Here is a 106371-nt window from a genome sequence, read left to right as displayed (position 1 = left end):
CCCCGCCACCCCCCCTCGCTACGCCTCTGAGTACTAGTCTAGTAGTGTCTACCTTTACAACACGTATTAACAGCTGCATCAGTTTGCCATTCTAAAAATAACCATTACGATGAATTGCAATGTTTAAAAAACCTCTACAGGTAGTACCACTTGGCAAGAGGGGTGTTAAGTTTAAGGCAACTGTATAATGTATTTGCTTACGAATAATTGAATTAGAAAATGTTATACATAAAACTTCACACATAATTACTTTATATATACAGTTGAATCGTGAGATTTATTTAAAAAAAAAATTACAATACAGAAACAAATACAACTGATGTGGCACATCTATTTAAATTTACTTATGAGCAAACTGCGTAGTGGTGGGGAAATTTTGACAAGGTCAACAACATCATCACGATGAAGTAGTAGTATTCTTACAATTTGGGCGATAGTGATTACTATTGCAAATTATATGAAACAGTTACAACCCCCACCCCTATAAACCCCTCTGTAATAAAAATATTGTCATAATATTTTAATACCACTGCTACTTATTTAAATCTATTTCTGTAATATATATTCGTGTAATATATATTTGTATAATATATATGTATGTTTAGAACAGTCATCTAAAAACTGACGCTATGTTAACTCTGAGTTGGTTATCTTCCCCCTCCCCCCACACACACCTCACCACCACAATTGTGTAGAGCGACATTAATGTCACACCTAGGTATTCACTGGGTTGGATAATTGACCTAAAGTGACCGGACTGTGGTGAATGAAGTTGAACCCCCCCCCCCCCAACCCACCCCGAACTGATCTGTTAAGTACATGTAGAAAAACGCGTAATGATGTACCAAAGTACCATGCCGCCAGAAAAAATAGCTTTTTAAACGTAAAAATCTGTGAATATTGTTTTTACAATTACCAGTAAAAAGGTGTGTGATCAATACAGTGATCTAACCCATTCCTATCACTATGTTAAAAAATGATCTTTAAAGAACACAAAGAAGCAGTAGTTAATTAAAAATATATGATCTGAACTAAAACACCGATTTATAGTTAAATGTAGGCTGTTATTCCGAATGTTTTTTTTTTATTATGGCGAAAAGCGTGGTTTTATACCAACTCTGATTTTAAAAACTTTCATTATGCTGTAACACTTTAGCACTTTTGATGACGATATATTAAATTTTATTATAGACAAAAACATTTTGTAAACACGAATAGTGTTAAACAATTTCATCATATTCTAAAGTAATTATTTATTCGTTTTGAAATTAATAATTAAATGTGTAGATATATACATATTTATATTAAGAGAGTGATTATTTCCCCTATTTCACTTGTCTTAAATAATTTCCGAGGAATTATTATGTAAGAATTTTTTTTTACAAGAATTACAAAACAGATTGTGTTACGTTCATTGTTTTTGGTTGTAGTGTATATATATATATATATATATATATATATATATATATATATATATATATATATATATATATATATATATATATATATATATATATATATTGTTTGTTTAGATTGATAAAATTTTTGTTATGTCGGCCTATATTGTGTGTTTTTTCTTATTTCTTCAGAGTGCTACTTTCAATTTATTTTTACATCATAGCGAAGTAATGACATACAGCTAGTAATTATATATATATATATATATATATATATATATATATATATATATATATATATATATATATATATATAAAGTGTTAGAAATTTGGCGCCTTTTTTTGCTCTTTTCGCTCCCCCTACAACGAAAACCTGGATACGCCTCTGGCCTACACATTTTTTTGTATTGAAATTTAAGATACCAGACGAGTTATATAAATGCAAAATTGCTTAATATCGCCATCAGACTAATTTATACTGCAGTCCTTGCAAATTTTTCTTTTCTATCTTTCTCACTGCATTCCTTTAACCAAGTCTCTCTCTATAACCAAGCTACGTCTCTCTATCTCTCACCACCCCTCGGAGCAATCCCATCCCCAATCTTCCCAGGAGAAAAAACTAAATAATTTTAATAGATAATATACTTTAACTCATCATTCCCAGAGGCGTAGCGATGGGGGGGGGGGGGGGACATATGTCCCCAGGGCCCACCTTAGGGGGCGCCAAAATTGGTTCTAAAAACAAATTAAAATGTCGCATTTTTGCAGTTTGAGGGGGGTGGGTGCAAATCGAAAGTTTGAGGGGGGGGGGTGCAAATCGAAAGTTGAGTAGGGGTGCAAATCGCCTCTGATCATTCCCCACCCTCATGTTTCAAAAGCCCACCCATCCCGGAGCTAAATGTCTGACATGAACCCTTTATATACCTCCTTTGCCTCTCTCTTTGCCTTCTTTTGTCCCTACTTTCTTTGAAGGCCTCAAGGTCACTCGTATCCCGCCTAGTCCACCGAAACCACGTCTGCTAGCTCAATCCAACCAGTTCCGTTCTGTGTGCGGCCATATTGTTTTGCTGGCGAGCAGAGGACTCAGATTTAAAACTACCCCTCCCCTCCACACACACACACACCAACCCTAAGCTTTTCTAAACACACCCCAACTCATCTGTAAAATAAGTCATTCTCTAATGTTTTCCTACTGGTGTAAATACTCTAACGTCACCATACTAGTGTAATTACTCTACTAACGTCACGCTACCAGTGCAATGACTACTGCAAGAAACGTCACCCCACTGGTGTAATGACTCTAACATCACCATACTGGTGTAATGAAGAAACGTCACCCTACCAGTGCAATGAATGACAATCAACTAGTTCATGCTAACACTCGAGTTATTGCCTGTTAGACTTTTATATGTGACCCAGCCTTGACCCCGCTAATGAAAACAATGTCATTGATTGATGACTGGGACATTAATCTGTGTATTTATTTTTTATTCAAACATCACGTTTCGATAAATTAGACTGGGACTGGACATGTCAAAAAATTAATAAAATAACTTTTAATAACAAGCTTTTATAAACGTAGTGGGGATATTGAAACCCTCACCCCTATAATATATCCTGCATACGCCACTTGCTACACCCAGTATCTAGCTACAATTCTCTAACAATTGATTGAAGTTTATTACCAAAATGTTTATGCACTTCACAACTAATACGGATTGTCTTTGATTCGCTTTATTTTACTGCCATACGTCATGAATCGGTATTCCCCCCCCCCCCCCCCACCACGCTAAAAAACATAACACCACGCTTCCTCCAGCACGCAACAAAAATCTTCCTGGCTTTTGTAATTTATGACGCAATCAATATAGCAATTGAGATAGTCAATATTTTAGATGTGGCTGGGGTCGTTAACCTCAGGACCGGAGAATACTGAAAGAACTTTCTCACGGAAACCTGGCTTTGTTCAAGCAGGTAATCGTCGCGCTTTTAAGGCCTTGCAGTGTGTAGGTGGGCTGGGTACTGCATTGGTGCAACTGCAAGGGCATGACCATTTGGTCACGATACGATGGGGGGGGGGGGGGGAGATGGGCGAGGAGTGAAAGAGGGTGGTAATGTGCAAGGGCATGATCATTTTGTCACGATCGGGTAGAAGGGGTATCGGATGGGGGTGGGGAGGGGTTTTGTGCTGGTTGCTGCATTGGTGCCGAAGCAGGATCAGTTGGTCACAGTTGGGGGTAAGGGGGGGGGGGTCGTGGGGGTGGTATCCTTTTTGAAGCTGCAGTGGTGCCAGGGACGGCCTTCTGGTCTGGGGTGTAGTAGTGGTGTGTGTGTGTGGGGGGGGGGGGGGGTCGTGGTGTTGAGGCCGTGTTGGAAGCTGCAGTTATACCAGGGACGGCCTTCTGGTCATGATCCGGAGGTTCAGCTGGCGAGCGGTCTCGGGCGATCGATATTTTTCTCTGCCGTCTTTTCCGGCAGTCGGGAGTGTTTTGAGGGGGGGGGGGGGGGTCAGGGGAAGAAGTGGTGTCGTTTTTTCGAGTTATAGGACCTGGTTGTACTAGTTGTAGGGCGGGGTTGTCTGGCATTATAACCTGTGGCTGGGGGTAACGACGATGACCCGGCGGTTATGCACGTGCCGATGTGAGCATGAATTGGCTACTGGTGAGCTCGCTGTTAGCCCTAGGCTTGTGGTGAAGAGATCCTCACATTTTTAACCTGGGAACAGAAGGCGCAAAGTTTGTTAGTACATTTATTATTCCTTCTCCCAGCACCTCCCCCCAGAGTTCAGTGTGAGTTTCTTGGATGTCTTCCAACTGAGATGAAAGTGATGGACTGGGTTTCTGTATACTAGACCCGATGCCGTAGTTTTACCATACCATAATATATAAAAAAAAATGTTTTATTGAGTTATTATTTATTTCGTTTTGCTTACATTTTGTTTAAATTTGTATTTGTTGGAAATATTTTGCTCATTCTAAGGCTATTGATTAATGTATCCCCCTTTTTAAAAGTAAAAAATTACCGTTAGGCATTGCATAAATATGATTTGTCCTATATTGTTGTGTCCCATATTACATATATCAAACATCAGTAAGAATTAGACAAAATAATCACAACTTTCATTGAAATGTGTCCTAGTATACACCACTTGCATTCCAAAGTATAGCCTTGAAAATAAAAAAAATATTTAAAAAAAGCACCAACATTTCCAATTAAAATTTCCGAAGTATTTTTCGAAACGTATAGAAGACTATCATTACCAGAGTTTGGCATATATAGTATCGAGGAATTTACAAATTTTAAAAAGTTCAAATTGTATAACGGAACAAAACGTAAGAAAAATATTTTTCAAAACAGGTGAGGCCCCAGGTAGTTCGGAGCTGAAAGGTGAGGCAGAGACTGACACCCAGCAAAGTACCTGGTTGGGTTCTCTCACCTGTGGCAATATAGCGAATACCTGTCAATGTCTTCCACCTTCACATAACTGCTACCTTCACATAGCCGCTACCCCCACATAGCTGTTACCCTCACATAGCATCGTGACCTTATGTTTATTCTACCATTCCCACCCCAGCCCCACACAACTTGACCATATGTAGCTCTTTACTACATTGACAACTAGGCCATTGCCCATTTGACCAAGAAAAGATTTTAATGAGTGAAAAGTTTTAATTATCTTTTAAATATTTAGCTATGTGTCAGTACCTTACACAACTATTGAGTTATACTTTGACCCTGCCAATAACTTACTTAACCTCAGCAGCCACTTCAAATTTAATCCATCCAACAAATGAACCTAGGTAGTAATTTTAAAAATTAAATAGCAAAGACAAGTTCTATTCAAATGAACAAATACATTCTTTTTTTTTTTAATGTTTTTGTTTATTATTTAAAATTTTTTTTTTAAAAAATAAATGAGTGAAAACACGAGACAATTCAATATCTGTTCTCAATCCCTGTGTAAGGTTATAGGTCCATTGTTCCCCTGATCCGATCGATTGGACAAATGTTCTTTTGTTGTGATAGTGTAGAGCAGATTGAATACAACGGTTTTTTTTTTTAATCGAGCTAACCGGCAGAACGTTTCTTAACGATTGACAATGTAATGTAGAAATAGTGACCTCTGTCTAGATCTCACTCTTTCAAATAGCCTCCATGTGAATCGTAGAGGACGGTAGGTAAAGAAAGATTGCCTGCATCTCGCATATCTAAATAAAGCTGCACACATTAAAATACCCCACCCCACTTCTCACCTAATTACAGGAACCGTCATACCAAATAAACGATACTTTTTTTTTTCTTCAGAGAGTTAATAAATGTCTGTTGATTGAATCTAATGGAGCCATCTGCCAATCTTTCCATGCTTGTGCATCTATTTTGGTACTTGCAAAAAAAAAAAAAAAAAAAAAAAAAACATATTTTAAACTGCTAGCTTAGCAAAACTTTCCGTCTACTCAACGTTGGGCTAGTTGTGTTTCACATAGTCTGTGGGTCACCAAGTTTATGCTGAAACTTGTCAAAAAGTTTTACAAGTTTATATTAGTTTAGCCCTTTCGTTTCGCCAGTCTTAACACAATTTCCACACGGCTTCACGCTATGAATGTTTCTGTGTCCACAAGTGCCAGTGTGAAATACAAATTATTTAGTCTGCTCCGTCTGCTCCAAGGGTTTCTTCTAGACATTTTTTTTCTCCGTGGGGGGGGGGGGGGGGGGGGGGGGGGAATTTCCGAAGCCACTTGAAACTTACGTGGGGGGTATAATTTTCTATTTGAAGTATATATTTTTCTATTTCCGGCGTGGGATAGAGGGGTGGACGAAAGAAACACGAAAGAAACCCTGTCTGCTTCTACCTACCTAATTCCATGCCATATACGTTGCGGCTAAACTTAATTAAAAATATCATTAAAATGGCAATACTAATTAGTACGAATGGACTATTAATTAACCGGCCAGTCTTATCTAGCGTGCTTTATGTACGTGCACACCTGATAGTACACATGAGGATACACACAGGTAAGCTTATATCAAAGACAATTTCCTGTGCTTTAGGTAACCTTACAGGTAAGGCAAACAGCTGGTGTAATTAACGCTGTCTACAAAACTGTAAAAACTTGAACCAATAGAGTTGGTTTAGCTGCAGAAAAATCAAAGTTTATTGGATTTTCAAACTATTTTTAGCATAGACATAGGGAAAATCCTATTAATTTTGGAAACTCTCCTACTCCTTTAACACTGTCGACTCCACAGTTTTTCGGAAAAGTGAATGCTAGTATAATTATGTCGAGAATGAAACAACAATGAAGACACAAATCAGCTGTTACGAAAGATTGACAAATGATTAGATTAACAGATCTAGGTCAAACGGTTATGATCCGAGCAGTCAAAAATCTTTACTGGTGGAAACTAGGTCAGTCCGTTCTAAATTTTCACCTGCCGTTCATCGAAGTTGAACATTACTGTAAAGCGCTTTACACTCACCTTACCGGTAGTACTTCCCACAACCCTGCCTACAATACCCCCTCCCCGCCCCCCCCCCACCCCACTTTATCGCTATTACCATCGGCCCGTTTATTGTTTTATTTCTTGTTTTATTTGCCCGTTTCCCTAGGCCCCACACCGATAACTCAGCGATATTGATTCAAGCAATAGGAGAAGAAAATTTCCCCCCCCCCCCCCCCCAACTTTTGGTGGATCCAGTGTAAATTGAGATGTGTTTGTGTGATGGATAAATTGATTAACCGTTCTAGTGGTATGGATTTTATGTGGCACAACACTAAACATTAGCGGGGTTAACGCAGGCTCAAGGCCAGTCAAAAATGAGAATTGGCTGCTTGTTTCTAAAAACAACGCGAATTTCATTACGGCGTGTGCATTTTTTTTTAAAGATAAAAATTATAAACACGTTTTACTAGATTGTCACCGATAATCATTAATTTAAAAAAAAAGAGAGAAAATAATGTCCAGGGATGAACAAAACTGCTTTTTTGGTTAAGTTTGGTTATGTTCGCACACGTAATATCTACTTACTTACATCGGTTATAGGCTACCCAGGGCGTAGCTAGGGGGGGGGGGGGTGCGGGCCGCACCGGGTGACACCATTTAGGGGGGGTGACACCAAGGCAAAAAATAGCAAAATATATAGAGAAAAACTTGAGGGGGGGGGTGCAAATCGAAAATTTGAAAGTTTGTCCCGGGACACTCTGGGGGGGGGGGGGGTGACACCATTAAGTGCCGCACCGGGTGACATTCGACCTCGCTACGCCACTGAGGCTACCGATCTAAAAGTTTGTATATTACTTATACACAATATTTGCACTCATATTGTTGATGGTTCATTTGTTAGATATTTCACTAAGCTTTTAATTTGTTCACAGACCTTCAGTCTCTTGGCTAAACTGAAGTACTTTAATAGTTTTTGTTTATTTATACACCTTTACTTTTCATTTCTATCCAAACATATTTAACAAAAAAAAAAAAAAAGAATTACTTTGCCGAAAAACTCGTCATTTTAATATTTCAAAAAAATAAAAAATAAAAAAAATTCACTTATAATTTAAAACTTCTCATCATAGCCTACAGGCATGACAATTATTGACAAAGTTCATTAACATAATTACAGGCCCATCGAACAGCTGTGATCATATACAAAATATTTAACCCCTCCCCTCTCCTTCAGTAGTGTGACGAGAATCGATTGTTGATAGTAATGTGGTAGTCGCCTAAAGCCATGACATTAGGCCCGTTAGACGTGAGTAAATACGATGGGGATGTCGCCTGAAGCCATGACATTAGGCCCGTTAGACGTGAGTAAATACGATGGGGATGTCACGCTTGACAGCTTGTTTAACTTTTTTCTCTTTGTTGATTTGTTATTGTTGTCATCCAACTCTCTGACATTCTCTAAGATTTTAGAGAGCTGTTTTTTGTTTTCTAAAAGTTCAAGCGTGAATAATCCAACTTTTTATGACGCCATTGTCCGATTACACTTAGTGGCGCAACGGACCAGTGAAATACCGTACATTACTTTGTGTAACTAACCTAATCCACGTGCCAATGGCTCGCTACTGATTAACTTCTCCCGGTTGTGTTATCGTTATTGTATGAACGACACCAGGCATGACTGTATTGATCTATGTGTGGTCTAATCCCGTTTTTTTTTAATATCACTTGCTACTGTATATTATGTTCCGATTAGGCGCCTGAATAAATATTTTCAAAAATCATTATTGCTAAAAAGTTGAAAAAAATAAGTTTTTTTTTTTTTGGTTAACAAAAAGCTTTGAGTTAGAAACATAATGGGTTTAGAAATTTGGAAATCAACCTGCAATGTCCGTAAGATTTTTAAAATTTCAAAATTCAATTTAAAAACATTCAAATAGAAAAAAACGTGTATTCTAAAAAAAAGAGGCCTCGATAGATCGAATTAGTCACTTAGTGTAATGACAAAATAGATGTTTCTTAAATTTTGTTGTCTATCTAATGCTAGAATTAATAGAAAAAAATATTTAGTGCCTGGTTTGGGCACTTAATATACTTTACTTTTAAAAAATTGTTCTAAAGCAAGTTGTCTCTTAAAAAAAAACAAAAAAAAACAAACTTGATGTTCGTCATCGTGATAGAAAAATCTGTAATAAGAATTTCATAGGACTTCTATAGTTTCAGTGGGGAAAAAAGAACGCACATTTGATGGTTCTGGGTTTAACATTCAAAATGTCTTCGAGAAACTTAATATTCTTTATAGCAGTAAATAGCCTGGATCCAATAACCAAAATAAAATAACGGGCAAATCGCGTTATAATTTATAACACTGGGGTGTATTCTAATCCCGACAAAGTAGCCTACATACTGCTCAGCGTTTAATTTTAGCCTTCTAGTCGGCAACTACTTGTGTATCAAGTAGTTGAAATATTAATAAACCGGGAGTGATCTCCCCTAAACTTTCTCGAATATTCTTATATAAAATAACAGGGGATGGGAACTCGGGCTATAGACATGATTTTTAATCCATTTTAAATACTTAAAGTTTTAAAAATAGAATAAAATCTCGTAGACAAATTAATTGCACACCAAGTGAACGCCAAATAAAAAAGCGCATAATAGTGCGCAATATTATTATTACTTTTAAAATTTACATTAGTTTTTTGAGAAATCGGAAGTAGCGTAAAGTACTACTTCCAGTCAACGGAAATGACTCAAAATTCAATAGAAGGTAGAGAATTAGATCTTTTACTTACGTATGAAATTTCATTTATCTATCTGAAATAGTACTCAAGTTATAGGCTTTTGAAAAATTCAAAGTAGGAAAAGTACCACTTCCGGTTATCGGAAATCGCTCAAAAGTTGATACGGATCTACGATTTTGATTAAATACTTATATATGAAATTTCATCAACCTAGCTGTAACGGTAATCAAGTTATCGTGTTTACACACGGACACACAGACACACACACACACACACACACACAGACATACGGACAAGATTGCAAAATTATGTTTTTCCGTATCAGTGAGGTGTAAAACGTCGAGATTTGTAAAAATCTCGATTTTTTTTTTTGCACGATTACAATACTTTCTCTATACTACGTATATACGAGAAAGTAAAAATGTACATAAAAATATCTTAAAAGAAATCTAGTTTAAACTGAATAACTTCTGCACAATCAACATGCACATACATTAAAGGTGAATTATCGCTGGCCATCTGCCCCAGACCTCGCCCATTCCACGCGTTTACTCACTGTCCATCTGTCTTACAGGCTGACCTTCTGGACATAGCCTGCCCCGTGAGTCACACGGCTGTCACAGCTTCACCATACGTCCAGTTGGTTGTTTTTATTAAATCAAGCGGGGGATCACTGACCTTCGTGTCAGTGCCGTCGTCAGCTCTTATTGAATCAAACGCCATCTCTAAACTGTCGTTATTGAAACATTACAACATCTTTATAATGTATTAGCCCATTAGTATACAATTACTTCAATACGACATACTTCAGTCTCAGTTACAATTTTTATGTCGTTTTAATGAACTCGGCATCATCGAATTAACCCTAATTAATTAATACTACCATGTAGTATAAATTTTCTGCCAACTCAAACAGACACCGTAGACCTTATCAGAGAGATAAAGTATCGTAAAGATAGATAACCCGCCTAGAAAAACCTATCAGTAGGGGCAGTAATCAATACAGCGACAGCTGTGTGTACGCCTTGCTTGAGTTTGTGGATGCTACACGTCAACCTGTGTTCGAGTGTGCATTGTTCGACGTCACTTGTTTACGAACGTGTCAGTGACTGCCAGTGGCAGTGTGTTGTCGTACATTAGTCACAGATGTGGATGGCGCCTGTGATGGCAGATGGCGGCAGTTTGACATCCCGGACCGGCGAGGACGAGTGACTGGTCCTCGTGTGTTGGGTCAGACAGGAGCATGGACGGGGCGAAAGGTCAGGTCAAGCTGCGTGTGTATGCAGTGGGCGAGTGAGTGGCTAGCTGGTGTGTTGTGTGCAGTGGTGTGAGTAATTAGTGTCATGTTCGTTTAGCTAGTCAGTCGTGACGTTCTGTCGCATGAGGATGACAATGTCACTGACATCTAGTAAGTATGACTCATGTAATAATATCTTCTAGGCTGACATGGTTGTAAGCATTGTGTAATTAGAAAAGAGGGTGGGCTTTATTGTATTAAATTCATGTATTCAATTTAAATATTTATATAAATAACATTCAACAATACCGTACATGTAATATGTTAGACAAGCGTGTAAAATTATTGTTCCGTACTAAATAATGCTAGGAATACTTTAGACACCAGCTTGTTCTTCGAATATTAAAAGATTATTTTAAACATATTTTAAACATAATAATTAAACTAAATAGTAGTTTGCTTTCCTCTTAAATCGGCGGTTCCCTTCAAATAGCACCAAACCCAGCTCTAACATAAACTGTAAAGTGCTCTTATAGCCACAACCATTAAAACCATTACAACCATTACATAGCATTAAAACGTCTTATCTTTGACATTGATCCAGCAAAACAAAACAAAATAACAAAACAGAAAACACAAAACCCAAGCGTAACATAATATACTACACGACCCAACACAATACAACAATACAAGGCAAAAGAAAAAAACATATTCCAATAGGCGTTCATAATTCTTTTAGGAATGTACACAAACTTGAGCACGGTGGGAAACTTAGTTGACACGAAAAGCTTCTAAACGTTTTCCATTTTGAAACTCAAAATAATTTTAAATTTTGTTCAAGGAACTAAAAATTGGTTGATGATCCGCACTGGGATGGTGCTAATGATGTGTTCCATACACGAATAATATAGCCTGAGTTCTTATACATTTTAAAAAATATTTCACTAAGCTATATAGAATACTGAACTAAGAAATAGCTTCAGTTATTAAACCTATCATTAATCAATTCATCTGTATGATGATATGAAATATAGGCCTATATTACAGAAACCACCGACGTAAGCATTTAATATGCCTTTTTCTGTTATTACTAGTCGGTTTATTAAAGATTATTTTTACCTCCACCCCCCCCCCCCCCTCCCGCCTCACCAAAACAACTTGACTTTTCTAACAAATCTTTTCTCAATTAGGTCCTATGTTTGTTTTCCCACCAGGTCACTCGCCCCACTTCCTGTTCACAATGACCGAGTAAACAAACGAGTATCTCTACCATGTTCGTGTTTTGTGTTGTCTTAATGAGGTCTTGTGTTCACCTATATGACACGTAGCTCATTTTCTGAGGTTTACAGCCGGTGTCTTCTCTTAAGTCATGTCGTGTCCATTTTTTAACAGCTAGTGGCTTTCTTAAGTCATGCTGTGTCCAGGGGGGGGGGGGGCTGACTTAGTCAACCGCCATGTTTAATTACTTGTGTCAGTTACTGACAGTTACGTCACGTTTTGTCTATGGCGCCGTTATTTGTTCCCCTTGATAAACACAAACGGTGCAAACGCTTGTCGACTTAGATGTGAAGCATCGCAGAAAGTAACAAGGTAGGGGATATATAGGCCATGTATAATATATATATATATATATATATATATATATATATATATATATATATATATATATATATATATATATATGTGTGTGTGTGCGTGTGTGTGTAGTTAGAGAAACCATTAGGTTTATAATAACAGACAGGATTAGGATGTGGTGAAGGTCTTGCTCTTGAAATGTATATGTATCCTATCCAGTGTTTCTTCCAGACTTTTTTCTCCGGGGGAGCACTTGAAATTTTCGGGGGGGGGGGGGGGCGGTAGACTTTCTTCGGGGGGGGGGGGGCGGACACTGTTATTAGTATATATTTTCTATATAAATTATATAAATTTCATTTCGTTCGGGGGGGGGGGGCGGTAAATTTTTTTGGGGGGCTCCGTCCCCCCCCGAAGAGATGCCTGGAAGAAACTCTGATCCTATCGCTGATTAAACATCCTTACTTTGAGAATGTCATACAAATCCCGTATGCTCCTACAAAAGGCATCTACACGCGTGTCACAACCCGATGCAATCACGTGCTGGAACACAGCCCTAATTACGTATCTCGAGGAAAGGTCTGGCTGGCATTTTTTACATCCCCGCCCTCAGCTCGTCTTCACCAGCCCAGATGTTTCCTCCAACGTTTTGTTTTTCCGCCTCTTCATCCTGACTGAGCTGATGCCGAGTTCCGCACGACGAGGGCAACTATCAGACGACGACGTGTACGCTTCCGTTTTGTTATCGACTTTATCATTATCCTTGTCTTAGAGTAGACACGTTCCGTTGTACGTTTGTTATTCGGGCACAATGGAGAAGGGAAGACGGCAAGTAACGTGAGATGCCCCGCTTTGATAGATTGTTTTCTCTCTCAATTTCGATAATTTTAAATCAGAAATAAATGTCAATGCTAGATATGGAATGGTAACACTCCGTTGGTTAAACTTCAAGACCTAACGCTTATCCCAAAGATACTTCAGAAACAAAGGTTTACGAATTCGCCATCACAATACCTACTATCGCTTATGATCTCGTCGCTTGAAATCAAAATTTGAATCTAATTTTTTTTAAAATATAGCCAGCTTACGCAGTAAAAATATTCATTGTTGATATATATTTATATATATATATATATATATATATATATATATATATATATATATATATATATATATATATATATATATATATATATATATATATATATATATATATATATATAGGCCTATATATATATATATATATATATATACATAATTGGCGATTCATAACCACACACTATCGTAACCAGCATTAGGGTGGAAAGTTACCACAAAAGCCATAACTGTTGATATTTTCCCACTTCAGATTTGGGTAAAAGTTTTGAGCAGGAACTCCACAATTTGGACACAGCCATCATCAATGTACGCAAGTGGCTTAGGGAAAGACATAAAGTCCTCAAACGGCTGGAAGACCCTCACAACCAAGGGAACAAACTCACATTGATCAAGGTAAAAAAAAAAATGTTATTTTTGTGGTTTTGAGTCTCACGGACATAACATTATATTGCCACATATTTCTGTAATATTTAACCCTTTTAAGTTGGCAACAACATTTTAACAAATAGTAAGACTCATGACACGTTCAATCTTTCTTTTTCATTAAATCTGAGGTCTTACTTTCTCATTTTAATCAACAAACCAAGGCGTCAACATTTGTTAAATTGAAGTAAAGTAAATATGCCCACAGTTTATAGAATTTGACTTGTTTAGAGCGGTTAACAATAGCTTTACATAAAATAGAAGTAGACTGCATCAAAGACTATGTGGGCCTAAACACGCCTGCCTCTACGTATGTTTTTTAAGTAAATTCTTTTAATTGTTAAACACAGTTGCGTTTCTTTGCTGTAGCACTTTCTACCAGAACTGAAGCTGATCATAAAGCTATCACCTTTAGGCTAACTAGCCCTTTTACAATTTAATTTCCCGATTAGGTCTATTTAGTAGTTGTGTCTGGAATATAAATAGAAACTACACGTGGTGAAATTACCCTGTTGTGTTTACGTTTCTATTTCGATCGAAACCAAATCACCATTGGTGTAAAAATCAACGTCTCAGCCAATGGCAACAGACTATTATATTTTCCTCTCTTCTATGCACTCCCTGTTTTCGACTTTTTGCCGAGCTGTTCCGAAGCTTTGTTCATAATCGGAACTGGGACAAGAGCGTAAAAATACTCTATCGTTGTTTGTATTGTTTATGCTTGTTGTAATGTGAGTATTGTATAGATTTCTTCAGTTTATATAAGTTAAATATTTAAATTTGTATCTAGATGTATTTTTAAGTGGCTAGATGTAATGATTTTAAAATTATATTTTTAATTTCTTTCGGCATTCCTCTCCCATTCCTGCTACTCTGATACCGGCATTCCACCACCTTGCACCCTCTTTTGCACATTAGGAATAGGGAACATGTAAAGTGAACGCCTGTGTGATTCCAGAGGAGGTGGCACCAACCGATGAAAAATGTGTGACTCACTGGGTGCAAACCTTGGTCTTTAATATTACAGCTTTAAAGTTAGCGCCACAATTTGAGCTTTTAGACGGCTTTTAGAATTAATATCATATATCTGCATAATGTGCAGTGCGTTGTTCCATTGTCTGCTGTAGTGTAGTCTACCAACCAGGTCAACAGTACACACACATTTTAACATTTAACTTGATGAGGTTGAATCCTGAAGACTGTCAGTCCTTAACTAAATGCTAGAATCTAGAGATTTAGACTTAGTTTTAACTACTAGAATCTAGATCTAGAAATCTAGATGGTAATTTTTGTTAGTCTAACAGACTAACAGCTAGCCTTACCAGCAGCCTTGCTTTATTACTAAGTTATTACTATTAGGCCTAGATTCTAGATCTAGATCCTATATTCAATTCAGTATTCTACAGTAAATCAGTAAGTATTAGTTTATTAGATCTAGATTCTAGAGTTAATTAGAGTAAGTCTAGAATTTAGATTTAGAATAGGTTAAGTTAATTTTTGACATTTAGTAATTTAGTTGGTGCTGTCATAACAGTTTATCTAGATTTCTTTAGACTCTAGATCTAGAAGGTATTAACTAAATTCTTTAGAGTCAAAATGGCAAAAATAATGTAATATATGTAATCAGGCTATTTAAATTTTAGTAAAATTATGTTACGTCTAGTTCTAGTTAGGCCTGTTCAGTGATTGGTCTACTACAGATGATAATTTTGATACTATTACTTGTAGGTAAGTACTAGTAAGTAGTTCGTTACACTAGGACTAAAAAGTTAAAATATTAAAGTTAGACACTGCATTTACACTAGCGACATGTAAGAAAATAAAAACTCGCAAATACGTTAATGTTGTCTAAATGACTAAATGAAAACATTTTTCCTACAGAACATATTTACTTACTGAAAGTTTGTATAAAGACATGAAATACATGTCGCAAGTTTAAATGCGGTGTAAGTAATAACCCAAAGTTAACAAATGGGAGTAGCCATAACTAATGTATTTTTAGAAAAACATAATATGGGCTAGCTATTTGTCTAATTTAAATAAAGCTTTAGGCCTAGATTAGATCTATCATTAGGTTGTTGCAACATTATTAGTGTTTGAGCATGTATAAGAATTTATTTAGGCCTATAGCTTAAACTTAAAGGCCATTATAACAAGAAGTAGAGTACCTTCTTTTAAGCCTTAATTTGAAACATTTGTTTTGCAAACCATAGTCTTGAGCTGTAGACCAAAATTTTAAAATAATTAGCCAGCATAGCCCAACCAAATGATGCCGCGTTGACAGGACATGCACACATGTAACCATAATGCCATCTCTTTCTGACTCTCAGTTCAAGTTGTGATTTGAATGCCATTCATATTGATTTAATGATAAATGCCATTGCTTATCTTGCTTAAAATACGGCAGAGCTGTCTTATGTTTTTTTCTAAGAGAATCTAGCTAATTATTACAAATTTTTGGCTGTGCAGAGGATTATTTTTTAATTTTATTTATAGATTATAGTTAAAATTTCATTTCCAATTTAAGATAATTTTCAATTATGTTCAGTGTAATTAAGCTGAAGGTAATTAATTAATGAGAGATGTTCATGATAATAACACATCTTAACTTCTTACTAATATGTTCCTCAATTTATCTTCCATAATATTAAAACATTTTGATAGAATAGGATAAAAGATGTCTAAATACATGATTTAAAAGTTTTTATATTTTGAAATATTTCAGACTCTTGTAGAAGAATCCAAAAAAGAACAAGAGAAGGTCGACCAACTTTTAGCCAGAGATTACGCATATCTTTCTGGTCACAACAGTGAGATTCTAAAATTGGAATTAGCTGACCTGTCTGATTTGTGGAGGTTATATGAGAAAAGTCTGTGCAACATTTCATCCAGCAGCTGTCTGTGTTCAGTTAAAGGAACCGCTGTAAATTCCAAACATAATTCATTAATTTCCCAAGTGTGGCCATTGGATGATAATACTCTGAATTTCAAGGAAAAAAATTCCTTTGAAGAAAAGGATAAAGATTCAGCCTCAAGTGGAAGCAACAACTCTGTTGATTCAGTGGGAGATCTTATCCTTGATTCTCTGACTGATGAGGATTTAAAGAAATATACAGTGCTTTCGGATTGGGGAGAGATTTCAGCATCATCCAATTTCACCAGTTTCGAACAGAGGTCTGATTTTGTGGCCAACACTGAACATGGGATCTCTGCTGAAGACGTTTCCAACTGCCGCCATGAGGAACAACAGAATTTTAAGTGGACTGTAGATCCAAAGGCTTCGGCATCTATTTGTTGTGTAAGGTCGGGCAAAATGAGTTCAGAAGGTTTAGAGAAGTTGCTAGTGGAAGGTGGGTGTGAGGAATCAAGTAATTCTCAAAAGGATTTATGTGATTTCCCCCCACCAGCCCATTTTATCAGGAAGATGTCAGGTTCAGGTGATGCCTACTCAAAGTCTGATGTTAGTGGAATCTATCCAGGTGAAGCTTCCAATATGAAAATGGATATGGCAGGCACAGATTCGCCTTGTGATACTCTGAAGCGCAGACGCATGTTTCTGGACACCTCTTCCAACACTAGCAACATTAGCAGCAGATCTGAGTCGCCCACCAGCTTCAACAGCAGCAGATCTGAAACTCCCACTAGCACGTTGACCAGAGCAGAACGCCAGAATGAATTGTGGAAAGCCATTGGATCCATCGACACATTTCTCATGGATAAGGATATCATAGAGGCTTGTCAGGTTGGTTTAGTTTGTTTTATAAGTTTTCAATGTTACATTTATTTTTAAAAATATATGAGTACTTGTAAATTAATGCCATCACATAATGAAGCTATGAGTTTGCTAGTAAAGTTTCCCTTTCAAACCTGACGGTCTATGGGGCAAGTGAAGTAGAGTTCACTTGTTTCTGAGACCTCAGCATACGAAGAGATAGTGTGGACAGCACTATACCCAGCCGCCTTTACTTTCCCTAACGTGAGTTAGGTACCCATCAGAGTTGAGTGGACTCAGGGACGGTCTACTGACTAGAACCCGGATTCGAACTCGAGACTTACGGGTTAGCAGTCCAGCTTGCTAGTGTCACTGCTCTAATTCTGACACCAGCCCTGGTCTCTGACTTAAATAGCAATCAGCTGGAAGTATTTTAATATAATTTTTTTATAAGTTTAAGTTAATTTGTAAGCTGTTCCCATCAAACAGAATAGTGAGCTTTTTATTTTTAAAACCTAAGGTATGCTAAGCAATTATCACTGTGTGTAACATTTGATGACAGCTGAAATCTATGTCCTCAGTCTACAGCCAGTGATCTCATTTGTGATGATGAAGACTTTGTTGGCGCACCCAATGTTTCGTTTACTGAGTTCCTGCAACAGTACAGGGAACTGACTGAATGGTTGAATCAAGTTCACAAAGTCACACAAAGAGAGGTCACTAGTTTGTCTGAGAAGTATTTAAATCAGGTGAGTCCATATAACCTATTATGTTATTTCTAAGTTACACAAAGTAACCAAACCATGGTGATGCTATTGATATTGGCATTAATTACCATCTTACGTGATTTAAGAAGTAGTCAAAGATAAGCCATATATATAAGTTATAATATATCCAAATAGCTGGTTTATCATTAATACCCTTAGCTGGTTTATCATTAATACCCTAACACTTGGGTTAAGTTAGGGGTTCATTTGTTAATACTAGCTATAAGAATGCCAAGCAAGTGCCAAGGTATGTATGGGATAGTGAGTGGTAAAATATTGAATTGCCCTGTAAGAGGTCCCAGTATGGCACTACTTATTGTCCATCTCTAAAATTTTGGTTACATAGTTGCATTTCTTGTACAATATTGACTGGATGTTAACTTGACATGTAGGTCTACATAAAAATATAAGCATATCATACAACAAGACTTATTTTACTTTTACAATGTTGTCTAATGTTAAGTTTATATGATAATGATAGGCCTACACAAAAATCTATGCATATCATACAACAAGACTTATTTTACTTTTACAATTCTGGCTAATGTTAAGTTTATTTGTTTATGTACACAAAAATCTACGCATATCATACAAGACTAATTTTACTTTTCCTATGTTGGCTGGATGTTACTTCGATCGGTTGGTCTACATTTATCAAATCCACCACATATCAATCACACTGACATGTACCCAATCACTCAGACCCCTTACTGTTTGACAGATTATTTTTCATTAACATTTAAGCTCTCTCACAGCTTAGATTTTCCTTAACATTAGATTTATATCTGGACTATTAACCTGAGATAAATGTGCTTGTAATTTAAGAAAAAAAATTACTTCTTTGTAAATGAGAATTTTTTTTTAGAAAAGAACTCATGCTGCAGGTAGCTTGTGTTTGTGTAATCGTAGTACTGTTAATGTATAGTTTTTCCAATCACTAGTAGCAAGTTAACAAACATCTGTAACCTATTAATACAGTAGAGAGTTTGTGTGTTTTTACATAAACAAGCATTGAGTTTAAAATATCACCCCTTAGATAAGTGAATTAGACCCTAGAATTCATAAATGTCAGCCTATTTGACGTCACTAGGTTTATTAGTTAACTTTACAACTAAGGTAATTGGTGCTATTTGGTTATACAGCCGTTGAATAAAATATACTCTCTTACACGGGCAGTAAAGTTATCCCACAATTTGTAGGTTAGTGGCGTAATACTGATGGCAGCAGCATGCAACTCACAACTAGGTCACGCGTTTAACCCTGTTCTCATGCGTAGTTGTGGAGTGAGGGTATACCTAGCACACTGCACACTGAGTAAAAAACTGTCTGCGTTTTTAAACAATTTCTGTGAATTTAATACAGTAATAACAGTCTAGTAAATTTATGATACCGATTTCTCAAGTGCAATACTGATATGGTGGCTATTCAACATAAAAGGCAAAAAATAAGTCGACAGCTTTGAAGAGGAACTGTTAAAATTAAAATTTATAGGCTACAGTTAGCTAAAACTGGTGGTGGTAAACTTGAACGCTGTATTCTTTATTTCGTCTGGATCTCTTCCCTTACTGACCCCAATCTATCGACTTATTTATGGGACTAATAAATGAATTGGCTGCCTAAGTCGATAAATGTGCCAGACGTGTACTATTTATAGCCCCATATTGTACGTTCTGCTGCACCATCCCCTGACGTACAGTCTACATTAGCCCAGACACGTGTAGGCTGTTTGTGTGGTTGGTCCACACCAGTTGCTGTAGCAGTCATCAGTCACAGTTGACTACACGGATCGCTTACATTAGTGATTAGTTTCATTTCCCCACTGCACAGTGTAGACGGTAGACCTGCAGAGGTTAGCGCAATTTTGCGCCCCCCCCCCCTCTTATATATAGTTTTTCAAGTCAAAAAAGCGCCTCCTCCCCCATGTGGAAAGTTTTGGGACGCTTTTTAACCGTCACTGACCCATAACAGTTTGTATTTTGATGACACATATGATGTAGAAACAGTTAAACTAGTCCGTAAACCAAGTAGCAGTCCATATTCTTAATTTCTGCTGTGTATACTACAAAATGCAGTTCACATTGAGCTTTTAATTAATTTTTCTATCCCGTTTGTCGTCTCCCCCCCCCTACCCCCAGTGTCGGCGCCCGGGGAGGCCGCCGCACACGCCCTTTTTAGCTATGCCCCTGTAAACCTGATCAAACGCCCAGTTTTAATTTAATAGACTACCGATATGGGCCGGATTTGACCGTTACCCTGATCATTTAATATTTACATCATCACCGTTTGATGGTGATTTTCTGATGTATCTTTTATATCTTTTATTGTTATTTATCTTTTTTTACGGATCTTTATACATCCTTATCTGTGTCTTGGTTTGTGGGTGCTGTCAGTTGTAGACGGTCTTTACTATCTAACGAACATCGGCTGGTGCTAAAACCAACCCTAGAACTGGCAAACTTGCGTCATTTGTAAGATGTAGGTCTGGCGCCTGTAGTGTTACGTCAGATATGTGGAGCAGGAAATCATTGCCTGACGGGGACAGCCGCTGGGCGTTTGATGTTTGTTTAGATACACCTTGCTACAGGTGACATGGTCTTTGTGAGCTGCACTAAGCTGTAATTCAGCTGTGTGCTTGGAGGGATATGATTTGTAACAGTAGACAAATACTGTGGTCGGTGCAGTTGTTAGATCTAGGCCCTATGAATCTATGCTTTTGTTAACGTCACACTAGAGCTGACATTTGGATTGGTAGTTTAACAAAGCTCAATCAACCTATAACAAACGCACCACTTACAACCTTATTATACCAGGCTGACAAATTCTCTTTAAATTAGAAAAAAAAATTACTTGCAATAACTTAAAGATATCTTTACTGTCAGTGGGTTTTTTTTGTACGAGTATAAATTAAATCATATTCCTGGGAGCTATAATTAATTCATTGATATGCTTGAATATATGCTTTATTCATAACATAATCGTTTGTCCGTTGTTGCTTCTCTACGTTTGTCACCATACCTTGTAGACTTGTGACTGTAACAAACTTAACCAACTTTTGGCGGTATTGACCACGAGTTTGTTGACATTCCTGTCCGTGTCGCCATGCTAAATCCGGCCCACGGCCTCGTGCTAATGTCTCTAACGGGGAGATTGGAGTGGTCAAACCGTTAGAATCTGGACGTTATTCTGTACAGTGTGGCATAGCTGGGGCAGCTACAGTTTGGCAAAGCTGGGGCAGCTACCCGGCCAAACCACGAGTTTGACAAAAGCTCAACTTTGTTCGACATAAGCTCTTCTAATCTTATAGAGTTTGTATATGCTTGAACATTGTTCCAATCCACCAAAGTTAAACTAAAGAACAGTTGGGTTCCTAACGCGTTGTATTTTCTGCGAGCTTAAATAGCACGGTGGGTGTCGGGTATTGATTGTTCGAGGGTTTTGTATCTTCACGATAGTTGTGTTGATTTCGATTGTGTACACGTTCAGGCCTACACGAGTGCGCTAACGACAAATCACCAAGGCTCCATCGCTGAGCTCATGCGAAATTGCTTTTAACCCATGTCGTCGTCATGAATACGCCTGGGTCCAGCATTGAGTGACTAGTGGCGTGGTAGTGTTGGTAGTGTTTGAACTAGTGTCCCACCCATTGATCTGCTGGTTCACACGGTTCTCTAGCCGGGCGTCACGTGGGTCTAAGCGCGTGAGTAGACGTGTCAGGGGAAGTGCAGGCACACAACGTAAAGACAATACCGGCTTCATCAACTGGCGCCATTCACCTGGTTGATCCTAGTGGATGGGGGAGGAGGGGAGGCTTGGTCTCGATAGACCTCAAATAAAAAGATCGCAATAACCATTCTCAATCGTAAATATCGCTGCTTACTCGCAGTTTACACATTCATGTTTTGTATTCGTTCTAAATCAGGTCAAGTTGTGTGTAGGGTCCTTGAATGGGGGGGGGGGGGGGGGCTAATCAGTTTAGTACATAGGCACTGTAACGGTTGACAAAGTTGCTTGACTTTACCTAGGTAAGGTATTGACAGACCTAAAAATATCAGTGTGTACAGAATATCAGTGTGTACAGAATATCAGTGTGTACAGAATATCAGTGTGTACAGAATATCAGTGTGTACAGAATATCAGGCTGTACAGAATATCAGTGTGTACAGAATATCAGGCTGTACATGAAATAACCTTGCCGGCCCAGCGGTTAAAGCACACAGCACAGCAGGGGCCCAGCCACCAATGGAACTCCCCAGTAGAAGCACTCAATTATTTAAACCTTTCTTCCCTCCCGTTATTTGTGAGAAAATAATTATGTACCGCCAGTCGTTAAATTTTACGCTAGGACAATAGAGCTGTCTTTGTTGTGAAAACACTCCCACTATTGGCACTATGCTTGTTTTTCTCTTATGTAGATATAGTGGTGGCGGGTCGAGCGCTGGATGAGCTTTGCAAGTGACAACGTAATTGTTTACTTAAATCAGTTTAATTTTTTTTTTACTTCATCGATACATGGACCCACGCCAGCCGACTGCGTGCAACATGCAGACAGCCGCATGAATAAATCAAGGCATTCAGGGTCCTTCTCCCGCCATCTGATAACCACCCAAATGACGCACCAGGCGCCGTGCAGGGTGTGTGATGGACAGTTATCTTGGTGTACCCACCCTAACACACGTGCTGACCTAGTTGGCAGGGCGCCCACTGTCTTCTTCATACCCTCCCTCTTTACGATACCTAATCACTGCTTGTTTCCTGGGCTCATTAATCTTAACCTAATTCTTACCCCATGTTAAATATTCTTCTCATCTACTGTTGTCAGTGTGAAAGGTTTTTAAATTGTTTTTTTAAAAAGACATCTTGGTTGTAGTATGTGCTAATGTGGTTGTCTTTTCTTTGAATCATATTTTTTTGGCCAGAATGGTACATCTATAGTAATGTTATATATATAATACATCTACTAGGAAGATTATTCATTTAGAAAGTAATTTTAGTTATTGATTGTTTTAATTTAACATGATTGTTTTTCCACACATAAAAATTCATCCTTATCAGCTTAACTCCTGTTTTCTTTTCTTCTTGCTAGTCTAATCATAACTTTCCTGCATTTGTACTTTGTACTGTGGGTCATTTTTTTAAATGATGGATTTAATCATCAATGTTACTTTTTTAAAGATAAAATTTAAGAACAACTACACTTATTCAGACTAAAATATGTATAGTAAAAGCATTAGATGAAGTATTTTAAAACTAAAATTGTTCAGATGTATCAAGCTCTTAACTAAAGATTAAGATATCACTTACTTTGAGTTTACTTACACAAAAATAAATTGCTATATCTTATTGTTTTCAGAGCTACCATGAGGAAATGTTAGAGCGCTCACCTCGCAGAGAATTCCTCAACAACTATTCTCGTCAGCTCCTAGTTCGCTACCCCAACATGGCTGATGAGATTAGTGCTAGGATGGCTAGACTGAACACACAGTGGACAGCAGTTGAGCAGGCCATAGCACCCAAGTATGGCAAGCAAGATGCAGACACCATGTTTCAGGGTGAGTTTGGTTGTTGCTCACTCAATCTAAGAACTGAGCTACAAGTATTTAGCTTCTTTTTAGATATGAGTTCATCCATCCAATATTTGAACACTAATTCTTCCCCTTGCTTCAAATATTTACTATTGAAGCAATTCTTGTGAATTCTGAGTAAATTATAACTGTTTTCAATATATATGGAGAGTAAAGGCAGTGTACTGAAAAATTAAGAATACATCCCCTGTTATAAGAACCTGACTTTAACTAAGGGAAGTAACTGTAATAATATGAATATCACAAATTAAAGATCAGTTAATTAAGTGTCCATGAATATCAAAACTAAAAATAATAAGTTTCTAAATGTAGTCTAGGGCCCTTTTTATGACAACAAAATTTTACTAAATCATTTTCCCCTCAGATCTTGAATGTGATTTAAACACTCTCAGACGTTGGCTGAATGCCATTGAAGCTAAGCTTCTCCCTTTAACATTGAAAGCTGATTGGTCTGACACTGAAGTTGAAGAAAAATTGTTGCAACATCAGGTTAGTAATATATTCAAAACTTTTTCATAATGAGAGAACCAGTCTTAATTGGAACTGTGACTGGCCATGCTGAACATTTCTGACCACTACTGTCAGTACTACTAGTGTCAGTCATTGGCAAGTTAATAATTTGGGTCTGTCATATTAATTCCTCCTTAGACTTGCACACACTTTTTTTTCTTATCATCATTACAGAAATAGTGTTTTACTTCTTATAATTTACATGCAGGACGAAATCCATCATCGAAAGCATAAAGTTAAACATACAAACATATTTTTAAATTAAACTCTTGACTGTACAGAATGACATTGACATAAATAAAGGGAAGTAACTTTGACATAAGTAAACGATAGTAAAAACGGGGTTCATTCCCTTTATTTTTCTCATTTCCAGATATTGTTAATATTGTTATACAATATTTTCACAATTTTTTTTCTGTGAGGTCAGATATTTTACTAGATACAGTTAGCTATAACTAGAACTTAACCAAATCAATAATTACTGTGACAATGCAGCTGTACAAGGTTTTCATTGCATAGCATTTCTTAAAACCATGTTTTCTTTTTATTTTCCTCAATTTGCTATGTTACATACTTACATATTGTTTTTATAAATCTGGTGAAAAGTAATAAAGAAGTTAATTTGTATTCTAATGAGTGTGGACTTTGGACTCAGCTGTTCAAGTAATTGTGACACTATTTTAGGATTAACATTGAGGGACGGGTGTTTTCTAAAAAATACATACTAAGTGCTTTACAGTTGTTATTCTTATTTTCTAGATTCAATTTAAATTTTCTTTTAAATTTTTTGTATGATTGTACAATTTAGTCACTCTGATCTTTATAATCAACCTACTTCAGTGCATACAAAGTTAGTAAAAGTAGCCAAAACTTTAATGTAAGGAACGTATTTGGTTTGAAAATGAAATCTTGTATTAGGCCTATTGATATTAGCCCACCTGTCTAGTATATGGCTCTTCATGTAGATGTTGTATCAAATTTATGCTTAAACCGCTATTGCTGGGAACCTTACATCAGCTTTGTTTGTCTTGTAATCCACCAACCACAGGGATTAGCAATAATACTGTACAACACTTAGATAATGTTATAATTTTAGTGATGAAAATCTTATTGACAAAACATTTAACAACAAAAATCTTAGTGAAACATATCTTTGTGACAAAAATCCCAGTAGCAAAAAATTAACCACTGAGGCATAAAATTGAGTCATTATTTCCCTTCCAGTTATGAGGTTTGAGATAGGTGAGGTAACACTTAAGATCTGTATCACATTGATGGATGACTCCTTAAGCTCATAGCTCCAGGCTACAAGCCAGGATTTGTTCTGTTTTATAAAAACACATTTATTGACTAAATTAGCTTTATTTTGCTTTATTGCTTTTTCAAATTAGGTGAAAGTCCATTGGCTATCAATATTTTTAGTATAGAAATGTTTCTTAACTCTGCTGTAATTCAGAATTTTAGTTCTGAATGAACTGTAAAACATGAGTAGTTTGTTTATGATTCAGCAAAGCTATGTGTAACACATTTGTATTATGCCAGTATTTCTAACAGCTGTTCTGTTTCAATGTGTTGCTTGTAGTCTAGGTGGTGTATATTTTAATGTTGCTAGAGATCTTACAGAGGTTAGCTAACTTGTTAATCATTAAGGGCTAGTCAGTTCACATCATTGTGAGGGCTCGTCAGTTCACATCATTGTGAGGGCTAGTCAGTTCACATCATTGTCAGGGCTAGTCAGTTCACATCACTGTGAGGGCTAGTCAGTTCACATCATTGTGAGGGCTAGTCAGTTCACATCATTGTGAGGGCTAGTCAGTTCACATCATTGTGAGGGCTAGTCAGTTCACATCATTGTGAGGGCTAGTCAGTTCACATCATTGTGAGGACTAGTCAGTTCACATCATTGTCAGGGCTAGTCAGTTCACATCATTGTGAGGACTAGTCAGTTCACATCATTGTGAGGGCTAGTCAGTTCACATCATTGTCAGGGCTAGTCAGTTCACATCATTGTGAGGGCTAGTCAGTTCACATCATTGTGAGGGCTAGTCAGTTCACATCATTGTGAGGGCTAGTCAGTTCACATCATTGTGAGGGCTAGTCAGTTCACATCATTGTGAGGGCTAGTCAGTTCACATCATTGTGAGGGCTAGTCAGTTCACATCATTGTGAGGGCTAGTCAGTTCACATCATTGTGAGGGCTAGTCAGTTCACATCATTGTCAGGGCAAACATTGTTGGCATGTTTGACTACCTCACATTAGTACACACCCCCATGTCAATAAGATAGTATGAATACCATAGGTACCAAATGAATATCTGCCGGTGGCTTGACCTTTCGTGAATATGGGAGGTCTACATAGATATCTAAAAGCTTGCCTTGACGACCAATGCATCCGTTATATTGGTTTAAATTACGTTTTCTTTATACTGTGTACACGACAGGTTTCTAAACTTACGCGAACAGTAATATTAATACACCTCCATTTCAAACGTTTATTTTCTGATCATTGCAATGATCATAGGTCATGATCACAGTTATAATTTCTGATAGTTCTAACCAGAGTTGTAGTTTTTTATGGTATTATCTCAGTGTGCCTGTTTGATGAGGCTCAGTTAGCTCTAGCCATTCCAGACACGAATGCCACAAGGAGAGCGATGTTGAGTTGTCATCATAACATACACTGCAACACACTTCTCCCCACTGTATTGTGTTGTGTAGCTCTAGATCAGGGTGGACAAGGTGCAGTCTTCTCATGTTTTACCATGGTGCGGGGGGGGGGGGGGGGGGAAGATGTACACTTGTATAGTATTCAAACCCGCCGCGTGCGATGGAGTCGACGTTACCATTTGTCACCCTAAGGCTAACATGGCCCGGGGCTTCTAGAACCCCCGCCATTGAGTCGGCAATGTTTGCTGTCACGTGATTGGATGCTGCTGGAGCTGGGCACCGCTAATTCTTCTTTGTGCTGTTGGTATCCATGCTTGGTGTGTGGCTCCACATGTAGATATGTGGCCGGTGTTACAAGCATCTCTCACGGGGGAGGGGACTGGTCCGCTGAAGGCATATATTTCAACTAGTGTACCGTTCCATCCCTGAAAGTTTCAAGCGCCCCCCTCCCCTGCTGGAGCAAAATGTTTAAAAAGAACCCTGTGTCCAATATGTAGACACAGCTATCGGTCAACTGTGTATGTTGACAGCCTAAGTTATGGACTGGAGCATCAACCCCAAATGGAGCAAGTCACAGGGCCGCTAAAGCAATATTTCCCAGGAGTCCCGTCCCTTCTGTGGCCACGTGAAGCATGATTCACCTCAATCGATACCCTGCTCAAAACTTCCGAAATCAAATGATTTGTGTTCGAGTCAAACAAATGGCGTTTTGATTGTACCACGTAAGCTCCACTGCACCCCGTCCCTCATGTATTAGGCCGGCTTTTCTTTCATGTTGATGTGAAGTGTAAAGCAAATGTGTTCAGTCACACGGCGTTCTGCTTTGTTAGAGCCAATCTGCTTCCTGTCTCACCGTCTGGGACAATGTCAAGGTTAAAAACATACTTCGACTCTATTGAATGGGTTTTTTTCCTAACCACAAATCAACGCCTCATCTATTTCCGGGTTAAAACTGGGTGCGTGTGTGACTATAGCATTACTTATTGCTGCACGACAAACAGGGTCTAATGCCAATGTGGCTGATGGACGGCCCATAGTTTGCTCCATGTCCAACATGTCTGATGGACGGCCCATAACTTGCTCCATGTCCAACATGTCTGATGGACGGCCTATAACTTGCTCCATGTCCAACATGTCTGATGGACGGCCCATAACTTGCTCCATGTCCAACATGTCTGATGGACGGCCCATAACTTGCTCCATGTCCAACATGTCTGATGGACGGCCCATAACTGGCTCCATGTCCAACATGTCTGATGGACGGCCCATAACTTGCTCCATGTCCAACATGTCTGATGGACGGCCCAATGGTTGCTTCATGTCCCTGATGGACGGCCCAATGGTTGCTTCATGTATCTGATGGACGGCCCAATGGTTGCTTCATGTCCCTGATGGACGGCCGATCCATAGCGCATTACTGGCTCTATGTCCAACGTGTTATCACGTGATGTAGTGAGATACCCACACACATGCAGGGGTTTTCACGTGATCTGCCAGCTGGCTATCTACTTGCTAGTCTAGGTGTCACGTGGTGTTCACATGCTTTATCATATCAAACCCAATACATACACTTAATGCCTCACGGACTATCGATTAGTACGGTTTAGTAATATGCAACTGATGTAATTAAACATCAATGCTAGCAATATCGCCACAAGCGTAACACTATCAATCTTGTTCGACAGATGACAAGTTGTTACATGTGCGTGTATTGCAATTAGCTCTTATAAAAAAGGTATTCCATCCATTTACACATACTAAGCTAATGGCTCCTATTTTGTTTATCCAAAAAGTGGTCTTTGTTGTGTCTTATAATGAGAATAGTCACTGAATATCTAACGTCTCGGTACCCACTGTAACTCTAGTCCTAACACGTTTTGTTTTAAAATCAGTAGTAAAAATGCACACCCCTTCCCCCACCAACGCCAATCGTGCCGCAAGTCATGTAGCCTATAATGTATTTTCTAAAAAAAAAATGCTAATGTAAGAGCCTGATTAGTAGCACGTCTCACGCGGCCATTATCTGCATTATCAGAGGGAGATAACTGGGTGTGAATCGTTACAGTTATCGTTCTTGCCACTTGATACGCCTCAGTAACCATGTACTGTTGCCACCCTGCCAATGCAACGATACTCTTGATATTTTTTTTATAGCTGTTTTATCTTGATTATCGGAGAGTTTGTCGGTTGACAGTTGCTTACAGTTTCATATGACATGATGCTCTGATTGTACTGGTAAAAATCAAATTTGTCCAATTTTCTGCTTGAAGTTCAGGTTAGTTTCCTACTGAAGCTCTGTGTACAAGTCGTGTTTCTTCTTTTATTTATGTTCGAATACAGATTGAGTGTGCCGCATCGACTATCTGAATCATATCAGTGTAAGTGTATCCTCTACTGGATCGTTGTTTGTGCACCACTTACTTCTGTAGTCAATAGACATAGGAGAGTCAGCTATTTCTTTACTTCAACACAAGCTGGTGTTTCTGTGTTGTCTTACCGAGGATGTAGCCACTTGTAGCCGTCTGATCTTTCTGATCTCGACCAAGGTGGCTGAAGAGAGCCCACTAAGCTTGTGTATCATCACTCAGAGAATGTTATTAATGCACCGCTCTTGTACTGCAGGTATGGTTTCAACACTGGGTTTTTTGTTCTCTCGCTATCGGGAAAAATTGGATTTTTTCTATTCAAAGCCCTGGTTGATTTGTTTAAAATAACTCCCTTTTATTCCCCCTCCCTGTTTCTATCCACACATCCATTTACTCCATTCCAAATATTTTTCGCCCACTGTCAACATGACCTCTTATTACCAAGGTGTTTGACAATGCCTGGGCGTGTTGACACGAACCAGCGTTTTATGGTGGGTCTGTTTGGATGCTGGGGTCTTATACTGTCTCAGCTAGCTCATGGCTGGGTTTTTATACGGTCAGCTAGCTAATGGCTGGGTTTTTATACTGTCTCAGCTAGCTTACAGCTGGGGTTTTTATACGGTCTCAGCTAGCTCATGGCTGGGGTCTTGTACTGCCAGCTAGCTCATGGCTGGGGTCTTATACGGCCAGCTAGCTCATGGCTGGAGTCTTATACGGCCAGCTAGCTCATGGCTGGAGTCTTATACGGCCAGCTAGCTCATGGCTGGAGTCTTATACGGCCAGCTAGCTCATGGCTGGGGTCTTATACGGCCAGCTAGCTCATGGCTGGAGTCTTATACGGCCAGCTAGCTCATGGCTGGGGTCTTATACGGCCAGCTAGCTCATGGCTGGGGTCTTATACGGCCAGCTAGCTCATGGTTGGGGTCTTATACGGCCAGCTAGCTCATGGCTGGGGTCTTATACGGCCAGCTAGCTCATGGCTGGGGTTTTATAGATCCCCCCCCCCTTTACAATATACTCTTTCGGTTTAGTACCGTCATTTCCCCAGAGCTAGAAATTCTTTGTTTACATCAAGATGTTGATGAAAGTTTAAGTAATCGTTTAAATATAATTATCTTAATGAAAAAAAAAAGTTTGTTAAACTTGTTTGGGGTAAATCCCCAAGCCATCCGTCAGCGCGTAGATACCTCGGTACATGGAGAGTAGTACCTTTGTGTGTCAGTGTTGGGTGTGCCCGTACAATCAATAGTCTGTTGTGTAAAGAGTCTCATCTTTATCCGCGTCTTTGTTTACCTTGCTCACCTCCACAGACGGATGCGCATGGGGGGCGTGGTTAGATATTGAACGGTGGGTACCACGTGACTGGCTAATGAAGCTACTCACACTTGACATGTTGTTACGGGCTGTTTGATGGTAGGGTCAGTGTTGGTCCTTAGAGGACACCATGGGTTGTGTTGGTCTTTAGAGTACATTGTGGTTTATGTTGGTCCTTAGAGGACATCATGGGTTGTGTTGGTCCTTAGAGGACATCATGGGTTGTGTTGGTCCTTAGAGGACATATGGGTTGTGTTGGTCCGTAGAGGACACCGTGGGTTGTGGTGGTCCTTATAGGACAAATGGTTTGTGTTTTCTCCTTAACACCTACTGAAGTAAAACACCACACAGGCTTGTAAGACGTGAAAAAAACTGCCGTAGTTTACGTGTTTAAATTTAAACTGTGGGTATATAGATGGGTGTTGGTCAGGGAGGTGGTGACACGCCCTTATTTGTCCCCTGTCAACGAATAGTACAGTTCAAATCCTGTCCACTATTCAAGTGGTATTCGCCCTTCTATCGGTAGCAGATATTTGCTCTATTTTTTCTTCTCATGTAAGTACTGAACCTCCAAGCGCCCCCATCTCCCCACCATCACATTCATGGTGAAGTCAAGCGTGACCAAATCAATATCTTCGCCTGCGTTCCCCTGGCGATTTTTCTCTCCCCCATACTAACCGATGGTCGTGTCAGAGTCACGTGACCTGCTCTGGTGTACTGTAGATCGGATCCCGAATAACATGTCTAGAAAGATGGCAGCAGAGGCGTAGCGGGGGGGGGGGGGGGGGGGCGGGGGGGGGGGACATATGTCCCCGGGCGCCGACCTTAGGGGGGGCGCCAAATTGAAAGTTTTAGGGGGGGTGCAAATGAAAAGTTCGACGGGGGGGTGCAAATCGAAAGTTTGAGGGGGGGGGGTGCAAATCGAAAGTTTGAGGGGGGGTGCAAATGAAAAGTTCGAGGGGGGGGGGGGTGCAAATCGAAAATTTGCTCCCGAGGGGGGCGCCAAATTGAAAGTATGTCCCCGGGCGCCGGGAAGGGTCGCTACGCCTCTGGATGGCAGCAAAACGTACGATGGTTGGCTGTGTGGTGCTTGTTTGGGGGACGGAGGGGGAAGGGTATATATTATAAGATCCAACAGATCCAACTAAATAGTGCGTGTCAAGGTCAGCCTGACATAGAACGTAAACACGGGTAATTGTGTGGTCCCCACAGCTCCTGGTCCTACGACTTTTTCTCTTCACACCACGCTTCCGTCCTGCTATTCAATCTTCAACTTTCTGTTGACGGAGTCCCAACCTGGCGTCAGGTGACGCAACGCTGACCCAGTAGCCTGGAGAGGTAGAGTTGAGTCATACTCCGTCAAGCGGGTCGTTTCATGCCAGTATGGAAGGGGGGGGGGGGCGAGTCTTTATTTGGTAGCGTTGAGTGGGTTTCATTTTCCAAATGTTAGGTAATCTGATTACATGGACGGACCAGCCAAAATAAAGTCATAGACCATGGAGTATAGTGGGAGTGGAGAGAAGGGGGGGGGGGGGGGTAGAAGAAATCGATGGAGGATGAAAGCTGACATTAAAAGATGAGACTCGCGTCAGTAATTTTCCCTAATTAGATGGGTGCTTTACAGCATAGCGGCTTCTGATCAATCATGTTAGCTGTACGCGCATGCGTAATGCATGGCTTGCTTCGCGTACTTGCCTAATCCTTTCTAATTTGGCCCTCAGAATATATTCCTTATCAGATAGTGTGTACCATTGTCCTTGTAATCAGCTCTTTAAAAAAAAAAAATCTCTAGATAACAATGCAACTACGGCGTGTGTTGCTTTGTAGATACTTTGATCCTTTGTGTTGCTGTAATGATGAATTAACCAGGTTGCGTTATTAGACGTTTATTTTCTCTCGCCACCAGGCTCGCGCGGCTGTGTGTTGTCAACCAGGACGACCCGTTACCTGGGATCGATAGCCTCGAACCGACGCGGGCTCGCGATCTCTCTCGGGTTTGTTTTCTTCCTTAACTGGCCTGCGCGTTCCTGCTTCACCTGATCCAGGTATACCACCGTCCTGCCGTGTTTGGTGGGACTAGGCCAGTGATATGGGGCTTGTGTATGTCGTGTCGTGTTGATGCAACCATAATACGCTGATGGCGGCGTGTTGACGGCGGAATTCTGCTGCCGTGTACATCGAAACAACACGGGAAAAAAAAGTTGTTTACATTTTAGTAATTGGTTGTGGTGCATTCGGCTAATTTTTCTGTGACACTTGCTAATTCAGCTTTGGATTTTATTCAACGGTCTGCTGTTATTTTCTTTGTGGGAGCCACGTAAGTTGACTTTATTCTACAAGTGGTTATTGTTGAGGTGAATGCTAGCACCGTAATCTGACGGGTTCATTGAACGGCTTTGATACAGATCTGGTATCGGTGACGAGTGTCGTGTGAACGCTACGCTTCATTGACTCCCACGCTTTAAATACTATAACGGAGACAGACCCCCCGTTGTCTGTTGACAGTTGTATTGGACTCTAAAGGTCTCTAGTGCGTGACTACTGTAGTGCGTGGCTACTGTTTGGAAACAGGTTAGGTTGGACTAGACTTGTGGTCAGCTGATGGTCCTGTAATTATCTCTCTGTTTATCTTGTGTCTACCTGGAGCATTGAGTGTCCGCTGTCTGTAACTTTGGACTGATACAGCGTCGGTGTGTTCAGCCACTGATAACACTTATCTCTGGCTTAACGCGGGCCCGCAGTTTTGTGTCACCTCATGGAGTGTAGGAAGTTTTGGTCTCTGTCACGTAGTGTAGGAGTCACATCATGTAGTGTAGGAGTCACAGCAAGTAGTGTAGGAGTCACATCATGGAGTGTAGGAGTCACAGCAAGTAGTGTAGGAGTCACATCATGGAGTGTAGGAGTCACATCATGGAGTGTAGGAAATTTTGGTCTCTGTCACGTAGTGTAGGAGTCACATCATGTAGTGTAGGAGTCACATCACGTAGTGAAGAAGTCACATCACGTAGAGTCACATCACGTAGAGTCACATCACGTAGAGTCACATCACGTAGAGTCACATCACGTAGTGTAGGAGTCACATCACGTAGTATAGGAGTCACACTAACCATAGTGCAAGAGTCAGCACAACCAATGTAGCCACAACTGAGCTGGTCACGTACATGCACACCAAACATCGCTAATGTTTGTTTTCCCTAAAGTCACGTAACGTCACCTGATTAGTACAGGCCAGACCTGTACGTAGGTTCAGTATAATGCAATGTTTTATGTACATAATTGTACTGAATTCGCTAGGGCTTGTAGAAACACACGTAAAAAATTTCCGTGTGGCGACATATCCACCATGTATGGTTATACTTGAGCTATAATTGTATACCTTGTAGCTGTATGGGTTATACTTGAATAGTTTACCTCATAGACGCAACTTAATATTTATATTGAACCTTCCATATAATTAGCTGGCTTACTGTTACAGGCCGTGCCTACCTATTACTTGTTGGTTTAAATAGATGCAATGTTCCCATTGGGTAGTAATTAGCCTTTGTGAGATCTGGGGATGATCGACTCTTTCAGACATATTGATCGGTTTATGGAACTTGGACGTGTTTAAAGACATTTGTGTTTTACTTTATGTAACTCCATTACCGATACGTGTTATGCTACAGTTAGGCAAGCTAGTCCTAACATGTCCTTTAGCCGGACACAGTTATGACAGCCAGACACAGCTATGTCAGCCAGACACAGTTATGTCAGCTAGACTTACCATTAAATTCCACATTCAATCATCCCGCCATGGGTTGGTCGCGTTTGATGGATAACAAGGTTACGTAAGTCTCCTGACATGTAGGTCACTCCAGGCCACCGTTAGACGGCAACAGTTGGCGGACTGACGTTACCTACAGTATAGTTGGATGGTCTTGTTTTTACAGAGACAGTATGTACCTCACAAACTCATTCAACATAATAGTATTAATAGCAATCATTTTGTCTTAAACGTGGAGGATAAACTTCGATTCCAGAGAGTAATGTTTTTGGTTATCTTTTAGGCCTAGTTATTATCTAAGTTAGTCAAAACATCAGAAAACTCGTAAACAAGGTATATATAATAGGTCCAAGTTATAATATATGCAATACGTCCAGTTGGTGATGCCAGAGCAAGTGTTTGTCGTTAGCCAGTATCAGCCGTCCGTCACGGTCCACCTCACAACTGTCAATGCAGTTGATGCACCTGACACTAAAGGGAAGATTTGAAGTTCTATTTTCATCTCCGGTAGCGTCAGTTTCAAAACTTGTAGGCGGTCTATACAGAGCGACATAAAGCGCATCCGGCCATGAATAGTGCAGTCTTTAAATGTATTGGTTCTATCTGCTGTTTCTGTGCTCTTTCTATAGTAGGCTGTAAAATAAGCCTCGAAAATAATGCCAAATGTTTTATCGTATGATATGGGGGGAAATTGTCTCGCTTCTCATTAAGTCTAGTGTTAGCTCAACTAGACCCCTTTCAGCTGAGTAGTTCATAAATGATGGCACACCCCTCTAGGGAGGGGGGGGGGGTCGGAATTTTGAGCCCATATTCGCGTTTATGAAACACTAAATTGTAATTAAAAATTGATCAATGTACAAAATATTGCCCGATCTCTTTACATTTTAAGAAAGATTGCAGTTGGGGGGGGGGGGGGGGGGGGGGTAGATAGAGACGTGACTTTATTTTAGGGAATAGTTGTCTCTTTGTGACCATGGGGCCGGTAAAAGGCGTGGCGTTGTTTATGCATGACCTCAGAGGTGTCGTTTGGTACATGATCCAACTAACAGCACATTTCTTGCCGTGGACTTTTGAAGGGTGCATGGACCCTCGCTCATATTTACAGCACGGTGGCCGTGAACTAGTCGTGTGTGATTGATAATGTCATAACTGGACGCCACCAAATAGGTCACACGCGGAAGGATAGATAAGTTCAAATTGTGTTGACAGCTTTAAACGATGAGTCATCGGCTGTTTGAAAAAAAAATGAAATCACTTGCGGCCTGTCTCAGTAGCGCTACAACCAATTATCACTGCAGCAAGACAGATAAGACCCTTGATATTCATGTGGTGCAGTCTGTGTGGCTTACAGGCACCCTACACATGTCTCACACAGGTGTTTGATTTGAACACTTTGTTCCTGTGTGTTAGAACATTCTTACTTTGAATTAATTTTTAATAAGGTTGTTGTAAAAAAAAATTCTTTGATGTTTTTGTTTTGAAATATTTTTTTTATAAATATTACTTTAAGTTAAGTATTCTGGTAGCGTGATACCTCTCCTAATGTGTAGTAAAATGTTATAGTTATCTGTATTATTCCGTATAGCTATTGTATTGTAGTGTAAACATATTTCAAATATATGTTTATACTACAATACAACTTTTTCGTTTTTATCACTGATGCTTTTGAAGATATTGATGAGGCGCGTCATTTGTAAGTCACGAGAAGAACACTACTCTACTCACACTTGACTTTTCATCCGCGTCTGGGATTTAACAAAAGTCGACTCACACTTTTATCTCTCTTCTCTCCCCCCTCCCCCCTCTGTTGGGGTTAAACCCATAGCTTGCTGTAAACACATGTACAGCCTGTATACTAGACTACAGGGAGACCAATATCTAGCCTGTGTGTAGGATAAACACATGTTCAGCCTGTATGCTAGACTATATGGTAGACTACAGGGAGACCAATATCTAGCCTGTGTGTAGGATAAACCTACTGTAAACACATGTCCAGCCTGTATGCTAGACTATATGGTAGACTACATGGAGACCAATATCTAGCCTGTGTGTAGGATAAACCTACTGTAAACACATGTTCAACCTGTATGCTAGACTATATGGTAGACTACATGGAGACCAATATCTAGCCTGTGTGTAGGATAAACCTACTGTAAACACATGTCCAGCCTGTATGCTAGACTATATGGTAGACTACATGGAGACCAATATCTAGCCTGTGTGTAGGATAAACCTACTGTAAACACATGTTCAACCTGTATGCTAGACTATATGGTAGACTATATGGAGACCAATATCTAGCCTGTGTGTAGGATAAACCTACTGTAAACACATGTTCAGCCTGTATGCTAGACTATATGGTAGACTACATGGAGACCAATATCTAGCCTGTGTGTAGGATAAACCTACTGTAAACACATGTTCAGCCTGTATGCTAGACTATATGGTAGACTACAGGGAGACCAATATCTAGCCTGTGTGTAGGATAAACCTACTGTAAACACATGTTCAGCCTGTATGCTAGACTATATGGTAGACTACATGGAGACCAATATCTAGCCTGTGTGTAGGATAAACCTACTGTAAACACATGTCCAGCCTGTATGCTAGACTATATGGTAGACTATATGGAGACCAATATCTAGCCTCCAGTAGAACTGACCTTTGAGTGCTGACCCTACACGTGAGCTGAGTTACACTCACGCTAAGAATGTCACCTGCCCTTCTATCAGGTGGGTTTCTCATGGGTCCGTGCATTCAGTAGTTTCTCATGGGTCCGTGCATTCAGTAGTTTCTCATGGGTCCGTGCATTCAGCAGCAGTTTCTCATCGTGCTATATTGACTCCGTACGTTTGTTTTCATCAGTGGATTATATAGTTTTAGGCTTCTGATGGCTATATTATCAGCATTACACACGTAATTTTTCTGGTCAGTACTCATCACTTTGTACACATTTTATCTGTGGGCTGGTTGTTAAAATTAAATTGTGTGTCGCCCTGACATACCGAAGAGAAAGAAAACACGGTATAGAGAAATACTGTTTGCATGTGTTTCTGTAACAACGCCAGTGCATGTGCTATTGATTATAAAACAAAACATCTTACCTAAAAGCTGTCAAACAAATCGATTGGGCTGTTTGTCGGGCAGGAAATCCGGTTCGTTGGGTTGTAACTTGTAGAAGAAATGAAAAAAATCACACAAAACTGTTGGACAAAGGAACGAACAAAACCCAAACTAGTGAACAGATTTCTCGTGTGCTTGCAGTCAGTTGATCAACTTTGGTCTAGGTACCTATTGATACTCAATGGTTGGTGAATCCTCCCCCAAACCCATAACTCTAGTACTGAGACTGATGCTACTGTACCTAAACCATAAGTTCAGACATATTAGCGGGGGAAACCTACCCCCCCCCCCCCCAAACCCATAACTGTTGTACTGAGACTGATGCTACTGTACCTAAACCATAAGTTCAGACATATTAGCGGGGAAAACCTACCCCCCCCCCCCCCCAAACCCATAACTGTTGTACTGAGACTGATGCTACTGTACCTAAACCATAAGTTCAGACATATTAGCGGGGAAAACCTACCCCCCCCCCCCCCCCCCCCCCAAACCCATAACTGTTGTACTGAGACTGATGCTACTGTACCTAAACCATAAGTTCAGACATATTAGCGGGGAAAACCTACCCCCCCCCCCCCCCCCAAACCCATAACTGTTGTACTGAGACTGATGCTACTGTACCTAAACCATAAGTTCAGACATATTAGCGTGGAAAACCTACCCCCCCCCCCCCAAACCCATAACTGTTGTACTGAGACTGATGCTACTGTACCTAAACCATAAGTTCAGACATATTAGCGGGGAAAACCTACCCCCCCCCCCCCAAACCCATAACTGTTGTACTGAGACTGATGCTACTGTACCTAAACCATAAGTTCAGACATATTAGCGGGGAAAACCTACCCCCCCCCCCCCCCAAACCCATAACTGTTGTACTGAGACTGATGCTACTGTACCTAAACCATAAGTTCAGACATATTAGCGGGGAAAACCTACCCCCCCCCAAACCCATAACTGTTGTACTGAGACTGATGCTACTGTACCTAAACCATCATGTTAGACAGTATTCGTGTAAACTGTGGCAAATAGTCTGTCTAGTCCTGTTTTTTCCTATCGATTTATGTTTTATGTTTAAAACTTAAAAAAAAAAAATCACGCCATTCGTTTGTCTAAAATTGAAGCTATTCGTATCGATTAGCAATACAATCACCTGTGTAGTTTCTTTCAACTGTGATTGTACCGAGCAGCCCCAATTGTATGAATTGTGTGTGACATCAGACATCCCCGGAGACCGGGACTTGTGAGCAGTTTTTTAATACCAATAAGAGTAGATCAAAAGCAAGCGGCAGTAGCCAAACGGTGGCCCATTTAAATATTTGATAGCAATCATCCTTAGTTAGCTTCTCTTCTAGTTGGGCTCGCTTCGTCTCATTCGTGTCTTTGTCATTGCTACAAAACAGTTGGTGTGGATGAGCTCTCAGGTAAAACATTTTGATACGTTTGTTTCAATAGTGCAAGAATTGATGGTGAATGTTTTTATAGATTCCGCTGTGTTCATTGGTGACATTTCGGTGTCAGTGACACGCAGTACAGAAGAAGCAGTGTTGGGTGACGATGTAACTATTTTGTATTCATGACTTCACTGTGGTTGCTCACGTGTAATCAATGTGCAATCAATTCTAACACGCGATAACGAAATGGTTGTTTTTGGCCTTGACATTGTATTTTGGTGAGGGACACGCTGTGAATGCTACAACTTGTTAAAAGTCTTACCATTTCCCTAGCTATTGATTACTGTCAAGTTGCTAGTAGAGCTAGATTCACCAACTTGTCAAAAGTATTACCATTTCCCTAGCCATTGTCAAGTTGTCAGTAGAGCTAGATTCACCAACAACTTGTAAAAAGTATTACCATGGGGTGTAGCCTACAAGATTAGAACCAGTTGAGTGTAGATTATCAACTCTGATCCATGCATGCCTGGTGACACGTAGCCTCGTTAGGGCAACCCTTGAGGATTAAAAACCCAAGCTGGCTGATATGATTAGAGACTATCATAATGGAATGCCTTACAGACGCTAATGTATGCAAGCCCACCTGAGTGGCAGCTTTGTTGCTGTGTTTGTTCAGTTCGTCATAACTCACACACCGTCTCAGGTCGCCCTGACTCGTCATAATCTCTTTGTTCCCTGACTCAAATCAATAGACCGATTACATCATTTAGCCTTCTGATCTGGCGCTTACATCCATGCTTTAGTTACACATCATTTCACCCTCCTGATCTGGTGCTTACACCCATGCTTTAGTTACACATCATTTCACCCTCCTGATCTGGCGCTTACATCCATGCTTTAGTTACACATCATTTCACCCTCCTGATCTGGCGCTTACATCCATGCTTTAGTTACACATCATTTCACCCTCCTGATCTGGCGCTTACATCCATGCTTTAGTTACACATCATTTCACCCTCCTGATCTGGCGCTTACATCCATGCTTTAGTTACACATCGTTTCACCCTCCTGATCTGGTGCTTACACCCATGCTTTAGTTACACATCATTTCACCCTCCTGATCTGGTGCTTACACCCATGCTTTAGTTACACATCATTTCACCCTCCTGATCTGGTGCTTACACCCATGCTTTAGTTACACATCATTTCACCCTCCTGATCTGGCGCTTACATCCATGCTTTAGTTACACATCATTTCACCCTCCTGATCTGGCGCTTACACCCATGCTTTAGTTACACATTTCACCCTCTTGATCTGGCGCTTACATCCATGCTTTAGTTACACATCATTTCACCCTCCTGATCTGGTGCTTACACCCATGTTTTAGTTAGATTAGGACGCGCTGTTATTGACACATGCCGCAACCCAATCAATGAGTGTCCCGTTACACAGCTGATTTAGCTCTAGGGGCGTTTCCCTAGTGTTTGGTACACTTACTGTCAAACTCCGGCTTTATCAGGAAGTTGGTGTCCTGGAAAAAGATTTACTTTATTTTGAAGGCATCCATTTGATTGTGTACTGTAGATTTATTGAACGTTGAAGTACTATGGTGAAGGAGTGTGGTAATATTGAGTTGACGTCACGAGTTCAAACAAGCTGACACTACTTCCTGCCTACTGTACCTTCAGCTCAACTTATTAGACAGCTCTACCTGAACCAGGTGTAATAACCATAGGCCAGTTCAAAACAATGCAAACCTTTTTTTTTGTATGAAGGTCTGGTTTGTGTGCGGACTTTTTTTTTTTAAAGAATCGCGTGATGTTGAAGTTCGCATGAACTTGTCAGTCGTTAAAAGGGGGTGAGGTATACCTGTTGACGCATGTATTATAAGGAATGTTTAGGTCATTAGCTTGATGTTTCCACCATCTTTTACTGCACCATGTACACCTTTATTTAACAATGACACATCGCCTAATTCAACCTAATAGGTCTAATTGGCATGGTGATATCGCTGTCTTCTCTTTTCTTGTAACACCTACGTCCTCGTACATTCTTGTTTTGTTTGGCATCGTGTTGGCTGACATGAACAGATCAAACAAAATACACATTCCCTGACATCAGATTATATGATACACTTTTTCAAAACTCCCTAGTTTGTGGGAAGAAAGTTGAATTGTCCAGAAAACGTCCCCAAACACTATTGTGTGTTAAGTTCAAATCGTTGGCCTGGAGTTACCTGAGTCACCCCCCCCCCCCCCCTCCCACCAACAAACCTGCTCAACATATTGACCAACGCTCTTCCGGGCTTCGTGATCCGGCACAGCAGCGATTTCCGTGCCGAGATTCTTGGCCTAGGACCACATGGTGTTGACATCTGTATCCTGACTTATTCACTCACACAGCCTGTGTTGTTTTATCGCTGACTTACTTCATTGACACGCCGATTTACTGCGGACTTCTGGCACTTTAGACATCAGCATTTTCCTCATTTACATTGATATTTTAAAAGTTAATAAACTTTAGATCTACATCGGTATTTACCTTCTTGATTATAATATGCACTATTTAAATTCTGCATCATGCCCCCCCCCCTTCCATTTCTGGCATTAAAACAATAATGAGGTTCTTACTTTCACTCTGACCATTATCTAAGCGCTGGTGTTACCAGTGAAGCTATGTTTTTGTCTAAGGTTTCTAAGAACGATTTCTTTTGTGTACCCGCTTTTGTACCATAAATTGCCTGTCTCGCATCTAGATTACTATTGGCTTCATGGGTTGGTTTAACCCAAATGGGCGCCTGTGTTCACTTGGTCTGTACATATCTTGTAGCATAATTTCTAATTGTAATAGTGGTGACTTAACGAAACCTTTGTTTTCTCTCAACCAGGCACTACAGAGAGAGATAGAATCCCACAACAAGATCGTCAACGCTGTCCTCAAGTTGAGCGAGCGTCTGGAGCTCGACTCTAAGGCCTGCGGTACCAGGGGCCACGACTCCCTGCAGACGGTGGCACTGAACCTCGAGAGGAGATGGCACGGGATCTGGCTGCAGTCCCTCGAGTGGCAGTGTCGTTTGGAAGGCGCCATCACCAAGAGGAAGGTAAGTCTAGTACTGAGTGTCTCGTCAGTCTTTTTATTGTCAGTTGGGTATGTTATTGTTGAGATCCACAAACATGATCGGTCCCTTCCTACTCTTCAGGTACCAAGTGTTATGTTTTGTTTAAATGTATGGTGTGCTAGTACGTGAGACCAAGTCTGTGTATAGTCAGGGCCGTGTCAACTGTTTCTATTTTATCGACCACCCCTTTGTCCATAACAGTGTGAACTCGCTGTATTTTTTCTGTAGCCTGAAAGTCTCCTGTGGTGTAACAGCTTACACGAGCCATGTGGCCACGTTCATGTATGTTACTCACCTTTGCCAGCTGTCACTGGTACACTCACTGCCCGCACACGCCCCGCTCGTACATTTAAACTGCCTGTACACGTATACTAACCACTCATACACTCCCGTGTAGTACTAGAACTGGACTCTTAAATTTTTTTCTTACTCAAAAGATGCACCCATGCCCTTGCTGTTCTCCCAATACACCCCATATTGCCTCATCTGTTCCTGTCTCCTACACTCCGACCTGAAAAAGACAGTTTCACGTCTCATGTGGGTCTCCTGCGGGTATTGAGTTATCTAAAATACTGTGGTGGTCGTAATTTAAAACCTGTCCTTATTGATATCGACGTCAACTGCGGCTTTGATACATCATTGGCTAGAGTTAAACGGCGTTAATATTTAAATCATTCATTAACTCGAGGCGTTTTTATGTCCAGTTACGTTAGTCTTTTGGAAGCCCCGATATTTTCTGTGCACACGACTCCATCGTGAGTTGGCTGAGATCATATACAATTCCTTTCATGTTCAGCTTTAAACCCCCGTGACCGCTGCGTTGTGCAGTAATCGCGAGTGAGTCAAGCGAGAAGGGGAATCGAATATTTCACACAGCCGTGCAGTCTGACATGTAGGCTTAGGGTAGCCGGGTAATCGAAGTGGTGATCCACGCTGAAGGTCTGCTGTCGAGTAATCGATACCAGTAACTTTGATGCATTATTGAAAGTTGCTGTTTGTAGATTGCGTGGTTCGTTGCCCGCGCTCAACCTCTGTAGCTGAACAATCCCAGTTGGTGCCTGTTTTCATTAGGTGAGCGCTGAAAACACGTGTAGTTGACTAGTCCAGTGGGTCAGCTTTGTGTCACGTGACATGATTTAGGTCAGAACTGGACCCAGGGGAAAACTGTAATAAAGCTGCTTACGTTTTGGTTTCTTGAGGATCGCGCTTGTTGTCATAGGTTTATTCCACATCTGTAGCAAGATCCCAAACTTGTTCATGACTATTCCGTACCGAGATCCCTAGAGTGTACATGACTATTCTGTACCTAGATATCATATGTGTACGTGAGTGTATTCTGTACCGAGATCCCAAAAGTTGTACCCAGCCAACACATAGCCTGGCCTGTATCAACCCATGACTAGAGCAGTAGGCTAGTACAATGGCTACATGTTGCGCTCCATTGATTGGACGACTGCTGCACGTGATTGAGTCGCCTCCTTCAGCGACGTACTAAACTCCGGGTCATCAAAGAGCGGGGAAGGAAAAAAAAACGTAAAGGCCGGTCATTAGAGGATATGACAGCTCTAAAGGAGCGCTTTTATTTCTTCTGCCGGCAGCGTCCGGTTGCTATAGTAACCAATAAATTAGATTATTTGTCTTTTAGATGTGCTTTTTTTTAAGGGTTGGTGTGTGACAGGTAAATTGAATTGTGTGTAAATCGTCGATAGGGCTTTGTTAGCTTCTAATTATAGACGTCCTTGGTCTTCTGCATTACTGGGTCATTTAGAAAGAGAAAATTACATTTACCCGTGTGGCTTCTAATAATAGATGTCGTTGATCTTCTGCACTACATGGACATTTAGAAAAATTACATTTACCATTGTCTGTATACAATATTTTAGAATAGACGTTTATTTTTAATTACATTATTTTTCAATGAATGTCTTGTAATATGTGAGAGGAAAGGGCTTCACTTTTTGTTTGCCATTGTGTTAAAGGTGGCAAGGTGTTACATTGTAAAGTGTTAAATGCCATGGTATTATATGTTAGTTTCTTATATAACCAAGGTGTTTTGTGCTTATCTGTTAAATGCCTATGGTGTTCCTCATGACTAGCTTGACTTTCTGTAGTGTTTCTTACCACCGTTTTGAGCTATCAGCTTTTATCTAAATCACACCATGGACATGGAATAATTTTTTGGTAACATTCTCTAAAATCTTGGTGTAAAGAAGGGCCTATCAATGAACTATCTGGGTAAACATAATTTTTTGTAGACTCTGTCAACTAGGTCCACAGTCTGAATGATATTGACTTTGTTTATCTGTGTCATTATGTTGACTGTGTCAGTGACTGCTGTGTTCATACAATGTTATCTCTACGTGTACCTGCTGTTTGTTGACATCAGTTCTTCTATCCCCAGGAGCCTCTGCACTGTGGGTTTGACTTCAGTAACTTCCCCCTGTCTGAGATAGACGAATCCTTGTTCAGCCACTCAGGCCACAGCTTCAGTGAGCACCTAATCCAGCTAGACGATGACAGTTTGCTCTTTATTGGACACAGGGACGACTTTGCTGAGAACACATCCAACTCTGGGGACTGCTACAGGAGTTTAGACCTGCACGGCAGCAGGTCCTCTCTAGCCTACAGCGACCAGGACGAGAGCCTGGAGGATGTCTTCCCTCAGGTGGTCATCCAGGACAGCCTAGTGCACTGCGGCTCTGGTGCACACACCCCTACAGCCCCCAACAGTCCCTCAAGACCAGCTGCTTTCTTCAAGCCTGACAGCCCACTCGGCAAGAGGCCCTTCCCCGGCCCTGGGAGTGGAGAGGCCAGCCCGGCCAAGAGGGGCTCCCAGTCCCCCTCCTCCTCCAGTGGAGGCCTGAGCCCAGTCAGCCAGGAGAGTCCGCTGGATTCTTTTATCATTTCAAGAGGGCTGCACATCAGCAGTAGAGATGGTCTCCTCATCAACTCTATGCACCACGGAGACACCTATGCCCACCTAAAGCAGCGCAAGGCTGGATTTGGCTGCAGCAGTGGGGACTCTGCTAACATTAGTGAGACTGAGTCCAAGATGGGGGATTCCCCCCCTTCTAATAACCTTCTTAGAGCCAACGGTCACTATGCGGTCACTAGCAGTGATGGTGAAGGAGATCCACCAGCAGTGAGAAGGTTCAATAGCACGGATGTGAAGGACATTGGATACAGCAGTGAGAGCCAGTCCAACGACGAGGTGGAGGTCATGGGTCACCAGATTGACCTGGAGTACAGGTACCAGGGCAAGTGTGAGGTGGCCAGCGATGGCCCCCTGGGGGAGAAGATCTCCCTGCCCTCTACAGCTGTCAAGCCCATTTACTACATGATGACGCATGTGGATGCTGACTCCACAGACCGGACAGATACCGGGGACACCACGGATTCTGGTGCGGAAAAAATTAAGAAAGGGCAGTTGGTGAAAAAGTTAAGTGATAAAGTGTTGCATAATGATTCATTTCACTCAGACAAATCAACAAAGGAACTTGAACAAGGCTCACTCAATGATTCTTATAATTCTGGTTCAGATAGATTTGAGGCTTCTGTTAAAGAGGTCTTCTCAGAGTTAGATGCGCATAAAGAATCAGATTCGCTGGATGAAGCATGGGACTTGTCATCTCTAATCCCAAATGGTGGCTACCACCAGACAAGCCATGCGTATGGGGGCGAGTGTGTGACTGGGGACAAGGATGCCCATCTGCTCCCCATGTACACATTTGTGGAGTTCTCAGAGTCAGACAGCGCCCCAGAATCCAGGGAGAAGAAATCCATCAAGTACCTGATAGAGCATGCTGAGGACCTGGTCAAACCCTCCAGCCCCAAGCACACCATCCAGCCAGCAGCATCACCCAAGAAACAGGCTCCAGTCCAACATTCCCCATCCAAACAGACCCAGACAGACAGCTGCAGCACTGTGGAGAGCTCCTGCGATGCTAGTGGGGAGGACAACTCTGACCATGAAGGAGCCTTGAAGTGTAGCAGCGCAGTAGAGGACTTCTCCACGGCAACAGATGACGCTGAGGAGACCCTCTTCAACAGCACCATAAACCTGGAGTCTGCAGACCCTGCCAAGAATGCAAGCGCAGATGACATCTCACGACCTACACCCCACGGCTCCCCGGTGTTTGACTCTGCTCGCCTCCGTAAACAAACCGGTGGGGCTTCCCGTAGAAGAGGCAAGAAAGACAGGCCGTGGAGTGTTGTGGGGCTGCAGGAGTTTAACACCAACAAGAGAAGTGACAGTCTCCAGCAAACAATCGCAGCATCAGAAAGTGCAATAGACCATCTGTTCTCCCACACCGACATGGACACATCAACACCCACACACATTGGCTTCCACTCATCCACCTTCCCCAGGGACAGCCACAGGGACTACTTCAGGAAATCATTCTCCTCCTCTGAACATTCATCCTCTTCTAAGTGTGCCAGACGCAAGATCAAATACTCAGGTGGCCCATCCCTGGACGCCACCACTCCCACCAACAGCGAGACGACACTTACTGGGGTCAACTGTGACGAGTCTGTCACAGCAGATGGTACATGTGACAAGAGTGCCATCCCTGGCGCCAGAGGCTCGTCACAGCCATCAGAGAACTCATCTGGGGCTGAGAGATCACCAGCCAAGAACCACAAGCCCAGACGTTTGAGGCGCAGGTCTAGTCTAGAGAAGAAAGACACCTACGCTGCCACCTTAACCAGGTCCAGCACCACTGACAGCTATGACAGTGCAGAGGCTGAATCGGAATCAGAAACTACAGGTCAGTTTTTGTTTTCAAATCATTTGTTTTACTTGTATAATCTACAAATCTTTTAGCCTAATGATCTGTGCAGCTTTTAAAGTTTTCATGTATTGTTATTGTTGTTTAAAAAAGTAAAACCCAATATTAGTTAAAGAAATGCTTCCCAACTCTGAGGCCATTTTGTTCAGCTTTAATGATTACTTTGTTGTTTGTTTTGATTGTACTTAACAATCTACAAGAGGATTTTCAAACAGAACTTGAGAACTTTTAAAGGGTCTTAACTCGAGGCATTTTCTATCTAGAGTTAGCTAATAGCATATTTAGGTTATAAGAATTACTAACTCAGTAGAAATGTTCATACATATTCATACACTGTTGAACAAATGTAATGATCATGTGAACAGACCATAACCACTGCTATATTTGTTATTAAATAGCAGATTTTAAATTCCACAGTAATGCAACTTAAGTAGATTATTTGATTAGGTGTGGTATTGTTGTGTTGGATGTTAACTATTCAACTAGACCACAATTCTTACTTCTAGGCGTGTTGTGTTGTGTGTATGAACAGGTGTATGACATGTATGTATGGTGGGTGGGTGGGTGTGTGTGTGTGTGCATGCTTTATCACTATTCTAACTTAGACCTGTTGTCTTGTTTAATATAATAATGCTTAGATTACTCTTCTAAAGTAAACTCCCTGTCCTCTGTTAATGTAACAGTGTTAGATAACTATTCTAACATGGGTCCCTTGCCTTGTTTACAGATGAATACCTAACATGTTAATGTAACAGTGTTTAGATAACTATTCTAACATGGGTTCCTTGCCTTGTTTACAGATGAATACCTAACATGTTAATGTAACAGTGTTTAGATAACTATTCTAACATGGGTTCCTTGCCTTGTTTACAGATGAATACCTAACATGTTAATGTAACAGTGTTTAGATAACTATTCTAACATGGGTTCCTTGCCTTGTTTACAGATGAATACCTAACATGTTAATGTAACAGTGTTTAGATAACTATTCTAACATGGGTTCCTTGCCTTGTTTACAGATGAATACCTAACATGTTAATGTAACAGTGTTTAGATAACTATTCTAACATAGGTCCTTGCCTTGTTTACAGATGAATACCTAACATGTTAATGTAACAGTGTTTAGATAACTATTCTAACATGGGTTCCTTGCCTTGTTTACAGATGAATACCTAACATGTTAATGTAACAGTGTTTAGATAACTATTCTAACATGGGTTCCTTGCCTTGTTTACAGATGAATACCTAACATGTTAATGTAACAGTGTTTAGATAACTATTCTAACATGGGTTCCTTGCCTTGTTTACAGATGAATACCTAACATGTTAATGTAACAGTGTTTAGATAACTATTCTAACATGGGTTACTTACCTTGTTTACAGATGAATACCTAACAGCCCCAATGGAGGCCGCCACATCTGATGGTGATGATGTACACAATGTGTCTGGTTCTTTCTCTGAAAACTGCATGTGGGACAATTTCCAGGTTGGTTTTGTCATCAGTAACTCTACAGTTTATATACACTTCTTGATTCATTGCTCTGTTTAGTTTGGTGCTGCACAGTTAAGTCAAAGCTTGTGACTTTCATGTTGTCTTATTGTTGGTTGATCAGTAGTTAGCATTCTTGACCATAGAGTGAGTTGTTACAAGTTCTCCTTAGTTAATCATAGAGTGTGTTGTTACAGGTCCTGTACCCCACTGCCAGTGAGGACCCAGGTGAGGAACTTCTAGAGTGGGACCCTCAAGATGAGCTGGAGTTTGATGATGACTTCCAGCTGAACAAAAAACACAGGAAATCTCTTGTGTCTGCTGTCATGGGCAATGGTTTGAAGAGATCCAAACTCAAATTTGTGAGTCTTACTTCTTTAGTCGATCATTGATATTTTTTTATTGTGGGGATAATTAATCATACACAAAATGTTCTATTCTTATTAAATATTAGTGATTTTAAATTTATTGTCCCATATGTTGGTAATTTAAAATTTAAAAACCTTTTGTTTAAAAAACAATTAAATGATTGATTTGAGTAGCATTGTTATGTGCCTTATGATTGTATAAAATTTTGGACCAAAAATAATTTCTCCAGACAAAACAAGGGATGCCTGGAGATGACAGTGATTCTGACCTGGATGATTTCCACCACATTCTGGACCAGTCCGAGCTGCAGCTTAAACTTGCTGACCAGTCCCTCAGGAAGAAGAGGAAAGATCCCATGGGGACAGGCCTGCACCCTGACCCAGCTAAATATGTAAATATTTTGTACTGTCTCACCATATAAATGTATCATCTAATATACTTTGTCAGCATAATGTATCACCCTACAGTGTTCAGTTGAACTGTAAATTTGCCCTATTTGTCCCATATTATAGTAACACTGGCAAGTAGGATGTTGGAAACCACATTGGAAATTATTTAGACTCTACAGTATAGAATTTTAAAATAATTTTGTGTCCATTGTAACATAGAAAGGTATTGATTTATCTGCTGTATTAACCAGGAGGAGATCATCGTTACATATGAAACCAACATCAACTGTTTGAAGACAATCTGTCAGCACCTCAAAAGTGATGACATCACACCAGAAGATATCAAGAGAGTCAATGGTTTGTACATTTTTCTTCACGGTTTAAACTATTTCTTTTATCTGAACTAAATTTGGTCATGGTTTCAACAATTTCTATTTTTTTTAACTAAGTTTGTTCAGATAATCACTGTTGCATTATTTTTTATGTGATTTCCAGACATAATGTACCAATGGGAAAAGTTGTATGCATTGGCATCTGAACGCCATACACAAGCCACAGCCCTAGGCAAGATCAGAGATCATTTGGTCAACATGGAGACATGCATCAAGCAAGCAGAAGAGTGCCTCCCCTTTGATAGGTTTAGCTCATCTGAGGAGTTGAAAAAAACTATTTCTTTATTGAAAGTAAGTAGTCACCTAGCTTAGAAGTTAGTTATTCTAGAATAAGTTACTTTCTAAGTGTCTATTGAAAGTGAGTAGTCACCTAGCTTAGAAGTTAGTTATTCTAGAATAAGTTACTTTCTAAGTGTCTATTGAAAGTGAGTAGTCACCTAGCTTAAAAGTTAGTTATTCTAGAATACGTTACTTTCTGTCTATTGAAAGTGAGTAGTCACCTAGCTTAGAAGTTAGTTATTCTAGAATACGTTACCTTCTGTCTATTGAAAGTGAGTAGTCACCTAGCTTAGAAGTTAGTTATTCTAGAATACGTTACTTTCTAAATGTCTATTGAAAATGAGTAGTCACCTAGCTTAGAAGTTAGTTATCCTAGAATACGTTACTTTCTAAGTGTCTATTGAAAGTGATTAGTCACCTAGCTTAGAAGTTAGTTATTCTAGAATACGTTACTTTCTAAGTGTCTATTGAAAATGAGTAGTCACCTAGCTTAGAAGTTAGTTATTCTAGAATACGTTACTTTCTAAGTGTCTATTGAAAGTGATTAGTCACCTAGCTTAGAAGTTAGTTATTCTAGAATAAGTTACTTTCTAAGTGTCTATTGAAAGTGATTAGTCACCTAGCTTAGAAGTTGGTTATTCTAGAATAAGTTACTTTCTAAGTGTCTATTGAAAGTAAGTAGTCACCTAGCTTAGAAGTTAGTTATTCTAAAATAAGCTACTTTCTAAGTGTCAGACACAAGAGGATTTATAATTGCATGTAATTATTGCACTCACTCTAGGAGAAGAAAGAGGCTTTGCAGATACAAGGTCAGCAACTGGAGGAAATCCATATTAAAATGACAGAGTTCTCTGCTCTTCACCCTACAATCAATGTAGCCAGATACCTTCAAGAAATGTCAGATTTACAAAAATCTACTAACTTCATGTACAACAAGTAAGCTAAATATATTATTGATCCAACCAGCCTTTTTTGGCAGTTTTTCATGAGAACATCCACCATACCATTTTGTTTTCAATTTTTGAAGATGAAGAAATTTGTGTTGATAGACCAAATGGGTATGCATCTAAAGTTAATGTAGTATTATCATTTATTTATTGTTTTAGTGAAATAAAAAAAAAATGATTGTATTTGTAGGGTGACAGAACACCTGGGTATACTAGAAAACAACTGGTCAGTGTGGCTGGAGTACCTGGACAGCCAGCAAGAGCTGGACAGCCTGCTGTCAGCAGACAGGGAGAGGCTGCACGCACTGTTGTGTCAGCGAGAGTATGGTATCAAGGTTACCAGAACAGATGTTGTCAGAGAACTAGAGGTAAAGTTATTGCTACTCAAAGGTCAGACTGATAATAGGAAAACAAGAGCTACACTGTAATTTTTCTTAGAATTCTTGACATTTAATCCATAAGACTGTAATTTTTCTGGCAGGTTATAGAAACAACTTTTTGAAAAATAACACTTTAGGTACTATCAGAAGTCGTATAATATTAATAATGGAAAAACAGTTTTAGTCGAGTTTTTTTTTTTATGAAATCTAACTTGAAACATTTAATTTTGTATGAACTTGAAGCCTTGAGAGTGTAATAAATCAATGTATCCAAAATATTTTTTAGCTTGAATGTAACTTAAAACTGAATGTTGTTTCCAGAAGCTACAGAGCAATCTGTGTGTGTACGAGTCCAAGTTATCCCTGCTTCAGGCCATGAGAAACAAGTTGACCAAGACTTCAGATGAAAATGCTCAGAGGATTCTGCTAGCAGCATTTGCTGACCTGCGCAACCAGCTGTTTGTGGTGAGTGAGAGGTGCCAGCAGATGTACCAGCAGGTGGAGGAGGATGAGGATGTGGCTCTGGAACAGCAGTCAGATCTGGGCAAGCTGGCAGTCTCAGCTGCATCCCTTCATGAAGCCTTGAAAACACGCCAGAGCATGAGGTTGGTTTTTCCCATTATTTTACCTTGAATAAACAAAATGCTGCATGTACACATTTTTGTATATATAGCTAAAAACTAATTAATGTTTACAGCCTCGTTGGCTAGAAAATGTGTACTTTGTACAGTCTGATCAACTTACTTTTCTTTACCAGAACACCTGAAGTCCATCTAGAAGCCAGCAGCGCTGACGCCCAGACCAAGTCCAGCTTAAACCGCAGCTGTGCAGCCTGGCTCCGCTCACTTCCTGTCCAAGTGGTGGCCTTGATGTTAGTTGCAGGACTTGTCTGTGCCCTTGACCCTGACATCCTTGACCGTTTGACCAACTTCAAGTTGACCATAACACCAGAGCTCCATTACGTCAATGGCCCCCCAAGTATATAAGAATATCCCAGATCTTGTACAGGCCCCCAGTGGATGTGAATGTGTTCGCCAGTATTCTGTACTATGTGTACGCTAGTATGTGTACTCCGAGTGATTTTGTAATTCTGTACTCAGTATACACCAGTATCCTGTTCTGTGGTGTCTACAGTGGTGTCGTATGTACACTAAAACCCTGTACTGCAGTGTGTACACTAGTATGTACCATGGTGTGTACGTAATACCCTATGCTGTGGTGTGCACGATGGTTTTGCTGATTCTGTGTGCACTTATACCCTGTACCTTGGGTTGTTGTTCTGATTCTGTGTACGCTATCACTGTTTACAGTGGCATCTGTGCCCAAACTGTATCCAGTAACCGTATGTATCTGTGAGATCATACAGAGAGATGTTGCAAGCACTTGTTGAGCAAGTTGTATGGTGCCTGTTAGCACCTGATTACGCACACGTAATCTGTTCTAGAGGTCTCTTTATTTGACCTGTTCACCTTATTCGGGTTGAGGCTAGCCATTATTTGAGCTGTGTCTCCCATCCCCCCCTCTGACCATCAGGGTGGGGCTACCCTTTATTTGACCTGTTCACCCCACTAGATGGGGTCTCCCCTAAATATGTTGTTAGCCTGTTTTTTTTTTTTTAATTTATTGACAGACAACACAAATAGCATTAATTTTGTAAAACTGTTGAGAGATTTTGTGGGTTTTAAAAAAAGCAATATTTGCTGAATGTGGATGGATGATTTAAATCATGCATTTGTTTACTATTAAATTATTTAATCAAGTGGTGCTCCATGAAATGTGTACTTGATCCTATGCTGTAGCTTTGTTAGTGATGAAACTAGTTTGATGTGGCTTGTTAGAGACAGAGGATAAGATCCCTAGCCAGACAATTGTTGTTGTAAAAATGTGGCGAGGGTGTAACCTCCCCTAGCCTACATGTTTTATATCATCCTCCCACTGTCTGGCGATTCTAATTTAGATGTCAGTTTTCTCTTCCCCTCCTCCCACTACTGATGGTGATTTGAATGTTGCAAACACCATGTTCTACTAATTCTCATTAGAGATCTGTCTATGAGAAAGTGAACAAGCATCAATTTAGATGTGCATTAGCCAGTTGGTTTGATGGTCATTGACCTCTAGATAATGTACACATGTGTCAACACACCAAGTTGTGATGGCAATATTCATGCTGTACAAATCAACTAGCAGTTGTTGGTTGACAAAGGGATTTAATCCTTTTCTTAGAGAGATGGTTTATTCTCCCTTTGAATATGTTTGGATTTTCTGTCAAAATATAGCCCATTTAAATGTTGGGCTTGTTTTTATGATGGTGTACTTAACATCAAATTTTACACCACTTACTCATCACATTTTAAGGTTTTTCTATTTGAGTTACCATGAATGGTCTTGGCCAAATTTTTTTTTAAAAAGAGAAGCATAATAAATATATAAAAAGCCATTGAAAGGTAACAAAAGGCAGCCATGATGAGTTTGTAAACTATGTGAATACTTGGTGTTATCCATTATTCCTTATTCAGATTGTATTGTTTACTTTTATCTCAAGTCTTACACTCAAGAATGGTATGTTGTCTGTTTTTTGTTTTTATTTTACCCCAACTAGCGATCATACAAGTTTCATTCTCTCTAATTACCAAGCTTTTTAATTTATTTTAAAATCAGATTGCTAATGTATGTTGTGACCAAATATTTTTTAATCTCACTGCTGCATTATTTATTACAACGCTACTCATGCTTCATGGCATGTCATCAGTTTGGTCTTGGCTTTGGTAGTTTGTTGTGTAGGAGACAAGCATTTCTCTGTTCAAGGACTTCAATGTATGGACTATATAGCTTGACCTACCAAACTTGTAAACAGAGGACTGCTTGTCCTGTGTGAGAGGACCACTGTACCAGACTCAGGACGACAGTGTTTTAAACTTCCTTTCTTCTACCTCACAAGCTTTTCACCTTGAGGAAATAGCAGTTTATCAACCATATTAGCAACAACAGCTATCTTATATGGCAGCAATTTTTTATCAAAAGATCACACAACCATTGGTTAAATACTAAATCTTTAAGTGGACAAAAATTATAACTAAATAAATGAAATATTTTTTTACAGTTGGTAATGTTAACTTTTCCTGGACATTTTTTACTTGTAAAAGTAGGCAATCATGTGTTTGAAAAATGATTAAAATTAATTAAAACCTTTTTTTACAAACTTTAACAGTGATTTAGCCTACAGAAAATTTCTCTTATTTAAAAAAAAAGTAAATAATTCATTATTTGAATCACAGTAGCAGTCACAATATTGTTGATGTTATCAAAATAAATGTGTCAATAAGGAATTACAAACTTTAACAGTGAGTTAACCTACAGAAAATTTCTCTTATTTAAAAAAAAAAGTAAATAATTCATTTTTTACATCACAGTAGCAGTCACAATATTGTTGATGTTATCCAGAGTAAAATAACTCATCAGTAATCAAAATCACTGTGTCAATAAGGAATTACAGTGTCAAATAATCATCCAAAATATTCAGCTCATTACAACTCATCTTCAACTTTTCTGACAACTGGTTGTGTTTTATATATAGCTTGTGCCTTGAACTGAGTCTGCCTGTCTTGAAACTGCAACTACTAGAACTGATGTTTTGTTAAACTATTGGAAATACAATTCTTGTAACTACTAGACATTTTCATTTGAACAACTAGAAAAGTTTCTTGAAGAAAAAGAAAAAAAAAATTTAGTGCAGATTTTTGTAATGGCTATTAAAATTAAAAACTCAGTATTTGCAGTTGAATGAATGTTAAGAGACTGTCTCTTTTATATTGCATGATAACATCTAATATTGTGTTCCCCATATATGCAATGTATTTTTTTAGTTTACTATTTTATTAAACGTTTAATATTTAGTAACACAAATAAGGGATTTTATGATTACTAATGCTACAAATTATTACCTTCATAGCTTTTAATCTAGAATTTAATGTTTTTAAGTTACTTATTTTTCCAACAGTAATTCTTTTTTAAAGTTAAAGTATAGTAAAATATACATATACTTTTTAAGTAATAAAAAATTTCAGTGGTTAAATCTGTAAATAACTATATAATATTTATTTTGGTGTTCATATTTAATTTTGGTGACCTGTTGTTCCAGAGTTGTTAGACATTAGCAGCTCTGCTTTGTATTGATAAGTTCAAACCTTGTAAATCTCAGGCGTAAACACTCTGATGGCGATGGACATAAAGATAAACTGGTTAAAAATATCAAAGAATTTTCAGACATTTGGCATAAATTCTGCTTTGTAGTCAAATTTCTCCACCTTAATTTTATGAAAAGCTTTTTTAGCATTTTTTAGAAACCTAGAAAATATATCACCTGATATTGTTTTAAATCCGCCATTGTTTTACTGTAGATAATCTTCCATTGGTTTCAGAAAGTTTTTTTTAAGTTATTTTATACAAAACTTTTTTTAAACTTCAAAATAATGTTGTTTTAAGACTTGGAAGGTTATGGAGCATTTTATGTAGCCTTAAATAAAAATCACAATTAAAAAAAAAGAAAAAAAAAGTATATTTTAAAAATATCTGTGTTGAATTTTGTTTTAATTATTGTACGAAAGAAGGTGATTGGTTTTTTGGAACTGTTGAAAACCAAAATGCTCTACAAAATAGTACCAGGACATTTAATCATAACAAGCATCTAATATTTAAAAATATATCATGTAGAAGTCTTAGAATATCTTAAAGACAAACTTTAGAAAAGCAAATTTCCCAACTGCAGCAGGGGTTGTGTAATGAAATATAGGATAGAGTGAATCAGTATTATATAGAGCTTGGTCAGGGTGCTGAAATAAATTGTCATTCCTGTCACAATGTTGCTTGCATTATTCCATTGATCCAAGAGGAAGTGATTGTGATCCTCGTAATATATGAGTGCTGGCATAGTCAAGAGCTTAGTTGATGCCGCTATAATGATGATTTACACAATACAGTGACGAGGTCAATTTCATTTTTAAATTCCGAACCTACACACACCACTTTTCCCCCACCCGTTTACAACACACAAGCATAAACTTATCAAGATCAATCGGGGGGTGGGGGTGGCAGACAACATTTTCCGGGGGCGGACACTGGTAAAAGTATGTTTTTGATGTAAATTTCATTCATTTCGTTGGGGAGGGGGGGGGGGGGGGTGGAAGAGATGCCTGGAAGACACTCTAATTGGATATTAAGATCGATGCTTCTCTAGTCTTCCAAGAATAAGGAGTAGGCTACAAGAATGTGACGTAGAGTTATAGCTTACATTCTGTAATCTTAGGAACGAATATGACGAAAAAAGCGTCAACTTACTTTAGAACTACGAGTGGCACTTTTTTTTTTTGTATTTGGGGGCATGTAGATATTGTTAGTGATTCGATCTTAATTCGTGATGACGAAAGAGTGGAGGTAGCCAAAACGATGTGACGTCATTTAAGACGACCCCCCCCCCCCTTTATTAAACTGAATTGTTAATAAATAGGGGCAGAGAACGTGTGGAAGGGCTGTAGCCTATCCAAGCATCCCGGGGAAAATTTTTTATTGTGGCGTAATAAAAGCACCAGATGGCCAAAAGCGCCATTTCTTTCGACCACAAGAATTTTCCCGGCAACCCTGTCCATCAAGATCGGCCCAGGACCAGGGGCGAGCGAGGGGGGGGGGGGACGGGGGGTGCGGAACGCACCGGGTGACATCATTTAGGGGGGGGGGGGTGACACCAAGGCAAAAAATAGCAAAATATATAGAGAAAAACTTGAGGGGGGGGGTGCAAATCGAAAGTTTGAGGGGGGGGGGTGTGCAAATCGAAAACTTGAGGGGGGGTGCAAATCGAAAATTTGAAAGTTTGTCCCCGGGAAGGGTCGCTACGCCTCTGGAGGGGGTGACACCATTAAGTGCCGCACCGGGTGACACCTGACCTCGCTACGCCACTGCCCAGGACTATTTATTTTTGTCACTATTGAAGCCCTGTCTATATTGGAATCTTTGGCATTTAATCATAACAAGCATCTAATATTTAAAAATATATCATGTAGAGATCTTAGAATATCTTAAAGACAAACTTTAGAAAAGCAAATTTCCCAAAAGTGCAGCAGGGGTTGTGTAATGTAAACTCATATGACCATACGTTTTATATTTATATAATCTAGGCTGGTTGGTGAGATAATTTAACAATGATCATTATTTAATTCATTTTCTCCACTTTAATTATGTTTTTTCTGTCTCTACTATTTCGCACTGACTCACCTAGTCTAGATTCTTATTTGGCCTAGCCACGGCCTAATTTATTTGGCCCATTTATTCATTTATAGATTAAGCATTTAGTAGGCCTACATGTTTTCATTAAAAAAAAAAATGGAACTCTTCAGCGTGCATTTCTAGACGCCATTTACATAGCTACGGCCGTTGCTACTGAAAACGGGCAGGTGCCCTGCGAACAAATTCTTCCAAAAAAAAAAAAGGTACGCTGTGAAGATAATATTTTACAATGTTAAAGTTTACTTTTGAATTCAATTTAACTAAAATAATCAGTTAAACTTCGCATTACGATTCAAGATGTTAATATAATAAGGAGCGGCTTAGGTTCTAGAGCTGTGCTGCGTTTGAACTCGTCAACGTGTTGTAAATTGTAAATATTTAAATATTTATAAAAAATATTAAACAAATAAAAGAAAAATGTAACTTCTCTTCAATCTCTTGTGTTATAGATTCTAGATCTAGATCTAGTTCTATCTGTTGGATGATTTTATTTAGTTACCGATGTCAGATAATAGACTATTCCATAAAAATAAAATAGGTTTGTTGGGTTGTTAATGTTAGTTGTCATGTTAGTACTACTAAGTACTAGATCTAGTTCTAGTAGTATAGTATTTAAAGAATTTGTATTGTAATCTCGACTAATTTTAAAAATGGTTAGAAATTATTAAATTAGGGTTAGGCGTAGGGTAGGACCAGGGTTAGGGTTAGGGACGGGGTTAGCATTGACATTAGTGTCATTAGCCAGCCATGTATAATCCAGTGTATATTTAGTTAACTACCAGTAACACCCTTTTTTTAAAGAAGATTCCATTATCGGACACCGGTGTAAAACTTCTCCCCATTACCAATATAGAAGTTCTAGGCTAGAGCTCTAGAAGTCAACTCTCTCTAATTTAAAGCTGCCACTAGTGAACCAAGATGACTGCAGGATCTATTGCTGTGCCTACAGTGATTCCTCTTAGGCCACCTTTACCAGGTCGCCCTAAAACTTCTATTGACTCTAATACCAAAATCGAACTCAAAACAGGCAAGATTTATTTACCTTTTTCAATTTTTTTTTTTAATAAAAAACTATAAAGGGTTGTGATACTTTTCCATTTATCCCCCTCAGTTTATTATTGTCAACCACATTTGCGAAAATTAAGTTATTTCAGAAGAGGTTCTGATGGATTTTGGGAGGTGTATTAAAAAGGGCCATAATATTTCAATGTTTTGATTGCTTAAAAAAATTTTTTTTTTTTTAAATGGTTTCTTATTGTTGTCTGGTTATCTCCACACATTTATAAAATGTTATTGTATTTAATGCACAGAAAGTGCAGGGGCTGACATCTATTATACAATAAATGGATGGAAGCCAGAACCATTCAAGCGGACAGGAGAAAAATGCACTATGAAGTATGTTGGGCCATTCACATTGCCAGCTGGCAAGCAAACAGTCAAAGCTATTGCAGTGTCTAGGTAAAATGTTTTTAGAAATAGATAAGGCAGACCCGTACAATTTTTACATTTAGTTCCAATTTAGATTCCTTGGTCTGCATTTCACAATACGGCTACCCCCTAGTTATTAATAATAAACTAAGAATGTTTTTAATCAGGGTAACATGTATGTTTCTTCCAGGCTTACTTCTCCGTGGGGGGGGGGGGGGGGCACTTAACATTTTTGAGGGGGGGGGGGGGGGCGACTAAAATTTCTGGGGGGCAAACATTGGAAAAAGTATATATTTTCTATATAACAATTTCTATTTTGTTCGGGGGGAGGGACATTAGACAATTTTGGGAGGGGGGGGGGGGGGGACTGGACTTTAATCCAAAAAAACGTTTTAGTTAATGAAAATTTGTGTCTTTTTTTTTTTTGTAGTGACGGGCTGAGAGAAAGCAATGTTGTCACAAAAATTTTTGAAGTCGACTATGTTCCTGCACCAACTATGCCCATTGAGGATGATGATCTTGGTTTCCAAGATGAGCTTGATAGAACTAGAGCCAAGGTTGGTTACAGTTGTTGTAGTGTAGTGAAATGTATATAAATAAATAAGGAATTGCAGCATTTCTTGTGAAAATTAAGTTGTGCTCCTTTGCATGTTCAATAAGAGTAATTTTTAACATAAACAAAAAATGGCCTTTAAAAAGTGCTTCCACTGTGTCCCATTTGTTAAATGTGCACGTAGAATTGAAATATATAAGACCACATAAGCCTACATTATAGCAAGAGCAGATATATGGCCCGTTTAGGGATAGATACAATTGGCGCTAGGTTGATAGTGTTGTCTTTTTCTCTAAATCGAAACCAAAATCACCACTTGAACTTCAAATTTAACAGGAAACTAAAAATGTCATTGAAAACGGATTTTTATCCAGAACAGAATCAGCATTTTAATTGAATTTAAGCTTGATCTACACGTAGTTACTGCACATTAATACTAAATATAGTATCCACCCCCGAATATTTCAAGTACCCCCCCCACTCCTCCGGGGAGGAAAAAGTCTGAAAGAAACACTGGTCGAATATGTAGATCATACAGACTAAAGGTAGAGCCTACTTCTATAATATAGGCCCGTTTCCTACTTTTGGCCGATAAATCTCATTCACACAGTGTTTCTTTCAGACTTTTTTTTTTTGGTTGTGAGGCACTTGAATTTTTCCAGGGGCAAATAAAATTATCCTGGGTGGGGGAGGCAGACACTGGTAAAAGTATATATTTTCTATATAAATTATATTTAGTATTTTTTGGGGGGGGGGGGGGGGCTTCGTCTCTACCCGAAGAGATGCATGAAAGAAGCTCTGCCCACAAGACATGAATTGGGCAGTAATGTCAGTGTTTTTTATTATAGGGTATATGTAGATCATCATTTCTTTTGAGGGGGAGGGGCGGCTTAGACGTTCTCCCTGGGATAGTGGTGGGGGGATCTCTCCTACCCGAAGAGTTGCATGAAAGAAACTCTACACGCAAACCACTTTTAAGATTAGATAAAATTAGCTTTTTAATTCATTGTTTACTCGAGAATCAATGACGTCATATTCCCAGCTTTAGACTCTTTCCTACTATATGTTCCATGTGACGTCACGTTTCGTTTTCCATATTACTGTGAAAGTTTTTAGTTTCCCTGTGTTTTCTCTATAGTAAAAGTGGTCCCAACAGATAGATAGATACACAGACAGCAAAACTACATTTATAATTGTAATCATGGCAAAGGACAATTTTCTGTTACTGATGCTAGACTGAATACATACATAGTTCATTGAAGGTTTTTATTATTATAAAATCTTGTATTTCACAGAAAGAGGTGATGAGAGCTAAAACTAAATTAATGAGTAGCTCAGGATCAGCATGGACAGATATGGAGGAAATCAGGGCTACACAACAGCGCATTGCTGGTAAATATATTGAATTGTTACTTTCCCTAGCTTAGATCTCATTTAGGTTTTATTATGACATTGTATTTTTAAATGTACTTGGTCCTTCGGACACAGGATAGCTATGGAGCTATTCTGCTTCCTAGGTCCAAGATTTCTTGTACCTATGTGCTGGACAATCCCATCTCATGGTAGATGGAACTGTGGCAGAGCACAATGGATGTTGTTTTTGATCAACCTATTTGGGTTGATTTTGGATATATACTTAAACCAAGTTGTTACTTTCCTATGGTGTTTTCGTTTGTTTAATTGTCTTATAAAATATGTATTTTAGATATATATTGTAAATTATTATTTCTTTTAGGTAGAAGGTTATTGATTACTGTTTGTAATAGATTATTAGGTTTCCAAAGGTTGTATTAGGAAATAAAATTATGTTATTATTGATTAATTATAAATTTTGATAAAGGGACGTAATCACATTGAAATTTTAAAAGGGACACAACTAATATGAACTAGAACATTTTTTTTTATTAAATAAGTTCTGCTCTAAAAACATTGCCTTCTGTCTATGATTAGATGGATATGAGCACAAACTTAAGCTTTTATCCTTTTTTAGAGAAATTTGTAGGTCAATCAATGTTATCACAAAAATTGACATTTTTAGAATGATATCTTCATCTCCTTTGTAAAATATCTAAACTAAAAGTCTTCATAATTTTTTTTTTTTAGAAGCTAGAAAATCTGTTGCTTAAAATATTTTAATAGATATGGAAGTTAAAGGAAGTTCACGACACAAGGCTTATCCAGGGACAAGGTTTTTAGAATCCAGACGAAATGAACAACAGGATCCTGTCCAACACTCCTACTCAGCTACCACACCACAACCTTATGTATGTTCAGCTTTTACTCTAGTTCATTCTCAATGAAGTATATCCATATATTGTAATTATTTAAACTTTAAAATCATTTTTAACAAACATCTGATTGGTAATACCTCACTTTTTTATTATACAAAATTTAATAGATTAGTCTTTATTTATATTTTTTGTTTTTAAAGATGCTCATATTTTTAGATTATTGTAATTTTATAACTAGGTGGCATTTGCTAACTGAAAGTCATTACCCTTTTGATACCACTTTATATGTAGGCTACAAGAATAGCAGAATGAAGTGTGATATTTTAAGCCAAACATTACAAAATTATTGTGTGGCTTGCGCATGTTCAGCTGGCAATTTATGTTAGGTGTCAAGGGCATCTTGAGGGCGTCGAAATAAGAAATATTTCTTTTTTCTATGTTTTAAAAATGAACACATTAAAGCTAGTTTGATTAAAAAAATTATTTTTACTCTTTTAGATTTTCAATGGCATCGGGTCGCAAGATTTACGCTGGGCAACAGAGCGACAAATGGTCCCAAGATTTGAACCCCAGCCTCAAATACATTTTGATCAAAGTAAATATCCCAAGGCCAGTGATTTTCTTAAGTAAGTTTCATTTATTTTTGCATACAATTATTTTGTAAAAAACCATCTGTGGTGTAATATGAATACATATTTAAACCAATTTACTTGTTAAATAGTTTAGAAAGGAATAAATATATTGCACTTTAACTATTGTTTCTAAAATATCTAACGTAATACATTTTTAGTTTCACCACAACTGCAGCTGGACAATACCCTGGTGGGGTGAGTAGCTATTTCTTTACTAAACTCATTCTTCTATAAATATACTCTGATGTATGGGTAAGCTATCTATGTTGCGCTCCACAGTGATGTGAGTCGCATGCACCTATGGGTAATAATGAGTTTACTTTTAATGCCTATTTCAATAATGAAAGCGGTTAAGAAATGACATCAATTTCTCCCTGAATTATTAGTTTTACACTTATCTTTGATTCTGGAATTTTTTAACTAGGCATATTAATTGGCAAATTTCAGAAGATAATTTAAATACTTGTCAGTTTGTTTTTTGTTTGCACACATGATAAAATAATTTGAAAAAGCTAATCCCAAAACCAGTACTCATTTTATTATACAAATTATAATATCCATGCTAGTGGCTATAAAGTCAATCGTAGCCTTCATAATAATCATTGTACATAGATTTGAGAAAGATCCAGATGTAAATTATTCATTTTAAAACAGGTCTTCAAAGTAAAATTCCTCAGTTTTTGTTTTGATAAAGTAAACCCTCTAATGATAATTTGTTTAATCTGTACTTGTGTCACCAGAACCAGTGGCTACCTGTGAGTGTAACACCTGCAGGATTTATTGTCCCAGCGCCCCAAGGGGTGGCTGCTAATGGAGACGCCTCATTCAAATCCAGAAAGACTACCAACACTGTCAGCACCCAAACTGTGGGCCTGTTCTACCCATCACAAAGACAAATTGATAAAACTAAGGAGATTGAGGAGGAAAAATTAGCTTTTGAAAAACAGATGAGGGACCGAAGGCCTTTGTTGACAGCTGTTAGCCCAGGAAGAGGTTAATTTGATTTGTATTGGGAATGGGATTAGACAGTGTTTTTGTTTAAACTATAGTCTTACGGCTCCATGTGGAACACTACTTTATTACAGGGTAAAAATTACAAACTGTTAACCGGCTGTACATAAATTAAATTTGTTGACTATTGATTTCTTCAAGGATACTGGAGGAAACAGATAGAACACATCTGCCAACACCTGAAAGCCCACACACAGAATGATGCAGAGTTTAGGGCCCTGATTGGAGAACCAAAAATGGGAAAGGTATGAACTAATGTTGGCCACTTAGCTTTGTTGAACCCATTCAAGAGATTTAAAGGCTATTGTAAAAGGGGTGTTTGCAGGAATTGTAATTGGAAAAAGTAATGCTAAACACCATATTTTTGACAAAAAAATCTTTGTTGTAAATATACATCATACAGTTGATAGCGTCATACTGATTTGAAATTAGATAGACTTACATCCTATTAATAGGCAAATATTTTTTAACATTCTTGATTCATACTTTTAAAATATTAATAAGCATAAAGTGGTACATTGAAGTTCTGTTAGACCAAAAAATCTTTGATCAATCATAAACACATGAATCATAAATTGGTTGATATAATTGAAAAATTGCATAAAACAACATCATTTTATTGAAATAGCAAATGTAAATTGCATTTTTCTTTTGGTAACGCACATTTGCATATCTATCAGACACTTTCAAAAGCTCTGAAACATTATTGCATTTGTTTCTAATATTTTATTTGCATTCTTAGTATATTTTTTTATTTTCAATGCCCTCTTTGTAGCTCCTGACTTCTGCTGTTCAAGAAGATGGTTATGAATTGAGCTTAACATTGACCTTTGCACTCCGAGGCAACAAAGATCCATTTGTTGGTAAACAGTTGGGTGTGTCAAGGTCAGAGGGTTACTTGAGTGCACACACACAACTAGATGAGCGAATGTATTCTGAAGATGAAGGTAATTTCCTATGTCATATAGTGCTGGGACTAGGTCTACTGTTTTAATTCAGTATTTAATCTCACCTTCACAGCAGTGTGAGGGGAGGGAGGGGTTTTGTATATTGGTATACATTCAACCCTGGGGATCGCCTCTTTTGCAGCCTTGCACAGTTTAGTGGAATCAAAGACGCAAGTCCAATTCAAGATATACAACAGTGCTTTATTTACACATCAGTCTTCGACTCCTACTAGGCTATAACTACTTCATAACATATGACTGTGTACTAACACTATCTAACTGTAACTAACACTTGACTTCTCCCTACACGGTCCCTTGACCAACTCTTCTGTATCTACATTTCAACTGTCTACATCTGCCACTGGTCAACTGCGAGCGACCTAACACGTCTGATAGCAACACGGTCTAAAATTGTTTCCCACTGCTGTCCACAAGTTAGTGGTCAGCTGACCGGTCATCTCCTGCAATTCTATTGGTCTACCTGATTACGCTATGCTCTGTTTCTCCTTCTGATAGACCTCTAAACTATTTATAACGTATAACTTACATCATCCAAATGAGTCATTTTTTCTCAACAGTTCTAAATCATTTTTTTTTAAAAACAGAATCAGAAGAAGAGGACGAGGAAGTTGCCACCTCAAGATCGAACACTGCTAAAAAAGTCAGAAAACCTAAGCCAAAGAAGAAACAAACCCCTAAACTATCAGTATGTTGAACCATGTGTTGTGTTTTAAAACAAGTTTAATAAACTCTAATGTCTGTAGCAAAACAACTACAACATTTACTTTCAACTTTTTACCCAGCCTGTAAACAGCAAGTTGTTCAAACAGTTGGGACCTAATGGCGAGGCATCAGTCAGTGAAATTCAGCAGTTGCTGGATGAGGTAGGCACTGTTTCATCTACGCATTATTTTTGGTCTAAGCGAAGAAAAACTTTATTGAATATCTTGTAATTTCTACTGGAGCTCACAACAAAAAATAAATGTCTTCAGTCTTCTTGAATGATGAAGACAGGATATAAAATATGATAGTAAATATTTTATGTGAAAGCAATTTTATTTTAAACTGTGAATATTTTTTAAATGAGTAGATTTCTGGGTGGTAGTGTTTTAAAAAATAATAAGTAACGAAACAAAATTTTGCCCAACTTGTTGCAGGGAGCTGATCCAAACTGCCTGAACAAAACAGAGTTGTCACCTTTACATGTTGCAGTCAGGAACAAACACATAGAAGCTATCAGTGTCTTAGTCAGTGGTGGAGCACTGGTTAATGCTAAAGGACCAAGTGCTATGTAAGTTGTTGGTTTCATTACTTTTATAAACTTTATATAACTTTTATCGTTTTTCTTCTATTATGGTTGCACTTTAACTTTAAGTGATCATTTTCCTTCACCCTGTGCACACAAATTTGAAACTATGACTTAGTTCATCAGTATATTGTATTTGGAAGTGGTTTGGATATTTTTATTAAAAATTGTATGACTTCTTTAAAAAAAGAGGTGTAGTAAACTAATTACTACCTAAAGCAAAAATGAACCCTAATATTTAACTCTAATAAAGACAACGCACCTATGCACTGATAGATTTCATTGTCAGGAACTCATGTGAAAAGAACCTTTTGTTTTGTTTTATATTACATGCATCAGATTTCTTCTACTTTTGTTAAAATCACACTCCAACATCATTAATGGCAATGCCATACATTTCAAGAAAAACAAAACAGTGTTTCAGAAGCAACCATCATCATAAGGCTGTCTTTTTAATTCTTCTTGTTAGTTCAGTGAAGCTTTTGCTATCTCTGAAAAATACAACTAAATGTCATTCTATTTCAGTAAAGGCAACACACCTTTACATGAAGCTGTGAGTCTGGGAGCATCAGGGATGAAAGTTGTTGAAGCTCTACTTGCGTGAGTACAACTTGACCATAGAATTGTAGTAGAAAAAATAAAACTGACTTGTTTATCCTGCCATTTTGTTGAGCACAAAGAAATGCAAACCTACATCACTATACTGGTTATCTCTAGATTTTAAAACATCGACTTGCTTATAGGCCTATATAATTCTTTTGTTGTATTTTAAATGGGAAGATTGTTTGTTCTGTTGACAGTGCTGGTGCTGATCAAAGTGTGAAGAACGACAGAAATGAGACACCCCATGACCTCGCCATTAAAGCAGGGTACGAGTCAATAAGTAAAAGATTAGCCTCAGCCCTGGGTCAGTCACAGCTTGAGAAGCTGACCAAAGTTAGAAGCTATTAATGTATCAAGTATGGATTCCTTAGTGCCAATGTGATTGTTAATGTGGTAAATTTCTTTATAAAATATTGTTAAAATCTATGTCCAGCTGGACTTTGTTGGGCCTATACATTAATTGTGTGTCTGTTGTAATTACCAATTTCCAATGTAATCAGTGAGTTTTTAGGGTTGCAAAAATATTGTCACCACAGAATGTATTTCATTATTATAACATTTCATGTTGCATGTTGTTAAACAGATTTTAAAAATATTACGGTTTGTCTGATAGAACTATAAATGTTACTAAACATATTTGTTTCATAGCCTTTACATTCATAAGGTGACTAGACTTGTTTTAATCAAATTAATTATAATCAGTAGCAATTTAAGTCTAAAAACTAAAGCGTTTAATACTTTTATATTCTCATTAATCAATATAAAGTGCAATTAGTCACCCCATTAGACTTCATTTATGTCTTCACAAAAAAATAACTTTTTTATCATCTGATTATTAGAAGATGCTTTTTATAGTTAGCTTTATTAACACATTCCAGTGCTAAAAACATGTACATAGTTTCATTATTTATCAAGGTGATACATTTTTTTTTGGCTGGAAATAGAAAGTACTTTGTAAATACATTTTTTTTACTTAAACACTCTGTTACTGCAACTTACAATGATTTTAAGTCCTAATTCCATTTTAATGTATACATTTTATGATTAAATAATTATTGTTAGAATCAATTTTACCTACTTAATATTTAATTGAGCACTTAATATTTTATTGGAATGATGATCGACATGCTGTTTAAATATGGGAAATATTGGCTGGATGGTTGTTTACCTGCCATATTATAAATGGAGGAATGTTTAATTAATATTCCTAGGGGAGGGTGGGGGCACAGGTTTTTGTTTCAGGGGGTATTGTGTCCAGCCATTAATTTAGCTGTAAGCTATTACTTCTAATAGTAATCTCTGTTTAGTGTGTACATCTTCTCAATTAAGCACATTAAATGTAACTATTTTCTTATAATAGCCGTATAAAATGCAACTTTAAAATTTTAGTTTAAAGGTAATTGTGTACAAATTACGTAATTTAACTCAGGGTCTGGTCAAAACATTCATGAATTTTTGGTTATTTTTTTATTCTTAAAGTTACATCTCATTGATCAGATTGTTTTCATTTGTTGCTGTTCAATTTGAATAGGCAGTAGTCCACATCATTCAGTTAAACATGTTTTTTTAGTTAAACACCAACTGAAGCAATTGTTAGCTCTTAACCAAATGGTGACCACAGACTCAACAAGATGCCTTCTGAGAATTTTAGTTTATTTAATTAAAAACATTACCAGAATTCAGATCTGTCTCAACCCATCAAAACATTTTTGTCAAATAATTAAAATAAGCATGCACTTATAAGTTATGTGTTGTACATTTAAAATTTACAACAAATTATTACAAATAAAGGAAGACAAAAAATTGTGTCTTTTGTTTTTGTTTCATATAATTTACTTGCCTTAAATTTAAACGGGCTAATGTGAAAAATGACTCATTAAAAAGGTGATCAATAGCACAAGTGAAATTAGTTAAAAATCTAACAAGTCCATACAAATATGACAAACTGATGTTTATACATGGCTCTTCTTTCTGCAACACACTGTTGTTTTTCACAACTTACATTCTACATATGAAATTAAAATTTTAAAGGCAAAAATCACCTACTGTTATTTTTTTTAATAAAAAAAAAGAAGAAAAAATTATTTTCCATGTATTACCCACAGCCACAAATATAAACAAACACTCAATGAGGCTTTAGCAACTGAATTATCATGTACAACTAGTTAGCTATGTAACCATTACATAGACAAAATAATATAATACATGCTGCTATCAAGACAGAACTCAACAAGGTAACAATGAAGTAAACAAGACAGCTGACTCACTCACATAGCCCACACAAACAAACACACTGAGCTAAAGGACGACTTTGTTCTACTCAATCAGTTTTTTAGCTTTGAAATATCTCCTAAGGTACAGGACTTGCCAAGTGGCCAGACCAAGCAGGCACAGCATAGAGAACAGGCTGAAGTACATCACACGTGAGTGGGTGGATTCTGTTAAAGTAGTTTTTAATTGCAAAATTTTAACAATCAAAAATTGAATTTATAGAAAGAAGAGCAACAACCAATAATTATCATGTTCCATAGCTTAATCTTTACTACATTAAGCAGCTAACTTAGTTGGTCCAGTTAATACAAGTAGTAAGAAACTTCAGATTAAAGTATTTATATAATTTTTTTAAAAAATTACCATTTGTGTCTCTCATTTGTTCCTCTCTTGCTCTCATGTATGCAAAGTCATCAACAATAGATTTGGAAAGATCCTCAAGTCTTCTTAACTCCACCTCAAGAGGTTTCAACTTTTCAGCTTTTGCAATCTTAAATGTAAAATTATGACAATTTGAACAACAACATAATACCAACAAGTGAAGAAATTTTATTCTTTTAAATATAAAGTATTTTAATATTAGAGCCTGATCTCTGGGAAGAAATCAAATAAAAACTTACGTCTTCATAGTTCTTAGCTTCAATACCATGCTTGACATTTAAATACACTTCTCTATCTGCAGCTATTCCACCTAAGAAAAAAATTAACATAAAAAACAAGTATGTTATTCATATGTAATAGATCTAACAAAATATACTGCCAATAACAGCTAATCAGCTTTCGATTACTGTAATACATGTATTCGGAATAGAAAACAAACTGCTTACCACCCATGGGTTTTGAAGCAAAGCAGACTTCAAAATTATCATACTCCTCTGTAGTGAATGCAAATCTGCCTTTAGTAGCATCTTCTTTAGTGTACAAAATGTGCCCTCTTGAGTCAGTCACCTTTAAAAATAAACAATAGTAAGAAAATTTAAAAACCCATGGATACAACTGTTGTACAACAATAAGTTGTAGCACAGAGCATCATATTTTAAATTTTTCAACAATTTAATACTTATACTATGTAACTTTTAAAAAAATGTACATGGCAAATTGGGTGTGGGAGAAAGCTTGAGATATGTATCAGTATACATTACTTCCCTGTTACGTATTGACCCTTAATGTCATGCTTTTAAAATTGATTTTTACCCCCTCCACCCAAAGGGGTCCTCCATAAATGATGTCACACTCGTAGGGGGAGGGGGGGTCCGTTATTTTGTGATGGTGTGTGATGAGGGGGATTCAGTTGGTGTGACGTCACTTTTTTGCGTTATAAAAAAGCAATGTTAGAAAACGAGTTTCAGCCGTTATTTTGTGTTTTAGAAAACGGTTTTAATAGATTGTAATAGGAATTGATGAAAATACTCTATGTTGACAGAGTTCTGACAAGATTTTTGAAAAATATCGATGTTTTAAGAAAAATTCAACAGCAATTTTGAGGGGGGTTGTAGGCTGAGGTGTGACATTTGAGGGGGGGGGGGGGGTCTGACTTTTTGTGACGAGTGACGGAGGGGAGTGTTGAAATGTAGTTGATTGAGATAGGTACAACATGAAAGAATATCATTAGTCAGGTCAATTAATTACAGTTAGTTCTACAGACCAAAGTAGTAAGTATAATTATAGCCAAATTAAATACCTACGCCTTGTTAGGCTCTATTAGTAGTATTGAAAGACATTTTAACTACTTCATTTTTACAATTTTATAAAGCTCAAAAAATAATATTTATTTTTGTAGGGGAAGGAATATGGATTATAATCAATAATAAATTACTTCAGCCCAAATAAAAGCAGTTAGAGGGGGCCTAGATCTAGATCTATATAGTATTATGCTTATGCCTTCGTTATAGTCGTTATAGCAATGTTTTAAAATGTGATTTAGCCTAATAAAATAGGCCTAAGTGCATTTTTTTGTTGCATAAATCTACAGAGATCTAGAAAATCTAGATCTAGATGTTTTGTAGCAGTTTTTGTTTTTTTCCCCCGAACATTATATTATTTCTCAACAAAAATGCCGTGTTTATTTTTTGGACAGCCCATCATTGTTTAATTAACTTTATTAATCATTGTTTGTAGGCCTAAGCCATAATTTTTTTCTATGTTTGCCTATTGACTAGATCTAAATCACTAATCTAATAACTAGAGAAGTCTCATTTTAAGGTTAATTACATCTAATATTTAATTATGAATTATAAGAATAATATGATCGATTTTAACGTACAGTCAAATCTGCCCTCTGACCATTTTCTTGCACTTCGTATTCACCGGTTACCAAAACATTTTTGTGAATTTCTTCACGAAGGCACTTCTTCTGATTTGATGACAGATAAAATCGTATAGCGTCTACATATAAGATGCACGGTAAAAGAAAAATGAATGCATAAGATATTTCCATCTTTGAAGGAAAAATTTTGAAATCTGACAAGTCGTGTCAAAACATCCCCAAACTACACAAAAAGAACTCTAGGGTAGGTCTAACAGATGAGTTTGGTAACGTGGCAATCGGCAATTTTCGTAAGTGTTCGTGTCCTTCCGCTAGTGCTGCACAAAATAAACATTTTTCGCTCATTGGCTTCAGAATTCAGGGTTTAGGAGCGGAAGTAAAACACGACCTTCGTAGGTAGTGAAAACGAAAGTTAGGTGAGACTACAAAAGCGTTTCCTATGTTATTTAATGTAAAGTTGTAAACCCATCTTACTCATTGATTATTTTAGACAAAAAGTTATTATAACACACCGTATTTTTATTTAAAAAGTAGATCTAGATAAATCTACATCTAGATTCTAGGTCTATATTAATATTAGAAGTTAGTAGAATTTTACTAGCTAATCTAGACTACCTAGATCTAGGTCTAGAGTCTAGTAGGCTAAGTATTAAAGTAACCTAGATCTAGATCTGGTCTAGTTTAGAGTTTAGGCCAATCTACTGAATTTAGCTAGGGCCTACTCTTTTTTTTTTTTACTTTTACTTTTTTTTACGTCACTTTCTGTCTTAGGCCTAATTTTAAATAATTTTAATTAATTAGTAGGCCAAGTAGGCTAACTATTCGTAACAAGTTAAACCCTTGTTGCTTGTAACTAACTGTAACTTGAACTTGTCTTGAGAAATTAGTATTATTTTATATTTTCTATCTAGATCTCTCTAGATCTAGTTACTAGACTAGATACAGATAGATTTTCTAGACCTAGTTATTATTATACAGTATTTTATACAGTTGTCAGTGAGGAAAATGAGAAACTGAAGTGGAAGTTAAAAAAAACCAAATTAGTTTTTAGAGTTTATCACTAAGCTAATAAAATAAAATCATTAATAACTAAACCAAACCCTTACTTAATATATTAGTAATACTACTATAATACTTTAACAGGCTATTAATAAATGTGTATAGCGGCCAGTATAGTCTTACTACAGTTTTGTGTGTGTGTGTGGGGGGGGGCATTTATGGATGAACTCTAGGAGAATGGGTGGGTTGGTAATATCCTGCTCCTGATTATTAAATATTTCTTGAAAACTTTTTCAGACTGTTCTACTGGTTACAGTTTTTATTCTGTTGGCTCACTGCAAATAGAAGATCACTATGTCATCTGGAAAGTATGTCTGTTATTTTATTTTACTAGATACAGTAGTTAAATATGAAGTACGTTTATTTTTTTTTTACAGATAGTGTGTATCATAGTGTGTGTGAAGATGCAATTTTGCTTTTAGCTGAGTATGCAAGTCATGAAATAACTTTTGTATAGTTTTGAGTGTTAAATGAAAACACATTCTCTAATAGGATTGCTGTTGTGATGTTGGAAAGTCTTGCTGGGACTGGGCACAAAATTTTTAGACAAAGACCTAAAACAGCAGAAAAATTAGAGTTCCTGTTCTTTGATCCACGTGGTAAGATTAATATCTTGTCTCTACAAAAATGCTGCGTATTACTTCTGTAATCAATGTAATATAATTTTTGAAAATGTGTTTTTAAGTTTTAGCATTGTAAAATAAACAGCACCATATTTGTATGTAAAATAATATATAAATCTTTTCAAACAATTTGCATTTACAGTTCAGCGACAAGTATTATACAGAGAAACAAAAAAAGTGAAGACATTACGATCTAAATCAAATTGACCTCCCCCTTTTAACTTTCCTGCCATTTTTCAATTTTGTGATGTCTGTTGTGTGGATGCTGGACATGGGTGTTTTACATGTCAAATAAAAGTTGTAGAAGTAGAAGATTGTGCTGTTGTTATTGGCTTTGATTGGCTGGTATTGCGGTATGGAAGTTGTGGATGACACAAAGCAATCTGGGTTATGAACCAATATTAGTTAGTATTATTATATAAAAAAAAGAGTGAATAAAAATATTAACTTTCATTAAACCTTTCAGTTTTTGTGTGTGTGGTATTGTTTTGGGAGGAACACAGAATAATGGTAGAATGTGCACTTGTAACCCAAAAGTCATGAGTTCAGAACCTAGTCTCCAGACAGTAGGTCATCACTTGACCTAACTGCCCATTATATCCAAACCAGGTGATACAATGCACTAAAGGAGAAAGCTAAATCCTTGTGTCTAGCAGCTGGTCACATAGTGTACAGAAATGCTCCTGTGTGTCTGGCTAATTAGCAAAAAGCTTGATTTGGTAATTTTAACAAGATAAAGGAATTAGAGAGACAGAGATGTTTTAAACCTTGGAAATATGTATCAAGCCTAGATCTATTTAAATTTAATAGCAAAGAATGGTCTCTCCTTGCTTAAAGCCAAAGAGCATTCTCAATTAAAAAGAACCATTAGCACATCCCTGTCAAGAAAGTAAAACCACTCAAGCATCCAGTGACAGAAAAAAGGCATTACTTTTCTTATCTGACTGGAACTAGCTTGGTCTAAGGCTAGAGTCTTATAAAAAAAGACAAGATAACTTACTTGTATGGCCCAGAAGGAAGCAATACTAAGTAAGTATAGGTGTTTATATATATATCCACTCACATCCTGTCGAGAGGGTATAAGTAGTTGCGTTGCTAGTGTAAGGAAGGCAAATAGGGGCCCTAAGTAGTTAAGTACAATGAGAAAGCAAGGGAGGTGAAAGAATGGATTGGAAAGTTTAAACTGCAAATATTGCAACATATAGTATATGTTACAAGGAATAAGATGTCCATCCATAAATGACGTCACACTCTAAAGGTGTGAGGGGAAGATGTTCTTACATGTGTGACAAGTCAAAGACTATAAATTGCAATACACATTAAAATAAACCGGGAGTGATCTCCCCTAAACTTTCTCAAATATTCTTATATAACACTACAGGGGGTGGCAACTGGGGATATATACAATATTTTTAACTGCTTAAACTTTTTAAAATAGAATAGAATCTTGTAGAAAAAAGAATTGCACACCAAGTGAACGCCAAATAAAATGTGTATAATAGTGCGGAATATTACTAGTAATTTATAAATTCACATGCGTTTTTTGAGAAATCGGAATTAGCTTAAATTACTACTTCCGGTCAACAGAAGTTACTCAAAATTTGAAAGAAGGCAGAGAATTCAATCTTTTACTTATGTGTGAAATTTCATTTATCTATCTGAAATAGTACTCAAGTTATAGGCTTTTGAAAATTTGAAAGTAGAAAAAGTTCCACTTCCGGCTATCGGAAATCGCTGAAAAGTTTATAGGAATCTACAAATTTGATATAATACTTAAATACTCAAGTACTCGGTACTCAAGTTAACGTGTTTACAGACATACACACACACATACGGACAAGATTGCAAAACTAGGGCCTATGTTTTTCCGCCTCAGGGAGGTGTAAAACGTTGAGATTTGCAAAAATCTCGAGTTTTTTTTTTGCACGAATAGGGGCCATCCATTTATGACGTCCACGCAGAGGGGGGGGGGAGGGGTCCAAAATTAACAAAAATTGTGGACGTCATAAATGGATGACCCCTTACAATACTTTCTCTATAGATTTACTTCGTATATGAGAAAGTACAAAACATCAACACTTGTTGATCGAGCTCAGTAATTATTTTAGAATTTCGCTAGATTTTTAAAATACTGTTTATACCTAGGTGTAACGTTATTTTAAATTAGAAAAGGGGTGGGTGAAGTCTGGCTATTATGACCTGTGGGGTTGGGGTTAAATCGTATATTAATAAGCAGTCCCTCTTTTATGGATGGCCCCAATAGAAGATTTACGCTGATCGCATTATGTTTAGAATTTCGATGCAAGGATCACATCAGGTGGGTTCAAGAATGAAATCCTAAGGGAGGGCACTCAAAATCCAAGGAGGGACGGAAGCTAAGGCTAGTCCAAACTCTAGACTACACTCTAGGCCTACACATCGATGAACTTTGATACTTAGGCGTACTAAGTAGGTCATAGTGCAGCTAAGGTACACACAGTTGTGTTGTGTGTGATGAGGGAGGATGATAACTTGTCTCATAGTAACGGCGGCTGCGTTGATTCTGCTCATCATCGCTGTGTTTTTTATAACATGTGCGCTGTCTGATGCAGATGTTAAGCTTATCTATAAATCAAAATTTGGCAAACAACTAGGTAGATCTAGATCTAGTTGACTTTACTTTACTAGTCCAGCCTATACTTTTTTTACAAAGTATCGCAACCATTATCAGCGATACCGGCAGAAAAAGTTCGAGTTCGATGTGCTCGCTGAAATAGTTGAATATAGATATTTATAGACTATCTAGATCTACATAATACTAATATAATACATTTTTTTTTTTTAAAAAACATTTAGAAAAAAAAATACTCATCTAGATCTATGGCCTATATATAACACACACACACATATGAGTATGTTTAAGACTTAAGTTAAGTTATACATTTCAAACTATAAATTATAGTATATAGGCCCTAGCCATGATTATAGGCCCTATATATATAGGCCTATATATATATAGGCCTATATATATATATATATATATATATATATATATATATATATATATATATATATATATAAAATATATATATATATATATATATATATATATATATATATATATATATATATATATATATATATATATATATATATATATATATATATATATATATATAGTAACTATATGCTATAATAGACATATTGCTATAGGCCTACCTATTAAGAGCAGGTAAAATTAGTATAAAACGAAAAATCTGGCCATTATCATCCTATTTATTTAAGTATGGATTATTAAATGTTCTTGTCAGATAGTTTGAGGGGTAAAGTGGTATGGATCACTGGAGCATCAAGTGGAATTGGAGAAAGCATTGCTTATTATCTCGCCAAGGCTGGGTGCAAGTTGGTTCTCTCAGCTAGGAGGAAGGATGAACTGGACAGGGTGAAAACTGCCTGTTTGGACTTCGGTGAGGAACAGCTGAATAAGTAATGTTGTCAATTATATGATTGGTGATTGTAGATCTTTAAAATTAAACAGTCAAATTTTAAAAGAAAATTTACAACCTGAAGATATATGGTTATGTTTTTCTTGCTGATTTTTAAAAATAGTAAATGGTATACTTTGCTGCTTACTATTGGGGGTTATTAATACATTATGTTACCCAGGGGAAGGTGTTAGTTTGAACTTTAGTCATTATGGGAAGGGGGGGGGGGGGGACTAAGAGTAGGGGTTACATTTATTTTGCAGTTTTGAAAGGACAAAGGGTGGGGGAGGGGTGCTAGAAGCTTGTGACATCACCTGAGAGGTGATTCATTATTTAATGACTCCCCATATATTGTAGGTTTTAAATTTTATTGTGAAAAACAGTATTTTATTATTTTGCTAAATTCACATTTTTTTATCATTGTAGGAAAAGGTAAAATATCATCAGAAGACATTTTAGTCCTGCCGTTAGACATTGTGAACTACGGAAGCCATGAATCAGCTGTTCAGCAAGTCATAGAGTACTTCAAGAAGGTCTGGATTGTTTGAAAAATCTATAGGTTAATCTAATTTATGTGTTAAAACACAATTTAAAGAATTTTGGAAGCTTATGTTGTGGATTGAAGAAAATTTTAAAATGAGAAATCAGGGAAATAATGAAATTAAAAAAAAATTTCCAGATTGATATCCTTGTGAACAATGCAGGGAGGAGCCAGAGAGCTGCCTGGATGGACGTCCAGCTGTCTGTGGACAGGGAACTCTTTGAAACAAATGTCCTGGGTCAGGTATCTTTAACCCGGGCAGTCCTGCCACACATGATCAGCCGCAAGGAGGGACACATCGCCTTGATGAGCAGTCTTGCGGGGATCATGGGTGTGTACATGATTAACCACCATATTTTTTGACTGTTTTTTTTAAAATTTATCTAGTAAAGTTTAAAGTTATATTATTTTTTAATGTTTTTTTTATATTTATCTAGTAAAGTTTAAAGTTATTTTTTTTTTAATTCTAGGATATCAATTTGTTTAATTAAGTTAATTTATTAAATAACATAAATTAACTAAAAAGTTGGCAACTAACTACATTTTCTAAAACAGGTGTGCCAGATTCCAGATCATACACTGGCAGCAAGCATGCTCTTCATGTAAGATTTTACTATGTTACTTGTTAGTGTTGGGACTAAGGAAATAGAAAGCAGGATAGACCAAGGGAGACGTGAAGGTGCACGTCGGGGAATCAGCAGGCAGAGGCAGGACTGTCATGGTGGACTGCCAGGAAAATTGCAGATGACTGATAAAAAGGAAAAGATGAAGATGAAATAGCCTATCATTAAACAAATTCTTAAGGTTATATTTTATAAACATTGGCTATCATGTTCTCATGTTCCTGTACTCACATCCACACAGGGTTACTTCAATGCCCTGCGAACAGAAATGAGTGAGCACAAAATTCACGTGACCACCATTTGCCCTGGACCAACTTTTTCAAATCTTTTTATCCATGCTGCCACTGCAACTACAGGGGAGGTAACCTTTTATTAATTGCATTTTATTTAAGCAATATTTTCAACCTATCATGTTTGTGAATACCATATATATTTCCAACAAGCATTATTGTATCTACTTATGAATAATAAACATTTGATGCATATAGTAATCCCCCTTTATTTTTTTTTATGGTAAATAGCTTGAGTAGCCTATTGAAAAGTATGAATTGAAAGTTTGTTTTGTTTCTCAACTTTTGTACCGCTGATAAAATGACCTTACTGTGCATGTCATATTTTTTATTTGCCAGAAACTGGGGCGAGAGATGGAGAGCAAAGAGAAGCGTATGAGTACAGACCGGTGCGCATATTTGTCGTGTGTTGCCATTGCCAACCAGGTGTATGAAACCTGGCTAGTGCAGCAGCCCATTCTGTTCCTGGTCTACATCAATCAGTATATTCCAGACTTGGCTAAATGGTAAGTGGGGTGTAAGCATATCACACAGTAGCTAAATGGTAAGTGGGGTGTAAGCATATCACACAAACACAGTGGCCCAATGGTAAGTGGGGTGTAAGCATATCACACAGTAGCTAAATGGTAAGTGGGATGTAAGCATATCACACAATGGCTAAATGGTAAGTGGGGTGTAAGAATATCACACAAACAATGGATCATTTCTCTCATGTTAGAATTTGGTGTTTGGTAATTAAGTTTATTTTTTAGATATTTCCTGTGGATTCAGTTTTTTAACAATAATTTTCCTTTCTAAACTAATATTGATTCAGTAGTGAACATGGTAGATCTGCTAGTAAGTTACTTGACTAAATTTCTTCCTTACAAACAACATTTTAAACTGTTAAAAGTGTTAACAAATTTAGGCGTTGTCTCATCAGCGCTATTAACATGCATCATTTGTAAAAAAAATTGTCTATATACATTTTTATCTTCCCCCAGGATAACGACTCAATTTGGTGCAGAGAAAATAAAAAAGATGAGAGAAGGAAAATAGAGGGCACAGATAATTTGACAACAAGTCACCTTTTGTTTCAAAATGAACCGTCAGTATTTTAGATGAATAAATTGTACTCCATATAACATACACCATTTGTGCCATATGAAAGGGGCATTTATTCATAGCTTGAATATAAATTGTTTTGTTCCTTTGAAAAATATTTCTCTATATTTAAACAGAAAAGAAACAAGAATTTGACCATACTGTACATTTATGTTCCATTCTTAATTGTTTGAGTTATTTTGTATTTTTTTCTTCCTCAATAATCAGTGTCTGATTTAATCAAACTTCTTGGTAAACCGAAACTATTTTTTAAAATTTCAGAAATCAGAATGACCAATTCATTTCTATTTTCTTCTGTAGTCATCAGTGCATTTAAAATATTGTTTTTGCAAATGCTAGTAGAATTAGGAGTGTGTGCATCTTTAAAGTTCCTAAAAGAGTTGTTAGTGTAATTGTTGTTTGGGAATATAAAATGTTGTAAAATAATTTAATAAATTTAAAATGTTGAAAAAGGGTTTCATTAACAATAGTTTGTTGTTTTATTATAAGCTTTTAGTTAGATTACAATGTTTGTTTATTTCTCTTTGAGTTTGTGGGAAATCTTTTTAATCCATTTTGACTCTACTAATGCATCGATTTTCTATTTAATAGTATTTTGATTTATATAATTCATAAAAGAAAAACAAAATGTATTAAACTTTTAAATATAGGTCTACTACTAATAAAATAAAACAAACTTGTAAAAAAAACTCGGTCAATAAAAAGTGTAAATGATTCCATGAGTGACTAACGCTTTTTTTTTTTGGGCAATTAGAAAAAAAAAATTTCCGAGTAGAAGTACGGTCTAAGGGAAATAACAGGGTAATTATTCTACGAACTCCTGGTTTAACATTGCTACCTCCCTTAGACTTTTTTCCCTTTGTAATTTTTATGAAATAACTTTTAAACTTTCTTTTTTAAAAACAAAATTTGACTCTATTTTTTTAACTGTTCAGTGCACTTGAAAGCTTATTATAAGTTTTTTTTTTTTTTTTAAATATTTCCAATTTCTCGTTTCTATAATTAAAAACAAGTAATTAAAAAAGTCTAGTGACAATTTTAGCGCAATTTCCTTGTGTTATCTAAAAATAGCTCTGTCGTAGCGTACATCAAGAGCAGGGTTAGTAAAACCATTGGTTAGTTATTAAAACGTTTTTTATTAAAAAAATTTCAGTATTTTACATGTTTTATTTACAATAGAGTAACATGACTAAAAACCATTGCGCGCCCAGCTACCGAACGTGACGTCGCAGCCATTGAACGTGATGGCGCAGCTATTGAACGTGATGACGCGTGTGGTGTGGTTGCATAAAATGCCTACTAATTCGGTCCAAATTTTAATTAATTAAAAAAACATTTTGTGACCGAACGAAAGGATATTTTTGAAAACTTTCTTCGGCAATAAACTATGGTTCTAAATTATGGCAGGAATCGATTGGTACATGTTTCAAGTCGCTAAGTGGTCTGGTTGCCGAGATATGGGCCAAAAACTGCATTTTTTCGAGGTTTTTTGGCTTTTCCGGAAAATCCATAAAAGATACCAGGAATTTTTATGACCTATGTTCATCCTCGTAACTTGCTTAACATAATTGCTTTTGGAACTAGTCCTCGATATTGCTTCGTTGAGGAGGAGATACGACTTAAAGCTGCGGACACACATCCATCCATCCATCCATCCATTCCCAGAAAAGACGAGTTAATAAACGCAATTCTCCAGAATGGAAATTGCGCTAAAAATATATGGCTATTCGACCGAGGGGAAGTAACAATGTAATTATTTTTAGATTTTGTGATTAACATGTTTATTCCCCTTGTGTCGTTTTTTTCAATTTTTAAAAAAATCGTATTTGACATTTGTACTACCATTGTTATACTATTAATTTTTATTTTGTGCCGTTTATTACTAGTTTTATACTTTCTTTTGTTATTTTTCTCCAAACACAACAGTGAATATATCTGTGATCATTTAAAGCGAGGTCACGAACGACATTCAAGGATCTAAATCACGAACGTTTGAAGACTATTGTTGTAGGATTTACTGAACTGTGAAGAATTATTGCTTTAACTTTGTCATATTTCTTTGGTAACCTTATACATGTCCCAACATTTAGGTCTCTGGGCTTTTAAGATAATTTTTTAAGTCCGACATTTTTTCTCTATAAGTCTATAAGATAGGCAATACTATAGCATATCTATAAAGGCCTATCTACCTCTACCTATGAGTATGGCTAAATATTCCAGTGGACTGTAAAATTTGGGTTTTATGGTATTTTTATATTTTGAAACTAAAGCGACACGAACCCACCCATACATGCAGGCCTACTTACGAAAGATGGTCCATTTTGAAAAGAGAGAGGTGCTTCCCCCCCCCCCCCCCCCCCTACACACACACACGCTTGACAGAACTTCATGCCATGGCCATAAAATAAAGCGGGTACATGGGCGCCTTACACTTGTTTTCCTATGTGGGCTGTACAGTAGGCAACATTTCAGGCTATACAATGACGTCAAACGTACGCCTCTTTCTGACGTCAGCAGCGTCTTTTAATGTTCATTTATGGTTTCAATTGAAATTCCGTCCTGGACTTCCAAACGTAAACATCAACCCCAAAACCACGAAGTGTCAGAATTCATTCATTGTGTCAGCCACGTACAAACAAGCTGATGTGCGGTTTCCTGACACCAAGATGAACAACGCCAAACACACCAGGCTACAGAAGTTCAATTAAAATCTACCTTAAAATCTACGTGCAGCACACACGGCAAGGATTACCACAATCAGCCGCTATTGTTACGTCTCGGGGGGGGGGGGGGGGGTCAACTCCCCCCCCTCCCTACCCTTTCCATTGTCCGTGCTGTGGCCGACCCCGCCAAACCTCGGACCATGCAGCACAGAGACTGACCGCCACGGTCTATCGCACCCAATGTTGGCTAATCACCCGGGGCGGTGGCTTACCGTCACCATGGTTACCGACACGGTTGAGTAATCGTTCAATTGTTGAAATTTGAACACTGGCTCTTTAAGGATGATGCGTGTACACTTTCAGCCCATTCGCCTGTAGATAAATTGACAAGCGTGGACACTGGTCATTTCAGCTGTAGGATTTAACTTGTCCATATAAGGTAGGCTATGTTTTGAAAAATGATTTATTAAATACCCATCTAGACTACAGAGACTATATCGGATGTTTAATTTTTTAAAAATAATTTTATAATAGCAAGAAAATAAAACCCCTCAAAAACTCTTTTAATTTTAAATCGAAAATTTAAACAAGAAAGCTCTTGTACTAGGATCACTGAGGCCATTATAATTCTCATTTTACAAAAAAAAAATAATCTAAAATTTGAACGCCATATATTCGTGCATAAATACTTGAAACAGTTTAATAATTGTTTACATGCATCGAATGACTTCAGTCCTTATTACTAATAGGCTAATAGGCTAATTATATGCTATAGGCTAAAAGGCTGTATAATCTGACCGATGAGTATCTACCATAAAGGGTTGTGTCACGTGTCTTTTAGCTCCTTACATTGTGGTACTCGCAAACATCAAACAATAACACAAATCTATAGGATTTTTAAACCTTTGGATACATTGAACAATAACACAAATCTATAGGATTTTTAAACCTTTGGATACATTGAACAATAACACAAATCTATAGGATTTTTAAACCTTTGGATACATTGAACAATAACACAAATCTATAGGATTTTTAAACCTTTGGATACATTGAACAATAACACAAATCTATAGGATTTTTAAACCTTTGGATACATTGAACAATAACACAAATCTATAGGATTTTTAAACCTTTGGATACATTGAACAATAACACAAATCTATTGGATTTTTAAACCTTTGGATACATTGAACAATAACACAAATCTATAGGATTTTTTAACCTTTGGATACATTGAACAATAACACAAATCTATAGGATTTTTTAACCTTTGGATACATTGAACAATAACACAAATCTATATTATTCTTTAACTTGCTCTGAACTTTTGAAATTTTACCGTAAACCTTGAACGATATTTTTATTGACTGAGATTGTTAAAGTTTGAAATGAGTCAAAGTTTTGAATAAATTTTGTGCCCAGGTCTCACGAATGGCCTGCACGAGATGTAGCTGTGCCTACAATGGTGGGATTACAGTATTCAGTCTTGGAGTTTTTCTCATCGGATTTTCCACTGGCACCACGTACTGGACAGTTGACCAGGAAAAGGCCACGGTGGAGGGGCTGATTCTCACCTGCACGGACTGGGATAACTGCACCTTCTCGGGGGATGACAGTAAGTAGACTCCATGCTACATTTACCTCTGGTTGTATGCTTTGATAGCTGGCCATTTGGACATACATAATAGAGCGATTAGTTCGCTGAAACACATTTTAAAATGCATAAATTGTAATTAGGTAGTAGCTTAAAGAGGTCGGGTGTCACCCGGTGCGGCATTTACTGGTGTCACCCCCAAGAGCCGCAGCGACCCTTCCCGGAACAAATTTTCGATTTGCAACCCCCCTCAAACTTTCGATTTGCACCCCCCCCCCTCAAACTTTCGATTTGCACCCCCCCTCAAACTTTCAATTTGCGACCCCCCCCTCAAACTTTCGATTTGCACCCCCCCTCAAAGTTTTCTCTATATATTTTGCTATTTTTTGCCTTTGTGTCACCCCCTAAATGGTGTCACCCGGTGCGATCCGCACCCCCCCCCCCCTCGATACGCTTCTGCCTACTGTAGTAGATCAATAGGGCCAATAATTTGTTTATAAATTATCTATCACGCCTAGGTTTGTGTGATTATCATGGGTTTTATGAATTTCAATCTTACCATGGTTACCGTTTGAAATTGATCTATTTTTAGAATGATAGGTGTATAATAGGTTGTCCACATTGAGCCCCTTCCCCTGCGAGGGGGGGGGGGGGGGCGGTCCCTGGTTGTTAATTTCTCAGGTCTCATAGACTAGATCCCAGCTGGCCAAGAGATAGAGCACATGGCTATAGAGCCATTAATCTCGTGTTTGGTTCACGGACCAAAGTCTGGGTATCTGGCTGAGTCGGGTAGAGATAGACAATGTGCTGAGCAGAGGAGGGCTGACAACGTTAACCCTTCATACACCAGGGGCACAGAAATGTATTAGAAACATGGCGTGATACCGGGAAATGATCCCTTTGAAATAGCACCATGCAAGCACCCCACTATTTCACTTGTGACTAGCACAATGACAGCACCCCGCAATTTCACTTGTTACCAACGTATAGCTCTCTCCAGTGGCGTAGGCAAGGGGGGGTTATAACCCCTCCCATTGACTCACACCCATATGTATATATATATATATATATATATATATATATATATATATATATATATATATATATATATATATATATATATATATATATATATATATATATATATATATATATATATATATATATATATATATATATATATATATATATATATATATATATATATATATATATATATATATATACATATATATATATATACATATACAAGTATACATATATATATATATACATATACAAGTATACATATATATATACATATATATATATATACATATATATATATATATACATATATATATATATATATATATATATATATATATATATATATATATATATATATATATATATATATATATATATATATATATATATATATATATATATATATATATATATATATATATATATATATATATATTGTAACGTTTACCTATCTACCAGCCAGATAGATGGTGAACGTCCCCGGATTCTTTTTTCGGGGTTATATGCAAATGACTTAAAGCCTAAATGAATGGACACTAACTCAACAACACACTAGGGCTCGATCTCGATGTCTAGGGAAAACTAGTGATACTATTGAAGTTAACAACTCATTCAATCTGCATACAACCTTTAATAAGCGAACACAGTTGCGGCAGAACACTAGGTTAAACGAGATAAAATATTTAATTTAGAAAATAACAAAACCCAACTTACAAAGCGTAAGAAAAAACACTATCACAGATTTTAACACTGTATAAAAATAGCCACAGGTCACACAACACTGCTATAGCTTCAAGAATCACTTGGCGACAAGTAATATTATACTAGAAGACTAAAACAGCTTAAGAAAGCATAGCACACTCAGGACTTAAGTTCTCTCACGTTCAAATGGTCAGAATCTATTGCCGGACAAAATGGACGGCCTGGTCTTAATAGACCGTTTGATCAAGGTAGACTGCCTCGTGTTGCGTGTGTGCGATCCAGTTAAAGACTTATGCAACAGGGGAGGTTATCCTCAACTCATGTAGCCATTGGTTGGGATGGTCATCTGATCAGAATCAATCAATCAGATCTTGATGGAAAATCTCTTAGTCTTAGACACCCTTAATAAGACAGTGGAAAAACCCCGGTAGTTGCACCATCAATCCATATAAGGTATTATACAATGTCAAAATAAAACATCACTGGACCTAAGTAGGTCACATCCCCTCCCTTTTTGGAAGTGACAGATAGGTTCCACAAAAACATACATAAGGAACCAATCTGGCAATGAAAAAATTAAAAAAAATGTTTTACAAATGTAGTCAATCAAAATCTTAATACCAGATGAAAATATCCCTGAACACAAAAGGGAAGTAACTCAAACTTTTACAATTGGTGAAAGGGGAGTAACCCTTCAAAAAGTAATTATACATCAAAATCCCTCAGAAAAGGGTATTACAATATTTCCATGTGGATATTAAAAGTGGTAAACCCGCCAGGGTAAGACCTTTATTTCAATGACTAGCTACAATATCAACTGAGTCATAGGAGACATATTACTATAAAAGATTACATATAATCAAAAACCACCTTTAATTAAGGTTCACCTGAAAATAAACAAAATATTCAACAGGATTGGAATTTTGAAAAATTCAAAACTCACACCACTCACATTCCTGTGAGTGTCACCCAAACATAACACCCGTGTATGGTCTTAATGAGCCACAAAACATGTCACATGATCAATGTGTGCAATAAGATTTTACATCCTTGACAAACAATCAGCCACAACATTATCACTACCCTTAATGTGTGAAATTTCCAGATTAAAATTTTGGAAATATAAACACCATCTCAATATTCTTTGATTTGTCTGTCCTAACTTAGAGGTAAATTTCAGGGGATCATGGTCAGAAAACACTCTGACTGGATTGGTTGAAGAAGAGACATAGACTTCAAAATGTTGTAAGGACAAAACCAAAGCTAAAGCTTCTTTTTCAATAGTAGAGTAATTCTTTTGGTTCTCGTTTAACTTCCTGGAAAAAAAAGCAATGGGATGGTCAACCCCCATGTTGTCTTCTTGAAATAGGACTGAGCCAATGGCTAAGTTGCTAGCATCAATGGCAAGTTTAAAGGGCTTGCTGAAATCTGGTGCAGCCATAACAGGAGCATTAGATAAAAATGACTTAATGGTTAAAAAAGCTTCTTGACATTTATTTGACCATTCAAACTCAACACCCTTTTTCAATAATGCAGTAAGAGGTTCAGCAATAGCTGAAAAGTTTTGACAGAACCGCCTATAGTAACCAGCCATCCCAAGGAACTTTTTGATTTCTTTACAATTTTTGGGAGGAGGTAACCTTACAATAGCATCTACTTTAGCTTCCATGGGCCGAACTTGGTTCGTTCCCACTTGATAACCCAAATAGGTAATTGAACCTTTACAGAAATTACTTTTATGCAAGTTTACAGTAAAATTCACTTCAGACAATTTTCTAAAAAGGTTATTCAACTGAACAATATGTTCTTCAAAAGTATTAGAAAATACAACTATATCATCTATGTAGGCCTCACATTGGTCTATGTCAGCAATGACAGAGTTAATGACCCTCTGGAAAGTTTGACCAGCATTTCGCATACCAAAGGGCATACGTTTGTATCTATAAAAACCATTAGGGGTTACAAAAGCAGATATTTCTTTTGCACGGTCAGATAATGGGATTTGCCAGTATCCTGAAAGTAAATCAATTTTGGAAATTATCTTGGCTTGACCAACTTTATCAATAACGTCTTCTATCCGAGGTAAAGGATAGGAATCAGCTTTGGTGAGCGCATTTACCTTCCTAAAGTCGGTCACAAACCTGAAAGATCCACCGTCTTTCGGGACTAGGAGACATGGGGAACTCCAGTTGCTGAAACTGGGCTCAATGATATCATTCTTGAGCATATAATCAATTTCATCTTTTATCAAAGCAGCTTTTCCCGGATTAACTCTATAGGGGTGTTGTTTGATGGGTTTTGCGTCACCTACGTCTACATCATGAGGTGGAACCTTCGCTTCTTTGGGGACATCCCCAAAAATAGAGGGAAATGTCTCGAATAACTGAGACAATCTATGGCTTTCCTCTGTGGACAAATGCATAAGGTGATCATTTAAATTATCTAAAAAGGAAGAATTTACCAATTTTGGGGGTTTCAATTTGTCATGTATCACATCATCAGAAACATTTGAACATACAGGTAAAGTAATTTTAGCTGTGGAATGAAAATTGTTACAATTATCATAATACTTTTTCAGTGAGTTAACATGATACACTGTCTGTTTCTTTCTTCTGTCAGGCGTATTGACAACATAGTTCAAATCACTTAATTTTGAATGCACAGTAAAGGGTCCACAATATCTCAAGGATAACGCATTGTTCAGATTAGGCACTAGCACAAGAACTTTGTCGCCTGGATTGAATGTTCGTTTACGAGAACTCTTATCATACAGTCCTTTCATTCTCACTTGGGCCTTTCTTAAGTTCTTGTGAGCCATTTCGCACACGGCTTTCAGTCGAACGTGAAAATCTTCAAAGTTTTCCACTGGATGATCACTGGTACCTGTCCAACGTTCGTGGATCAGCTTCAGGGGACCACGGACAGAATGTCCAAACACAAGTTGAAAAGGAGAGTAACCTAAAGCTTCTTGGACACAGTCCCTCGCGGCGAAAATAATCCAAGGAACAGTCTCATCCCATTGGGTGTTACTATTAGCGAATGTTCTTAGCATGGTTTTGAGGGTTTGGTGGAACCTCTCAAGTACGCCTTGAGACTGGGGGTGGTAGGCTGAGCTGGTGATGTGGGTAACGCCTAGCTTGGCTAGTGCTTCCTGAAAATGGTGACTGGTGAAGTTGCTGCCTTGATCTGTTTGGACGATTCTAGGTAATCCAAAGGTAGTGAAGAACCGGGTCATGGCTCTGACTACAGTCTTTGCCTTAATGTTCCGTAAGGGGAACGCCTCGGGAAAACGGGTACTTGAACACATAAAGGTAAGTAGGTACTCGTTGCCCGCCTTGGTTTTAGGCAAGGGACCTACACAGTCCATGACGATTTTAGAAAAGGGTTCTTCTAATACAGGAATCGGACTCAAAGGGGCCTTAGGAATTTTCTGGTTTGGCTTTCCGGCCAACTGACAGTTCGTGCAACTTTTGCAGTAACGCGACACATCATTTCTCATTTTGGGCCAAAAGAACAGTTCTTTGATCTTCGCCGTCGTTTTAGTGACTCCTGGGTGCGCTGACATTGGATGGTCATGTGCCAGTTTCAGTATTTCATGCCGATAAGGTGGAGGGACCCACAGCTGGTTTTTACCCAACCATGGTTCGGCTGGTGAGGCATTCACTGGTATAGAGCGACGAAAGAAGAGGCCGTTCTCGGAGAAATATTCCCCATCGTCAGATGATAGAGATTTTTCGACCATTGCCTTGAGTTCCGCGTCGACTTGTTGAGCTTTAATGATGTCTTCCTGAGATATCCTCAGGGGTAAGCCCAGGCTTGTGTTTTCTGGAAGCATAGACTCCAGTTTGGGAGTCGAATCTCTTGACGATGATGGTAGGTGTGGTGTCAGCCAATTGTTTGGTCTGGCTTCTTGTCACCGCACATGCAGGATACAGTTCATTATCATTATCTGGAACTGTTGACAAAGGGTCTGAAACCGTACAGGGGTATACTTTGCTTCCCGCAAGGTCATTCCCTAAAAGTAGGTGTACTCCTGGGACAGGAATACTATCTATCACACCTAAAATGACTTCACCTTCGACGAGATGATGTTTCAGGGCAAACTTGTGTAGAGGGACGACAGTAGATTTTGTCCCCACTCCCTGGATAATGGAAATCCTTCCGGTGTTCGTCTCAGGTGTAATGTCCATTGAACTTTTCAAAAGAAGTGATTGTGACGCTCCTGTGTCTCTTAGGACGGTGATATTCTTCTGAGACAACGGATCACCTGGTTTGCTAATGATAGCTTCGGCAATGAAAGATGAAAAGTCAACTTTTCTCGATCCCTCGAGATCGGTAGACTCGGAAGAAACTGGATGGTGGCGTGAACAGTCAAAATGTGACTGCACATAATGTGTGGAGACTTGACTACCTTCTTGCGGACACTTAGGGTTAGAGTCCTTTAGAATTCTAGAGTTCATAGTTGAACTGGCTGCTTGAGGGGATAGAGCATAGTGCGCAGAAGTACGCACTACCTCTCTGTTATATTGACGACGTTTGTAACAGTCCTTGACATGATGACCAGGTCTTTTGCAGAACTGGCATACTGCTCGACGATTGAGAGTTGATCTTGGTTTCTCTCTGGACTGTAATGCCTTCACGTGTTGGCCAACAGGAGGATTGCTGCCAAAAAGGGGAAGCACGGGGTTGAGGCGGTTTCCTGACACTGGTGGTTTCTTATGCACCAACATATATGTGTCAGCCGACTCAGCAGCCTTCTGGATGTCAATTATCTTGTTATCCAGTATGTGTAGTCGTATCTCTTCAGGCAGGGACGTTAGGAATTCTTCCCTTAGGATAAGTGACCTGAGTTTCTCAAACTCAGAAACTTCCTCAGAGTGTAGCCACCTTGAGAATATTTTCTCCTTTTCAAAGAGAAATTCCACATATGATTGAGTGGGTAACTTGCGGAGTGCTCGGAATTTCATCCGATAGGCCTCGGGCGTCAGTTGTAGGCCTTCAAAATGGCAGTCTTGACCAAACTATAGTTATTTTGAACGTCGTGAGAGAGTGCCTGGTATGTTTTTGCAGCTTTCCCAGTAAGGACCGAGCTCAATAAAGCAGTAATGGAGGTTTCGGGCCACTCACATGTCTTCGCTAAACTCTCAAATGAGTTAAAGAAAACGACCAAATCTGTTTCATCAAATTTAGGAACTAATTTCCCAAATTTGGCAATCACTTGCCCCACCGACAACTTTTTTGGATCTACCAGAGAAGTGACATCACTAACTTTACCAAATTCTAATTCCAACCTCCTCTTATCTAAAGCAATTTTAACCTCTAACTCCTGTTCTTTTAATGCCTTCTCTAAAGCAACTTTCTCCTCACGGAGTAACACACCAGCCAACAAACTTTCATCAAAGACCCTTTCATTAATAAAATGAACAACAATTTTATCTCTCAACACCTCTGACTTCTGCGTAACAGAATAATCCAATTTCAATTCCTTAACAACACTAATCAAAACTTTTCTACTCAACTTCTCTACCTCCTCAAAAGTGGGATTAGATAAAAAAGACTCCATAACACTAACTTTCAAAATCACAACAAGCCTAGATTCTCTAAATTAACACGGAGCGTTGAGCCGTGTACTTGACCTCCTATCGTGACACGTCTGGCTTTTGACCTAGATACCTCTAGCCTGCGCGCGTTGTAAGAACACGGCGCCACTGGATAGAAAAACAACTAAATCAAACTAAACTTAGTGTTTAACTGATATAACCAACAACTGGAACGACAGATTAAATCCCGGACGAGCCCCCACTTTGTAACGTTTACCTATCTACCAGCCAGATAGATGGTGAACGTCCCCGGATTCTTTTTTCGGGGTTATATGCAAATGACTTAAAGCCTAAATGAATGGACACTAACTCAACAACACACTAGGGCTCGATCTCGATGTCTAGGGAAAACTAGTGATACTATTGAAGTTAACAACTCATTCAATCTGCATACAACCTTTAATAAGCGAACACAGTTGCGGCAGAACACTAGGTTAAACGAGATAAAATATTTAATTTAGAAAATAACAAAACCCAACTTACAAAGCGTAAGAAAAAACACTATCACAGATTTTAACACTGTATAAAAATAGCCACAGGTCACACAACACTGCTATAGCTTCAAGAATCACTTGGCGACAAGTAATATTATACTAGAAGACTAAAACAGCTTAAGAAAGCATAGCACACTCAGGACTTAAGTTCTCTCACGTTCAAATGGTCAGAATCTATTGCCGGACAAAATGGACGGCCTGGTCTTAATAGACCGTTTGATCAAGGTAGACTGCCTCGTGTTGCGTGTGTGCGATCCAGTTAAAGACTTATGCAACAGGGGAGGTTATCCTCAACTCATGTAGCCATTGGTTGGGATGGTCATCTGATCAGAATCAATCAATCAGATCTTGATGGAAAATTTCTTAGTCTTAGACACCCTTAATAAGACAGTGGAAAAACCCCGGTAGTTGCACCATCAATCCATATAAGGTATTATACAATGTCAAAATAAAACATCACTGGACCTAAGTAGGTCACAATATATATATATATATATATATATATATATATATATATATATATATATATATATATATATATATATATATATATATATATATATATATATATAATTTTATACTTTTATAAATATGGAGAACATACTTGATCCCCTCCCATGACCAATTCCTGGCTACGCCACTGGCTCTCTCGTTTCAACGTTGCCCTACAAAATGTGTTTTGTTGAATCTTGCAGATAAAGTTGTTTTTACCCTGTTTTGTTTTGTTGAATGTTGCAGATAAAATGTTTTTACCCTGTTTTGTTGAATGTTGCAAATAAAATGTTTTCACCCAGTTTTGTTAAATGTTGCAAATAAAATGTTTTCACCCTGTTTTGTTGAATGTTGCAAATAAAAATGTTTTCACCCTGTTTTGTTGAATGTTGCAAATAAAAATGTTTTTACCCTGATGTGTTTTGTTGAATGTTTCAGATAAATATGTTTTTCCCTGATGTGTTTTGTTGAATGTTGCAGATAAAGATGTTTTTACCCTGTTTTGTTGAATGTTGCAGATAAAGATGTTTTTACCCTGTTTTGTTGAATGTTGCAGATAAAGATGTTTTTACCATTTTGTCAAATGTTGCAGATAAAGATGTTTTTACCCTGATGTGTGTTGTTGAATGTTGCAGATAAAGATGTTTTTACCCTGTTTTGTTGAATGTTGCAGATAAAGATGTTATTACCCTGTTTTGTTGAATGTTGCAGATAAAAATGTTTTTATCCTGATGTTTTTTGTCGAATGTTGCAGATAAAGATGTTTTTACTCTGATGCTGTGTGCTGTGGCGCTTGCTACTGTCGCCTCTATCGCATCTGTTGCGTCCATGGCCTTTATATTAAGTGACACCCTCTTGTATCTGACTAAGCTCATTTGGCTTGTCATGACGGCAGCCGGTAAGTGGACGTGTACTTTAGTCCAACTGCATTTTATGAAGTTGTATGCCTTAGAGAATATTTATTTTAAAACAATATCAATTTTAAAACACAGATCTAGTGTATAGTTATTGATTTACAATACACCTTGTGATTATTTTCAAAGTTCAGCTATGGATCTTTAAAGGTTAGCTGAGCTAATTCAGCTTTAAAGAGTACTCATCATTAGTTGTGACAAATTTAACGTAAACGCATAGTTCTCAGCTATTTATTTTTATTTACTTATTTAATTTTACTGGCATGCTTTTATCAACTAATAGCAATATGAATAATTAACCTTCTAGTTATGTATCATCAGACATGAATTAACCTTCTAGTTTTGTATCGTCAGACATTTATTAAACTTCTAGTGTTGTATCATGTAACATCAACTAAACATTGACCCTACAGGTATGTGCGGCGTCACTGGAGACATCATCTACCTAGTCAGAAGCATCTCAGCCGTCTCAGGTCTACTCCCCAACCAGGAGCTCGGGTACTCATTTTACCTGAGTCTCCTGGGCTCTCTCTGTTTACTCGTGTCTGGCACCGTGGTCAAGCTTGGCGCCATCCAGAGGTTCAGGGACCAGGCCAGGGAGAACGGGATCATATGTCACACGACCCAGCCCCCACCCTACTCGTCCATCACCATCGCCCACAACTACATCCAGGAACAGCTGCTTCAGATCACCCTCTCACCCCCAGCGTACGAGTCCCTCACCAACCAGGACCAAGGGGAAGATCACTCTCAGCAAGGTCACACACAAGAACCGCCACCACCCTACACAACTGTTGCCGTTCCTCAGCCATCCCCACCCCCTGCTGTCGTCTCTCAGTCCCCACCACCAGCTTATGTATAAACCACAAATGTAGACTGACCCCATTATGTATAAACCACTAATGTATAAACTACTAATGTATAAACCTCATATACTATCCCAAGTTAATGCATAAACCACAAAAATATACTATCCCCAGTTAATGCTGTATAAATGAACCACAAATGTAGACTGTCCCCAGCTAATGTATATACCACAATACAGTATGTCTTTCTCCTGTTTAATAAAATACCCTCACCAATTGAATGCCAATGCATGTAAATTCAACTTCCTTTTATGATTAAAAAAGTCAAACAAATTTCTATCTCCTTACTTTGTTTCAACAAAATGGTAATAAGAATGATAAGAAGTCATTTATTGATTTGATGCTCCAAAAATGAAAACAATACAACCAACATTGCATCAAAATCTTGTATTGGCATGATCAAACCATACACCTGTAGCAAGAATCTTTACAACTTTAATTGATGTTAGCTAACTCTATGTCACTCTTGTTACATGAGTACATACAATAGTTCAAATGTTATATTACAGATAAAAATAGGTCCTTACCAGAAGTTTAAAAACATCATTTGACTTGCAACAGTTATGATGGGAAACAGGATTTTAAAATGTATTTTTTATTTGTTTTGTTAAAAATGAGAAGTTCAGAGAAAGATTAAAAATGAATATTACATTGATATACACATCCTAGTTTGAGCCATTCAAAATGTATTTATGGACCTCCTACTGAAGCCTCACAAATCAGACAGGGTTAAATCTCATGGTAGAATCCGTGAGGAGGCATAGCATATACGGCGTTGGCTTTACGGACGTTCCATCGCAGGTTGAAGCGTGGCTTTTCTGTGGGAACCACGTATGAGTTGGGGACATACACCTTATGAAATACCTGCAGAAAAAGAAACATGCAAGTTAACAAAACTCTAAAAATTAAAAAAAATTTCATGAGGGGGAGTGTTTTGTACCCAGTTTAAATTTTTAACAAGATTAAAGCATACAACAGAATAAGGAAACAGCCATTTTAAGTATACTTGTATTATGTACAACCAACATCAAATAAGATTTTCATGTTCCCACATGTGTGTAAGTGCCTCTGATGAAGACCTACCTTGATATCTTCTCTCTTGAGCATCTTATTATGTACATCCTTCCGCACATGATGTCTAACATCTTCCCCTATGCCCTATAGCTATACAACATGTGTGTAAGTGCCTCTGATGAAGACCTACCTTGATATCTTCTCTCTTGAGCATCTTATTATGTACATCCTTCCGTACATGATGTCGGACATCTTCCCCTATAGCTGGCTGGGCCTTCCACAGCCGCTGGTACATTTGATGACGTTTGAAGGGGACAGTGCGCTTTAAGTTTCTTGTGTGAGGTGGCTGGCCCATTTTAATGACTGAAACAAATATTGAAAACCATATTGGTTGAACTTACATTTTGAACTTCTAAACTTCATGGCAATGTAAACAAGGTTCATGTATATCATGATTAAATGAATGCTTATTGCATATTAACAAAGAAATACTGACATTTTGCAAATTTGATAATGAAAAAAGGACATGTTTTAAGTGAACAAAACAGTGAATGCCACTCAAATCAAGTTGAGAAAATTTACCTGATGGATTTTTATTGACCCCATTGATGCGGTATGGAGGCTGAAAAAAAAAAAAAAGTTCTGAGAGTGATATAAATTTAAAAATATAAAACTAAAAAGTTTTGGCACTACAAGGTCTGTGAGTAGCACAAAAAAGTTCAACAGTTGCACAAAAGGTTTGACTGTTGTACAAGGTTTGACAGTAGCACAAAAAAGTTCAACAGTTGCACAAAAGGTTTGACTGTTGTACAAGGTTTGACAGTAGCACAAAAAAGTTCAACAGTTGCACAAAAGGTTTGACTGTTGTACAAGGTTTGACAGTAGCACAACAAGGTTTGACAGTGACACAAAAAAGTACAAAAGTAGCACAAAAGTTTTGACAATAGCACAAGGTTTGACAGTAGCACAAAAGGTTAGACAGTAGCACAAAAAAGTACAACAGTGGCACACAAGTTTTGACTGTTGTACTAACCTCAGTCATTGCTGACATGGATCTTGTTTTCCCACACTCACAGTCTCTCATGGCCAAGTTTTTGATTTTTTCATAAATTTCATAGATACCAGCTGTTCAAAATACAAAATTTCATAGATACCAGCTGTTCAAAATACAAACACAAAACAAAAAAACAACAACTTGAAACTTAGATATTATTTAGTAAATATACATTAAAAGGATACAAATCATAATAGTTCAGGATTAAATTAAAAGAAAAAAACCCAAAAAATTATGTTCTGTAGTTTTTCAAATCTATATTTCACCATATATTGAAAACCTTCTAAATAGTTCAGAAGGATCAAAATTGTTTTTACTTGTGGGTTGTTATTTGGCAGTAAAATTACATCACAGTTTAAAATTTTAACATACCAACATCACTGCCATTGAAGGATTCATCAACTACTCTATCTCCATTGGGTGCTTTTCTGGATAATGAAAAAACAATAAATTAGGTATATTCAACTTAAAGCCTATCTTACTAACACAATATTTCTGGATAACAGTGGGAAAAAATTAATTATGCATATTCAAACTTTTCTTGCAAAACACAATAAAAAAATTAATAAGGTCTATTCAAACACGATGCTTATGAGTAAAATTGTGGAAAAAAGTTAATTAGGTCTATTCAAACACGATGCTTATGAGTAAAATTGTGAAAAAAATTAATTAGGTCTATTCAAACACAATGTTTATGAGTAAAATTGTGAAAAAAATTAATTAGGTCTATTCAAACACAATGTTTGTGAGTAAAATTGCAAACAAAAAATTAATTAGCTCTATTCAAGCACAAAGTTTGTGAGTAAAATTGTACAGCACCTGCTAGTTTTTCTTTTGACACTCTTTGTTTCAGTATCAGCCTCATATTCTTTTTCTTCATCAGGTACACTGTTGTTTACATTGACTTGAGGATGATAGCTGCTGGAGCCCATGCCATAGGAAGGCATCTCGTACAAGCTGTAGGCGCCAGGAACACTTGACTTGGAGCTGCTGTAGTAGTCAGATCTAGATGAGGGGGCCGACTTGTCCCCTCCATAGCTCGTATATTCCTTCCTATCTCTGTAACTCTGGCAATAAAACAATAATTTCATTAATTATTACTTTACAGTTCTGGGAAAATAAGATTGTTATTGTGTATAAAAAATGTTAAAATCAGGCCGTGCTTTAAATGATTAAAAAAAATTACAACATTCATATTCAAATAAGTTTGATTCAGAATTTTCTACATAGATCCACACATCTGTACTATGTAGTTTAAAGATTTTTTAACCTTATATATTAGAAAATTCTTACTATTTAAAAATCACCCTTTTGTTAAAATACATTTTCTAAAACTTACTGTTCCTGGATAATGAATTGTCTGATTGTCAGTAAAATTCACTCTAGGTTCTGAAAAAGTAAAATTCTTGAAGTTACATTCAATTATTCATTTGAAGTTAAGCCAATACTTATGTAAATTAATAATTTGTGCATTGCCATAAAGCTATAATTAAAGGAGAAAAAAAAATATGAGTGGTCATAAACAACATAGTGTAGAAAGACGCAAACTTGAACTAGCATTAAAACTATGGTGAAAACATCAATTACCATAAGATGACTTTGGAAACTGACTTTCAAATTTGGACTCATCACTGCTGCTATTGAGAGAATTTGTCTTACTTCTCTCCACATGAATGAGCTTTAAGAGGTCTGAAAAATGAGTAATCAACAACAAACTTAAAAACATTTCTTCACAAAATAGTTTCAATAAAATTGTACCAGTTATTAGATTAGATGCAAGATCAAGATGTTAGTAATAAACTGAACAGTTTTACCCTGTCTCATGGGGTTGATTAGTGTAGCCTATGTAATGTTAGCATGAGAAACTGCTTTTTAAGACTACTGATGAGTTACAACTAAGAAATAACTTTTGCACCACACAGTTGTGGGTTAGCTAGTAATAGTCACTTTGTAGAGTCCTTAAATTAATCTTGAGCTACTTTTATTTTGAAAAAAGGGAGTAGATTACACAAATAAACCAACACTGTACATAAGATTATCACTAATGAGATGTCTCAGGAAAAATGAATTTCCTATTATATCAATAGACAACATTAAAGAAAATTTTCTGTATTTTGTTTGAAAGATATCGTACATTACAGGAAAAAAAAATTAAGTCATATACCTGATTAATACTTGTTGACCAAACTAGGATCCTGAAACAGGCTTATACCTTTACCTTGTGAAAAATGAAATACCTTTTTTGAATTCAGCTAGCTTCTCATCTGGAACATCTCTGTAACCCAGACGTGCTAATTCTTCACGAATTTCACTGTCTGTAAACTCCATTGGTCAGCTGAAATCAAAAGAGAAATATTTGGTTGTCATTAATGTTACATATTTTTGGCAGTATTAATCCACAGCTGTATTGCTAGTTAAAACAAAAATTTTTTGAAAATGTATCAATGAACAATTATTTTAGAAAATAAGTTAAAGCCATAATAAAAACAAACTCATGTAAGGCAAGTAATGATAAATTTGTAAAGAGGTTTATTGTACTCAAATAGGCCTAAGAAAAATAGTACCTATTACAAAAAGCTTAGGCCTACATTCTAGTCAGTTTTATAAAGGTAAACAGCTGTAAAACTGTCGGGCTGTAATAATCACATTCTAGAGCTAGGGCAGTAAGATGGATGTAAACAAACAAACCCGGAAGTTGTGGGCCAAATGGCTTAACCTAATATTAGTTTTTCTCACTAAATCTAGAATTTACGCAATTATCAATTTAAACATGACCACTGAATAACAGACATCCATATTTAATCCATTAGGCACTAACTTTGGAGTTTTTAGTTCTTTTTAAACTAAATTACTTAATTTAATATTTATTGTCAATCACTGCCATGCCCAACACATCTCTCCATGACAACTCTTCTAACCCTTGAAGGTAAAGAAAACCACAAATCAGGTTAGACTTTTTAAGTGGCCATGCACAAGAGTTCCTCACTAGTGATCTCAAATAGTGGTCACGTGTTTTTTTTTTCAAAAAAAATTTGGTTGTCATTTTTGTGGCTGGTCTTATAAAAAAAGGGTTGACGATATTTGATTTATTTTTTCATAGACTGATAAAACTAATAATGCTTTACTATGGAAATCAATTTTGTAATATGGAAATCGATATTTAAAAAGTTCTAGTATTTTTGATGAAACCAACTTTTAAATTTAGCCTTCATTCTCCAACGCAAATTTTAAAATGCTTTCCTGGCATATATAGCCCTGCCACCTATAGCTTGTTGTTATAACGTGAAAGTCCCGCCATTTTGCGCGTGGTAAACATTTTAAAAACTAATTAGTAGGAGGTCTCTGGAATTTGGCCGAAAAATCGTCGGAAGTCAAGCGTCCGGTCCGGACGCCATATTGTTGTTAGCAACCGACCACGCCTCCAAGTTAACTAGAAATACTACCTAATATTATATAGGCCCTAATTAATATAAAATTTATCTAATATTAGATACGAGCCGACCTGCGGCGTATCACACACCGCTATTTAGTTTGATTTTCTACTTTTCATTAATTCATAATTTGTGAATTTGACAGTACCAATGCTGTCACTGAAAATATTTGCTTTAAAACACTAAACCCTCCTTCCCCCCCCCCCCTGAAAGAATTTAAGCCTGTTACACTTACTTGAACTTATTACTTTAACTAAAGTTAATCATTAATAATTAGAGCCTAATACTTTAGCTTAGTTAAGACTTGAAATTCTAAATTATTTTTTAGATGTTAGAAATAAGAAAGTGGGTTTGATTCAATTTTGATAATTTTCATTCATCAATCTATCAAAACTAGATCTACTTAGATTCTATAACACAATCTTCTTAAATCGGTATATTAGTAGGCCCTATATTTCAATATGAATATAATATTTTCAACGGAGACTTTACATTCTTCAATCAATCGAACTCGGTTGAGTCAGCAACACATGAAATAAATCTGAAGAGGTAAAAGCAAGTTGTGGCATGTTATAACAGAAAACATCAGACTCACTAACAGTCGATGCTTTAAAAAATCTACCTACCAAGTATGATGTAAACCTGTTGGGATGACAAGTAATCAACTGCGACGGGGTAGCTTAAATGTCTTTAACCTACTATAAATCAAGTCAGTTTTAATTGACAGGAGATGCATAAGGCCAGTGAGGAGAGTTCAAATCAGAGGACCTACATTTCGGCCATGTATAAACAATTTAACGACAACTGAAATCTGATTGGCTAACATGGTATTTTAAAAATCTAGAACGCCTAAAGATAATTATTTATAGAAGCCAATATGTTGTACATTGTTCAAATGTTGGCGTTGCAGACTATACACACAGAAGTGTAGTTTTTTAAAATAAAAATCTATCCGAGTTTAAAGTTAATAATACATCTAAAAGTATTTATAATCATCTGTCTTTTGATTGTAATTTTAGGGATACAAAAAGGTTATAGTCTAGATTCTAAATTTTAATTCTCGGGAAAAGGTCACAGTTCAAATACAAATTTATTGATATGGGGAGTAATCAATAAATATAACATACACATAGTATACACTGTGTTAAATCACTGAAAATCCTTTCTACTAATATAATAAACTTACAAATTTAAAATAAGTTGTCTTTTTAATGATTCAATTAGTATTTACACTAACATTTGAAGCGACATCTTTTCTACAACGGATACCTCCCTAAAACATCAACATAATGTAATAATAGTGAACGCCCACTTGTCAGAGCGTCGATTGTTGTTAGGTTACGCAGTCCTGAATCTGCGGCGACTGCTGTTGTGACTTAGTGTTGTAGTAGGGTCTATAAACCGATCAACCAGGTGGAACAAAAGTGAATTTGCTAAAGGCAAGGTTAGTCCTTTTTAGAGCAAAAATTTGCAAAATATTTTTTTTAACATGTGGTTTATAAATAAATAATTATTGAAGCTTAAAAAAAAAACGTTCACACGCATCTAAAATCTAAAACAATCTACGACTGATCTTACTTCTCAAGGCCAGTCTGTAACTACTCTAGTGTCTCTAGTCTTCAGTCTTGTCTTTCTGTGGCGGACCTTACTTCTAGTCTTACTTAGTAGTCATGTTAATATTTTAAGTATTTCAGTAGGACGATAAGATTACAACACACAGTAAATAAATTTGCATTAATAGTAGGACGCAATTCTATAAAATAGTAGAGTTAAGTTAGTAGATCTATCCCCATAGGCCTACTAGTTGCAATATTATTATTGGTGAATTTAGCAGTACGATAATGTAACTATGATTTTTTTTTCGCTTAACATTTTTTACAGCATTAAAAGTAAGGGATAAGATCGATCCAATCGCCGATAATTGCTAGATTATAATTTAATGTGAGACATGTGTCATTTTGGGGTTAAAATCTTTAACCATATCGGCCATCTAATATGTATATGGACATACTTTGTTTACTATGCTTCAAGTAAAGTAGCACGGCGGTCCACGAGGCAGTAAAATTAGAGCTAAACAGTTTCGGTGAAACAGCATATACAGGGATATATCACACTATGTTCAGTCACCTTTACTTTCAATAACGCGAGTCAGGTACTCATCAGAGCTGGGTGGACTCAGGAATGTCCTGGAGTTCTGGATTCCGACTATATCACTCTCATGACTTCCGGGTTAGCAGTAGTGTGTTCTGCCTTTCGAACACACTGTTCCACAGTAGGCCCTATATCGATCCCGTAATCGATGCTATTTTTGTACGTAACTGCTGCAAATATTCTTAATGTTGCCAACTATGTTTAGGATGAAGTTTGTGGAATTTATTTCCATGCACATTATTTTTATCATGTTTTTTTTTGTGTGTGAAAAAAATCTCGAATAATTTAGCATAGAGAACGTTTATAAACGACGTCATACTATTACGAGGAAGGTGAAGGATTTGGACAATCCAAGTGACGAGGGGGAGGGGCGGTCAGAAAGTGTGACGATACATTTTTTCTTTTTAAAAAAGTAATGTTTTAAAGTTGAATTTTAGATTTTATTTCGCATCAAAAAGTTTTTTAAATTGTTAAAAAAAATGGACTGAGCTCAGCATGGAATTCAGTAGATTCAGACCAGAAATTTTTAGTACGCGTATATGTAACTAACTGATGTATGAAAGACGAATGAACATACGACCTGTTGGTCTGTCGGCGATTAAGTCGTCTGCCTTTATGTAATCGGTATTTTATACAGTCGACAGTTTCTGCGGAGTTGCTAACGATCAAGGTACAGTAGTCCAATAAACATCACGAAAGTAACAAAACAACAAACATCCCGAACCCACGACAAACTTATTTATACTTCCCTCCGTGAGCATCATCTTGCCCACTCGCACAACACACGGAACTAGTCAAGATAACTTTTCTCCGTAAAAAAAAAATTAAATAAAAATAAATATAATGTAGGGCAATTAACTTGTTTATTTTTGCAAGAAAATAAAGCTTTATAAATATTATTTTTATTCATGTGTATAGCTTATAGTAAATTTCATAAGATCACATCACGTTCCCAACACGTATTCCTGTTTTCATGCACGACTCAGCGTACAAGTACCGACCGACTGAAATTTGTGTTAAATTTAAGTTTGGACCTCCTCGTGGTCTCGCACCCTCCCCACCCCATAGTCCACACGCGTCCACAAAAGTCGACATTTTCTCAACCCCTTTCCCCCAGCGTATAGACATTAAAAAATGGACGATATATATATATACCATACACGACATGCCCCTGCCCGTTTTCCCAGTAAATAAACTTTAGCATAATGTGGTGATTGTGTGAAGCTCCTATTGGGATTTCCGTATGACATATCGATCACTGAAATCAATAATGGATGAATTTTTACAGAGAAATAAATAAAGTTCCCAAACATTGCTCCATCTTTATAATAACAGCGTGTTTGTGGTTTGTCGGTATGGATGGGATCAAATACTGCTTTTGTGTTCTTTTTGGCGCTTTTATAAAAATTGTAGCTTTTTGGGATTATCATCCTTTCCCTTTCATGCCCAACACATATGGGGCAGATAAAGTAGATTTCATCTGTTTAATGGACATCGGAATATGAAGGGATAGTGTGGTCAGCACTATGCCCAGCCGCCTTTGCTTTTCCTAACGAGAGGGGTACCCATCAGGGCTGGGTGGACTCAGGGACGTTCTACTGACTTGAACTCGAGACTCTCGGGTTAGCAACATAGCTCTCTACAGCTTTTGGGTTACTTGCAGAGAAAGAAATTGTTCTTAAAAATGTCAAAATTCTACACGTTGACTACAGATTTTTATCCCACAGCCCTGGGCGGCTGAGAAAAAAAAATCCATCCGAGCCACACTTGTGTGTGGGCCGATATTAATTCCTTAGCTTTAGAACTAATAGAGACAATATAAAATATGCGGCAGCCTCGTGGAAATGAGCTGGGTCTGGAGTGTAAAGCGGCGGCTACAAACTAGATGCTATCTTTATGCTGCCAAGCCATTTTAGGAAGAAAAACAGATGTTTTCATATTCTAAGTTGTTTTTGTGTGTGTTCAAAATACACTTTTAATAAACTTAAATGGTAGAATATGATATCGCATATCCGAACATCACGAGTTTGATTCTATTCGGCGCGGGATACCTAAGTTTACTCAGATGAGCGAGTGACAAGCATGAGTCTGAGGACCTAAGGCTTCTAGAGGTTACCTTTTATACCATGTACTACATGACTGAAAATGGCGATATGAGTAACGATATTTTTAAAGAATATGTAGCGGCATATAGGCAGCACTTTGAAGACTCACACGGTAGCTAAAAATTATGCCACAGCAGAGGCGTAGCGACCCTTCCCGGCGCCCGGGGACAAACTTTCAATTTGACACCCCCCTCAAACTTTCAATTTGCACCCCCCCCTCTCAAACTTTACTTTCAATCCCCCCCCCCCCCCCCCCCTCAAACTTTCAATTTGTTTTTCCAACCCATTTTGGCGCCCCCTAAGGTCGGCGCCCAGGGACATATGTACCCCCCGGCCCCTCCACCCTCGCTACGCCTCTGTGCCACAGGGCCATGTTGTCCTTGGTATGTTCCAAAACTATATCGGCTGTATCCCCTCCCCCTTTCTCCTTGAGTGATAACATACCATCTGCTAAACACCGGAAGCAAACGTTTTCATTAATTTAATTTACACGATTAGAGTTTAATTAGTCCTTACTTTTTTTGACGAAATTAATTTTTAAATGAGTTCACACGCTTTACACATAATTTCTTGAATGAAAACATTGCCCTTTTAGTAAAAGTAAAACATTTAGTCGTTTTCTACTAAATACTTTGAAAGTGTTGTGTTTGGATAAGGATCCCTACAGCCCAATCTACAGCCCCTTAAGAAAACAAAGACCATCTAGTGAGAACCATCGTCTGATAAAAAAAAAAACAACTGTAGAAGTGGATCAGGGCCGGAAATCGAATTTGGTGAACAAAAATCAATGTCAAATTAATTGGGAGTTTAGGCCATGTTTTCAATGTCAGGCCTACACAGTGATGGTTGTGTAAGTTGTCATCTAGATTCTACAATAGGAAAGTAGTGTAGCTTGACATCTAGATTCTACCATAGGAAAGTAGTGTAGCTTGACATCTAGATTCTACAATAGGAAAGTAGTGTAGCTTGACATATAGATTCTACAGTAGGAAAGTAGTGTAGCTTGACATCTAGATTCTACAATAGGAAAGTAGTGTAGCTTGACATCTAGATTCTACCATAGGAATGTAGTGTAAGTTGTCATCTAGATTCTACAATTGGAAAGTAGTGTAGCTTGACATCTAGATTCTACAATAGGAAAGTAGTGTAGCTTGACATCTAGATTCTACAATAGGAATGTAGTGTAGCTTGACATATAGATTCTACAATAGGAAAGTAGTGTAACTTGACATCTAGATTCTACAATAGGAAAGTAGTGTAGCTTGTCATCTATCTACAGTAGGAAAGTAGTATAACTTGTCATTTGAAATCTACAATAGGAAAGTAGTGTAACTTGTCATTTAGTATCTACCATAGAAAAGTAGTATAACTTGACTTCTATAAGTGTAGAGTACCACGTCTAGTTTCTGCAATAGAAAAGTAGTATAATATGTCATTTAGTTTCTACCATAGGAATGTAGTATAACTTTACTTTTACAAGTGTAGGGAAACACGTCTAGTTTCTACCATAGGAATGTAGTATAACTTTACTTCTACAAGTGTAGGGAAACACGTCTAGTTTCTACACGTCTAGTTTCTGCAATAGAAAAGTAGTATAACATGTCATTTAGTTTCTACCATAGGAATGTAGTATAACTTTACTTTTACAAGTGTAGGGAAACACGTCTAGTTTCTACCATAGGAATGTAGTATAACTTTACTTCTACAAGTGTAGGGAAACACGTCTAGTTTCTACACGTCTAGTTTCTGCAATAGAAAAGTAGTATAACATGTCATTTAGTTTCTACCATAGGAATGTAGTATAACTTTACTTTTACAAGTGTAGGGAAACACGTCTAGTTTCTACCATAGGAATGTAGTATAACTTTACTTCTACAAGTGTAGGGAAACACGTCTAGTTTCTACCATAGGAATGTAGAGTTACAGTTTGGCATCTAATTTCTACACGAGAAAGTAGGGCCACACATACATGTTTAGGCGAGTCGGAAGTGTCACACGCACACACACATTCACTCAAACACTCAAAACACACACACACACACACTTACACACACACACTCACGCCTTTCTCTCTCTCCTATATCTCCCAGAGCCGCTGAGCCAATCTACTTGATACTCTGAGAGCAGACACACGCAAGTTTTGTGTTGCAGCCTCTCGTATTGCCGAAACGGTGAGTCCCTAAATGTGTTAATTAGGGCGGTCCATACATGACGTCACGGACTTAAAAACCGAGGGGTGGGGAAGAGATTTAAAAAAAGAATCGGCCAAGTTTTTGGATTTTTAAAAATATAAAAGAAGAACAAATGTTAATTGTGATTTTAGTTGTAATTATTTAAATCTGTAATGACGGGCAAAGATAATAATTTACTGACTGCTGTCACTAGATAACCTTTGACCTCTTTTGTTTATTTTTAGACTTATTGTTCTCTCCTATAAAATCCTATATAACATTACTACTATTGGATATGATATTCTGAGGTGGAAGAAATTGTAAATTTCGATTACTAACAAATACGATTGTGCGTCCTAAAATAGACTAAAGCACACCATTTGAATGCATTGTTTCTTCCAGACTTTATTTCTCAGGGGGGGGGGGGGGCACTTAGAATTTTCGGGGGGGGGGGGGGGGGGGGCGGGCGGACACTATTAAAATTATATATTTTCTATAGAAACTCCATTTCGTTCGTAGGGGGAGGGGGGTAGACTCTTTTCCCCCGAAGAGATACCTGGAAGAAACACTGTTGGCATGCATTGCAAACTGCAAATAACGATATATTACCGAAGACCCTTTTGTCGGCAGCCAGTAAGTAATTTTAATAAACCGGGAGTGATCTCCCCTAAACTTTCTCGAATATTCTTATAGGGGATGGGAACTACATTTTAAATACTTAAAGTTTTTAAAATAGAATAAAAATCTCGTAGAAAAAAAATTGCACACCAGGTGAACGCCAAATGAAATGTGCATAATAGTGCGCAATATTATTAGTACTTTATAAATTTACATGCGTTTTTGAGAAATCGGAAATAACATAAATTAGTACTTCCGGTCAACGGAAATTATTCAAAATTTGACAGAAGGTATAGAATTAGATCTTTTACTTACATGTGAAATTTCATTTATCTATCTGAAATAGTACTCAAGTTATAGGCTTTTGAAAAATTCAAAGTAGAAAAAGTACCACTTCCGATTATCGGAAATCGCTCAAAAGTTGAACAGGATCTACGATTTTGATAAAATACTTATATATAAAATTTCATCAACCTAGCTGTAACGGTACTCAAGTTATCGTGTTTACACACAGACACACAGACAGACACACAGACATACGGACAAGATTACAAAACTATGTTTTTCCGTATCAGTGAGGTGTAAAAACGTCGAGATTTGTAAAAATCTCTATTTTTTTTTGCACGATTACAAGACTTTCTCTATACTTCGTATATACGAGAAAGTAAAAAAGGGGTGGGGGATATTATCGTGAATAATTTAGTCGGTACCGTTTTGTGTCATAGGCCGTTTTTACGGCGCGCCGTTTAGATACATTGATTTTATAATTTATATCCGGCTATATTACAGGCAACAAAACTGATCCCCACCTAAATGAGGTCAGTCCAGAAAATTTACTGTAAGTTACCGATATTGATTTTTCCTCGAACATATTTTAGAATGTTCATAGAGACATAATAGTCGGCGGTTTGAATATCCGCTAACTTCAACTTATTCCTAGAATTTCTTTCACCCAGAATGATTTTGTTGACAATGTTATTAT

General features: G+C 37.6%; 5 protein-coding genes and 1 long non-coding RNA gene across 8 annotated transcripts; 4 read left to right on the top strand and 2 right to left on the bottom strand.

Moving 5' to 3' along the window:
- The first annotated feature begins 10858 nt into the window (after positions 1-10858).
- Positions 10859-52593, top strand: LOC131954875 (uncharacterized). Of its 2 annotated transcripts, XM_059318693.1 has the most exons (17): positions 10859-10988; positions 13738-13880; positions 16636-17652; positions 18204-18371; positions 23740-23938; positions 24336-24460; positions 41994-42206; positions 44626-46993; positions 48398-48501; positions 48702-48866; positions 49103-49264; positions 49514-49619; positions 49758-49945; positions 50715-50869; positions 51071-51248; positions 51582-51865; positions 52018-52593. In XM_059318693.1, the coding sequence occupies exons 1-17, from the start codon at positions 10961-10963 to the stop codon at positions 52244-52246; spliced, it is 5832 nt and encodes a 1943-aa protein (XP_059174676.1). In that variant the 5' UTR covers positions 10859-10960; the 3' UTR covers positions 52247-52593. The 2 variants fall into 2 exon arrangements, with proteins under 2 accessions (XP_059174676.1, XP_059174677.1); XM_059318694.1 differs by lacking the exons at positions 10859-10988; positions 13738-13880 and adding an exon at positions 14614-14641.
- A 5838-nt stretch (positions 52594-58431) lies between these two features.
- Positions 58432-68203, top strand: LOC131954876 (double zinc ribbon and ankyrin repeat-containing protein 1). The gene is made up of 15 exons (XM_059318695.1): positions 58432-58563; positions 58847-58994; positions 59395-59521; positions 60813-60909; positions 61657-61781; positions 62247-62374; positions 62539-62575; positions 63121-63373; positions 63533-63636; positions 64167-64338; positions 64944-65044; positions 65142-65222; positions 65496-65629; positions 66170-66244; positions 66445-68203. Exons 1-15 carry the CDS (start codon positions 58455-58457, stop codon positions 66593-66595), a joined length of 1842 nt encoding a protein of 613 aa, XP_059174678.1. The 5' UTR covers positions 58432-58454; the 3' UTR covers positions 66596-68203.
- A 92-nt stretch (positions 68204-68295) lies between these two features.
- On the bottom strand, positions 68296-71086 carry LOC131954878 (transmembrane emp24 domain-containing protein 10). Its single transcript, XM_059318698.1, has 5 exons — positions 70782-71086; positions 69346-69466; positions 69139-69209; positions 68882-69008; positions 68296-68685 (listed from the first exon to the last, which is right to left on the bottom strand). Exons 1-5 carry the CDS (start codon positions 70953-70955, stop codon positions 68564-68566), a joined length of 615 nt encoding a protein of 204 aa, XP_059174681.1. The 5' UTR covers positions 70956-71086; the 3' UTR covers positions 68296-68563.
- Positions 71087-71134: 48 nt separating this feature from the next.
- Positions 71135-72881, top strand: LOC131954879 (uncharacterized). 2 transcript variants are annotated; one of them, XR_009388811.1, is made up of 4 exons: positions 71135-71200; positions 72081-72151; positions 72336-72442; positions 72609-72881. It is a non-coding gene; the product is annotated as an uncharacterized LOC131954879 (long non-coding RNA). The 2 variants fall into 2 exon arrangements; XR_009388810.1 differs by having other exon boundaries at positions 71151-71235.
- Positions 72882-74925: 2044 nt separating this feature from the next.
- Positions 74926-78946, top strand: LOC131954877 (dehydrogenase/reductase SDR family member 7). The gene is made up of 8 exons (XM_059318696.1): positions 74926-75099; positions 75757-75912; positions 76357-76463; positions 76610-76802; positions 77027-77073; positions 77336-77455; positions 77724-77890; positions 78368-78946. Exons 1-8 carry the CDS (start codon positions 74970-74972, stop codon positions 78420-78422), a joined length of 975 nt encoding a protein of 324 aa, XP_059174679.1. The 5' UTR covers positions 74926-74969; the 3' UTR covers positions 78423-78946.
- A 14212-nt stretch (positions 78947-93158) lies between these two features.
- On the bottom strand, positions 93159-97242 carry LOC131954883 (centriolar and ciliogenesis-associated protein HYSL1; the record flags this gene model as incomplete). Its single annotated transcript, XM_059318702.1, is given in 9 exon segments — positions 93159-93709; positions 94050-94222; positions 94442-94481; positions 94893-94984; positions 95286-95341; positions 95733-95980; positions 96253-96302; positions 96501-96602; positions 97151-97242. Coding segments are annotated over 9 exon segments (987 nt in total). The 3' UTR covers positions 93159-93574.
- Between the last annotated feature and the right edge of the window lie 9129 nt (positions 97243-106371).

This window comes from Physella acuta, unplaced genomic scaffold (assembly GCF_028476545.2).
Source record: "Physella acuta isolate Inbredline_101_S28 unplaced genomic scaffold, ASM2847654v3 ptg001037l, whole genome shotgun sequence".
NCBI lineage: Eukaryota > Metazoa > Mollusca > Gastropoda > Physidae > Physella > Physella acuta.
The sequence above is the reverse complement of the archived record's forward strand: the minus strand, read 5'-3'. Positions and strand labels throughout refer to the sequence as shown.

Excerpts from the sequence above, each read along its gene's own strand:
- LOC131954875 (XM_059318693.1), top strand. The coding sequence starts at position 10,961 with ATGAGGATGACAATGTCACTGACATCTA. Across the intron at positions 13,881-16,635 it reads ACAAACTCACATTGATCAAG|ACTCTTGTAGAAGAATCCAA; the intron begins GTAAAAAAAAAA and ends GAAATATTTCAG. Across the intron at positions 49,265-49,513 it reads ACCCTGACCCAGCTAAATAT|GAGGAGATCATCGTTACATA; the intron begins GTAAATATTTTG and ends TGTATTAACCAG.
- LOC131954876 (XM_059318695.1), top strand. The coding sequence starts at position 58,455 with ATGACTGCAGGATCTATTGCTGTGCCTACAGTGATTCCTCTTAGGCCA. Across the intron at positions 64,339-64,943 it reads AATGTATTCTGAAGATGAAG|AATCAGAAGAAGAGGACGAG; the intron begins GTAATTTCCTAT and ends TTTTAAAAACAG. Across the intron at positions 65,223-65,495 it reads TTCAGCAGTTGCTGGATGAG|GGAGCTGATCCAAACTGCCT; the intron begins GTAGGCACTGTT and ends AACTTGTTGCAG.
- LOC131954878 (XM_059318698.1), bottom strand. The coding sequence starts at position 70,955 with ATGGAAATATCTTATGCATTCATTTTTCTTTTACCGTGCATCTTATAT. Across the intron at positions 69,467-70,781 it reads GTCAGAGGGCAGATTTGACT|GTGACTGACTCAAGAGGGCA; the intron begins GTACGTTAAAAT and ends TTATTTTTAAAG. Across the intron at positions 68,686-68,881 it reads ACAAATGAGAGACACAAATG|AATCCACCCACTCACGTGTG; the intron begins GTAATTTTTTAA and ends CTACTTTAACAG.
- LOC131954877 (XM_059318696.1), top strand. The coding sequence starts at position 74,970 with ATGATAACTTGTCTCATAGTAACGGCGGCTGCGTTGATTCTGCTCATC. Across the intron at positions 75,913-76,356 it reads AACTGCCTGTTTGGACTTCG|GAAAAGGTAAAATATCATCA; the intron begins GTGAGGAACAGC and ends TTATCATTGTAG. Across the intron at positions 77,891-78,367 it reads ATTCCAGACTTGGCTAAATG|GATAACGACTCAATTTGGTG; the intron begins GTAAGTGGGGTG and ends ATCTTCCCCCAG.